This window comes from Vulpes vulpes, chromosome X (assembly GCF_048418805.1).
Source record: "Vulpes vulpes isolate BD-2025 chromosome X, VulVul3, whole genome shotgun sequence".
Lineage (NCBI taxonomy): Eukaryota > Metazoa > Chordata > Mammalia > Carnivora > Canidae > Vulpes > Vulpes vulpes.
The window spans coordinates 12,278,793-12,422,971 of NC_132796.1; the positions used below are offsets into that span (position 1 = coordinate 12,278,793).

Here is a 144,179-nt window from a genome sequence, read left to right on the forward strand (position 1 = left end):
GGATTTCTAATATTTTTACTGTCTACTCTAGTGTGAGGTCTATTAATTGTATAACAAGTTAGAAAAGACTACCTCTTTGTCATGTCTCCTATCACAAATAAAAGTTGAGTGATTCAAGTAGTACATTGTAAAAGGGCAATGGTGATGGTGAAGTTGATTTGAAAAATCTCTAAGGTTCTTCCTCACTTGAAGAAACTATGAATCTCATCTCTATGACATTTGGGTTGTTCTAGACTAGAATGAATATTATTTGGCACTAAAAGTTAAGTGTTATGCCCTTGCATAAGACCCTGTATCTTTAATTGTGGCACTTAGGAAGATGCCCCCTCTCCCAAAATATAGACATTTGGATAAGTAAATTCTCCTCAGTTCTAAAAGAGTGAGATAAATATACCGTGTACCATCTTTTTTTCTGAGATGTCTTCTCTTATTAATTAACCTGTAGTCACTGTCCAAAACTCAACCTCCATTGTTATTGAACAAGGATAATCACTCTTGTTGCCCAGATCAGCAACAAGTATATTTCTGAGATAAAGCTATTTAACAATAGTCTCCATTTTTTGCGATTTTGATTTTTTTTCAGATTGCTTATTTTATGAGCCCTGACACCTACCTATATTTCACTTGTTCCTACTTGAATCATCTCATTCTGATTTGATTTTCATTCTGGAATTCTTAGCCCACAACTCCATCAGGCTCTGCCTGCCACACACACACACCCCAATGCAGTTTTAGTTGACATCTCCCCTTATTACTCAGGCAAGGCTGCTATCTAGACTCTAGAGACAGGACTACAAGCATTTGCATTTGTTTTGGGGACAGGCTCAGAGGAGACAGTTTACCATGATCCTATTTTTATATTAAAATCCACCATTGGGGATCCCTGGGTGGCTTGGTGGTTTAGCGCCTGCCTTGGGCCGAGGGCGCGATCCTGGAGACCTGGGATTGAGTCCCACATCAGGCTCCCTGCAAGGGACCTGCTTCTCCCTCTGACTGTGTCTCTGCCTCTCTCTCTCTCTCTCTCTCTGTCTCTCATGAATAAATAAATAAAATCTTAAAAAAAGTAAAATCCACCATCATAGCCTCTAATTGCTCACAAACAAACTGGGATATTTTTTATGTCCAACCCCATTCTCTGCCATTTCCCCTCATAAACTTAGCTGGACCACCTGTTTGCAGTTCACTCCATGGTTTGTCTCTTTTTACTTGGCCCTTATTCTTTTCTATAACTATACCAAACAAGTCATTATTTCAAAAATAATTGTGTATTTAAAATAATATTAATTTTGTGAGAATATTGCATTATCAATTTCTATCTGACTTTGAAGAAACATGGGGAACATTTTAGTTTTTTTTTAAATCCTTTCTAACTAAGTAACTAATTCACTAAATGTTATTTGATCCTAATGACTAATAAAGATTTTTCATGATGTTGATTAGCTAAAAGGTTATTTAATGATATTTCAAATCAGCCCTAAGTAAATATACCTAGAGGCACCTGGGTGGCTCAGTCAGTTAAGCATCTGACTCTTGGTTTCAGCTCAGGTCATGATCTTGCAGTGGTGAGATTGAGCCCTGCATTGGGCTCCATGCTGAGTGCATATTCTGCTTAGGTTCTCCCTCTTCTCTGCATCTCCCCCTGCTCTCTCTCTCTCTCATAATAAATCAATCAATAAATCTTAAAAAAAAGAGGGGCACCTGGGTTGTGCAGTCAGTTGAACATCCAACTCGTGTTTTTGGCTCAGGTCCTGATCTCAGGGTCACGAGATTGAGCCTTGTGTTGGGCTCTGTGCTCAGTGCAGAGTCTGCTTAAGTCTCTCTTTTCCTCTGCCCCCCCCCACTAGCTCTCTCTAAAATAAATAAAAATAAATCTTAAAAAAATTAAAATAGAGGTGCCTGGGTGGCTCAGTTGGTTAAACATCTGCCTTCAGCTCAGGTCATAATCCCAGGGTCTTAGGATCAAGCCCCACATCAGGCTTCCTGCTCAATGTGGAGTCTGCTTCTCCCTCTCCCTTTGCCCCTCCCCCTGCTTGTGCTCTCTTGCTTGCTCTCTCTCAAATAAATAAATAAAATCTTTAAAAAAATTAAAATAAAATAAATATACCTAAAGCAACTGATCTGAGGGTCCCCATGTGGTTTGTCTATCTGTCCACCTGGAATTTACGAATATCCAGGAGAATGCTTGGCTTCTCCAAAGTACTTCTGGAGGACTGGTAAATGGAACATGGGAACCAGAAGCCAAATGAGAGGTAACAGCTGGTTTCCAATCTTAGGAACAAAAGGAAAACCACAAGTAGCAGAGAGTCAAAGGACTCATTCCCAATTCTTGGCAAGAAAATAGAACAGGTGACACCTAGGGTTGGTGGAATTTTTGATCTGTCTTAGATCAGAGTTCTCTGAGTTTGCCCTATTTAATAAACTGAGGCTTATGGAATTTGGGAGCTGGAGGGAACTTTGAGAGCATGTGTTAGGCAGAGCCATATCTTTGTGCTATCATTCATCACGAGAAGTAGGGAAAGACCTCTCAAAAAACTTAAGGTTACACATTATGTTTAAAGGAGTTCAAAATTTGTTACTTGATTTTATTAGATCTTTTAATCATGCCCCCCAATGCCTTAAACTCAGTGAAAACAAACTCATTACTCACTGGCTCTCTACTCCCTGATCTTTACACACACACACACGCACACACATTTATTGCTTCATGGAGAGTGTGAAATTTAAATTAAACCAGACTCTGAAGGATAGAAAGGATTTTGATAGTTAGAGAGGGGAAGGAAAAAAGGTAGTGTGACAGAGATAGGTACTTGTCAGTCAATATTGAGTCTTTCCTTTCAAATGAATAGAATCTGCCCCTGGCATTTAGCCATTAGCATTTTGACCTCCCAGAATGAAAACTACATTTGTCCCAGCCTTCCTAATTGCTAGTTGTGGTCACACGATTACACTTGGGCCAACGAGGTGGCCAAAAAGACAGAAACTTAGGCAACCCATCCATAAAAGGAGGGAGGCATGCCTTTATCCATGGCCCTATCCACCTTTCTTCATCTTATTGATTAGAATGTGATTATGGTATCAAACCATCTTATATCATGATGATAAGGACAGCATAGAGTGTCAGAGATGATAGCTGGAAGAGGCCTGGTTGTTGGATGCCCTCATGGATTACATCTGCTACACTCTCCTTGGACCTCCTGCCTACCTCTGGACTATTTCATGACGAGAGAAAAAACTATTGCATAAGCCACTACATGCATCCAAACCTATCTACTAAGTAATACAGGCATTTTAGGTATAGGGAATAATATGAACAAAAGCTCAGAACTATGAAAACAGGAGCCAGGTGAAAAGAAGAGTGAAAATTCTGTTCCAGGTTTTTCCTCGATACTTCATGTATTACCCAGGGTGATTTCTTAATCCAAATCTGGGCGGGCCGTTCTCCTATTTAAAACCTTTTGGTCACTTCTCACTCCATAGCATGGATTCTGAAAAAGGGAAGATGGGCTTTCCTCCAAAGAAGAGCACAAAGATACCCAAAGGCCAAATCACCCTGGATAACAGAACAAATCCGCATAAATTGAGAATGACAATTATGATAGTTGGGGAAAATATTAGTTTTAAGAATTGTAAAACTCTTGCTCTAGATATTTGAGTTTGAATACCTCAATACAGTTTGTGCATTCCAACCTTTTCCTTCCAAGAAACACTGTTTTTCATTTGATGGTCTGCTTGGCCATCTTCTGTCCTTTATACCAGAAGGCCTTCACTGCTGACTCTTTCATCAAGTTTATTGCATGTCTACTGTATGGGGACACTGTCCTAGGTCCCAGAAATACTGTGGTGAGCAGATCAGACATTGTCCTGTCATCATAGAACTTTTAGTCAGAGGGTCATGACAAATATTAAACATATAATTGTATAATCACTTCATTGATTCCATTTGGGATAAGTGCTTCAAAGGTGAAGTTGTGAGAGTTTGCCTAACTCTCATTCTTACTTTTTCATTCTTGAATGACCTGTTGTATATTGTTCTCGTATATCTCCTTTGAAGGGCTATTTGGAAACTGTGGTTGTTGTCATGAGGGGCTCCTCTGGTATCTCTCTCTCTACAAACCCCATCTTCTGCACCACACATAGGACTTGGTACCAGTTCACTTCACAGAAGCCCTGAATTGCTTTTGGAAGGCAAGATATAAAGGCTCTACTGCATGGAATGGGACATTAAAAAAAAATGTTGGTTTCATAGGAGGTCTCCAGTGCCAAATGATAGACTTCTGTCCTACTCATCTTTAGAAATAGCCAAACCACTTAGGCCAGACCACTGACAAAAGGAACTTTTTCATGAGTCTGAGTATACATTGATTAATTTCTAACTTGATGTTAATCTCATCAGTAGCTTTAAATATATATATATATATATATAGGGGGCACCTGGGTGGCCCAGTGGTTAAGCCTCTGCCTTCGGCTCAGAGCATGACCCTGGAGACCTGGGATCGAGTTCCACGTCGGGCTCCCTGCATGGAGCCTACTTCGCCTTCTGCCTGTGTCTCTGCCTCTCTCTCTGTGTCTCTCATGAATGAATAAATAAAATCTTTAAAAATATATATATATATATAGTACCTCACCCCTAACACTCTTAAAATCATCAGCAAACTAAAAAAGTCAATCAGAGACAACCAGAAAACACAATATTTTTTAAGTAATAAAAAAACTAAAGCAAATATAAAGATCAACCAGTGAAAATATACCAGACATTACATTTAAGCAGCTCTCACATGCAGTTTTGGATGGACAATTTTTATAAGGCCATCTTTCTAATAGTCATATTTCACGAATCACTAAAAATTAGGTCTTAAAATTGCATTAAATCCCAAGCCGAAAGCCTGTTTTTCCTGAAATGAGAATTCATAGTGCAGTTGCAATCAGGGTGCTAGTGCAGGCACTGGACACAGTAGAATGCAATTTCACCTTCACATATTCCAGAAATCATCCCATACCATTATAAGTAATTCCCAGCTATCCTTGGTTGTTATAATTCTCACGCATTCCTAGAAAATATCCAGAATCTTTTCAAAGCAAAGCAAAACTAGAAAATTATTGAGTTCTGATCCACTAACATGCATACTTAATTCCATTTTCATCTAGGTACCAGCTGTGCAAATTATTTGCATGAAATAAACAACCTATGTCAATGTCCTATATCTGCATCCCTAAGTGACATTCATGTTGATACTTACATTTCAAGAAGCAAGTAGATTTGTTTTCAAGAGATTAGAATTTCCTATCTTTTCCCCTAATGCTGCTATTCCCCTTTTCCTCCCCATACTCTCAGCTTGTGACATCTCATACTTAATTGACAAAACTAAAGTCACTAGACAGAAAGCTGTCGTTTCCATATTTGCCATTCTTTACCCTGTGTTGGAAATTATATGGCTTCTTCTATCAAAGGTGCTCTCTCTCCATCCCCAAGGACTGCTACCTCCTTTATCCTTTCTCTTGTACATCAGTTTTTTCTTCTCCACTAGATTTCTACAAAAAGCATACAAACCCACCCTAGTATCCCCAACTTCCCCAAATTAGAATGTTCTCAACCCTGTAATCTCCCTTTACTCCTCCAACATTTTTGTGTAAGAGCTGTCTCTATGCTGTCTTCACTTTCTCACCTCCCATTCTCTTCCCAGCTTACTCGAAACAGGCTGCCAAACCCACAACCCCTTGAAATTGCTATTGTCAATGTCACCATTGGTCATAATTTATGAAATCCTATAGTTATTGTTTGGTGTTCATTTGACTAGATCTCACAGTAGCGCTTCAGAGAGTTGAATAATGCTCAATTCTAGAAATAATTTGTCTTTCAGCTTCTGTGAACTCCAGTGAGTCTCAAGGTGCAGTCCCTAGACCAGCAGCAATAGCATTATTTGAGAACTTGTTAGAAATGAAAATTCTTAAACCTTAACCCAGATCAACTGAATTAGAAGCTCGGGGTAGGGCTCAGCAATATGTGTTTTAACAAGTCCTCCAGGTGATTCTGATCCAAGGTAAAGTTTGGGAACCACTGCTTTATTGATTTTCTACATACTTCAATTATAGGGTTTTTTTTTTTTTTGGTTCTTTTTATTTTTTTGGATTATATCAATTAGCTTTTGTTGCATAACAATAACACTCCAAAACTTAGTGACTTAAAACCGTCATTATTTATTTAGCTTATGTGTATAGATCTCCCAGTTGCTTTGTATATTTTCTTAGGTCAGGCTCCCCAGAAGTAGGCTATGAGGTAAAGATTTGAGTACAAGTGGTTTATTTGGGAGAATACTAGGAAGTATTGGTAGGGGTATAGGAAAGGAAGGGAGCTAATATGGCGTGTATTGATGAGCAGGTTATTCCCATGGACAACTGGGCTCTATGCCTCAGGGGGCTCCCAAGGCATTATTATGCCATCCAAGGGTGAAGAAGTTGGGATATTTATCCACAAGATCCCATCGGTTAAGGGCTGCTTCTCACAGTTGTAACTCCCATGTTCTCCTGCACCTATCTGGTGTGAGGGACAAGCTTGCCCTTATGGATTGAGAGGGCCCTGAAGCAGAAAGTCCAGGTGCTTGCACAAAGAAACCATCTGCATAGGATGATGACCAATGGATGTGGGTGGGGTACCACGATAGCTGCTTCAGGAATCCCTGTTTGGTCTCAAATCTTGGAAAGCTACCCCTGACACAAAGGCAGAGTTAGAGTCTCTCTTCTCTGCCTCCCTATCCTCTTAAGTACATTTTACTAAGTTTCTATCCCTTTGCCCCCTTGGACTTGATTTAACAGTTCCTTGAGAGTAGGGATGGGATTCAGAACATACTACCACAAAATATGGTTCCTTGGCATATTAAATATTTTAAATTGAAAGAATTTGAGAAATGGTGGGTGCAAGGAGGACCGTCTGATCTCTCCCTTCTACTCTGAGGCAGGCAATAAGACTCAAGTGAGAGGAGCCCTCCCAATACCTGGAGAAAAGGAGCATCCTTATCTCTAAGATGGAAGGACAGTAAGAGAAATCTGAATGAAGAGGCCTTGCTAAGTTCCCCGCCCCCACCCCGTTCACTACCCTTAGCTCATGCCCTTTTGTCCTATCACATTTTCTCACAACTTTCCACTCTTCATCAAACCTAGTACAAAAACACTCAACTTTAACTGTTTCTTCCTGTCTTCATTTCTTATGAAGGTTCTCATGTCATATAAAACTTTTATTATATAAATTTATGTATTTTTCTTTTGTTAATCTGTCTTTCGTCAGTCCAGTTTATAGAGCCTGAGCCACAGAACCTAGGTGGGTGATAGTAAGAAGAATTTTTCCTTTTCTTTTCTTTCTTTTTTTTTCTTTTAGGATTTTATTTATTTTTTTGACAGAGAAAGAAAGAGCGGAGGGAGCGGCAGGCAGAGAGAGAGGGACAAGCAGACTCCCTGCAGAGCAGGAAGCCCAATGCAGGGCTTGATCCCAGGACCCTGGGGTCATGATCTGAGCTGAAGGCAGATGCTTAACCAACTGAGCCACTCAGGCACCCCAGAATTGTTACCTTTCTACAGCAGATTACACATACTCCTTTTTTTCACCTTTTATTCCTATCTCAGTGCCTGGCACAGAGACAATATATGTTGATCGGATGCATGACTGGGTGTCTTATCCTTTTTATCCCTTAAAAGACCTCACACATAGAGGAGAGTAAAAAAAATATATATATGTATTAAATTGAATTAAAGAGGCCTTGTGATTGATGTGAGTATAAATTGGACCATTATTAACTTTAAGCTAATTCTACTATGTCATAAATAATGCCTGAAGTATTAAAAAGTCCCTTTTATAAAAAATAGCCTTATCTAAAAAATTACATTAAATGAGTAGACTCTTACTCAAGTTTCCAGGAAAACAAATATTTTGCCTTCCATATTCTGTTCTTCCTTGTCACAGAAGAGCAGTATTTTATTAGACTCTTCTTTTTCAATGTGTAGACTTGGTTGTGTGATTTAAATTTGTTACGTATTTGCCTTATAAAAATCATGAGAAAGTTTAAATATAAATAAAGCATTGTTTTTTGGAAATTTTATAATTCCAGTTTATTTAAAATCATGTGAAGATCCCTATATTATACCCTTGTCCTTCAAAACATTTGTATGTGTGTGTGGTCTTCTGACAGTAATATTTTTTAGTTCAATTCTCTTATTTTTAATGAAGTACATTTTGATGATTGAAGGGAATTCCATTGGTGCACTTAGCTTTGAAGGAATATGCAATCAGTGTCATGTTGAAGGAGTTATGTTGGGTAGAAAATAAAATTTTCCACGAATAAGCAGACATTCTTCATGGAAAAAGGCAATATGCTATATTCTTCCATTTTAAAACTAGAAAAATGGGCTGCTGTTTGCATTTAGATACTGCTCTTTCCAGTGGAAAGAACATTGGGTTGTATGATAGATCTGTGTTCTGATCATGGCCTCTTTCCTTACAAGCCCTGGGAATGATCTGGACACAAAATTCCCCACAGCCAAGTTTCTTCTCCTGTACTCTGAGGGGTTGGAAAAGAGGTCTTAATTAGCTTTGAAACTCTGTGATTCTATATTTCACACCACCACTGTAGCTCTGACTAAAACATGAAAATACTAAGTTTTATTACACTTTTACTAATATCCTCAGCTTTCCTGTTTAAAAAATTATATTTTGGGGCAGCTCAGGTGGCTGAGTGGTTTAGCGCAGCCTTCGGCCCAGGGCGTGATCCTGGGGACCCGGGATCGAGTCCCACGTCGGGCTCCCTGCATGGAGCCTGCTTCTCCCTCTGCTTGTGTCTCTCCCTCCCTCCCTCCCCCTCTCTCTCTCTGTCTCTCATAAATAAATAAACACATTTAAAAATAAATTAAAAAATAAAAAAATATTTTTGTTTGTAATTGTAAATAAAAGACATCACTAGATAAATGGTTTCATAGTATTGCTGTCAACGGTTGAATATAGCTTGCCCTCAGGAATAATCATCCTTTGATGATACAGAGACTGGAAGATGTATAAGGACTCAGCTGTTATTCTCATCTGCCCATGATCCTTTCATATTCCCTTCTGGTTCAGCATTCTCTTCCCTTTGGGAGATTTCTCCTCCACACCCACCACTTCCCCATTCCATGTATTCTGGTAGGATTTTCAATTACAGTGCCTTGTTTTCCCTTGCCACAGGAATGGGCACTTGACACAGTGGCCACAGTGATTGGTCCAGGGGATAACCATGTGACCCAAGCTAGGACAATTAGAGTTGTTTTGATGTTGTTTTAGAATTCTTTAGATTCATAGTGCGTGTGCATGGGAGATGACTCCTCTTCTTGGATTTTGTGTTGGGATGTATGCCAGGAACTGTTGAAAGGTGTTTAGTTTACCACATATAGCAAGATTGTTTCTAACAGAGAATGAGAATACACAAGTAGAAGCAGAGATCAACAGAGATGAGGGATAGATGGAAAGCTAGAGGGCATTGAGTTCCTCCTTCTAGCCCCTGATTCTGGACTCCTTCCAGATTCTTACTGCCTGTTGGATCATGTTCCTTTTCATTTCATCATCCCTGGTTCTTTGACTTTGTAACTCTCAATCCTTGTTTTACATTCCCTGTGTGTGACTGCCCACCTTCGCTTTTGTATCCCTTCATTCAGTTCTGTGACCTATCTTCAGAACTTTCTTAGCTAGGTGAGCTAATAAATCCCTTTCTTTGTTTATAACAGTTGGATTTGGATTTTAGTTTTTTGCAGTAAAGGGAGTTTTGACTAGTACCCAATATGGATGCATAAATGGCCTTGGAACAACTGAAACTTTTTTATGAGCTACTAATTAGGAGACTAGTTTGTTTAGCCACTGCTACATAGCTTCTCATGTATTCATGAAATTACCTCATCATCATATTTAGGAAATAAAGAGTGGGGAGGGACCTTGTTCCTAGATTGATTCATGAATACAGGTTGTTATAAAAGGGACAACAGGCCCAAAATGGAGTCAACTTACGCTAAGGTCATGTCACCAAGGCAAGACTTAGTATCTAACCTAACTACAGTTTCAAACTTTTTCAGGAATGTAATCTTAAATCAGTAAATCTGGAATTTCCTGGTGATGTAGTTCACCTGATGGATCCCTTTCATCCTCCAAAGAAAGAAGAGGTTATCCAATCTTTCCTTGTCTGTACCCTCTTCTGCCTATAAGTTTTCCATTTTGTTTAGCTCTTCAGTGTTCCTTTCTATTAGATTGGAGGCTGCATGATTCATGAATCACTGAATAAAGCCAATAAGATTTTTAAAGTTTACTCATGTGAATTCTGTTTTGTAACAGTCTCTTGATATTGTTGATACTCTCAATTCCTTAAGTTCCATGGTCTTTTTATGTCATCTTTTGAACCCAACTAGAATGAGCAATTATCCACATAGACTTTCAAAGTTCCCTTAGGTTTTCTATTTATCCATCTAATGGAGCTGTTCTACCCATTCAAATAGAAGGGCCCAACTATGGCATTCTACTCCTCTTTCTGGACTTCCAGACTCTTCTTGTTTGCCTGATGGGAGGAACTTTTCCTCATATTTTCAACATCCCTGCTTCCTGAGTTCTTACTTTTGGTATCCTGGCTTTGACAAATTATTCTGGACATGTTTCTCTAGACTGAAACTGACATTTACCTCACCTACTAGCCTCATAATAGATAAGAAACATCCCCTTTTTCCATTAGCCATTGCACTAGAGGAGGGTCATCTAACAGTAGAAGGGATGGTACCTTATTGGATTGGACTTTACTGGCCTAAATTAACTTTCTCTGGCCTTCCAGAAAATATTAAGTAATCCTTAAGATCACGCCATGAGACCATTTATCTACTCTCTTATGCTGTCTTTTCACCCAAGAACTCAGCCTGGCTTATGATTCCTTCAACATCTTATATTTTTCTGTTCCCATGCTGAGGGTGACCTTATTTCTGGCCCATAAATGCCCTGACTCAGGGCCAAAGTAAAAATGGACAGATAGGTGGTGAGATAAACAATGAGGAAAAAAGTAGAGAGAAAGTAAACCTGTCTGTAAAATGAGTTCAGGTAAGACATGGCATCTTTTACTTGGGGATGGAGGGAAGGCTCTTGATTATGAGATTCTTAATTATGGGATTTTTTTCCAATGTAGAAGCTTTTTAAAGAGAGTTGCAAAACCTAAATAAAAGATCTCAAACATAACACCTGAAACTAATGTAACATTGCGTGTCAACTGTACTTCAGTTAAGGAAAAAAAAAAAAAGATCTCAAACACGTTCAACAGAGTTGAAAGATCCTAAATTGATCTTTCAGTTTTCCGTGAGGTAAAAAGAAAACAAAACCCAAAAAACATTGGTTGTAGAACTTTGTGGAAGGAGGTGGTTTGTAAATGTTCTTTTCTTCTCCCAAATTAATTCAGATGTTAATCCATTGATCCATTGGTTAAAAACAGCCTTTCACTTTCAAAACAGAAGGTGTTAGTAATTTGAGATTGTCATATTAGTTCTTTTGATCTTTCAAATCCCTCCCAAGGCTCTCTCCTAACTCTTCCTAAATTAAGCAGAATAGTGCCAATCTGGTGGCTGTGAGTATGTTTTGGAAACCTGATAGGCTACCCACTTTGCTAAAGCTTCTTGAGTTTAAGGATATTGCTTATTAGTGAAGGGGAGCAAAATATACCACCCCAAAATATGCCTTTTGGCATAAGAATTATTTTAGGCTGATTATATTTAAGAAACACCTGACATAGGACAAGCTCTGAAAGCAGTAGATGTTACTCTTTTGTAAAAGACATTGACATTTGTAAGACAAATCCTTATTTGTAAGGTGTTTCCCTCTCTGTACCAGGAAGAGAAGGTTGACTTTAAATCTCCTGAAACTCTTATCAATGGAGAAAGTAGGGAATTAAATTTGAATAACAAACATACCCTTGTTTACTGTGCTTTACCTGATAACCTCCCTTAACAGGCTGCCTCACCCCCAATGTCTTCTTTGTCTTTAGCTGGCGATGATATTTAAGGTGACAGCTTGGAACATTTTGGGGAGACACTCAGTTTTCCTGGGTGTTCCCCATGTATACGGGAGGTATATATGTTGTTAAACTTTTGTTTTTTTCCTGTTAATTTGTCTTTTTATTACAGAGATGTCTCAGCCAAGAACCCAGAAGGGTGATGGGAAAATTATTTTTCCTTCCCCACATTAGCCAAAAAAGAAAAAATAAAATTCTTAAACGTTGGCTAGATTCCCAGCAAGTGATATATAAGAGATACTCAGGAGAACCAATAAGCCAATTAAGAATATTTCAAAATGAAGCTTAAACAAAAATCTGTGCTAGAAAATAACATGATTATTTGAGTACAGAGAATTCTCAAATAAACTATAGTAATTTAAGGAACTAACTTTATGGGTATTCTGAAATATGTAGAACATATCACTTGCAAAGTTGTATTTTATACTCACAATTCCTCTGTATAATGTTTTGAGAAAGCAGTTATGAAATTTCCAACTGGGATCCCCATGGTTCCAGCAGTTGTTCCGGGAACAACTTTTGATTATCCATCTTAATGATACTGATGGTACTGTTAAGGAGGAAGAATTTCCTCTGCCTTTCAAGATCCTTCTAGCTGGACTAACAATTGAATTGATATGAAACACATTAACAGGAGAAAATAAAATTTCCTTCCATAAGTATGCAGAACCCACACAGAAATGAAATTCTAAAGACACTGAGGCAGCAAGAGGCTTACAAGGGCTAAAAAGAAGGGTGAGAGTTTGAGGATTGCAAGGAGAGAAAATCCGTCGTCCTCAGGAAGGTGAAAGGAGATGTTTGAAAAACAAAGGTTGCCCTGTTTTGCAGATGAGTTCCCTTGTTGAAGAGGAATCTCTCTTTGTGAGTAGCTGTCTTCTTAGTACAAGCTGGCTGCTGAGAGGGAGGTTAAGAGCTTTTTCTGAATCTGTTGGGTTTGGATTGCCTTTTTTTTTTTTTTTTTTTTTTTTTAAGATTTTTACTTATTTATTTATGAGAGACACACACAGAGAGAGAGAGAGAGAGGCAGAGACACAGGCAGAGGGAGAAGCAGGGTCCATGCAGGGAGCTCAATGTGGGACTCGATCCCGAGGCCCCAGGATCACGACCTGAGCCGAAAGCAGATGCTCAACCACTGAGCCACCCAGGTGTCCCTGGATTGCTTTTTTTTTTTTTTTTAAGATTTTATTTATTTATTCATGAGAGATACAGAGAGAGAGGCAGAGACACAGGCAGAGGGAGAAGCAGGCTCCACGCAGGGAGCCCGACGTGGGACTCGATCCCGGGTCTCCAGGATCACGCCCTGGGCCAAAGGAAGGCACCAAACCGCTGAACCCCCCGGGCGCCCCCTTGGATTGCTTTTAACTCAAAATCTTCATGCCAAAGTGGCCCATCTTAGGGTGGCCTGCCTTTGGCTCTGACAGTACAATGAGGGAAAAAAACCTTTTCTTCTGCTTAGCACCTCAGAAAATATTTTCGCTTTTATTGCGTATATATTTTCTTTACATTTTATCTTTTAATTTTTATAATTGCCCTCTCAGAAAAGAATAAGGCTTTTTAAATAAAAAAATAATATACTATTAAAAGGAATGTTATTGAAAATTTAAGAAACTCCTTATAAATCACCATAGTAACAAAACAGTCTGGCTCACCTTTGTGAATTTTTGTTTTTGTTGTGTTCATATTTATATACACATATGTGCACAGTCCTTCGGAATGCACTTGAAATTTGCATATCTACCTTTTTTATTTAACCTTCTATTGTACATTTTAGAAATAACAGTTAATATGCAGATCTATAGTGAACATTTTAAAATCTCTGTTGTTAGACATTTTGGATGTTTGTAATTTTACTGTACTAGATATGTTTAGTAGATGCCCTTAAAGATCTGGAGCCAGCCCAGATGGAGGGAGAGCTAGGATCCAGCATCCTTGATATTTCTGCTGAACTAACACTACTTCTAACCTGCATCTTTCCTCTAAATATTTTAGACAATGTCTTGTGATGATTTGTGATCATCTGCAGTAACTTTGTATGGGCTACTGCTACAGATCATGGCCATGCTAACTGTAAATATTTACTATATTGTAGTGGTTTTCAAACTGGGCTCCAAATCCCCCAGTTTCAACCAGAGCAGTTTGGTTTTGTTGGAGTCTAATATTAAACAAAAGTTTGAATACAACTAGACTAGATCAATGAGGGGTAGTGTAGTAACAAGTACAGACAAGGGGGCATCACTAAGTGTTTGAAGATTCAAAGACCTTGGTGGTAAGTTAGGGTGTGCATCACAAAGGCAACCTTAGATGTCTGTGATCTTCATGGTCTTTCCTAAAGATCCAAGGCCCTGAGGAGACTTTATGTCTCAGAGTCTCAGAGATATAGAGCTTCTCCACATGTCCTGAGTTGGAGAGAGAGCATGGTCACTACTCTCTCATTTTTGCTTCCCTCCAGGCTGTTCTCCAAAGTGCAGACAGACAGATCTTACTGAAGACAGGACACAACAGCTATTTATAAAAGTCACAATATCCATAGGCAGCCTGGGTGGCTCAGCGGTTTAGCGCTGCCTTCAGCCCAGGGCATGATCCTGGAGACCTGGGATTGAGTCCCGCATTGGGCTCCCTGCATGGAGCCTGCTTCTCCCTCTGCCTGTGTCTCTGCCTCTCTCTCTCTCTGTGTCTCTCACAAATAAATAAATAAAATCTTTTTTTTAAAAAAAAAAAGAGTCACAATATCCAAAGAACTAGTTCTAACCCCAAATTTTCCCTTGTAAATCTGTATTTTGGAAAAATCTCTTCTAGAAAAGAAAAGGAGAGGCTCTTGCTGCCCTCACTTTGACTGGACCTGAGCAGAGATTTGGGAGAAAAGTGGACAGTTTTGGGGTGCCTGGGTGGCTAAGTGGTTGAGCATCTGCCTATGGCTCAGGTCATGATCCCAGGGTCCTGGTATCAAGCTCCATATCAGGCTCCTCACAGGGAGCCTGCTTCTCCCTCTGCCTATCTCACTGCCTCTCTCTGTGTCTCTCATGAATAAATAAATAAAATCTTTAAAAGAAAAAGAAAGTGCATAGTTTTATAAATTATTACAAAGTGCATACACTCATGTAACCACATCCAAGTCGAGAAATAGAACATTAAACAATATCATTGAGAAAGTGAAAAGACAACCCACAGAATGGTGAAAAATAGCAAATCACTTATCTGATAAGGAACTTGTATGTAGAATATATAAAGAATATACATATATATTTATATATAAGGAATATATAAAGAACACAACAATAATAAAAAGTACAATTAAAATATGGGCAAAGGATTTGTATAGACATTTCTCCAAAGAAGATAAACAAATGGCCAATAATAACACAAAAGATATTTAACAGCATTAGTCATTAGCTAAGTGCACATCAAAACACAGTCAGATACTACTTCACTCCCACTAGGATGGTTGTAATAATTTAAAAAGTGAACAATAACAAGTGTTGGTAAGAATGTGGGGAAATCAGAGCCCCAACACGTGGCTGCTGGGAATGTAAATTGGTACAGCCATTTTGGAAAAAAAGTTTGAGAGTTCCTCAAAAAATTTAAAGGTAGTTACCATGTGACACAGCAATTCCATTCTTAGGTATATACCCATGAGAAATGAAAACATGTGTCCACATAAGGGGCTTGTACATGAATGTTTAGAGCAGCATCATTTCTAATAATTAAAAACTAAAAACAACCCAGATGTCTAATATCAGATGAATGGATAAATAAAATATGGTATATGAATAGAATAGAATATTATTCAGCAATAAAAAGAAATGAAATGCTGATATGTGCTACAGCATAGATGAACCTTGACAATTGTTATTGTCAATAACATCATTATCCACTTTTTTTTTTTTTTATTGTAGCCATTATGCTCTGTGGAAGAAGGCAGTCACAAAAGATGACATATTATAATGACACTTACATAAAATGTCCAGAATAGGCAAATCAGTAGAGATACAAAGAGATTAGTGGTTGCTTAGGGCTGACTGAAGGAGGGGTGTTTGGGAATGAGGAGTGACAGCTAATGGGTACCAGGTTTCTTTTAGGGGGGAAGAAAATGTTTCAAAGGGAAATGCTGATGATGGCTGCACAACTCTCTGAAAATGCTAAAAAATACTAAATTATACACTTCACATACATGAATTGTATGGTGCTTAAATTATATCTCAGAAAGCTGTTAAATGAGAAAAAAAGGGGAATAGAACATTACCAACATTCAAAAAGCTCTTCTGGGACGCCTGGGTGGCTCAGCGGTTGAGCATCTGCCTTTGGCTCGGGGCGTGATCCTGGAGTCCCACATCAGGCTTCCTGCATGGAGCCTGCTTCTCCCTCTTCCTGTGTCCCTGCCTCTCTCTCTCTCTCTGTGTCTTTTGTGAATAAATAAATAAAATAAAATAAAATAAAGCTCTTCTGTCTTAGATTAGGTTTCCTGGAAACAGAACCTGAGGTGATTCTTGTGCAAGCAATTTCCTGAAGGAGTACTCTTAGAAAAAGATAAGTGGAGAAAGCAGGAAAAAACTAACTGGGGTCTCAGCTGAGGACCAGCCTTAGCCTGATCCAGTGGGGACCTCTGGAACATGAGTAGTGCCAGTGTGGCCCTGCATACCCATATGGTAGTGAAGAGCTTGCCTTTTTAAAAATAGATCCATGTCAGTGACTATCATTGGCTGTGAGCTGCCTCTCCTTTATGTGTGTGTGTGTGTGTGTGTTTATCTGTGTCTGATGTGTCTGTGTCTGTGTGTCTGTGTGACTATGTGTATGTGTAAAATGTCCTGAGTAAGTTAGCTTCGTTTTGACCAAAACCAATTCTAGCCTTCTAGAGGGAGGCTATGACCAATTAGCACCTGACAGTCATAACTGCTGGAAGACTGATGCCTCAGCCAGTACCCAGGATCTGGGCAGGGCGCTAATAGTGCCCACTCCATACCTTCATGCCCCTCATGTTATTACAATCTTGATCCTCCAAAAGTTCTGTCTTTGGCTGGATTATTACTTCAGCACATGATTTATGGGCAATCTGATTTATCTCATTGTTTTATTTCTTAGAAAACTCTGTGTTTCATACTGGGGGTATTATATGCCTGTTCTGTGTCAAACAGTGTATCAGATAAACTCTAGTCTTCATTGAAAATGAATAACACTGGCCTGTTTACCTAGTGTCAACATAAGTGATTTCAGACATGATTTCCTTTAAGAAAACCAAGAAAGCCATCAAAGCAGAGAACGTGAAGATAAGAAAGAAAAAAAGAATATTTGCATAGAAGAATGCTGAAAGGTAGATACTGTCTCCCACTTCTATCATCAGTGTTCCTTGATGACAATACCTCTGTGGCAGTAGGAATATTCACTAGAAAACTGGAAGTTATGAGAAGCCAAGAGGGTTTTTGATGCTGAGCTGGTTAATATTCCTGAGCTCATGAACAGGCCCCAGGAAGGTTGGAAAAACAGTTTTATTTAAACTTAAGGAGAAAACCAAGGTTAGAGTGTATATTCACTTTCTATTGCTGTAGCAAAATACCACAAACATAGGGACTTAAAACAAGTCACATTTATTATCTCAGTTCCTAAGAATCAGTAGTCCAGGTCCTAACTAGTTTTTCTGCTCAGAGTTTTACTAGGCTGCAATTCAGGTGTCAGATGGTGCAGAACTCCTTGGTAAGAAAAACCCCTGGAGTTTGGGGTCCTGTTCCAAGCTCATGTATTGTTGGCAGAATTCAGATCCTTGTGGTTGTAGGACTGAGACCCTCAACTTCTTCCTGACTATCAGCTGGGGACTGGCTTCAGTTCCTACAGGCCTCACGCAGTTCCCTGCCCCATGCCCTCTCCACAGGCAGTTTACAAGGTGACTGCTTCTTCAAGGCCAGCAGGAGAGTCTCTCTCTCCAGTCTGCTGAGATGGGCTCTTAGGTAACAAAAAGTAGTCATAAGAGTGACATCCCAGCACATTCATCATACTCAGTTTATTAGAAGCAAGGGACAGTTCCCACTCATACTCAATGGGGTGGTGGTAAAGGGATTATACAAGGGTGGGACTCATTGGGAGTCACCTTGGGGTGTGGACACAGATGAAAAATACTGTGGATTTCTTCAGTTCATTTAAAACTTTGTCTAAACATTATTATCTTAAAAATAATCATTTTATGTTTTACCTTTAAAATAAGATTTTTTTTTTTTTTTTTTTGTAAAAAGGTAATTGAATATGGCCTCTTATCCCACTCTGAATACCCATGGACTGGAAGGAGGCCCTACATGCTCTGGCTTCCTGGTACTTTCTGTACTTTCTGGAATCAACATGGCATGATTCCAGGTGCATCGTAGGTGCTCAGTAAATACAGGTTGACTAAATGAATAAATACATGAAAAAAAAACATTTTCCATGCATATAGTAGATACCTGGCCTTTTTATTTATATATACCAAAAATATCTTAAGTGTGCTCTCAGCTTACCATCCCTGGTGATAGAGGATCCAAGAGAAAGGCAATAGCCCCTTGAGTGCAAAAGTGGCAGTAGCATCAAGAATCCTATCTTAGTTGTAGTCTGTGGCATGCATAGTGGGATTCAAGGTCAACTACCTACTCTTCTAAAAAAGGTAACATTTGGTTTACAAAAGCATAGGCAACATAAGTGCCCAGAATGTTACCTCTCTGAGTCGCCACTTCTTAGATTAAGAGCTCTGTGTGGTTTATATCAGGTTGATTGCTGTTGGAATGTAACATGCACGTATGAGTACACTCCTGCTGGGGCCACCTGAAAACACAGATGAACCTCTTAGGCCAGTGAGCACATTTCCAAGTTATTACTCAAGGCAAAATATATTTGAATTCAATTAATTTTTAGCTTTTGTGGAAAGGATGGCCAACGTGAATGAAAGAAAAAAAATGTTATCATCAGACTCTGTCAGTGACTGTATCCAAGAGTTTTATTACTCATAGTATCTCACTATGAGTGAAACAAAGTAATGGGGCCTTCAACTATCTATTCTGATGAGTTACTCCTTGGTAAGAAAGATTCGTATGTTCATAATTGTGATGGTTAATTGTATGTGTCACTTTGGGCTACAAGGTGCCCAGATATTTGGGTGTGTCTGTGAAGAGACTTCTTGATGAGATTAACTTTTGAATTGGCAGACTGACTGAAGCAGATTGTGCTTCAGATGTGAGTGGGCCTCATCCAATCAGCTGAAGATCTGAATAGAACAAAGAGGCTGACTCTCACACAAGTAAGAGGAAATGCCAACCAACTGTTTTGAGCTGGGAAGTTCCTTCTGGCCTTTGGACTTGAATGAAAACATCCAGTTTTTTGGGCTCTTGAGTATGTCAGCTTTCAGACTGCAATTTATACCATCAACTGTACTGGTTCTCAGGCTTTCTTTCTTTCTTTCTTCCTTTCTTTCTTTCTTTCTTTCTTTCTTTCTTTCTTTCTTTCTTCTTCTTTTTTTTTTTTTTTTTTTTTATGGGTCACTGAGGCCTTTTTATTCTGCACATAAAACCACTGGGGATCTTGCCTGTGGACACCTTGAGATTATTACATAGACAGACCTGGCTCCAGATGCTTGGTGGAAGTGAGGTGAGAAAGCAATGATTTGGACCAATCACATGTTTACGGAGCTAGGGTTCCCAGCAGGGTTCCAGATGGTCAAGTCTGGCTTCTGTAGCAATTCTAAGGAAGCTTTGAGAACATCACAGGGAAAGGAGAGGGCAGCTAACTAGCACAGGGCCCTGCCACTTTGGGCTGGGGGCCTCGAGCTGCCCCGGGGAGCAGAGGTCTAACAAGCCGACTCAGGACCACAGGGTGCACCACCTGGACCTTACTTGGCAAGGGGGTTTCTGAAGCTTCTGCCAGCAAACTTGGCCTTTCTACCCAGTTCCTCTTCAATTCTGAGGATCTGGTTGTACTTGGCCAAGCACTCGGATCTGCATGGTGCACCCGTCTTGATCTGCCCAGTGCAGAGTCCCACCACCAGGTCAGCAATGAAGGTATCTTCGGTCTCCCCGGAGCGATGCGACACCATGACGCCCCACCCATTGGACTGGGCCAGCTTGCACACCTGAAGAGACTTGGTCACAGAGCCAATCTGGTTCACTTTAAGCAGGAGGCAGTTGCACGATTTCTTGCCCACAGCCTTGGAAATCCGCTTCGGGTTGGTCACGGTGAGATCGTCCCCCACCACTTGGATTCCAGCACTGGCAGTGAACTTCTGCCAAGCTTCCCAGTTCATCCTGGTTGAAGGGGTCTTTGATAGACACCACTGGGTAGTCCCTGGTGAAGGACTTGTAGAGGTCAGCCAGCTGGTCAGGCGTGATGTACCTGCTGGGGTCATCAGGGGACTTGAAGTCCAGGTCATACTTCCCAGACCTGAAGAACTCGGAAGCAGCTACGTCCATGCCGATGACCACCTTATCGGTGTAGCCAGCCTTCCCGATGGCATTCTTCAGCAGTTCCAGAGCTGCTTTGTTCTCCAGGATATTAGGAGCAAATCCACCTTCATCGCCCACATTGGTGGCATCTTTTCCATATTTCTCCTTGATGACATTCTTCAGGTTGTGATAAACCTCTGCTCCGATGCGCATGGCCTCCTTGAAGTTCGCTGCACCAACAGGAAGGATCATGAACTCCTGCATGGCCAGCTTGTTGCCAGCATGGGAACCACCGTTGATGACATTGAAAGCCGGAACTGGCAGGATAACTTCAGAATTGCCAGCCAAATCAGCAACGTGGTGGTACAGGGCCACCCCCTTCTCGACAGCCCTCGCCTTGCAGACAGCCCAGGGACACTCCCAGAATGGCGTTTGCACCAAATTTAGATTTATTCTCTGTCCCGTCCATCTCGATCATCACTTTGTCAATCTTTTCCTGCTCCACAACGTTCACTTTCTTGCTAATCAGGGCAGGTGCAATAGTTTTATTGATGTGCTCAACAGCCTTTGAGACACCTTTCCCCATGTAGCATGTCTTGTCATTGTCCAGGAGCTCGAGGGCCTCGTAGATACCAGTGGAGGCACCACTGGGCACAGCAGCTCTGAAGAGACCTTTGGAGGTGTAGAGGTCGACCTCAACAGTGGGGTTCCCGCGAGAGTCAAAGATCTCCCTGGCGTGGATCTTGAGAATAGACATGGTGACTTTCTGGCCGCCGATAGGGCTGCCCGGGAAAAAAGCAGAGGATGCCGCAGGCACCAGGGACGAGCGTCAAGCTGCGCGGTCCTGATGCTCCGAGGACCCGAAGCTCATCCGGTTCTCAGGCTTTCAAACTTAGACTGGAACCGAGACATTGGTCTCCAGTTTGCCAACTACAGATCTTGGGACTTCTCATACTCCAGAATCACATGAGCCAATTCCCTATAATAAATCTTTCTATATGTGCATGTATCCTATTGAATGTGTTTCTCTGAAAAGTCCCAGCTAATACAATCATATAATGCTTGTGAGATTCATTATTACTTAAAAGATGATAACAAATGTTTTTGGTAATTATTTACTTTTCCCAGATTGACTCCTTGTAAAATCTTGCCCTGCCTCATGAATTTCCTTCCAGTGGCTATTCCAAACTTTACAATTCCTCTCATGCCCTCAGACTAATTTTGCTCAATTTCAGACAATGAGCCAAGGCCCACTTTCAATGAATTCCATATCTTAGACCACTTGGCATCCCTTGTCTCAAGGTCACAGCGCCCTCAGATAGCTCTTTTCATACAGCTTCTTTTCATTCTCTCTCTCTCTCTCTCTCTCTCTCTCTCTCCCTCCCTCCCTCCCTCCCTCCCTCCCTCTCTCCCCAACCCCAGCAACTCTTATTTCAGGCCTGGGAGTGGGAAACTGGGCCCAATTGTTGAGTTCTGAGTTGCTACAACATCCCTTGTGTGATTTTCCTGCTCCTCACTCATATCTTCATAAACGGTCTCTCTTTTTAACTCTTTATTTTGGAAAAATTAGGACTCACAAGAACTTGCAAAAATAATACAGAGAGATTCTGTGTACCTTCACCCAGCTTTCCCCAACGATAATGATGTAGGAAAAGACATTAGGATTCGAAGCCGATGGCCAAGAAAGAATTTTTTTTAATAATAAATTTATTTTTTATTGGTGTTCAATTTGCCATCATACAGAATAACACCCAGTGCTCATCCTGTCAAGTGCCCCCCTCAGTGCCCGTCACCCATTCACCCCCACCCCCCGCCCTCCTCCCCTTCCACCACCCCTAGTTTGTTTCCCAGAGTTAGGAGTCTTCATGTTCTGTCTCCCTTTCTGATATTTCCTACCCCTTCAAGAAAGAATTCTTGAGACAACTTTGGTGCAAAAAAGATGATTTTATTAAAGCACAGGGACAGGACCTGTGGGCAGAAAGAGCTGCACTGGGGTCATGAGGAGTGGCTCATTATATCCTTTCAAGTTGGGAGGAGGTTAGGGACAGCATAAGTCATAAGGAATTTTGGATTCCAGGACCTTGAGGGGGCTAGCTATTGTTGGGAAAGGGTCATTTATTACCGTCTAATAAAATCTTAGTCATGAGATCCTTCAGATGTGTATCAGTGGGCCATATGCTTGGGGGATGGTTGTCAACACATATCTTGAGGGGTTTAGAGATAAAGGAAATTTCTAAAGGAATTTGTATATGTTAAAGTAGGCTTACAGAATCATGAGGATTGGGCTAAGATTGCCTTTTGCCCTTGGCAAAGTATTAACATTGAGGCAGTTAAGTCCCTAGAGGAAGGTCACTCTGCCTGTTTCAAGAACTTGTCAATGGGCTGTAGGTAATAAGGAGATTTAATTTTTTGGGATGCCTGGGTGGCTCAGTGGTTGAGTGCGTCTGCCTTCGGCTCAGGGCGTGATTCTGGGGTCCCAGGATTGAGTCCCACATCGGGCTTCCTTCATGCAGCCTGCTTCTCCCTCTGCCTGTGTCTCTGCCTCTCTCTCTCTCTCTCTTTCTCTCATGAATAAATACATAAAATCTTTAAAAAATAATAATTTTTCTTCTGCCTTTGTTTCCCACATCAATAACATTTTACAAAGGAAAGAGTATCAAAATAAGAAAATTTACATTGATATTATACTATTGACTGGACTATATACCTTACTGGGATTACATCAGTTTTCAAATTCACTGCTTTTTTTATATAGTCCTACAAAATTCTATCACATATGTAGATTCTCATGTAATCACCACTGCAACCAAGATATGAATGGTTCCATCTGTATACAACCTCTTTATTAAACTTTTCTCATTACCCAATTTGAAAATGCCTTCTGTTTTCTGCCAGCATCCCTGCTGAGGGACCCTTAAAAGATTTTCAACATTCTGAAAATGGAAAGGATCTGTCCTTTTGTTTGTGGGTGAAAGCCAAGAAGGCAGCAAGCCTCTGAGAGAAGAGGGTGGCAGCTGCAAAATAAAAATGGCAATTGAGCCACTCTTGGCAAAGAATATCTGAGATAGTTTCCAGAGTGATATGGGAATAATCTGAAGGTTTTATTTTGTGGCAATTTTCTCAAGTCTAACCGTGTATCAGAATCACCCGCAGAACATTAAAAAAAAATTAATCAATCAACCAAACAAAAAACAAAAGAAAAACAGAGATTTAGGCCCCATCCCCAGAGGTCCTGAATCATTTTTTTCTGGGATGAAGTTCAAGGATTGAAACTTTTTACAAGTTCCTCAGCTGATTCTAATGTGCAGCCAAGGTTGAGAGCCACTGTTTTTTGACATCTAGGTTTTTGCATCTTAATTAGAAAATCCATTCCTACTCACGATTATGATTTTTAAAAAGAAAACTTTGAGTTTTTATGTATATTTTTAAAAATTTTTATTAAATTTAATGTATCTTTATGTATCTTTAATGTATCTTGGATTTATATTTGTTGTAGGAAATGAGAAATGAATTCATTTTATTTTTTCCCCAGACAGGTATTTTGTTGTTCTAATACTTATTGAATAATCCATATTCTCTCCACTGATATAAAATATTACTTCTATGGTTTAGTAAATCTGTGAATTGCTTTACTCTATTTCCATATTCTATTTTGTTACATTGATCTTTCTATTAAGTGCCAGAATCAAACTGTTTTCATTATAGTAATTTTGTCATGCTTTAATTTCTGGTAGAAGTAGTAGAGAATTGATATTTTTAAGATATTGATTTTTTTAAAGATTTGAGAGAGAAAGAAAGAGAGTGCATGAGGGGGGAGAGGACAGAGGGAAAGGGAGAAGCAGACTCCCCACTGAGCAGGGAGCCTGAAGCAAGGCTGGATCCCAGGACCCCAGGGATCACGACCCCAGCAGAAGCAGAGACTCAACTGACTGAGCCACGCAGGCACGCCCATATTGACTCTTTCCATTGAAAAAAACATATATTTTAAAGTTGATTCCAATTTTCTCTTTTTTTGTGCTCTTCAGTGTAGTTTTAAAGTTTTCTTCATATAGACTCTGTACTACATATAAGTTAAAACTATATTTAAAGAAATGGATCAGCTCCTCATCCACTAAAACTAATTTTGAGCCAGAGTAAAAAAAAAAAAATTTAGTCTGTATAAATTACCCTTGATCATACATGATGGAAATGAGTGCTGTCTTGTGTAATTTCTTATGGGAATAGAACATTCCTTTATTATCTGGCATGATTAGCAAATGTGTGCCACATTATCATTATCAAGAATTCTGGTATACATAGAATAGTAATTTTCAAAGCCTAGACTCCAATAGAACACTAAACACCTAACACAGTAAAATTAAATTTTTTTTTGAAGACTCAGAAGCTATGTGTCTTTGTAATGAGCATGATACACTGTAGATGTTAATGGAAAGTTTAAATAAGAAAATGCCAGATAAAAATGACTTTTCGGAAAGCAGGGACTCCCTGCTCAAGTCAGACTCAGGATAAAAGCTACTCATTCTTACTAGCTTCTTTCCTGAAAGATAAAAGTTCATTAGGATGGCCAACCATGAGATACATAGAAACTTGGATTTCTAAAATAAATGATGGGACAAATCCATCTCAAGGTCTAAATGCTCCAATATTTTCTAAAATTTTAAATATTCAAAGCCAACTGATTTAAATCCATTTGCTGAGAGTCTTCCTCCATATCCAAAGCTATACAAAAGGAAATTCTAGACTAATTACCTTTCATCAGCTAAGGCTTTTAATTAGTTAAGTGGGCATTATTTGTGCTTTCACAAAGAATTAGCATTTTAAGGTAAATGGTAAAAATTCTGGAATAGGAAGAAGAGAAACACCCATATAAATTTTAGAAATGCTACTTATGGATATGCATATGGCAAGCAGCAGAAATATTATGAATTGTAAAGAAACAGCCATAACTGAGAAATGCTTTTTATATAACATGGTCAGGAAAAATTAAAATATTCACAGCTACTATGTGTGTGCATCTGTGTGTGTATATTTTGTGAATGTGTGTGTATACATGTGCATTTATGCATATGTACATATTTATATACAATGGCTGTAATTAAGTTAGATCATTCTTCTCATAAATAACCCAGAGTGAATCTTGTGTTAATGTTTCTGGGGCTACATCACAAGCGAATATTGGCTTACCTAACTGTAGAAACTTAATTTTAAACAACTTTTGTTATTGGATAGAACACTATTGAAGTCATATTGTTTTGTCTTCCTTTGACTTGTGAGCTACTTACAAAAAGTGGATTGGCTCATTGTATCTAAATATGCTTCCTTTGAAGAAAGAACATTTTATCCCCATTATAAATAAATAAAGAAGTAGCCCTCCTTTAGTTTTTTTAAGATTTTATTTATTGGGGATCCCTGGGTGGCTCAGCGGTTTAGTACCTGCCTTCAGCCCAGGCTGTGATCTTGGAGTCCCGGGATCGAGTCCCACGTCGGGCTTCCTGCATGGAGCCTGCTTCTCCCTCTGCCTCTCTCTCTCTCCCTGTGTCTCTCATGAATGAATAAATAAAATAAAATAAAAAAGATTTTATTTATTCATGAAAGAGAGAGAGAGAGAGGCAGAGACACAGGCAGAGAGAGAAGCAGGCCCCATGCAGGGAGCCCGACGTGGGACTTGATCCTGGGACTCGATCCTGGGACTGATCCCGGGACTCCAGGATCATGCCCTGGGCTGAAGGCAGGCACCAAACTGCTGAGCCACCCAGGGATCCCTAAGAAGTAGCCCTCCTTTAAAGGAAGCAATGCAGGTCTTCTCCTTTTACTTTGAATATCTAATTGTAGAGTGCTGGAATCAGTGTGATTTGGAAACCAAAGGCAGATCACTGAGACCTTGCTGCTACTCTTAGGCAATGCCTATGTCCCCCACTAGCAGCTTCCTCTCTTCTAAAATAGAACCAGTCATTGTTCACACTTACTTTCTGGGCAAACATAATCAACTGATGCTCCTCTGTGTGCCAGACAGTATCAGTAAAATACTGAAGCTTTGTTGGGGAGGAAAAATTTTTCCCTTACCCTCCTAGATTTTTTTGTCTGGTTTATTGATGTAAAACAGATTAACAGGAGAAAAACTAATTGCATATGTATAGGAGCTCCATAAGAATATGAGAGCCAAGTGATGAAGTTTTGGAATATAGGTGAGGTCTGGAGCCCACCACGACCAAGAAAGAATTCTTGAGATGTCTTTTGTGCAAAATGGTGGTGGTTTTATTAAAGCATGGGGACAGGACCCGTGGGCAGGAAGGGCTGCTGCCCCAGGCCTGTGAGGGGTGGCTGATTATATTCCTGGGAGTTGGGAGGGGTTTGAGAATAGCTTACTCTGTAAGGAATTTTGAAAGCAAGGTTTCCAGGACCTTGAGGGGGCTAGCTATTGTTGGGAAAAGGTCACTTATTAATAAAACCTGAGTCATGAGACCCTTCAGATGTGTTTTGGTGGGCCACGTGCTTGGAGGATGATTGCCAACATGTATCTTGAGGGGGTAGACATAAAGGAAATTTCTAAAGGAATTTCTATATGTTAAAGTAGACTTACAGGATCCTGGAGGTCGGGCTAAGATTGCCTCCTGCCCTTAGCAAAGTATGAACATTTGAGTCATACTTTGTATGAGGCAGTTGAGTCTGTAGAGGAATGTCACTCTCCTGTTTCAAGGACTTGTCAATGTGCTTTGTCCTCAGCTAGTCCTCTGTTCCCCCATCACAAGGACAAGTTAGCACCTTGAGTATTAAATGTTTCAGGCAGGAGCTATGTCTTCTTTAGCAAAGTCTTCTAGTACCTAGCATGACATTTGCTACATAGTACACGCTGATTAAATATTAGTTTGATGAATAAATGAATGTTGTTGAGGCTTAGAATGAGGCTCAGTCAGGTGAGCTAAAGAATGGCATAGAGGCCTGGAGCTTCAAAGGGGAGGAGGATAATTCAAAGACCAATAAGAGCAGATGTTCGTTAAATGTTTGCCCTGCCATACAGATCTTTCAGGTAAAAAGTTCTCTCTGGTAATAGCTCTTTCCAGGGCAGACCCCCTATCTAAATTCTTTTAGGTAGCTAAGGAAGAGGTAAAAGTTTCTTGAGTCTTCTGGATTTTGATTGCCTTAAACTCAATATAATCCACATGCCAAAATGGCATATTTTAGGGTTACGTATGTTGGGAAGCAAGAATTCTTGTCCTCTCAAAGGTCCTTCTGGCTGGACTAAGAAACAAATTGACATGAGACAGATTAACAGGAGAAAAATCAAATTTAATAGGTGTATTGTTGAGAAATCTACCTAGACATGGAAATTCCAAAGACAGGCAAAATGAGGTACATATGTCATTCTGAACTAAGGAGAAGGGGATAGGGCCTGGGATTTCAAAGGAAAGGAATGCACCTCATAGGATGATTTAAAAAAAAAAAAAAGGCAGATGTTTGGTAATTAGATGTTTGCCCAATCATACAGATGGGTCACTCAGATAAAATTGATCTCTGTTAATAACCCTTATTCTGGGGAAAAAAAACCCCAATCTAGCTTCTGTGTGGTTACGAGAGTGCAAAAGTTTCTCTTGAGCCTGTAGAGTCTTAAGTGTCTTCCGACTTCAAGATAATCCACATGCCAACGTGGCACATTTTGGGAGAGCAGTCTGTTCTGAACCCCTACACGTATTTTGCAGCCTCTCACATTCAAACCAGCACCCTCTTGTTTTCTATCTTAATAGCAAAGTGAGTTCCTAGGAAAAGTTTAATTTAGTATTTTAAAAGTATGTATTTGCATTTTGACCACAAAATAGCTAAGTTATTTATAGCTATGCAAATAGTATATAATTATGACTTGATTTGAAATTCAAATACTATCATAACAGTAAAAAATATTTATTAAGATTACCTTCGTGGATCAAGTATTTTTATATTTCCAGTAAGAAAACAAAAATAACCTTTAATATTTATAGCTAAGCATCTGTAATCTATTATTTTATTTCTGCCAATTTGGTGAGTTCCATAAACCTAACATAATTTAAAGAGTTTTCCTTCTTTTCTTTGAGGCAGATTAGACTCAAGAGATAAAAGAATACAGGAAATATTTCTGTAGAGTTATATACATAGGTATAGAGGTCATTTAAGTTTTCTTATTATCAAACATTTTGTGGCTTGAAAGTTTTTATTTTATTTTATTTTATTTTACTTATTTATTCATGAGAGACACACAGAGAGAGGCAGAGACAGGCAGAGGGAGAAGCAGGCTCCATGAAGAGAGCCTGATGTGGGACTCGATCCTGAGACTCCAGGAACACGCCTAGGGCTAAAGGCAGGCACTAAACCTCTGAGCCACCCAGGCATCCTTTGAAGGTGTTACAAATGTGAAATGGGAAGTTAGTTTTTCTTCCTGGTGTGTATGAGCAGGACTAGCTACATAGTTTGTGAAAATGCAGGGCCCCTTGTTCAAAAACCAAGGATTGATTTATTTTTTTTAAAGATTTTATTCATCCATTCATGAGAGACACACAGAGAGAGCCAGAGACACAGTCAGAGGGAGAAGCAGGCCCCTTGCAGGGAGCCTGATGTGGGACTCGATCCCGGGACTCCAGGATCACACCCTGGGCCGAAGGCAGGCGCTAAACCGCTGAGCCACCGAGCGTCCCCAAAACCAAGAATTTAAAGACAGAAACAATACAACATTAAACCAGTGAAGGGTGTAGAATTTGCCACCTGCAAATATGCCTCTTTGGCATAAAGATTATCTTCAGCTGATTATTTTCAACAAACAAAAATTCAGGAGAAGCTCTGAAACTGAGTAAAAGTTACCCTTTTGTAAGATATATTTACATTTATAAGGCAAATTTCCATTTGTAAGGGTATCTCTCTGCCTGTACCAGGAAGATGACCTAATCTCTAGAAACTCTTATCAATGGAGAAGGCAAGGATTTAGATCTGCATAATGACCTTACCTTTGATGACCATCCTTTGCCTGGTCACCTCCTGAAACCAGCCTCCCTTTCCCTTTGTCTTTAGCTGGAGATGATGTTTAAAGTGGTGACTTGAGCCATTTTGGGGAGTTACTCAGTTTTTCTGGGTCTAATATATACAGGAAGTATACATGGTATTAAATTTCTATTTGTTTTTCTCTTATTAATCTGTCTTTTAATTTGGGGGATCTGGACAAAGAACCTGGAGGGTAGAGAAAAAATTATTTTTCCTCTCCCATACCAGACATGATGGGGTCCTTCTAAGCATAAGGATCTGTATGATTGCATAGCTCTACAAATTGTAAAAATGGGAATCCTCCAGGAATGATCTGAAGAGGATGACTTTTTTTTTTTTTTGAGGATGACTTTTAAATAAGACTTTGATTAAAGTCATGGCCACAAGACTGTGAACAGAGACCAGCATTGAGTAGAATGATTTGTGAATGTTTAACACACTTCTCAGGCAGATAAAAGCATATCAAACACCTTCAGAGGCAGGTCACAAGGATGGAGTGAAGTAAATGTAATGATAAAAACACTTGGAAATGATAAAAGCAAGCTATATTTTTATGCCATTTAGAGGCTAATTTGTACTCACATATGCTATTTAATCCTCACGATAATAAGATGAAATAGGATAGAAGAAATAAGTTATCCAAGACTAATAACTGATTGCAGAACCAGAACTTATAAAGATCTCCTTCTCCTCCAGAATTAAGGGTCGACAAACCATAGCCATGGGCCAGATCCAGCCTGCTACCTGTTTCTTTTTTTAAAATATTTATTTATTTATTTATTTATTTATTTATTTATTTATTTATTTATTTATTTATTCATGATAGAGAGAGAGGCAGAGACACAGGCAGAGGGAGAAGCAGGCTCCATGCCAGGAGCCCGACGCGGAACTCGATCCCGGGACTCCAGGATCGCGCCCTGGGCCAAAGGCAGGCGCTAAACCACTGAGCCACCCAGGGATCCCCCTCTACCTGTTTTTTTTTTTTATAAATAACGTTTTATTGGAAATAAATGTCTATTTATTTATGTATTATTTGTGGCTGCTTTCATACTACAATGGCAAAGTTGAGTGCTTGTGATAGAGACCATACGCCTGCAAAGCCTGGAATATGTATTTTCTGTTTCTTTACAAAAAAAATTTGGTGACTCCTGCCACAGTTCTACCATAACTAAAGTGTGGGAATCTGGACTGGTCAAATTGCTTTGACTAAGTTGTGCTTTCACCTTCAAGCTAAATGTATTTTTTGTTTATGAGTACTTTATAATTAACAGGTGCCCATTGATGGACATTTAAGGCTTTACTAATTTTCTATTATCAATGATGCTGTAGTGACTATTCTTAAATCACAACTTTTAACACTTGTTAGGTTCTTACTTCCTCCACAGAATTATTCCTGAAGAGTAATGTATGAGTCAAATAGTATGCACTTCATAGGAGTCTTGATTAGTTGAGTAGTCTTATACAAGTTGACTAAATTGTATAATTTGGCAAAGTTCTGCTGGATGGCCATAGAAAATAGGTTCACCAGGTCACGCTATCGACGGTGCATGAGGATCCCTGTGTCTCTGTAGCCTACTTTTCTGGGCATTATCCAGCTTTTTTATTGTTGCCAATGATTGTCAAGCCATAGAGCAATGTTGTATTGATTTGCATTTCTCTGGTTACTAATGGGTTTATACATCTCTTCATATTGTTAATTGGGCCTTGGCTTTTGATTTCTATAAGTTATTGCCTTTTTCTAATTCATTTTTGGGAATTTCTTGAAAATGTTGGATATTCCTTCTTTGTCAGCTTTCAACACTGCACATATCTTCCATTTTGTTATTTGTTCATTGATGTTGTTCATGCTGTTCTTCATTGGATAGATGCCCTTAAATGAAATTAATCAACTTGCTTTGTCTTATGGTTTATGCTTTTGAAGTTTTCTTTAAGAAGCTCTCTACTCTTAATTCATAGAGATTTCCTTACTTTTTCATCTATTAAGTTTATAGTTGAACATTTCATGTTTATTTATCAATCTTTGTGTATGTATTAGTACAGTTTTATTTTTCTTCATCAGTGAGCCATTTTCCCCCTAATATCATCATTAAACAGCTTTCAGTTTCCCATTTACTTGTGGTGCCATCTTTATTGTATATTGTCTTTATATATGTCTCTGTTGAATATTATATTCCATCCTTAGCCTATTTTCCTTCTTTTTAAAAATATTTTATTTATTTGACAGAGAGAGAACATAAGTAGGACAAGTGGGAGAGGGAGAAGCAGGCTCCCCGCTGAGCAGGGAGCCTGATGCAGGGCTCGATCCCAGGACCCTGGGATCACGACCTGAGTCAAAGGCAGATGCTTAACTAACTGAGCCACCCAGGCACCCCCGCCCATTTTCCTTCTCATTCTGAAATTTCTACCTTGGAAATCTTAGCTACTCCTACAGTTTTGACTCCTTTTAATATCCTGATGTGTTATACATCTGTATTTCTAACCTTGATCCTTTCTTCAAATTTCATGCTTGTGTATTTATACCTGCCTGCTGGCTACCTCTCCTACATGTACCACAGGTACCACAAACTCAAAATATTATAAAATAAACTCACAATCATCTGTACTGCAAACCAGCTCCTATATTCTCTGTTTCAGTGGGTGACATTACCATCATTCATCATACATTCTGGTAGATGGCCTTGATTCTTCCCTTACCTAACCCCCAATATTCCATGAATTGCCACATTCTGTCTCTTTTATTCCTTGATCCCTACTCTCCTCTCTGAATCTATGATGACTGTCCTAGTTCAAGACCTAATTGTTCTTGCCTGGATCACAAATGCATCCTAATTAAGCTTTCTGCCTCCAAACCGCCCTTAATTCTGCTTGCCGGGTGAGTTGTTCAAAGAAAAATGTGGCCATGTGACTCCCTTGCTTAAACCCTGAAATGGCTCCACAGAACCAACAAGAAAAGGCCCGATTCACTGGGATGGCTTTCATAGCTGTCCTTGATCTAGCCCCTGCCTACTGCTTTAGCCTCTTCTTTTGCTTCCCCTTGCCTTGCATTTTACAGTCCAACACCGCCAAATTGCTTATAGTTTTCTCCACATGGCATTGCCCTGATTTCCCCTTCTATGTCTTTATTCTAGCTGTTCTCTGGAGTGAAGCCTCCTCCTCCTCCCTTGCCTGTCTACACTTGATCCCTTGGAAACCTTCTCTAACCAACCCAACCGCCTCCTCCAGTCCACTCTGGGATTCCCTTTGGCTTCCTGCTGCTTCATGAACTTATCTCAGCCATTAACTTACTACCTGTATTGACAACTATGGTGTATGTATCTGCATGTAAAACTTAAATGAATCCCCAGGGGCAATATCTTAGTTCTGGCTTTCCTTATTTCTGAACTTTATTACTCATTGGTTTTCTAATTCTCCCTCCTATCTCCAGTTTCAGTTTTACTTTCAATATATACCCCTGTAATGGGTTGAAATGTGTGTCCCCCCAACCCTGTCAATTCATGTTCATCTGGAACCTCAGAATGTGACCTTTCTTGGAAATAGGGTTGAGGATCTTGAGATAACCTCGTACTAGATTTGAAGTGAGCCCTAAGTCTAATGACTGGTGTCCTTATAAGAAGAGAAGAGGGCACAAAAACAGTGGGCAAGATGATAAGAAACAGAGGTAGAGACTGGAGTGATGTGTCCACAAGCCAAGGAATATCTGGAGTCACTGGGAACTGGAAGAGGCAAGGAAGGATTTTTTTCTAAAGCCTTTGGAGTGAGTGTGGCCCTGCTGGTACCTTGGTTTGGACTTGTGGCCTCAAGAACCACGAGAGAATAGATGTGTGTTGTTTTAAGTTGTGAAGTTAGTGCTAATTTTTTTATGGCAGCCCTAGGAAACTAATACAACCCCCAACATGCACAAAATTGATCCATACTGCAACAAGGGTATCTTCTTTCTTTTTTTTTCTTTATTTTCCTCCTTCCTTTTTATAGTTTCCTTTTCTGTATGTGTTTATTTTTATTTTTTATTATGGCAAGTTAAAAACATATACAAAAGAAGACAGCATGTCTAATGAACCCCATGTACCCATGGCCCCAGTTTCAACAGTGGTCAGACTCATTGCCAGTCTCATTTCATCTCTGCTTCCATCAATTGCCCCTATCCGTGGCCTTATGTTGAAGAAGATTATAGACATTGTATCATTTCATCCATAAATATTTGAGAATCTCTCTCTAAAAGACAAAGACTCTTTTCGTTTTAAGTGAGCCACAAGAAAAGGTGGTTTTTCCAAGAGTTTCCCACTATTATTCTTCTTACAAGACTTAACATCTCCTCCAGTATGAAAAGCAACCTAATTAGCTTGACATCATGGAACCTTGGGTTTTGTTTTTGAATCTGAAATGGCCCCCTTTATCTTTCCAACCTTATTGTCCAACATTCTCCCCATTCACACTGTGTCCTAGATATATACCAAACTATTAGGTGAAACTGTAAGAAATGACCATATTTGTAGATCAAAGCCAGTTGAACATTGGCAACTTCCTATCATTCGACCCAATTTAATGGACACTAGACTCTCTGTTCTTTCATCTTGCTTTACTGGGCCCACACTTTGATTTTTGGATTTATTACATAGTAATGTAATTGTTACCTGCCTGTCTCTTCACCTAGCAGGTAAACAAACTCCTTGAAGGCAGGAGTGGGGGTCTTTTTGGTGTGTGTCTCTGATTTTCTGGCACAAGGTCTAGACCCAATAAATATCGTTAAACATATCAATGGCTCTGTCTATGCCAACCTTCCACAGGGTTGTGTTTTTTTTTTTTCCTTAGGCCATCTCTGAAGTTATATAATTCTGACACTTCAACACGTGCCCTCTTCTTTTTGTCAGTGAAACCTAATAAGGGCTCTTGGGGCTGTGCCTTTCTTGCCAGTGCTGCTGTCAACCAGCCCTGCAGCAGAGCTATGATAATATGTTCTCTGCTAGGGGCTAAAATTTAGTGTCTTCATTTACTAGATTAGAGAAGATAAGGAAAAGTGAAGTCAAATTTAGGTAAAAAGGCAATAATTCTCAAAAAAAAGGCAATAATTCTTATAATATTAATGCACTAGTCTACAGGAAAAAAAATCCAATTTATGCTTAATTTCCCCTCACTTTAAAAGTTAATTTAAAGCTGAGCTTTCAATAATATAAAAGGAATCATCTTTTAGTTTATCCATTTGTTTTAGCAAACCACTCTAAAACTTAGAGGTTTAAAACAACCATTTGATTTTGATGATGATTTTATGAGTCAGGAATTGAGAAAGGGTTTAACAGGACAACTCCTTTGTGCTTTTGGGGTCCAGTGAATGAGACAGAAAGGAGTGGAGAGGAGAGAGGGAGTGGAGGATAGAGAGTCTACTTCCAAGAGAGCCGCTTCATTCACATATCTGGTACATTGGGGCTCATTTGCCCCCCCCCTTTTTTTAAATTTTTATTTATTTATGATAGTCACAGAGAGAGAGAGAGAGGCAGAGACACAGGCAGAGGGAGAAGCAGGCTCCATGCACCGGGAGCCCGACGTGGGATTCGATCCTGGGTCTCCAGGATCGCGCCCTGGGCCAAAGGCAGTCGCCAAACCGCTGCGCCACCCAGGGTTCCCTGGCCCCCTTTTTATATAGTGTCTCATCCTTTGGGGTTTCTCTGTGTGGCAGGGGATTATCAGAGCATGATGGGCTCAGGGTGGTCGTACTTCTTACATGGCAGCTAGCTTTCAAGAGAGATAGTGAAGCTGCCAAGTGTCTTAAATGTTTAAGTCTGGAATGGGTACAGCATCATTTCTGTGATACTCTGTTATTCTGTTGGTAAAGCAGTTCCGGCCCAGTGCAGATCCAGAGGGTGGCAAAATAAGCTCTGCTTCTAGATGGAAGTGGTAGAAAGAATGCATGTCCATTGCGAATTTGACGCATCATCTGTCAGTTATTGTTTGGACATATGAGGCCTGAATCACATTTCCAGAGCCATTATGAGTCCATGATGAGACCCTACTGAGCTTATATTTGTTGGCTGTGTAATTATCTTATTTTGTTTAAGATCCTTGCTGAGTTCACACAAATATTGATCATTTTGTAAATAATAACTAATGAAAATTATGTCACCTTTTATTTGATTGAAAAATGTCCATTTTGGGGGCACCTGAGTGGCTCAGTGGTTGAGTGTCTGCCTTTGGCTCAGGTCATGATCCCGGGGTGCTGGGATCGAGTCCCACATCAGGCTCCCTGCATGGAGCCTGTTTCTCCCTCTGCCTGTATCTCTGCCTCTCTCTCTCTGTGTCTCATGAATAAATAAATAAAATATTAAAAAAAAAGAAAAATGTCCAGTTTTTAATTGTGCAAAAACCATTTTTCCTCTCTTAGTACACCACAATAATCACCGGAAGAAGACCAGAAAATAACTATTTAGTAGAAGTGTTGATTTAAGAATTAGTAGTGGGACGCCTGGGTGGCTCAGCAGTTAAGCATCTGCCTTCCGGCTCAGGGAGTGATCCTGGAGATCTGGGATCGAGTCCCACATCGGGCTCCCTGCAGGGAGCCTGCTTCTCCCTCTGCCTGTGTCTCTGCCTCTCTCTCTCTCTCTGTGTCTCTCATGAATAAATAAATAAATAAAATCTTTTTTTAAAAAAATAAGAATTAGTAGTATGAAATCTTACAAGAAGCAAAATTTAGCAGAAACCAAGTTCTTCTTGGGAGATGTGTATATGTCATATGTATCATATATACATGTATATATTTTTCTTTTAACCCAGGGGTACCATGGGATGCTATGGTAAGTCTGTTTCATCTGTGAATTATCTTTCTATATACCTTAGGTCTGTAGGAAAGCCTTAGGAGTATTTGATATCATATACAATGGAAAATAAAAGTGACTATTTAATTTTGGCATTTTTACATCTCTGGGTAAAAGCAAAGATTGCTTGAAGCTAAGGCAAGTCCCCATTTATATCAGAACTTGGGAGATTAAAGGAGACCTACCATGCCTGCCTATTATTCTGATATTTAACATTTGGAATATTATTTAATATTAAAACCCTTTTTCTATTCCTAATTATTTTTTGACAATTGCAATCTCATTGTCAGTTCATTTCCTCCAGATAGTCAATGTGATTATAACATCATGCCTCAGTTTTAGGGATTTCAGACCACAGAGGGTAGAACAGTGTTAGAACTTTTAATACCCAATTACATATATATTGAGTTTGTTTTTTGTTTTTACTTTTGTTTTCTTTTTAGTTTACAAGATCTTGAATAAATCAGTATCTATTAGAGGAAAAGGTAGGATTTTTTCCCTACCTTTTTCTTTTCTACCATATTTTAATTTTTTTAAAAAAGATTTTCTTTATTCATGAGAGAGACAGAGAGAGAGAGAGAGAGAGGCAGATTCATGAGAGAGACAGAGAGAGACAGAGAGAGAGGCAGATTCATGAGAGAGACAGAGAGAGAGAGAGAGAGAGAGAGGCAGAGACACAGGCAGAGGGAGAAGCAGGCTCCATGCAGGGAGCCCGACGTGGGACTTGATCCCGGGTCCCCAGGATCACACCCTGGGCCAAAGGCAGGCACCAAACCGCTGAGCCACCCGGGCTGCCCATATTTTAATTAAAAAAAAAAAAAAGATTTTGTTTATTCGTGAGAAACAGAGAGAGGGAGGGAGGGGGGGAGGGGGGGGCAGAGACAAAGGGAGAAGCAGACTCCCCACTGAGCAGGGAGCTGAACATGGGACTTGATCCCGGGACCTCAGGATCATGACCTGAGCTGAAGGCAGATGTTTAACTGACTGAGCCACCCAGGCACCCCTACCATATTTTAATTTAATTTGATGGAGGCACTACCTTCAAAATAAACACATCCAACCAAGTGTAGGTTGAACCAAAGTTAATTCCATTTGCTAATTTCTTAAAAGCTTTCATGACACACCTCAAAGCAGTTGGAGAAAAATAGGAAGATTCAAAAATCAAGGACTAAGAATCACTGAGTCAAGTCTACTTATTAGAAAAGGCAAAGAAAAGTTCTATGGTAGAAAGTTTTATAGATCACTTATCTTTTCTTGAAGACAGCAAATGGACACAGCCTGCTCCTTTGATGTCAGCTGGCTAACAGGCACATCTGTTTATCAGAATGGTACTATTTGGCAGGACAATATATATGTATTATATATACGTATTGATGGGGAATCAATAACATGGTATTGAAAACCAATTGCATCTTTTGTAGGGGCTATAGTTAGCTGTCTTGGATTTTTTTTTAAAGATTTTATTTATCTTGGAGAGAGAGAGTGAGGAGGGAGAGGGGCAAAGGGGAGAAGGAGAGAATCCCAAGCAGATTCTCTGCTGAGGGGGGGAAACCCCATGTGGGGCTCAATCTGAAAACCCTGAGATCATGACCTGAGGTGAGATCAAGAGTCAGATGCTTAACCGACTGAGCCACCCAGGTGTCCCTGTCTTGGATATTTCTGGCATATGGGGACTTAGCAACGGAAGATACAAATAATTCCTTAACAAAAGACAAGCAGCACCTGGTGTTCATCTGCAGTAACATGAAATTATATGTAATTTCCTATTGGGATTCTTTGCTTATAATCAAACTAAATGCTTTCTTTTACATAAAACATCTTTGTGTTTTATGTGTGTTGAGAAGTGAGGGTCCTTGGCAAGAAGGAAATATCCCATCCATAAAGGGAAAGGGAAAAGAAATCTAGGGAAAAAAATCTAAAGAAGTCTGTGGAAGAAGTAGATACATTCCTAATAGGTAACAAGTCTGAAAGATGAACCTGCCTTGTCAATTGATACATTTTAAAATTAAAGCAACTAAGAAGATTTTGGCTCTAAGATGTAAGAATATCACATTAAAAGATGTAGAAAAATTTTTAACAGCAAAATTTGTGTTTTAGGGAAAAAAGAGTAACTTGATAAATTATTAATAGTTCTATAAATTTCAACTACTGCTAGAGTATTTTGCTCATTTAGTACAACAGTTAAATGGAATCTAGACAAACTTCATGGAACTAAAACTAATTTGGTTTCTATCAACCTGCTTTCTCCAATATTCTACAACAGCTACACCTGTTAGAACCTATTTCATTTTGTGGGTGGGAACACTGGCATTTAGCAATGATCTAAGAAAGGAACTAATGAAGAAAAGCAGAGCAACCATTGAAAAGGAAATAAAAGATAAATAATGGTAGCAGAGCAACAGAGCAGCTATGCAGGGTGTCTGAGGATACATGCTTTTATAACACACAGTTAAGGGACTCACATGAGCACCCAGCTATGCAAGTCATTATGTGTCATGAAGTCTGTTCCTTGATAAAATGATGCCATAGTGAGGCTTATGAAAGAGAGGGTCTTGGAAAAGGGCAGGATCTATCTGGTATAGAAGGCAAAAATCTTCAGGAGGAAAAAAAAAAAAAAAGAATATGGCTAGGGTAGCAAGACTCAGCCTACAAATCTTGTCTCCCTCCAATTACTTACTGAGATATATATATATATATAAAAGCCAGCAATTTTGACTTCCACTACATACTTTTGGTGAGATGTTACCCAAATAGAGATAATTCCTATTCCTGGGAAATATTCTTATGTGGCTGACTGGCCATTTTTAGTCAGCACAATGAATGGATCACCCACTAGGAAAATTGAATTACTTTCAGAAGATACTCAGCACTCTTTATTGAACACTTGTACTCACAAGCTTTTCTGTTATTGAACTTAAAGACACACACTATGATACATGTCGGTGCAGCTGTGCTAGAACCAAAGCAAGTTAATTATGCCTACTCCCAACACATGCCAATTGCTACCCTTAGTGTAGCTTTGCAAAGTTGTTGACTGCCGTTGAAACCCTATCTGTTTGCCTGAAGAGGAGCAGCTAATCCAGCCTCCAGCTTATTTCTCCATTTTTTTTTATCCCTTTTTAAAACATCTCAGTGTGGGTCTAGTCATGAACAAGGACGATGATTGACTCACCTGCAACTTCCCTGATTCAGTTCATTTTATTATACACTTCATCTATGCCGGCCACTTTTCTGCATGCTTTACAAATATCTGCTCATTTAATCCTTATAAGGACCTTCAGGTGGGGTGTCTCTCTTTATTTGCATTTTACAGGGAGGTTAAGTAACTTTCTCAAGGTCACCCCACTAGTAGGTTCTGAAGGCAGGATTTGAGCTCAGGAAGTCTAGTTCTAGGGTCTGAGCCTACACCTGTGTCCATTCTCCTTTTCTTGTCTCTTCATTCCTTTACTGTCTTTCTCACTAACTCACTTGATTGAGCCAGTCTGCCCTTCATAACACTGTCATTAGTTTACTATTTTAGTTAGAGCAGGTTCATCTGCATGTTGGCTCTTGGCTTCTGGCCAGAATGGAAGGGTGGAGGTAAGGTAGTGAGATTGTGGTGGGAGAGACACATGTTAAATGTGAAGTCCTGGAAGAGCCACGGTCATGTGGTCATCACAACAGGTTTTCCTTCTAGATTTCTCTTCCATATGGAGTCAGAGGCCTGCATCCAAATCCTGGTGCCTCCACTTCCAAACTCTGTGACCCTTTCTTTGTTGCTTATCTCTTCATTTCACAGACTCCTTTTCTACAAATGGAAATAAACTGTAGTGCTTACCTCACAGGGCTGTCTTAGGGACTGAAGGGGGCAATACACATAAACTAGAATATGCCTGGCACATAATAATTGCTTAGTAAACCTCAGTTAGGATTGTGAGTATTGTGGTGGCTATATGAGTTTGGGGCGTGATCTGTCATGTAAGACCCAAGCATCAGAATAGGTTATGTTTTATTTTCAGCTGATGCTACTCTCAATTTTTCTAGAAAATCTGGCATCCGATGGTGGCTTATTGATAAGGACAATGGAAGGCATATAGTTTTAGGAGAAGGAATACTCTGCCTCAATATTTTAATTTTTGAAGGTCTCTAACATGTTGACTTGGGGAATAAGGAATAATATTTGTTTGTTTTTTTAAGATTTTATTTATTTATCCATGAGACACACACACACACACACAGAGAGAGAGAGAGAGAGAGAGAGAGAGAGAGAGAGGCAGAGACACAGGAGGAGGGAGAAGCAGGCTCCATGCAGGGAGCCCGATGCGGAACTCGATCCCGGGACTCCAGGATCACGCCCTGGGCCAATGGCAGGTACTAAACCGCTGAGCCACCCAGGGATCCCCAAGGAATAATATTTGAAATTGGCATTGCAAAATGAGTCTCAAAAGTGTCCAACACATAGTAGGTACTTAACAAATGTCACCTTCTACTTACATCATATAACCCCAGCCCCCTGCTTGTCATTCTTAATTCTCACATCCCAAAACCTTGGTTCTAGTCAAACCATAGTAATGGCATCCTTGTTCTCACGTATGCCTTTGCTCACTTTATTATTCCTGCATGGAATGCCCTCAACTCTTCTTTCCATGCTTCTAAGTCCTACACATACTCCAAGAGCCAGGTCAAGTTTGGCCTCCTCCATGAAGTATTTCTGAACCACAGAAACCTGCTTAGGGTATGAAGGTGAATTGGGAGAAGGCACTATGCAAGCAGAAAATGTACAACCTTCTACAGCCCCCAAGGTCAGTTGTCCTTTCAGGAAGAACAGATGACAAGACATCAACAATGAACACAGACGAAGTTAAGGCAAGGTGACTCTAAGGGAGATCGTATCCTCCCTCTGAAGACACATGGCTGTAGTGTTTCCACCGTGTCCTTCAAGCTTTGGATTTGGTGGCAGGAAAGAGAGGGGAGGGAGCTCGGGGTTGACCTGGATTTAGTTAATACCAAATTTGATGACAGAATCACAGGATTGGAGTGAGTTTAGCTAACACCATCTAGAATAAGTTGATTGCCAGGAGTTGGGTTGGAAGTCCAGAGTCATAAATTAAAGTAGGTTCTCCCAAGAATATTTTGCTGGTGAGAATTTTGAAGACTGAAATTCCATGCCTATCGTTAATGAAATACTTTTTAGATATAAAATTTGCTTGGAAAAATTATCAAAAACTTGGACATAAGGCAAAATTTAAGTGACATACAGGAGCTTTTCCTAACAGGCTCATTCCAGGATTATTTAATTCTAAAGCATAAAGCATACCTTTATTTGATATATTATTTGGTCTTGATTAGGACCCAGCCTCTGAGAGGTTATGTGATAACTTGAACCTTTTTTTCCTCTCGTTGAGATGTAAATAATTTCTGTCCAGTAAAACAGATGATTCCAAAGATGACGTTTTGGTGCTCTGGAGGACATTCCTTTTATATCTATTTAGTAATCTTCCTCATTCCTTCTTTCAATGCCTATATATACTCAGTGTCTCAAATTCTCCTTTGAACCAGCTTTACTACCTTACTATTCTCCGATTTCACGAGATAAATAAGTTGGTGATTCGTGCTCACTTTATATTTGCAGGAGAGTCATGTTTTCAACATTTAAAATATTACAGTTTGATAAACCCTGATATGAAAGTCAGAATCTTTATGGAGAAATATTAAGGCCTTTGAGAAAGAATTTTAAAAATAAAACTCAGTGTGAAAGTCTTTCTGACTTAGCAAATTTGGAAGAATCCAAGGTAAACAGCAGGAATACTTAGTTGCTAATGAGAGACAGTGAGTCCAGACAGTGCCGCTTGGGATAATGTGAATGTGGTAAATCAGAAACATGCACAGCAATAAAACAACGCATGACAAAGATCTCAACTCAGTGAATCACCTGGTGGCTCTTTTTTTCACCTTAGTTTGGTTTCATTTAACTTTAAAGTCTGTGTCAGTTTTGAATTTAAAATAAACTATTACTTGATAATTCTTCTAACCTAACAGAAACCCAAGAAAAGGGATTAAAATGAAAATGCTATGGCTCTTTTGTTCTATTTTTAGTAGAACTTGTAACTTCTAACAATCCTCTTGATTCCTTTTATTGTTTGCTGTGCAGCCTTGGGGCATGTGTAAAGGATGAAAAATTCAGATACTACTTTCTTTTGCTCTGAGAGATTTGACAATTTTTGGCTCTCTTTTTCTTTGCAAACCTTTGGAAGAGACATTGGTGTGTTGGAGATATGTTGGGGTCTGGGGCCTGGGGGGAGTATAATGTGGCGATGGAAAGTTCAAGCTCATTGGGTAAACTGTCTGGGTTCTAATCCCAGCGTTGCTATTGCCAATTCCAATTAGATAGGCTCTCTAATCTGCAGGCTCCTCGCCTAAAAAATGGGGATAATAATAGGACTTATCAGACAGTATATCCTGTGAGGCACTTGGCATAGTGACTGGCAAATAGTAAGCATTCAGTAAGTGGCTGCTGTGATTATTTTAAGGGTAGGGGACATGTACCTGTGCAAATCTTTCCCATTTGTACATGCTTCACCTTTGGGGTATCTCTTTAACCACTTCCCCCTTATTCCTCCTTACCCAGTGGCACCATAATCTTAGAACTTAGAACTTAGGATTTTAATATTTATTTGTGTGTATTCAATGAAGTTATTGCCATCCTCTTTGAAAGCAAAACAAAAAAGGAAAATTCGAAAAGTGAAACATTTCATATTTCTTTTTTTTTAATTTTTTTAAGGATTTTATTTATTTATTCGTGAGAGAGAGAGAGAGAGAGAGGCAGAGACATAGGCAGAGACAGAAGCAGGCTCCATGCAGGGAGCCAGATGTGGGACTTGATCCTGGGACTCCAGGATCATGCCCTGAGCTGGAAGGCAGACACTTAACTGCTGAGCCACCCAGGTGTCCCACATTTCATATTTCTGAAGGAGGACTGATCAAATTACATTATTTCTCAGGAGTGTATTTGTATTATTTTTCCTCTTTTTTTCCTTGTGGACAACAGTGCTCCCCCACTCCCACTCCCTTCATGGGATTCTTTGACTTCCTGGACCTTCAAGTCCAGCCATGGGGAGGTCACTGCTCTTTCCCGTAGCAGCAGTCTGGGTGCTGTAATGTTGCATTAGAGAGGAAAGAAACATCCACATCAGTCACGATTTGTGCTGTGTTCCCAACCCTGGTTTCAAGTATGACAGCATAATTATAAGGCTTCCTACACAAGATACGTAGGCAACCAAGATTCTCCCCCTGCTTTCCAGTTCTTGTGCTACAATGCAATTCTTTCTTGGCGAATTCACAGAATGTGTTTATCTGAAACTAATCTTTCAAGGGTCTTGGGGTAATTTCACTCCAAATATCCTAAAATTGTCTAAGATAATCTACTTATAATGACAACTTCAGGGGCCATGGGTGGCACCTAGAAAAGGAATTCTTAAGACCCTGGAGAATGTTGTTGCTTAGTGTAAATACTAATTATGTTAGGATGAACAACTAGATAAGAGCACCTGAGGTTGACAAGAGCTCATGCGATAAATCCCCCCCTAGTGGGAGCAAAAAGTTTAGTTAAACTACAAGCCCAACATGAGCCAGCAATGTGATTCAGCTGAGAATTCTGGAAAATGAAAAAGACTGGGCTATAGTTTTGTGTTTTCTCTAGTTGAAGTTTAGTAGTCATCTACTCGTGCTGTTGTATAGAATTCTCTTGCATCAAAATGGAGGAAATTAAGGTGAAATGATCTTTAAGATCCTTAACAATTGTAAGTTTGGATGCTGCTATGTTTTCTTCTTTTTATCAATATTCTTAAAAAAAAAAAAACTAAAGTGTAACTTACCTCTAATGAAACACACAGATAGTAAGTGTAGTGTTTGATGAATTTTGACAAAGATATACCCCCATGTACCTCCTTCCCCATTCAAGACATAGAACATTTCCATCGCTCCATAAAGTTCTTTGTAACCTTTTACAATCAATGTCCCCTATCCATAGGTGATCACTCTTCTGATGTCTATTGACACAGATCCTAGATCTTCATATAAATGGACCTCTGTAATATGTACCTATTTATATCTGACTTCTTTCACTTGACATAATGTTTTTGAGGTTCATCCATGTTGTTGTGTGTATCAGTGCTTCATCCTGTTTTGTTGCTGAATTATAATCCATTATACACATAGACCACAAATTTTTTTTTCTTTTCTTTTCTTAATAATAAATTTATTTTTTATTGGTGTTCAATTTGCCAACATACAGAATAACACCCAGTGCTCGTCCCATCAAGTGCCCCCCTCAGTGCCCGTCACCCATTCACCCCCACCCCCCGCCCTCCTCCCCTTCCACCTCCCCTAGTTTGTTTCCCAGAGTTAGGAGTCTTCATGTTCTGTCTCCCTTTCTGATATTTCCTACCCATTTCTTCTCCCTTCCCTTCTATTCCCTTTCACTATTATTTATATTCCCCAAATGAATGGGACCATATAATGTTTGTCCTTCTCCGATTGACTTATTTCACTCAGCATAATACCCTCCAGTTCCATCCACGTTGAAGCAAATGGTGGGTATTTGTCATTTCGACCACAAATTTTTTATTCATTCTCTTGTTGGATGTTTGAGTTTTGGCTAGTACAAATAAAGCAGAATAAATATTCTTGTGCAAATTTTCAGTGGACATATGGTTTTGTTCCTCTTAAATAAATACATAGGAGTAGCATTGTTTGGTCATAGGATAGGTGGATTTTAACTGTATAAGGAACTATCAAAAGTTTTCTGAAGTAATTGTACTATATATGAGAGTTTCATTGCTCCACATCCTGGCCACTCTGGTTTTCTGTTCATCACATGCATTCATTTCCCTTGAATGTGTTCCTAAGGAAACCAAAGAGATGAGCACTGTTATTAGCAAAGGTTCACTTGACAAGCTACCCTAAGTTAATAGGATTACCAAAAAACAGAATGCATTGATCACATTAGAGATGACTCTTTTTTTTTTTTTTTTTTTTTTAGAGATGACTTTTGATTAAGGATTAGCCATTGGGCACCTGGGTGGCTCAGTTGGTTAGGCATCCAACTCTTGATTTCAGCTTGGGTCTTGATCTTGGGGTCATGAATTTGGGCCCTACGTTGGGCTCCATGCTGGGCTTGGAGCCTACATTAAAAAATAAAAGGGTTAAAAAAATAAAAATAAAAATAAAAAATAAAAGAATTAGCCATAAATCATCTTAAAGTAACTTTAAGCTACAGTGTGATTTACAAAGAACTATGTAGGGAAAAACACATGATAGTTTATCATTTCCTCATAGCTCTTTAAAATGGCCAGAAAGCTCTGGTTTCTGGTGTTTTTACATGAAAAACTTTGGCAGTTTGTCCTGACAGTGGGCAGGCAGTCAGGAGGAAAGCAGTGATTTGCTCATCCATCATATTTTGAAGTACTTTTGGAAAAAGAATCCTTGGCAACTGGTAGTTTGTGTTAGGGACTCTAGGAATAAAAGACAGGGTTGGATGGACAAAATAAGTGAAGGAGACTAAGAGGTACAACCTTCCAGCTATAAAATAAATAAGACACAGATATACAATGAATAGTATTGTATCAATTTTGTAAAGCAACAGATGGTTAACTAGACTTATTGCAATGACCATTTATTTCCTAATGTATGTAAATATTTAATCACTATGTTGTACACTTAAAACTAATACAATATTGTACATCAATTATTCTTCAATAAAAAATAAGGGTTGGACAAAATATTATGGATCTAGTATGTATGGAAAATCTTCCATAGGGTGTCTCTCTTATACACTGAAGAGGTATTATGCAGAGTAGATTAATAATTTGTCATCATTTATTAAATGCTTACTATACACCGGGCACTGAACTAAGTATGTTAATATATTGGTTCATTTAATCCTTGCAATGACCTTACACAAAATAAGCAACATTAACTTCCCAACATTACAGAAGAGAAAACTGAAGTTTATAGATGTTATTTTTTTTTATAGAGGTTAAATAAGTTTTCCAAAGACACAATTATTCAATAGAGGTAGAATTTGAACCCAACAGTGCCACGTCTCAACTATACTTTGGTGAGAAAGTTGAACTGGATGTTCACATGGAAAAAAGTGTGTTTGTGTATGTATATATGTGTGTGTGTATGTGTATGTGTGTGTTATAGGATGACAGGGTCTTTCAAACATAAAAATAAGTTTCATTAGGATAAAATTCTGTGGGAGAAGTAGAAGGAAATATGAGATCGAAGAGGAAAAGAAATCCTGTAAAATTTCTATATTTAAAAAATGGATGGTGATAGGTATCAAATGGTATTTTGATTCTGTTGGATACTTTTATTTATTTATTTTTAAAGATTTTTTTAACATTATATTCCCATTTAAAATATTTAATCAAATTTCATCAAAGATTACCAGCCATATTACATACCACAATTAGCTTTCTATAAACAACTTTGCTTTCTGTGTACAAATCAGTATCAATGAAATTTAAAAAAAAAATCTCCTAGGCAAAGGACTTTATTAACCTTGTTTCAAAGTTTTTTTTTCTTTAAAGATTTTATTTATTCATGAGAAACAGAGAGAGAGGCAGAGACACAGGCAGAGGGAGGAGCAGGCACCCTGAAGGGAGCCCGATGTGGGACTCAATCCCTGGACCCGGGCATCCCAATCTTGTTTCAAACTTTATTCCCAGGCTTATTCAGCTTAATTAGCTGCAAAGAATGAATTATGTCTAAGCAAAAGTTGAAAAGAGCTGCAGTGTCCAATGAGCTTGGGCTTAAAAATATTAGAGATCTAGGGGTACCTGGGTGGCTCAGTCAATTAAGTGTCTGCCTTTGGCTCAGGTCACAATCCCGGGGTCCTGGGATCAAGCCCTACTTCGGGTTCCCTGCTCAGCGGGGAGCCTGCTTCTCCCTCTCCCTTTGCCCCTCCCCTGCTTGTGCTGTCTCTCTCTCAAATAAATATTTTTTTTAAAGTTTAAACAATGTTAGAAATCTAGATTTTATCACATCCATGAACCAAATTTTAAAAAGCAGTCATAATACAAAATAGCAGCTCCCAGTAACTTCTTCAAGTTTTATCTTCAGAAGGTAACTCAATTCAGTTTGCTTCATTCTTGAAAGCTTCATCAAAATTCTCCCCAAGATCTGGAACTCCATCCTCCTCCTCCCCGGTAGGCAGCGAGTGGTGCTTTCCCATCCACAGGGTGTGTGGGCAGAGCTTCAGCCAGTCTTCTTAAACTAGCCAGACCGTCTGCACCCAGCTGGTGTAGGATCCTGGGGAGCATTTCTGTGGGCTGCTGTCTCAGCACAGCCCGGAATGGTGACAGTGTTCGCTGCCAGCTATGCCTGAACTGTAGGGTTGTTACAGTGGGTCACTGTTCCCCGGTTTGTGAACATGTTCACTTCTCCAATACCAGAGGTGTTGTCTTACCTCCAACTTCTTTCAGGAGAACTGAAGCTTTTTTTATCATCTGTTGTAGCTGTCCTATGAACCACCTTCTTCTTTCGGTGAGCAGTCCCTTCCCCACCAATGTGCACTTGTGCTTGCAGTTTGGGGAGTTTCTCCTGGTTCCTGATAGTTTCTTTCATCTTGGTGGAGCCGAAATGGGACCACGAGGGGGACTAGGGACTAGGGTTGGTGCTTGGGAGGCGGGGAGCCCGGGGGGGTGGGGGTTGTTGGTCATACCAGCTGAGACTAGGTGCACACACACGGGGACACAATATGGTAGCTGGAGGGAGGTATTTTTAAAGATTTTATTTTTAAGTAATCTCTACACCCAACATAGGGCTTGAACTCACAACCCCGAGGTCAAGAGTTGCACGCTCTTCCAACTGAGCCAGCCGGGCACCCCTGTTGGGTACTTTTAAATGTTCATATTTATAATGCATTGGTCAATTCCAACCTTTACAAATATTTAATCCATGATGAAAAATTTGAGATGTCAACTTAAAAATGGGTGAGAAAGTTAGTTGAGTTTTTAAACTTCTTTTAAGTGACCGGCAGTTAAAATTTGAATACTATGACTTGTGAAAGATAGGGTCCTGACCACTTAGTCACTTTTTAATCCTTGCCCTTTCCACAGTGCCCAGAATATATGAAGTCAAAGTCCTAAGTCTGTGTCTGGAGAATGAAGAGGCAATGCCTTGTGAGAGGCTGTGCACAAAAGTCTTAGGGGCACAGATCATCGGTGCCATGCACAGAACTTTCCAACCTTTCAGCCTTGTCTCCTCTGCTCAGGAAATAGCATTCTGCAAGAGTTACCTGATGCCAACAAACTGAAATATTTTTAATGACGATAATTGCGATCATGGTATTTTACAGCTGAGAAACCCCTGTAGAGACATCAGCTCATTATACTCCTGGATGAGGAGTGTGGCATTTCCTTACTTTTCTTTTCTTTTTTTTTAAATTGAGGTATAATTGGCATATAACATTATATTAGTTTCAGACGTATAACATAATGATTCTATATTTGTATATATTGTGAAAGGATCACCATAGGTTTAGTTACTATCCATCACCACACAGTTGCAGTTCCTTTTCTTGTGATGAGAATCTTAAGATCTATTCTTTTAGCAACTTTCAAATACACAATAAAATATTGTTAACTATAGTCAATATGACATCGTGGACTTATTGATATTATAACTGCACATTTGTACCTTTTGACTGCCTGTATCCATTTTGCCCACCCAGTATCCCACCCGACTCTGGCAACCATTGATCTGTTCTCTGTATCTATGAGCTTGAGGTTTTTTTTTTTTTTTTTTTTTTTTTTGATTCCACATGTAAGTGATATCATATGGTATTTTTCTTTTTCTCTCTTGACTTATTTCGCTTAGCATAAAACCCTCTAGGTCCATCCATGTTGTCGCAAATGGCAAGATTTCATTGTTTTTAATGGCTGGATAATATTCCGCTATATATACCACATCTTCTTCATCCATTTACCCATCAATGGACAGTGTTAAAAAGAAAACCACGAGCCTAAGATGGCATCACTTAGGCTGAGTCCCCAAACTAGGGTTTAAAACCTAGTCTAATTGTGGTTTCAACCTCCCCCCCACAAATGTAATCATAACTGGTCAGTTAGGAATTTTCTAAAATTTTTTTTTAAATTTTTTATTTATTTATGATAGTCACAGAGAGAGAGAGAGAGGCAGAGACACAGGCGGAGGGAGAAGCAGGCTCCATGCACCGGGAGCCTGATGTGGGATTCGATCCTGGGTCTCCAGGATCGCGCCCTGGGCCAAAGGCAGGCGCCAAACCGCTGCACCACCCAGGGATCCCAGTTAGGAATTTTCTGATCAGCGCCCAAGTGTCTGCCCCATGGGCCCTCTCTATCCCCCAAAGGAAGATGAGATCATCTGCATGATAAGACCCCCTTCTCTTGCCCCTAAGGGAAAGCCACTTTGCCTAGAACAATCCTTCTCTTTTGCTGACAACTTTCTTAGTAGTGTGCCCTGCCCTCTTTTTAATAAAAACCTTCCATTTTTGTGCAGTTCAGCAGAGCTCTCCTCTACTTTGCTAGATGGGATGCTGTCCTATTTATGAATCATTTAATAAAGCTACTTAGACCTTAAAATTTACTCCACTGCATTTTGTTTTTTGGTCAAACACTTAGGTTGTTTCCACGTCTTAGCAGTGGTAAATAATGCTGCAATGAACTTGGAGGTGCAGATCTCTTTTTGAGTTCATGTTTTTGTTTTCTTCGGATAAATATCTGCGAGTGGAATAGCTGGATCATGGTAGTTCTATTTACGTTTCCTTTCTTTGGTTCCTATTGGGCCAAAAGTCCTATAGACTTTCATCAAGTTGATTTCTCTGTCTCCAACAAGCCTCATACTGCTGGAGTGCTCCAATGTCTTGTGTAGAACAGTTGGTGAAGGAAGTCAGGACAGGGGAGGGAAGGAGAGAAACAGACTTTCCAGTTCAAGTATTCTTTAGTGCCAAGACTGTTATGGGGTATAGCATGGGGTCATCCATTTCTGTCCATACTGGGGACAAGTGGAATTTCTCTGTGGCTCATCCATCCATCCATCCATCCATTTAATAAATATGTATTAATCATCCACTTTGGGCAAGATCTTGGGATAGAGAAGTAAATAATACTCACTAACACTCTGAGAGAAACAGGTCAAAAAACAAATGCAGATCAGAGGGAGGAGCCTGGTTTTGCTGTACAACCTCCCAGCCCTGAGATAAATGCTCTGCCATTTTCATCAGAAGGAGGGAGAATACAGGGTCAGAGCCTTCCCTTTCCTCACCTGCCCAAATGGATCATGAAGGGCCCGAGCATTCTCCGAAGGATATGCTGTCTGAACACATAGGCTAAGGAATGAGATAAAGCTTGGTTGGATTAATGTGAGCGAGACTCCTGGACTTTTTCCATCTGCTTTAAAAGGTCAGCTAGGCTAATGTGGAATACATGTGGGGAAAGATGAGCTTTGGGTTTTGCAAGAGTGAAGGGAAGAGTCAGATAATATCCAAGGTGAATAAAAGGAACTAGGTGTGTCTTATCTTCAAAGAGGCCATATAATTGGGGTCAGCAATCATAAGGGGTGGGTATAGTATGTCTGCCAGCCACACACATCTGTTTGGTGAATGATCTGAAATCTAGTGACATTCAAACTGGGTAGGGCAATTGTACTTCCCAGGGCACGCCTATCATCCTGGTGTAGTTATTAATAGCATTCCGTTTTGCTTTCAAAAGTGTGCTAGGTTAGAAGATAAATTATATGGCCATGGTAGTAACTCAAGAAGAGAAAGTCAAGCCCCATCTGCATTCCCCATGGAAAAGTATGACCAAAATATGACTGTTATTAAAATCTTTCATGTTAACATTTTGCTGGTGTGGGAAGTTGTAAATCTGCTGGAAAGAATACGATTCAACAAACATTGTTTCTGCAGGGCTTGTGTTAAGAGAATAAAAGAGACAGAAAAATGAATAGGACAGAGGCCTCTTTTGGAAGAGTTTATGACCTGATAGAGGTGAAACATAAAAAACAACATGTTTGAGACACTAAAGCCTTACATCCCTGAAACGAGAATGCTAGAGCATGAAAGGACCTGGGGCTAATTTTATCACCTTATTTTACAGATGAGGATGTTGTTTGCCCAGGTTCACATAACCCGTGGGTGCTGACACTAGGGGCTTTGCCTGGGACTATCCCTGTTTAGGTGTATTGTCCTGGCATACCTACTAATAGCATACCCTCTTGATCTCAAGTTCCCCTACTATAGGGAGCAGGGCCTCCCAACTCAGACCAGTAGTTCTACATTGTGGCACTATGGACATCTGGTGCTGGGTAACTCTTCATCTAGGGGCACGGGGAGCTGAGTCCAGTGCATTGAAGGATGTTTAGTAGCGTCCCACTAGAGGCGAATAGCAGCCCTACTCGCAGTTGTGACAGCCAAACTGCTTCCAGACATTGCCAAATGTCCCTTGGGAAGGATAATCACCTTGGTTGAGAATCTCTGCCCTAGACAATGACCCTGAAAATAATTGGCCAGACTGTACCAGGCTGCTACATAACTCCAAAATACAACCAACCAAGAATACTTTCATTTGCTTCCCCCTTTTTTTGAATTCTTAATATGACAATCTCTAGAACATTATTTAAGGCAAAGATTTCAATGGGAAAATATTTATTTCAAAAAGTTGTCAGGAAGAATTATTGTTTTCCATGTGAATTAATATTTTCTGCGAAGAGAATACCCCCTACAGAAAGGGTATCAAATCTGAAATGTTGTCCACAACTTCATGACAGGTTACAAATTGTATGGATTGCTATTTTAACCTGTTGCCCAAGTGGAAAACAAAAAGGAAAGTGGATATTAAAATTATTTCTGTAATACTTGGAACCTACTTTTTTTTAAGTTCTTATTCAAATTCCAGTTAATTAAGGGGGGAGGGGAGGGAAAAATAAATTCCAGTTAGTTAACAGACAGTGTAAGGTTAGTTTCAGGTGTACAATATAGTGATTCAGCACTTCCACACATCAGCCTGTGCTCATCATGGACAAGTGCCCTCCTTCAACCCCATCACGTACTTCAGCCATCCCCCACCCACCTCCCTTCTGGTAACCATTGGGACCTACTTTTAAAGTAATATTTTTGAGTATGTTTTGTTGTTGTTGTTTTTTTTAAACAAAACAGAACAAAACAGGAAGAGACCATGCTGGCCCAAACTGTGAAATTGGTGTTCCTCTCACACACCCCATTTTCAACACTTCCTTCTTTCTTCTTTCCAACTTGGCATTACTATATTAAACTGTGCTGTCATGAAAAAGACTTACCTATTCCCAAACAATAATAATTTGTTGATTCAAGCAATATATACTAAGTGGCTCCATGTCAGCCTGCTCCAGTACTGGTGATGCATTGGTGATCCCTGGTCTTTGCTCTTGAGATGCCCGTGATCTAATGGGAACTCATTCACACCCGGGTAGACACCACTGATAACATTTAGTGCACAGTGGATCTCAAACCTGAGTGTACATCAGCATCCCCTACAGGGGTTGTTTCTGATTCAGCACGTCTGGTGTAGGGCCCAGACAAATTCTTCCGTGATGCTGATACTGCTGGTCTGGAAATGACACTTTGAGAACCATTGGTTTCATCTCAAGGATATTTCTGCATCAGGATTGAGGAACATTCAGACAGAGTGGTAACATGGCTTCATTGACTTCATCTTCCTGCAGCTGCCCTATCTTTGCCCCTTTCCTTCCTCTTCTCATTACGCATTTCACTTCATGAACCCAACATCCTCATGCCCCTCCGATGCTCCTCTATCAGACATTGCTCTTAAGAAAGATTTTTATATCAAACATTAGCATGGCATTAAGGTGATATCTTACCTTTTCCAGTGTAATTTGTATTTGGACATATCCCTGCTTGTGGAATAGGACACAATGTCTCTGTCACTTTTTAGGACTGATTTAGGCAAATCTCCTCTATATAAGCATTCTTATTGCACCAGACCTGTCGGTGTAGGTGTTGCACACATATTGACTCTGCCATATGGTGTAACCTATATACAAACATCAAACAAACAAACAACCATCTGTATAATGAAGGTATAAATGTTAAGGAACCTTTAAGCCCTGATCTCTTATGATGATTTAAATAAATCCATGGTCTAGCTAAACCTTACTGAAGTGTCAAAATTGTCCTTTCTCTTGTTGAGGGGCTAATGTCACCTGGAAGACACCACTACCACTGCTTTCTTCTCAGTTGGCCAAAAAAACAAAACAGGTATCCACACTCCTATTTACTGGAATTAACAAAAATTAATCTAAACATCGAAGTATGTGCAGAATGAGAAATTTTAAATGACACCTTTAACTTGAGGGTTGTTATTAAAGTTAAATCCTCTCACATTCAAAGTGACCACTAGGTATTAAACAACAGGGAGAAATACTTCCTTTTAACAATATTGATGGTTGCTTTCCCTTTACCCCCACATTACTGGGGTTAATCTTTGATGAATAAAGGGAGAGGACCTATGATTACTTCTAGTGTGTGAAGTTGAGAGAAATTTAATATGAACACTCATCCTACCAATGAGTTTGTAACAGGCCATGTGTTTATTCATCTGGGTTAATGTCATGTGCAATTAATGACAGAATAGTCTAATTGATAATTGATCTAGTTAACTTTTTAGCTGAGTGGTTGGACCTGAATTCCAATTAGAGCAGTGAGTGGAAAATAACATATATGTAAGTGTTATAACCAGTGAATTTGAGGAATAAGAAGGAAAGATAAGAGCAAATGCTTTTCTCTCTAGGAAAAAAGAGCGTAGGCAGAAACAGTCTTGCTCTTTCCCAATGCCCTTCCTCCATCCTAGGGAGGAGGTGAGCCTTAATGATGAGGAGACAGGAAGGGAAAGAGAAAAACAATTTCTTTGTGGCCTACAGGTTGTATCTCAGGCAAGATATTTTTATATTACTCTCCATTTCCCTTCATATTTTAAAGAGTCCCACCCACTCATCCTCTTACCATCTGACCATTTTAGAAGCCTGGTACATAATGATGGCAAAGATTTAGCAGCCTGATGAAAGTAATACTGGGTACAGGTTCCAGACCTACTATTGGTAGCCTTTTCATGCTTTGAAACTGAAAAGTTACCAGATATTTAAATGAGGATGAATTGTCCAATCAAAATGAGTTGAAGTATCCCAGAACAAATAATGGTAATGGTATCAGCTGCTAATTATAAGACTTCACAGTGTATTCCCTTTTTGGCAAGTACATTTTACCCCTTTAGTTCATCAGAGTATTACATCAAAACACTGTGATAGATGGTGATGCTGAAAGCATAGTGAGTATACCAATTAGGAATGTGTTTGGCTGTAACAAAACTCAACTTCTAAATGCCAGGCAAAGTGTGAAGTTCTTTTCTTATTTTATTTATTTGTTCAAGAAAGAGAGCCAGAGAGAGAGCACAAAGGGAGGCGAAGGGCAGAGGGAGAAGCAGACTCCCCACTGAGCAGGGAGTCTGATGCGAGGCTCATCCCAGGACCTTGGGATAACGACCTGAGCGGAAGGCAGATGCTTAACTGACTGAGCCACCCTTTTTTCAAACATAATTATCTTGCAACCCTGAAAAATAGTTATTTAAAAAAAAACCAGAGTAGTTAAGTAACTTGTGTAAGGACACAATATTAAAATAATAGCTTTTCCTAGAATTTTTCAAATCAGTAAAAGATATAGCATTGCTTGAGAACATAAAAACTTCTAAATAAATCCAGAAAACTCAGGATCAATTTCTCTGTGGCCTGATGAAAAGCTCAGATGGGCAAGATCCTAAGTGGAACAGAGGCCCAGGGGCTAGGTTATTGTTTAGTCAGGGGGTAACCATGAGATCTACATTTTGTACTTGTTACAAGTGGATACATGAAGCTAAGGATTGCTTAGAGGTAGGTAGGGGTGGTTGGGTATGGGGATCATGTGTGTCTTTTTGTGGTATATACTATAGATTATCTCAACACCCCCTTCCTACGGCTTCCACCCTTGCCTTCTTTGTTTTATTTTATTTTATTTTTTAATTTTTTTTTGCCTTCTTTGTTTTAAAGGCTATAAAGCTTGAAACCTTTTTTTCTAATGAGAGGTAAGTGAGCATCTACTGAGGTGGTCCTGGGAAAGTTTTACTTCCTGAATATAAGGGGAGACTGCCAGCTGCCATGGTCCTCTGTCCTTTCTCTCTGCTTGGAATGTAGACTTGACATGTAGAGTTGCACCAAACAACTTACAACCATGAAGGCAAAAGCCAAAGTAACTTATTTCATCCATGGAGCAGAAAGAACTGGATGTCTGATGATATCATTCACCCAAGATTATCTGCCTTTGAACAGTTTGTCACGAGAAAATAAACTCTTATTTACTTCAGCAACTATAAGTTGAATTTCAGTTATTTACAGTTGAATGGATTCCCAAGTGACACCCCCTCCTTGGTATAACCCTCACCACCCCCCCATAATGTTTTAATATGATAGCCTGATGGACCAAAAGGAAAAAATATTGTACCTGTCAGCAAAGTGATAGAAAGTGAAGCCTTGTAATACATGTAATCAACTGTGTAAATTGTAAAGCATAAGTCATGCTTGCAAATTGTGATGCATAAGTTTGTATTTGTCTACAGTGGTATAAGAAGGATAAATGTATACAAACAGACAAAAAGAAAACCAAAAAACAGCCTGTAGATTAGATGATTGTTCAGCCTATATTCATTCCTTTTGCCCCATTTCCCCAAGAATTTGGAGGAGTATATTTCCCTTCCCCACTAATGTTGGGCTTGGCCATGAGACTAGCTTTGGCCAATGGGGTATGGGCAGAAGTGACAGCCATAATCTAGGTCTTAAGAAATATCCTGTGTTACACTCTTATACTTCTGCCTTAGCCATACAAAGAGCATGCCTTGGGTTAGCTGCTGGTCTAAGGAGGATGAGAGACATGTGAAGGAGAGATGAACTGAACCCATAGCCTGGAGCCATGCCCAGCCAAGATCAGCCAAACTGTAGCTGACCCCCGGATGCCTAAGTAAGAAGTAAATATTTGTTAATGTACATCACTGGGTTTTTGAGGTGGTTTGTTATGCAGCATTCATATGACAATAGCTAACTGATATTAACTGACAACCTTGAAAGCTTAATCTTACAAAATAAACGATGGTTATTTTCATTTTTTCAAAAAACAAAGATTAGGACTGTAGTGACCAATAATGACATTCTAAGTGGAACCCAACTTATTAAGAAATAAGCCAAGATTTACAAAGACATATTATTATCCATTAAATTAAGCATATATTTGCTTACTCCCATTATTTCAGGAATTAGGCATCTTCCTAAACATGTGTATCCTAATCATAGCCAGTTAAAGTAGGCTTTCTATTCCTTCCTAACAAAACATTTAGCTTCATTGTTCTGATCTGCTTCTATCCTTCTTCTGTTAGTTATGCTATGATCAATAGTACTCTACTCTTTAAAATTTTGTTTAGACCAAAGAAAGCCACTCTGATTAAAAAACACAAAGATAAACTAGAGATAGTTTATCTTTGCTTGAAACTGATATGTGTTCTAAATTCTATTAGTTATCTATTGCTAACAAATTACCCCAAAACTTAGAGGCTTAAAATGATAACATGCAGTAACAAACAATAAGCAACTTCAGTACATTCGGAATTCAGCAGTGGCTTGCTGAGTGCTTCTGGCTCAGCACATCATGAGGTTACAGTCAAGATGTTGTCCAGGGATGAAGTCATCTGATGGCTTGACGGGGGTTGGAGGATCCACATCCAAGGTGGCTTTCTCATGGGTCCCCTGCCATGTAAACCTCCCCATAAGGCTGCTGAGTGTCCTCATGGCATGGCATCTAGATTCCCTAGAGCAAGTAATCAATCTAAGAAGGCAAGTTTTCTTATGACCTAGTTAAGAAGATCACACTCTGTCAGTTTCACAATATCCAATTAGTTACACGGGTCAGTTCTATTTGGAGCGGGACAGGAAACCTAAGGGTATGCATACTAGGAAGCAGGATCATTGTATTTTCAACACAATCTCTCTGTTCCAAGTATCTTCTCAAAATGGATTTATAATTTAAACTAGTGGTTCTTAATCCCACTCCCTGGGGACATTTGACAATGTCTAGAGACATTTTTGGTTGTCCCAAATGGGAGAGGGGAGTGCTACTGGTATCTAGTGAGTAGAAGCCAGGGTTGCTGCTACACATTCTATGATGCACAGGACATTCTCTCCACAACAAAGAAGTATTCAGCCCCAAATGTCAACAGTGGGAAGGCAAAGAAACTCTGCATTTAAACTATTACAGTCTACTAAAATTTTAAAGTTTCCCCTTACAGATCCTTCAATATATCATATAAACAGTGCTTTTCATTTTCAGTCAAGTATAGTCAGATTAAGTAAAATTGAGTTATTATAGGGCATGATCAGATTGCAGGTGCACAACCAAAAGGAAGTGAGCAGGAGAAATGGATTTGAAAATTTTTTTTAAATTTTTATTTATTTATGATAGTCACAGAGAGAGAGAGAGAGAGAGAGAGAGAGAGGCAGAGACACAGGCAGAGGGAGAAGCAAGCTCCATGCACTGGGAGCCCGATGTGGGATTCGATCCTGGGTCTCCAGGATCGTGCCCTGGGCCAAAGGCAGGCGCCAAACCACTGCGCCACCCAGGGATCCCAGGAGAAATGAATTTGGCCAAGAAAACACACACATGCCTCCCCAGAAGAGGAGGTGTGTGCCCTTTTGTGTGATACACTTGCTGAATTTGCAAAAGCAGCACCAAATAATTGCTATTTCATTGAGAACACCCTGCTTACAACTAGAAACAGCCCTAGCTGGTTGACACTGTGAATTGTGAAAAAAAAAAATCAATTGGGGATTTTAAAGACAAACAGAAAAAGAATGAGAAAGTGACTTCAATAGAGTTTTATTGACAACTTATAGCTTATAGAGCTTTCTCTGTAACCCCTGACAAGTCTTCTTTGCATCCAAGGTCTATTTGAGTGCTTAAAGGAGGCTAAGATAATAAATCCATAACACAGTAGCTGGTTCTGTCAGAGACTGCTCTTTCTCAGAAGTGCTTAGAAGCCAAGGAGGAGTGATTATCAAGCAGACTGCTAGATCTGGGGACAGCCTCAGGACTCTCTGTGCCTTCTAACAATTAGGGAGATAAAGAAGATCAGCCTGAACTCTAATCTTCCTTGCACGAACCAGAAAGAACTGAATTGGCTTCTGGGCAGTGTTCAGAGCCATTGGGACAAAGAGAAAAGTAAGATTACACTGCATTTCCTGAGTGTCTCTAGGCTAGGGCATGAGTAATGGTTCTCCAAAAAAGGAGAAGTATCAATATTTCTTTGCATTTGAAAGTTCCACGTGTTGGGGCACCTGGATGGCTCAGTAGTTGAGCATCTGCCTTTGGCCCAGGGCCTGATCGTGGAGACCTGGGGTTGAGTCCCATGTCAGGCTCCCTGCGTGGAGCCTGCTTCTCCCTCTGCCTGTGTCTCTGCCTCTCCATGTCTCTCATGAATATATAAATAAAATCTTTAAAAAAATAAAGTTCCACTTGTTAATGAAATACATGCCTATATTCTTAAACTTGTTTTAGAAAATATGACATTAAATATCTATAAAATATAGATTATAGACTATATGTATTGTTTTCTGTTTAATATATATTATATAAATATATAAAATTATTTTTTTCTTTCACATGGGAAACCATGGGAGGAATAAAACCGTTTCTAGAGAATGGGGAACCTATCATGAGGAGAAGCCATTATCTCATTCCCCAATTTATTTTTTTTAAAGATTTTGTTTATTTATTCATGATAGACATAGAGAAAGAGAGAGAGAGGCAGAGACACAGGCAGAGGGAGATGCAGGCTCCATGCAGGGAGCCCAACGCGGAACTCGATCCCGGGTCCCCAGGATCACGCCCTGGGCCAAAGGCAGGCACTAAACCGCTGAGCCACCCAGGGATCCCCTCATTCCCCAATTTAGCATCTGCTTGGACAGCAGGAGGTTGGTGGTGGGGGTGGTGGTGGAGAGAAATAGAGATGTTACTTTATATGGAAGCAGGATCTTTGCAGATATGATTGAGCTAAAGATCTTGACAGTATCACTAGAATGAAACCAAGGTGCCTGGCAGGGTGTAGGCTCCCTCAAGAGGCTCTAGGGATGGTTCATTCCTGCTCTTCCAGCTTCTATGGCTGCTGGCTTCCATGGTTTGTGGCTGTATCACTCCAATCTCTGCCTCTATGGCTACATTGCCTTCTTGTCTTTTGTCTACCAAATTTCCCTCTACCTCCCTCTTATAAGGATACATATGATTGCATTTAATGCCCACCCTGATAATCCTGGATAATCTCTCCATCGCAAGATTCTTAACCACATCTGCAAAAGATCTTATTTCTGTATAAGGTACGTTTATAGGTTTCAGAGATTAGGACCTGATATATTTTGGGGGAACATTTTCAGCCTACCACACCCAATATCTTGTTCCACCCTTAGTTCTTCCACGGTTCAGCTCAGCTCTACACCCTATTTATCTATTTATTGCACACACACACACACACACACACCTCCTTCTCTCTTTTTTTCCTTAATAGAGCTTGATAAACCAAATCTTCAGCAACTTAAAACTTATTATATAAATGATAGAGGGCCCTGGAGGGCTCTGTTTGCATTCTACCTGTAGTAGCAGTGTTGGTGGTTGAGTAGGTTTTTATAGATTCTTCTAATGCAGCAAAGAAAAGGAATAAAAACAAAGAGAAAAGAGCTTTCTATATAGAAAGAGGTTGAATACTGTTATTTTGCCCTGTGAAGAAATCATATGGTATAGTCAAGAATTTGTTATAAAAAATGAGTACAGGGACACGTGGGTGGCTCAGCAGTTGGGCACCTGCCTTCGGCTCAGGTCTGTGATCTGGGATCCGGGATCGAGTCCCACGTCAGGCTCCCTGCACAGAGCCTGCTTCTCCCTCTGCCTGTGTCTCTGCCTCTCTCTCTCTCTCTCTCTCTCTCTCTCTGTTTCTCATGAATAAATAAATAAAATCTTAAAAAAATAAAATATCTCTCTGGAGGGGCATCTGGGTTGCTCAGTCAGTTAAGCATCTGCCTTTGGCTCAGGTCATGGTCCCAGGGTTTTGGGATTGAGCCCCTGCATCAGTTGCCCTGCTCAGTGGGGAGTCTGCTTCTTCCTCTCCCTCTGTCCCTCCACTCTGCTCATGCTCTCTCTCAAATAAATAAATACAATCTTTTTTTAAAAAATTAAAAAAGAAAATATCTCTCTGGAAATGTAAATTATCAAGATGATACAACACTGCACAACAGTTATTTTATATAGATTTTTCTGTTTTCTGTTCACATACATTCATTCATAAATTCTCATAATTATTATCTGCAAAAGCATATGACATTGGATGCATGGTACTCTTTTTATTCGATGTCAACCCAAGTTTCTCCAGCCTATGGGTACTAAAGTGGTCATGAGTTCAGATTTCACTGGTTTTGCAAAATCCTTTCTGGTGGCTCAGAAGCCTTCTCTTCTTCCCCTTGAACCCCTCAAGAACATCCGCTACTTAGTGCTATTCATCATTACAGCCAGCCTCTCTGGGACACCCAGGTGCCCCAGAACTGTGAACCTTTGAGCTGCCCAAGTGACACTGTGTTCCCTGCAGCCTTCTTTCACATCCTTAGCAGAACTATAGTACAATGCATCCTGGACTGGCATATTCAGAATTTCTCATGAAAATGGGTTCCTAAGTTTTTCCTGTTATCCCATTTCCCCAGATAGTTCAGACATGAGGATACAGGGCCAGGCCAGGAACTTATATTCAAAAGACCAATTTTGACTCTTCCCTAGGTACAACTTCCTCTTCCTTCTGCCAAGGGTGTTTATGTGAATCAGTTTATAGATATAAATTCATCAGATGTATCTGAACCATAGTTAAGGCCTAAACTAAGATTGTTTTCATATATTTTGTTTGAAGAATGAACGTACAGATTAGCATAAAAAAATTGTTGCCCATAATGGAATTCAGCAAAGATGTGAGTCAGTCATTTCCATTAGGAAAGGGAAATTAATGATAAATAGCTGATTTTAGTGACTTGCTTTGTAGTTCTCTTATTTTTTTTCCCCTTAGAGATTATTACGTGACATTTTTAAATGGCTTCGAAAATGCAATTTATAGAAAATTTCTCAGTTTCATGGGGCATAGTTAAGTTGAATTGGAACATGGCAAACCCATTTAATTTTGCTGAGAATGCATTTAGAAACTAGTCTTTTTGCTAAATGCATGTGCATATTCCCAAAGGTCATGTTTTCTCTGTTGAGATAAATTCTCAACATGGCCCTAAAGATGTAGATAAAATGGGGATTTAAATCTCAACTTTCTGTTTCAGTTGAGACATCTGTACCTTGTTTCCCTTTGGCTAGAAAAATAAAATGGAAAGCCCACATTAGCAAATGCTTTCCTCCGTAGGTACCACTTTGCCATGAGAGATCTGGCTTAGCCCTTCCCAAACATTTTAAACCAGAAGACATTTCTGAGACTCATCTGTCTCAATGCTGTACTTTTATGCTGAACTCTCTTGAAAATTAACATCTTCTGTATATATTCACCAACCAAAGAGATAAAGGCAAAAAATTTTTTTTTAATTTTCTAAATATAAAATCATCTTCTATCAAGTATGGTTTTACAAACTGTACATGCCTTCCAGGAATTCTGATTCACCCATGTGGAAAAGCACTGCCCTCCCTCAGTCGTTTTTTAAGTCCAGCCCCAGACTACTACTTACAAATCTTGGTGTCTTTGCATGCTTACAAGAAAACACCAAATGTCTCAGACCATTATTGTAGACCTTCCATGTTCCCCACCCACCCACCCAATGTACCTTTTAGGTTTAATCTTCTATCACTATCATCTAGCTAACCCAAAATATTCACCATTCCCAGAGTTATGACTTGCCCTCTCTGCCACCTTCTTTATCCAAAATGCACTCTTTTCTGTTTATGGTATCCTACTTGTTCTTCAGGAATCTTGAAAATCAAAAATAAATTCTATCTCTTCCACTGAAGAAATGTGTCTTTCTCTTCTGTCAGATGTGATTCCTCATGCTTGGAACATCTGTAGACTTATTATACAACTCTTGGGAACATTTATCTCATATTTCCTCTTCCTTTCTTTTCTCCTTATTAAATGGAAAGTTCCCATATGATAAGGACCATTTTTTACATGTGTTTCTTTTTTTTTAATTTTTATTTATTTATGATAGTCACACACAGAGAGAGAGAGAGAGAGAGAGGCAGAGACATAGGCAGAGGGAGAGGCAGGCTCCATGCATCGGGAGCCCGACGTGGGACACGATCCCGGGTCTCCAGGATCGCGCCCTGGGCCAAAGGCAGGCGCCAAACCGCTGCGCCACCCAGGGATCCCCTTTACATGTGTTTCTATGCATTGCAATGCTACTACCTTGAGTGGATCATTGGAATGGATTGGTGAATGACAGGATGGATTCATGGGTAGATGAATGGCTGGATAATAAACTGATGGATAGGTAAAAGCATCAATGCATGGATGGAGGATGAGTGACTAACAGATGGGAATATGAACATGTACATGAATGAGTGAGTGGATGTGTGAATAAATGTTACAGCAGTTTGAAAACCCATTTTTCCTCATATTTTAGTCCCTCATAGGCATAAATTACTGAGAGCTTACATCCAATTAACAATCCTTTTACCATTCCATGCCTTATTAGAACTCTAACATCCCTTCTCATCATATCATGAATTAGAACAAAATCTCCTACTCATCAATAGGATCTACTTCTCCCAATTTTTTAAAAAAGATTTATTTATTTATTTATGCATGAGAGATGCAGAGAGAGAGAGGCAGAGACACAGGCAGAGGAAGAAGCAGGCTCCATGCAGGGAGCCCAATATGGGACTCAATCCCAGGTCTCCAGGATCACGCTCTTGGCCACAGGCAGGCACCAAACCGCTGAGCCACCCAGGCGTCCCAACTTCTCCCAATTTTACACTTCAGTTTCCTTATTAAATAATTTGATTTGTCTGTCCAAAAAAATTAGCATATTGATTACAACATATAATTTTTATTATATATATTTTGTATTCTAGTCACATAAGGCAGCGTGCTTATAGAGGAAAATCAGGTCTTCCCATAAAATGTGGGAATTAGCTAATTTTATACAATTATTTTTGTAATTGTATACACTATAATGGAGTGGATTATGAAGATCAAACACAAAATTTGACAGTGATCTTGGGAAAGGGAACTACTGTTCATTGAACATCATTATGTGCCATTTAATTTTCACAACTACCTTGTGAATTAGAGATTATTATTTCAATTTTCTAAATGATGAAATAGAAATATATAGAAGTTGTGAATCTAGCCCAAGGTTGCACATTTCATATATGGGGAAACAGTATTGAGAGCTGCACAGTTGTTATCCATTTAACACGGCTCAGACCCATGCTTTTGGCTCCTCGCCATGTCGGGGTGCATACATGGACACCCAGCAGTGAGAACTAGGAAGAAAGCTTTAAACAGAGAAAAACTGGCTTAGGTTTGTCCTCCACTCCCCAACCTGCAGACCTTACGAATAACATCAAAGGCTGGAATCCAGGAGCCATAACAATTATAGTTGTCCACTTCACATTTCAGAGAACCAAGGAGTAGGAAGGAAAAGAAACTTAGGAGAGAGGAAAATAAAGGGACTGGAAAACAATAGGGCCCTGGGAAAGCTGCAGAATTAACTTTATCAATGGCAGAAGCAAAGAATCTTTCCCTGTCTCTCTTTCCCCCACTAGGCCTGTTGAGTATATTGATCAGACTTCATTCCATGGCCTCAGCTCAAAAGTTAACGCGGATCTTGAAGGAACTGAACACCTGGAGGTTCTCAGCTAACCATACTCCTTGTAGCGGAACAACACATTTTGTCTGGAAGGAAGATCTGAGAAGTGCTTCTCCTTGGATTCCAGGTTCTTCCAATGAAATGCCTCCTAGGAGAATACTATGGATGGGAGATGGTAGAAGAGAAAGAAGTAAGCTCACAGGAGACCTGACTTCTTTTTTTTTTTTTTTTTTTTTTTGAGACCTGACTTCTGATTGACCACCACTCAACATTAGTTTACAGTAGCCAGCTCTTAACTTCTCTGGGTCTCAGTTTCCTCAGATAGTAAAGGGGGCAGGGGGAGGGTTCTTTTTGAAATCTAAGAAATATTTGATTCCAGATAGCATGAATTCTTATCTAGAAATCTGATGGAACTAACATGGTATTAAGAGAGTGGACGCTTGCAGATTGCCTGAGTTAGAAATCTGGCTTTAGCGCTAATCTTGGGTAAATTATAAAAATTGCTCTGGATTTTGGTTTCCTGCTCTTTAAAATGGGACTAATAATAGTACATACTTACCTAATGTGGTGAAAATCAAAAGTGAAGGAAGCATTTAGAATAGCACCTGGCACATAGTGAATACTTAGTAAATGCTAGTTGTAACTCCCATCCCCTAACTGCACATGTTCCCATAAACAAATACTCTTGAAAAGACCCAAAGTTTAGAGTGGGAATTTAAGGGGCAAATGCGTCCAGGATTTTTTCTTTATGTAAACATAAATTTATATTTATGTAAATGCTCAGCAGCAGCTGCATCTAAAAAAGAACTTTAGCCCTGCTTTTTTAATATCCTCGTTTCTGAAAAAGGGCAGAAAGCATTTTTATTCCAGAGTACAGTTTGTGTTGCTCGGATTGCCTCTGCTCATTCGTCTTCTGATCTGAGTGTTGTCACCTCAATGATTTTTTAATTGAAGGTTTTTAAAAATTGTTAATTGAGTGCTGCTCCTCTGACCATTTGAAGTCACCGAGTCTCAAACAAAATGCTTCAGAAGCCCATAAACATCATCTGTTACAACCTGCTCAGAGTTATTAACTTTCTATTCTTTTATTTTTTGGATGCTTGACAACCAGGCTTTCTTTGCTATAGCCATAATGACGCATCACCTGTGATTCAGCCTCACAGCCTGGGGCAGGGCAGGAGGGGGTCTGGCCAATCTCCTATTAAAAGCAAAGTTCCTCAAGGGGTAGTGGAAAGGGAGGTGGGCGGGGGATGGGGTGACTGGGTGATGGGCACTGAGGAGGGCACTTGATAGGATGAGCACTGGGTGTTATGCTATATGTTGGCAAATTAAATTCCAATAAAAAAATATACAAAAAATATACAAGAAAAAAAAGAAACGTCAAAAATTGGAAAAAAAAAAAAAAAAGCAAGGTTCCTATATTTTCAGGCCTTTGATTAGGGAAAGAGAATGTGCTTCAGAAATTGCTTCCAATGATACAGACCCTGAAGATTGAGACTATTGTCAATCATAGCCATCAAACGTGGAGTTCACAAGTGAATGAAAAGGAATGGATTTTTAGTTGATTGGAGTGAGGTCTTTCTAATCCCGGTAGAACAGCTGAGCTGTTCGTTTTGAAAGGTGGTATCCTCACTGTTGGAAAAGGGATGCAGAGGTGGAATTAGGACAGGGAGGAGGATGTATGAGGGGTAAATAGAAAGCAACACATCAAGTCTTGCTCTGATCCTACAAGTAGCCTCTCTGTCATGTGATCAGAAATGGGGAATGTTCATTGTTGTTAAGAGTCAACCAGGGGGTGCCTGGCTGGCTCAGTCAGTAGTAGAGCACGTGACTCTTGATCTCAGGATTGTAAGTTTGAGCCACACGTTGAGTGTAGAGATCACTTAAAAATAAAATCTTAAAAAAAAAAAAAAAAGTTACCCGGAAGTACAGCAGTACCTTCAGAAAAATGGTGCATAATTTGCTTTATGGAAACATAAAGATGTTTCATCTTATCAAAAGAGGGAGAAGACTTGAGGTCCTGTCACCACTGGGAACCAGTGAGCTTCTCTCCACTCTACATCTTAATTACTTTGCTATTAAAGAAATGTAACTGTAGACATGAGACAGGAACTAAACATCCTGTTTATTTCCCTAGAGGAAAAAAGAAAAAAAAAACCCACCCAAAAACAGAAAAACAAAAAATACAGGATGCCATTGCTGAGGAAGAAATAGAAACAACAGATGTTGGACTCTGTGTTTTTTCCCATTTGTTTTTCAGCTCCCCAATTATTTATCCCTAGTTTCTACTTACTTGTGTTTCAGCACTTTTTTCCTCCTTCCTATCTGTCCATTTCACCTCCCAGGAGAACCCCGAGGTCTCTTCTATGCTTTGTCCCCTGAGAGGCACGGAGTCTGATGCTTAAGTACCCAGTTATCAGAACACACTTCCTAGCCATGTACGTTCAGGCAAATTGCTTCCCCTCCTCATACCTTGTGTCCTCATCTGTAAAAAGGATGTAAATAGTCTTATATCATAGCGTGGGTGTAAGGACTCCATGGGGGCACCCACATAAAGCATCTAAATCACTGTTAGCACCTCTATTTTTTCTTTAAGACTTTGCTTATTTATTTGAGAGAAAGAGAGAGAGAAAGAACAGAGGGAGAGTGAGGAGGAGAAGCAGACTCCCCACTGAGCAGAGAGCCCAATGCAGGGCTCCCATCCTAGGACCCTGAGATCATGACCTGAGCTGAAGGCAGATGCTTAACCGACTGAGCCATCCAGGCGCCCCAGCTGTGAATGATAAACACCCTGTGCACTGTCCTCACTCCTTCCCTTAAACCGGTATCACTCATTCACTAGCAATTTAGAGGAAAAGGAAGGGAAAACTGGCTAAAAGAAACAGAAAGGTGAAAAAAAAAAAAAGAAAGAGAAAGGTGAATGCTGGTATAGTAGCTTCCAAGTAGGGGGGATGGGAAATGGAGTGTTAGCTGTCATTGAAGTATGAGAAAGCACTCTCTAGAATTATTGCATAAGGGTCTAGAATAATCATTTGAGCCCATATAACTCATAGAAAAACAGGGATATATGCAAAGCCATATCTAGTTTCTCTGACCCAATGATAGAGAGTCCCATTTTAGCATGCCTACTTAGAAAAGAATTTGAACTAAAAATTGATCTCACTCTTTTGGCTTCTGTAGGACACAAGCAGAATTTAAAATACATTAATACAGGGCAGCCCGGGTGGCTCAGTGGTTTAGCGTTGCCTTCAGACCAGGGCATGATCCTGGAGACCCGGGATCAAATCCCACGTCAGGCTCCCTGCATGGAGCCTGCTTCTCCCTCTGCCTATGTCTCTGCCTCTTTCTCTCTCTGTGTCTCTCATGAATAAATAAATAAAATCTTTTAAAAAAATAGATTAATATAGCTGTGGGGAAGAATGGGAAAGGATGAGAGAGAGAGAGAGTAGTAAAAAAAGCAAATCAGTCCATTTCCCCACTGCATCGAAGAGGCATTTTCCTAGGCTGACCATCTGCTGGCCAATCTGAAGTCAGTGCTATCCCAAATCATACGTGCTCTGTGGCATCTCAATCTTGGGCCTCCAGATTGATGTAGACCAGAAGAAAGGCATATTCTGAATGGCCAGAATGATCCTGCGACCCTTATGGGAAGCTCCAATGTATGCCACAAGCCAAGGCCTCAAAGATATGTGCGTAGTTACTTGGTTGACATTATTAATCCCGTTAATACTAGATTCTCTTTTAGATATTGTACAAGCTTTTATCAGTGGAGGATTTAAAACCTATATATATATATAGGTTTTAATTATTATTTAATTAAATTTAATTTAAATTTAATTTAATTTAATTATTTAATTTCATTATTGTCCATTGCCTGCTTTTCCAGAGACCCTATGGGCCGTAAAGCCTAAAATATTTACTATTTGGCCCTTTAGGAAAAAGTTTGATAACCCACCCCCACCTCTGCTCTAAAAGATAAGGACTTTAAAAAACATAACTAGAATAGTATTATCACACCTCAAAAATTATCAATAATTTACTATACAGTAACTTGAAATTATTTAGGACTTTATACTTTTTTAAGTGCCTTCATATTTGTTACCTCATTTGAATCTGCAGCAACTCTGAGATGAAGCTGGAAATTTTTAATGTCATTTAAATCCCTTTTATATATGAAGAAAGATGTAAGCATAGAGAATTTAGAAGTGATTTCATCAAAGCCGGGCAGCTAATAAGCAGTTTGGATAAGACTCTGCCTCTGACATATTGTGGTAGGGCCAGGGAAAGTTTGAATTCTGCAGCATGTGAATGATAAACACCCTGTGCACTTCTCGATTCCATTTCATGAGTATGTGACTTGAAGAACCTGGGGTGGAATATATATTTCAGACACAATTGGAGTTAATTTAAGGTGAGCCTCCTTGAAGGAGTAAAAATAACAGAGTTTTTATGCTGAGTGTGAGTTCCCATGGAACCACTCTGGGTTTGAAGTACTACAGTGGCATCTGGAGAAAAACCTATGGGTAATCCTGTTTCTTAGCATCTTCCTTAGAGAAGAGCATGGTGTAGATTTTACAGACCAAAGAAAAAGGGTGAAATGTGAGGTGTGGAAATTCACTTTGGTTACACGAGCACCCAGAGTCCAGTGGTGCATCCCAGCTTTTTCTGTCCCATAAAGCTGGCTGGAAACATAATAAAAAAACAGACTCTCATGAGAAACCCGATGGCATTTTTATTGGTTTGCCTGTGAGGTAATATTCCACCTTTGGGAAGAAAATCCAAGAGAGCTTATAATAGTGGGAAATAGTCACAGAAAGTCCAATTGTACTTCAGAAACCGTAAGAAATTTCGTTTCCATTTTTACATGACCTGAAACTCTCTATATAATCAAAGGTCATCACCCAGGTAGTGTCTAATTATTTAAAATGAAAGCTTGTTTGTTTATAAACTAGCTTTCTTGAAGAAATTGAAAATGTTGTCCTAGTTAGGCAATTAGCTCTCCAAGAGTAGGGACCATTGTGGAGCCTAGAACTGGGTCTGGCAGGGTATGACACTTATTATTATTATTTTTTATTTATTTATTTTATGACACTTATTATAAGTGGTGTTGAGTGGCTACACAGTGTCAACATCATTACTTTAGGATGAGCACAGTCATACTAATGATCATTAAAAGGAACCCATCCCCCCAAATAATAACTCTACAGTGGAGAACCCTGATAGATACCACCTTAACCAAGTGATCAAGGTTATCACCACCACTGATGAATCACATAGCCTCTGGTAGGCCAAGTAATGGCCCCAAATGATATCCAGGTCCTGATCCCTGGATCCTGTGTCTATGTTATATGGCACATCTTATGTGACAAAAGGAACTCTGCAGTTGCAATTGAGATGGGGAAATTATCCTGGATTATCTGCGTGGGGCTAATGTAATCTTAAGAGTCCCCCATAAGAGGGAGGCAGAGAGAGATTTGACTATGGAAGAAGAGAAGGCAATGTGATGACCGAAGCAGAGATTGGAGTATTGTAGTCACCTGCCAAGGAATGCTGGGAGCTTCCAGAAGCTGAAAGAAGCAAAGAACCATTCTCCCTGGAGCCTCCCGAAGGAAGCAGGGCTGCCAACATTGATTTTAGCCCCGTTAAGACTCATTTCAGACCTCTGGCCTTCAGAATTATAAGAGAATACATTTCTGTCATTTTCAGCCACTAAATTCATGGTAATTTATTACAGCAGCAGCTAAGGCATACTCTGAGATAGAAGTGATGAGAAGAGCACCTTGCCTCTGTGGTTTCTCTCCCCTGTCTTATAATGAAAAGACCTCAGACAAACCCAAATGGAAGGATGCTCTACAAAATACCTGACTAGTACTCTTCAAAAGTTTCAAGGTCATGACAAACAGGAAAGTCTGAGAAAGTGTTGCAGATAAGAGGAAACTAAGGAATCATAAGGACTGAATGGAGTGTGGTATCTTGGACTGGATCCTGGAACAGAGAATGACAGTAATAGAAAGACTGGTGCAATCTGAATAAAATCTGTAGTTCAGATAGTCGTATTGTGCCCATGCTAATTTCTTAGCTTTGTGGATGCTGACAATAGAGGAAACTGGGGGAAGGGTATATGGGAACTCTTTGTACTATTGTTGCAAATTTCTGTAAACCTAAAGTTATTTCAAAATAAAATGGGTTTTTTAAAAGATTGTATTTATTTATTCATGAGAGACACAGAGGGAGAGAAAGAGAGAGAGGCAGAGAGAGAGAGAGAGAGAGAGAGAGGCAGAAATACAGGCAGAGGGAGAAGCAGGCTCCACGCAGGGAGCCCGACATGAGACTCGATCCTGGGTCTCCAGAATCACGCCCTGGGCCAAAGGCAGGCACTTAACCACTGAGCCACCCAGGGATCCCCAAAATAAAATGTTTAAAAAGGAATCCCTCCCAGTAACATTTATCTTGTCAGATCTGTTATTGGAGGGGGAAATAATACAGGGATGTGTTTTAGGGCTTCCAGGGCAGTACTGATTGGATTCTCTGGATGAAAGGAAGAAACAGCTGGAAAGAGAGGTGACTGAGGGCAGAGGGAGGCTGCCACTCTCCATCGCACGAGGCACACCGCAGGTCATCCTAGAGCATAGGCAAGGGGAAAATGCCCCTGTGTTTTATGGAGGGAGAATTAATGGCAACTAATGTTCACTGAATTAATTTGATTTGCCCAAGCTCACTGAGCAAAGAGGGGAATGGAATATAAGTTGTCTAATTTCCAGGTATATGGTGTCTGGATAAGAAAGTTCAACCCACTTACAATATTTTAAAAATACATGTTTTATCTAGAAAAAAAGGTTTGGTGTTACTGAACAACAAATGGATCTTAGTCTCCATAACTTTTCTTTTTTCAAAAGGATTTGACCATCCTTTTTCTCCCCCTCATACCCTGCCTGACCACTCAAGGTTCAATTCAGGTTTCTAACACCTGCCTTTTCCGATATTTCTTTGCTGTCTTATTGTATCTTTTTGGTGGTTTTCTTTTCTCACCTTCTCCATCCATTCTACTTACCAGTACCTGATGTTACCTATTGCTGCATAACAAATTACTATAAAACAGTGGATTAAAATGAAAAACATTCATTAACTCACGATCTCCATGGATCAAGAATTTGGGTGTAGCTTGACTGGGTGGCTCTGACTCTTGAGTGTCTCTTGAGGTTGCAGTCAAGATGTTGGTCAGGGCTGCAGTCATCTGAAGGCTCGACTGGGGCTGGAGGATCCACTTCCAAGACTCACATAGCCATAGACAGGAGGCCTCAGTTTCTCACCATCCACAGGGCCACTTGACTGTCCTCATGTATGGTGGCTGACCTCCTTCAGAGCAAGTGATTCAGAAAGAGTGCAAAAAGGAAACTGCAACATCCTTTGTCATCTAATTTTGGGAGCTGTACACTGTCACAGCTGCCTCGTCCTGTTTGTTAGAAGCCAGTCACTAAGTGCAGCTCACTCTCAGGGGGAGGGAAATTAATCTTCACCTCTTAAGGGGAAGAGTACCAAGACCTGGTGGGTATATTTTCAAACCACCATGCCCAGTGTTCTCTTGGCCTTGGCTCTGACTGAGAGTTTGATCTTCTGTGTTAGGCTTTCTCTGAGCAGCCACGTTTCCTTCCACAGCTTTGTGTAGCTCAAAGTGAAACCTGACTTTTTTTCAGAAGACTTCCCTGATCTCTCCCCTAAGTTTCCAAGTCCCATGAAAGTCACAGAATGTTAAGAAAAGAGAAGGGAATTTGAAATGCTCCCAACCTTTCAGGATCTGGATATAGTCATCTGTCTCTTTTGTTCTTGCTGCAGCACTAAAATGTGACATCTCTGATTCTTTTCAAGCAAGGGCTGCTGCAGCCTTCAGCAGCTTCTCCATGGTGCTGCCACCATGTAACATTGAAGTTGTGTTCAGTACCCATTGACTTTGACCACATCGCCTTGTCCTTGAAGCCTGACTGTGCTTGATTCCTCGCAAGTCTTTTTCTATACATTTCTACGATGTGGCATTCAGTGTGCTAGTTCTCAGGTAGTGCTCTTAATTATTTACCTCTTTGACTTCAGATTTTAGCTCTCATTTCTGTTGACCTCCTTATTTTCTCTTTGTCAAATAGTGAGCTTAGTATACCTAAAACCAGATTCAGCATTTTTGTCCACAGTGGCTTCTTCCTTGCCCTTGCTCTTTATTCTCTGAGTCACGAGCCTAAAAAGAAAAATTCACCATCTTGGGCTTCTTAATTGCCTATATTCCCTATGTTTGTAATGAGCTTCTTGCCCCTGTATTGTGGCAAAAAGCGCTTATCTGTCTCTCAGTCTGGGACACTTCCCAGCCATTATCAGGGATGGCAAAAAGCCTCAATTCGTGGTTCTTCATTCAGCTTCAGATTGGTCCAATTACTGGTTCCATTCTGAACTTGAGATTCGTTTCCCATCTGCTCCCACTTCCTGCCCTGGTTTCTTAACCCTTTCTGCCATATCTCCCTAACACCTAGATTGTCACTTTTCAGACTATTATAATGTGCACATGAATCTCTGGGGATTTTGTCAAAATGCAGATTATGATTCAGGAGGTCTGGGGTGGGGCCTGAGATTCTGTATTTCCAAGGAACTCTTGGTTGATACACATGCTGCTAGCTCAAGGACCACACTTGGTAGCAAGGGCTCCTAGCAACAGTCTCCTAAATTTGCTTCCTTGCTCACCTTCTCCCTCCACAAAGGGAAAAACACTAGTGCTGTCACATTGCCAGGCTTTCTGAATCTCACACCGCCAGCATCATTGGTTGCCACCATCATTGGTCCCCAGCATAGGAGATTGCTCAAATCCCCTGGGCACATCATGAATAACACTGTTTCTTGGGTTCCATCCCTGGAGATTCTGACTCAATAGGTCTGGGGTAGGACCTCAGAATCTGTATTTTTAAAAAGCAAAAATAAATACATAAAAATAAATAAATAAATAAATAAATAAATAAATAAATAGCACCCCAGGCAGTTTTGATTATTTTTTTTAAGGTCCAGTGTGTTACAGGCTAAAATCCAAACTGAAACCTTAAATATAGTCTCCCCCAGTAGATCCAGTCTCCTTTATTTCTCATTTATTACTCCCCTCCAAGCCTTTGTTCCAAGCAGACTGTCCCTTAAAAAGACCCAAAGCATTCCCTACTCTTTACTCTGGCTCCACCTACAAACCCTACCCACTCTAATTACTTTATCATATCTGTGTATGTTCATTGTCACTCCACCAAGAATACCAGCTACTGGAAGACAAAGTGCCATGCACACAGGTGGTAGGAAGAGACTTTGTCTCCACTTTCTTTACTTCTGTCAAGTCCAACCATCCTCCCAAGTTCTACCAAGTCATTGCCCCCACCCCCATATTCAAGTCTCATGGGAAACCAACTTTTCTGGAAGAATGGAAAATGTGACTCTCTTGACCAAAATAGAAATGACACCCTGCCCTGACACATAAGAAAGGATGCTGAGTCACACACACTTCAATCCTATCTGGAAACAAGTCTTTGAGGATAGGGGCTTTGTATTATATTTGTTCTATGTCATTTTCATAAGTCAAAAACATCTCCTGTTCACCATTAAATGAAATGCTAAACAAACGTCTGAATATGTTTGATGATCTCCCAGAAGGTGACACATAACGGTAGGGATGGAAAGGGTCATTATAGCTTATTAGCTGAAATGACATCCAAATTTTCTAATTAGCTTTTTAAAACATCCTTCCTCCAAGAAAATATTAGGTGTTGAACCTCAATATATCCGTACTCCTAAAATATGATTAGAACAGTCTACAGTGGCGTGGAACACATAAGGCTAACGCCAGCCATGAAAAATCAGGATCTATCAGCATCAGCTTAATTTACATGGTTAGAAACACTTATGGCTCAGTTGGAATTAAGAAATGAGGCCGACTCAGCACCCAGGGGGGTGTCTAAAGAAAGAAAGGGAAACAACATCCACAAGTCTTCTTTGTTAACCAAAAATGTGTTCCCTGGACCAAACCTAACAAGAGTACACGATCTATTGTGATGTCCCCCAAACCTGCCCCTAGCTCATTCCCCGACCTCTCTCTTCCGATCCAGGACCTTTCTGGACCTAAAGCTGTCCCCTGCTCACTGCTGTGCTCTTTCTTTTATGCCTCTATTCTAGGCACATACTATTTTCTTTGTTCAAAGGTCCTGCCACACACTCACTCAACCTTTAAGATCAAATGCCACCTCTGGAGAAAAGGTAGTTGCTTCATTCTAGGGAGGGAGTGGGGTCTAAACTGGTGCCACTTTTTTTTTTTTAAGAAGCCAGAGTTTATTTCTATTTAAACAATACTCAAGGGATTTTTCAGAAGATCAAAAGGGCCAAAGATGGCGGGTTTAATATGATATTATAGCCAGGCAGTTTAGAAATCTTCAGGACAACCCTGGGTGGTTTGATGCCTCACTAACTCTCCTAGTCCACAAGTGGTGAATTCCTCTGAGTTTTGGCATCATTCATATGAGGCAATCCCTCCAATAATGGTGACCAAAAACAATGCTAGAAGCAATCATCATCGTTGAGAGGAAGAAAGGTAAATGGTCAGAGAGAAGAAAGCCACCATAGCAATTTCAAAAAGCAAAATTATTAATCTGGTATAAAACAAACAGAAGTGTTTGCAGAATTTACATGAAAACCCTTCTTGCATTATTCTTTGAAACCAGGTCCTCTGACTATGAGCTAGAGTAGCTGGGATGGTGACGGATCTTCTAATAACATGTATCTTCGTATTCTTTTTCTCAGGCTCTTGCACAGTGCTGAAAACTGGCCGACGTGATCAATGTATTTCAAGTAAGTGGAGGAGTTGCTGATTTACCTGTATGAGTAGGACCTTTTGCCAGTTGATCCAAGGTCAGTCCCTCTTCTGACTTCATTGGACTTTTCCAAAGTCAAACCGCTAGTAAAACCAAAGTAAAAACACTAATCTCTCTCAACCACAACAGTAATAACAGCTATCGTAAGAGCAGCTAATATTAATTGAGCATTCACTATGTGCCCAGTGCTGTGAAGTCTTAACGTGGACAATTTCAGTTAACTTCACAAATTATGCCCATTTTACAGATTAGGAGCTTGAAGTTTAAGACACCAAGTAATTTGCCTACCCAATTTGCCAAGGCAGTACGTGAAGGAGTCAAGACGGAAGCACAGAAGCCATGTACTGCATTGTTAAGGTATTACTGCTAGCAACTAATCAACACCACTAGGCTCATGGTTATTGACTCCTTACCCAGTGACACTGAACTCCACTGAGCAGCTCTTCCCACTCCAGGTGTGCAGCATCAGACTCTCTCTTACTGGCTGAGGGGAGCACAAGCCCTCTGGATTTGTGGAAGGGCAGGGCATGGCGGCCATCTCAGTGTTGTCACCTGCCAATGGAAATTATCATAACGCACTTGGAGTCTTTTCTGGTGGGTTCTGGCCTGGTGACAAGTGCAAGCTACTTTACTCCTTATGGACCTTGAAAAACCAAAGCTTCAATGGCTGTACCTGTCAGTAACTGACTTCTGGTGATGTCGCTTGAAGAGCAGGCTCCACATAAGTCTTGAAGATAAACCCGTGTCCTATGTTTTTAAGTTGTTGGCTAAGGGTCCAAACTCAAAACTTGTAGTACCTCCTCCAGAAAGCCTTTTCTGGCACCCAGTCAACTCTAAGTTCTTTCTTTCCACTCCCCAATTCCTTGGTATTCTAACTCTAAATCCTTTCAGTTCATTGCCCACTTAGGGCTTAAGAGGAAAGTCGCTCTAAAACATGGTGAGCATTCCATAAAAAACTGCAAATAACTGCATCACAATGCCAGTTGGTGTAATTTTTAGAGCCAATGAGAACAATCCCATTTTTCTGAAAAAGACTACTGATCTTTGAGATTTGAGAATGCAGCTGGCTCTCGATTTTATTTCTCCCTGGCAAAGGGAATAATGATGGCCTGGCAAATCTTTTTTTTTTTTTTTTTTAAGATTTATTCCTGAGAGAGAGAGAGAGAGAGAGAGAGAGAGAGAGAGAAGCAGGCTCTATGCGGGGAGCCCGACATGGGACTCGATCCCGGGACTCCAGGATTGCACCCTGGGCCAAAGGCAGGAGCTAAACCACTGAGCCACCCAGGGATCCCCAGTGGCCCGGCAAATCTATGGGGAAGAGCGCGTGTGCGTGTTCTGCTTCGGCTTTTCCCAGATGTCAGTTACTGAAGGTTTAAGGCACAAATCCCCCGCCTGTTTTTCCTCGGTAGCTGTCTGCATTCAAAGAGGCATTGGGAAGGCAGGTGGGACAGCTCACACATGGACATCCCGCGTGCATCCGTGTGCATTTAATTCAGATCCAGACCTCATTTGATAGCAACTTTAACGCATTGGAAGAGATGAGAAATTGGGCTGTGAGTTTTATCTGGATTCGTGGGCACAGTATCAGCAAGATTAGCGGTGCCTTTGCCGAGGGCTGGTAATGCCTATTAAATACCTGCCACAGGTGCCGCATGGGAAATGAGAGGCCCAGGGCACCTGTGAGTCTGCGGGGTCGATTCTCATCTGGGGAGAGCAGCCTCCTGGGCAGTGATTGAAGTGTCCAGCAGGGGGCTGGCATTCTCTGTAAGTCGCCCTGGTTCCTCTGCAGAGCCTCAGCTCCGCAGAGCTGCCGTTTGCTGGTTAAGTCGGTGACGTGCAGAACATCCTGCCTATAGGATTTGAGGCTTTCTCGGTGCAGTTTTTTTTCTACCCACTTTAAACCTTCAGGTTCTAACTATCAGGAAAGATAGGAAATGCCGTGTGAAAATAGCCGGCTAAAAGTTCTTAGTAAACTGCAGCCAGGGAGACTCAGACTAGAATGGGGGTAGAAAGAGTTGCTACAGGGTGGGTTTAATTCTAAGCCCTTTCCGGCTGACTTTTTTGTTGTTTTGTTGTTAACTTAGTGAATTTAGCTATGTATCGCATCGGTCAGGTGAAGACCAGAGCAGCACCAGCATCAAAATAGCACCAGACCTCTCTGAATGCCATAGTATTATACGTACTCAGAGTATTTTTGTTAAAGAAGATCAAGAGCCCAGCATAGATTTTTATCCTCATTTTCACCCAACTACAAAATCAAAGTTAAGCAACAGCATCTAAGAGCACTTTTTAGGTGGGAAAGAACCTAGAGGATGGCTCTGAATGATTGTTTGCTTTTGAACTTGGAAGTGGACCACTTTTTGCACTGCAACGTCTCCAATCACAGTGCAGATGTCCCCATGAACGACGACTGGTTCCACCCAGGGATCTTCTATGTCATCCCTGCCATCTACGGGGTCATCATTCTGATAGGCCTCATCGGCAACATCACCCTGATCAAGATCTTCTGTACAGTGAAGGCCATGAGAAACGTGCCGAACCTGTTCATCTCCAGTCTGGCCTTGGGAGATCTGCTCCTCCTGGTAACATGCGCCCCCGTGGACGCCAGCAGGTACCTGGCCGACAGATGGCTATTTGGCAGGATTGGCTGCAAACTGATCCCCTTTATACAGCTCACCTCCGTGGGGGTGTCTGTCTTCACCCTCACGGCTCTCTCGGCGGACAGGTAAGTTCTGGAGGAAAGTCCCATTCTCTCTAGGGTGGTAGTAGACCCCTTGGTAAATGAGCCACCAGCTTGGGGCAGATGGAGCTGTTTGCACCAGAAGTTTTACTCAAACACAGATTCCCTTCCAGGCACGTTTTTCTTCTGGGAATTACTTCTTGAGTTTGACGTATTGGTTTAAGTAAGAAAACAGAGTGGGTGATGGGATGAAAGGGGACAAATGAGAAAAAAAAAATCTCTGAGCATAAGATTGACGTGTATTTTCTGGAGACAGATCGATTTAGCATTGCTTTTTCCTAACTTCTCCCTCCCTGCAAAATTAATTGACTGGTGAGAAAAAAAATATCACACCTGGAGTTTACACCCCAGGCAAATGTTTCTTAGAACCAATTCCAAGTCTTCAGACAACAGAAAAGTCCCACTGAATTTCTTCCTCAAAATATTCTTTCAGAAATAAACAAGACGAGAAAATAAGCAGCATCTCCTTGAAGTTTATTTTTCTCAGGCCATTTAACTTTTCTCACAGCTGATTTTGTATTTGGCTCTGTGTAACCAGAGAGCTGGTTTTTCCAAGTGTCTCTTCAGTGAAATCAAGCATTGCTTGGATTTTTTTTTTCTTTCCTCGAGAAAGTTCCATTCAAGTTTGATTTTGAATTTTAATATCTTTATTGATGTACTTCCATATACAGTGCCTTTGGGGGTTTTTGGTGGGGGGAGGGAGTCCGGCGTTTTATTCTGGGAAATTCTCGTATTTGTGAACTGCATTTCCTGTGTGAACATGTTGCTTAAAAATTCATTTATTCTGTCTTAAAAATTCATATTCCTTCTTTGAACATTTACCAAGCATCTATTATGTAAGAAAACACTTGCTTGAAGGAGCCAGTCAGAAAATATCTGCAGGTTGTTCACACACACACAATGCTGCCTATATCATATACTTCTGAGCTCTAGTAACTTGATGTAGCAGTGGATAGATTCCAGAAGCATCGTGGAGGATATGGTCAAATTAAGAAAAACTGGAACAATGAACCAGAGACTATAAGTTTGTTTGTTTTTTAAAGATTTTATTTATTTATTCATGAGAGACAGAGCATTGAAGCAGCTCTTGAAAGTTTATACTCAGAAGAAAATGTCCCACATTTTAATACATATGGTGGTGGATTTTCATTTTATAGAGGAACAAACAGTCCCCAGGTGATCTGGCTTTGTCAAGTAATAGACAAATAAAGATAGTGTTATCAGTATTTGTAGACATGTGTTTATACTTAGCTGCCTGAAGTACACTGTTCATTTTCAAAGATGGAAAAATAATAGCCTGGAGACAAGGTTTGCACATCGTACCGGCCGGCCAGGGTTTCTCTCACCTCCAGCTTGCTCTAACCTGGACATTAGCCCACCAGGTACTAGTGGCCACGGGCGGTTTCCTGTGTTGATCCAGGACAGGCAACTGTGGGGCTGGCACAAAGTCCGTGGCTCATTACTAATGACCAAAGGCATCTCAGGAAGGAGGCTAGTTTTCCTGATGGGAAGATAAGAGTTTGGATTCCGGGTTGGGGGTGCAGTGGTATAGAGGGTGTTGACCTTCTTCTTGGGGTGGGGGGGGGCAGAGAGGAGAGCGAGGGTGTGGAATATAAAGATGCAGCTGCAGGGGACTCCTTCCAGAGTTGCAGAGTAGACCAAATTCCCCATCAGCAGAAAGACTCTTTCAAAAGCCGGGTTACAGCCTTTGGCAGCTCTGGTGTGTTCTCAGCAAGTTTATAGTTACTGTGTGTCCTTCCCTACTATTAGCTCCCATGTAACTAACTTTTCACGCTTTGCTAAGGCTTCAAAGGGCTGATGGATCTCCTGAATCATAGGTAGTGCATCTAACCAATTTTGACAAGAATAAGTATTGAGCTAATTAAATAATAGAAAACTGTACTTATCTCTTTATCTCATTTGTTTTAAAAAGATTTTATGTATTTATTCATAGAGACACAGAGAGAGAGAGAGAGAGAGAGAGAGGCAGAGACACAGGCAGAGGGAGAAGCAGGCCCCACATGAGGAGCCCGACGTGGGACTCAATCCCGGGTCTCCAGGATCACGCCCTGGGCTGAAGGTGGCGCTAAACCGCTGAGCCACCCCCGGCTGCCCTCTCTATCTCATTTGTAAAAAGATTTTTTTTTATTTGAGGGAGAGCAAGAGAGCAGAAGCAGCGGGACCAGCAGAAGGAGAAGGAGAAGCAGACTCCCCACTGAGTGGGGAGTCCCCGACGCGGGGCTCAATCCCAGGACCCTGGGATCATGACCTGGGCCAAAGGCAGCCACTTAACTGACTGAGCCATCCAGGTGCCCCTATTTATCTCATTTTAAAAAGCTATTGTTGTCCTATAATAACCTCATGAGTTATAATAACCCTCATGGTAGGGCAAATACCCACACATTCTATCTATATTTTTTTCTCAATAAGGTATGATCTAGGTACAGGAAAGTGAACAAGTGTAGAGCTCAATATATTTTTACTTATGTCTTCATAACAACATAACCACCACCCAGATGGAGATAGAGAATAGTTCCAGCACCCCAGGAGTTTCTTTTAGGCCTCGTTCCAGTTAATATCCACTCTCACAGAGAGGCAATCACTGTTCTGAGTTCAATTAACGTAGATTATTTTTGCCAGTTCTTTAATCTCATATTAAGGGAATCACATTTCTTATGCTTATCATGTCTGTGAGAGTCATCTATGTTGGTGCACATAGGAAAGGTTTGTTCTTTTTAATTCTTTTTTTTTTTAAGATTTTATTTATTTATTCATGAGAGACACACACAGAGAGGGAGGCAGAGACACAGGCCGAGGGAGAAGCAGGCTCCATGCAGGGAGCCCGACGTGGGACTCGATCCCGGGTCTCCAGGATCACACCCCAGGCTGAAGGTGGCACTAAACCACTAAGCCACCCGGGCTGCCCTGTTCTTTTTAATTCTTGTGCAGTATTTCAGTGTATGAACATACCCCAGTTTATGTATCCATTCTAATACTGATGGACATTGGGTTGTTTCCAGTTTAGGGTTTCTGATAACCTACTCTGGATATTCTTATTCATGCCTTTTAGGGGAGCATACATGTTTATTTCTCTTGCGTTTAAGCCTGGGAATGGAATCCCTAGATCACAGGGGGCATATATTTAGTAAAGATCATCAAAGAGTTTTCTAAAGTGCTAGTCTGTATTTGACAGGTTGGTAAAAGGATGAACCAGAAGACCCTTCAGACTGGATGATCATCACAAACCAATGGGGAGCTCAAAAACTCTACAGCTTCTTAGCCCCTATCCAAAATCTCCTGAATCAGGGTTTCTGAGGTGGAAATGGCATAGTGATAATTATCCATCCCTGCCCTCTGTGGTTCACCAACGATGCCAGGACTCATCCCCATCTCCCTTCTGCAATCCTCCTTTCCCCAGGGCGAACCTGAGTCTTTGTTAATATGAAAGGAGTAATGGTTTTCTGGAAAAGTGTATACTGCTGCACTGTGTCAGAGAGAAACTTCAAGGCAGCCCCAGAAACCAGAATTCTGGGTTGCACACGGCTGACCAATTGCAGACTTGCATTCAAGCCCCTTCACGCTTGGTCCCTGGAGCCCTCTCCTTTCATGCCTTCTTCCCCTTAGGCACGCACTGATGTCCTTGTCCGTGGTGGTCATTCTGACAGGTTCCTGGCTCTGCTTCCTTGCTTATGCTGTCCTGCCCACTCTCCAGAACGCTTTCTCCTTTCCAGCATAGAAGACTCTACTCCCCATGTGATGCATGGGCATTGATGGTCCTCCATTTTAGGCTTTTGCTGCCATTACTGCCCATTTAAGGGAGTTGGATGAAATCACTTAACTCTCTGGCCTTAGTTGAATCATCTATAAAGTAATAGAGTTGAGCTAGATTATTTCTAAGGTCCCTCCAAAAAAAAATTTTTTTTTAGTCTGTCATCTTGCCTATCATTCTGAATATGGTTCAAACTTCCTCCTTAAAGCCCTAAGTTGGACCATTCTAGCCCCAAGTTCCTAATCCTCCCCTAAACATAAAGCTTATTATCTGAGACATGAATTATCTTTGACTTCTCTCATCTTGCTCTTTTGAAGTATTTCACTCATTTGTCTATTTTTGGCCTCTGGTACATTCATTGTATTAACTTTTCAAGTAGATTATTAAGCATGCTGAGAGCAGAGATTTCTTATATATTCTCATATCTCCCACAGTGCTTCATGTGGTTCCTTGGACCAAATGGGTGATCAATAAATATTGATTAATTAAAATTATGGTTAATTAATGCATACTTTTCTTTTTTCAATTTTTTAAAGATTTATTTATTTATTGAGAGAGAGAGAGAGGCTGCATACTTTTCTTCTCATTCTTTTTCTTCTCCTTTTTCAGAATTCATCTGAAAGCATACTCTAAAATGTTTCATACAGTCACCAGCTTCTTATCTCTTCCTTTCTGTTAAGCTCTCACTGTTTGAGTAAATAAAAGAAAAACCTTTCTTTCTGAATCTGTAAATAGATTCAGGGGATGAATAGATGGGTGGATGGATGGATAGATGAAATGATAGGTAGATAGTGGATGGGCAGGTGCACAGTGTTCTACTTTTTATGTACTGGTCGTTCCTACTAGATGCCCATTTTTGTACCAGGTGCCTCCGTATTATGTAAATGGAGTTTAAGACTGGAATTGGGGGGATCCCTGGGTGGCTCAGTGGTTTAGCGCCTGCCTTCAGCTCAGGGCGTGGTCCTGGAGTCCCAGGATCAAGTCCCACATCGGGCTCCCTGCATGGAGCCCGCTTCTCCCTCTGCCTGTGTCTCTGCCTCTCTCTCTGTGTGTCTCTCATGAATAAATAAATAAAATCTAAAAAAAAAAAAAAAAAGACTGGAATTGGGCCCTCCACAGAAGAAGGGTTAAGGAGAGGTTTGTTTTTGTTTTTGTTTTTGTTTTCCCAGTAAATGTGAAGTTTAAAGCTAGGTGTAATGTTGACAGCATATAATGCCCAGGTTATATTGTGCCTGCTTCAGTATCATTATTCAGTGCTATTTCTGCTAGAATGGAGCTGGCATCATGAATCCAAAGGTAGACATATACAGGAGTTCCACTGTAATTGTGATCCTTCATTGACTCCATGGAAAAGACTAATTCGTACGTTTTCCCCTCCCTTGTGATTTGGAATGTGAAAAAAAAAACAGGAAAGAGTTGCATTTATGCAAACTTCTTGAAGTATAGACTGTTTGAATTCATTGCAAGGAATTTATAAGATAATGTAGTTTTGGCCTTTCCTGACATCTCAAGCTGCATGGTCCACCATCTTAGCACTAACCAAATAAAACTAAAAATTCAGCTCCCTAGTCACACCAGCCACATGTCAAAGGCTCAGTAGGCACATGACTCTACTGGACAGTGAATGTACAGAACATTTCCATCATTGCAGAGAGTTCTATTAGACAGAAGAGAGTTTGCTCTCCGTCTTGGGGTCCAAATCTCTTTTCCAAGATCCACGTTAATTGATCTCATTGAGGGTATCAGGAATTCCTCACATAGGCAAATATCAAATGCCTCCTAGTGGCGTGGGCTGTTCCTGTCTGTCAAATATCTTCTCGTAGAAGATACCCGAAAATGAAGAGGGAAGAAACCAGGCAGCCCAGTACAATCACCAGCCACAGGTTTGAGGAATTTGGGCGCCCCGCTGATGGAGGTTTTGAGACCTGAAAAATACATGTGTGGTTCACTTTCCAGGTCTGCATTATGAACTCCTCTCTGATCCTTCCATTCTCTTTTGCCAGGCCCTCTTCCATCTGCCATTCTATCATTCTATCTTCCTATCCCAAGGCTTGCCAGAACAAACACTGTTTAGCTAAACTCTTTTTTATCTTTTAAGAGAGAGAGAGAGAGAGAGAGCACAAGTATGCGATCGGAGTGGGGGACAGGAAGGGGCAGAGGGAGAGGGAGAGAGAATCTTAAGCAGGCTCCACACTCAGTGCAGAGCCCAACAACTCAGGGCTCGATCCCACAACCCTGAGATCATGACCTGAGCAGAAATCAAGGGTCAGATGCTTAACCGAATGAGCCACCCAGGCGCCCCTCTAGCTAAACTCTTCTCATTGCTTCCACATGTGCCTTCTGACTTCTCCCCTCTCTGACTTCATTTCCCTCTCCTTAATAGCTGGGTTCTATTCCCTCCATCTATCCAAATCCTATGAATCCTTCAAGGCACAGTCCAGATCCCTTCTCTTCTATGAAGCATTCCCTGATCTTTTGCTTTTGCTGATTTTTCCCTTTCTCAAGATGTTTTTGCCTGTATTGTCTATGAAATACCAAATCTGTCCCGCATCATATTACTGGGTCCTTTGTACAATATACTTTCTACTTCCTTAATCATATGGGAAGATCCATGGGGTCTGTGCCTTCTACGACACCAGGCTCACCTAGTGAGAGGACAGTAACCACAGCTTGGTTGATGTTTGAGCAGTGACAAGTAGAAGTCATCTTAAAGTTCAAACCCTTCTTTGACAGAGACCAACGATGGAATTTGGCCTTGTCAATTCAGAGTACAGTCAGACCATAATCCTGCTTTCCTCATTCTAAGTCCTAGTTCCTTCAGGGGAACTGGAAACATTTCTTCAGAAACCATCAAGATACAGAGTCTGATTCCATTTCCCTTCCCTGGAAAGTGGAAGCTACTGATCCTAAACCCTGCTGTTCTGAGGTAGGATAACCTGAGTAACTCCAAGGTGGTGCCCTTCTAAGGGGATCACCCCAGTGATTCCCAAGGCTCCTCTAATGTTCTAAGGCCCAGCTTCATTGATTCCAAGGAGACTGGCCCTTCACATGAGAGAAGACAATTTAATTTCTTATAAATCATCTTTTCCAGAATATCCCTCTGTTGGAGGAGTTTACATGAGCCACCAATTCATAACTTCTCTATAGTATGATTTTTCTGAAGCATACTGCCTCTCTAGAAGGAAGCTCGACTCGTGTTTCCCCATGGTGATGGATCTGCCACGGCTGTTGGCAGACTCTGGAGTGCCCAGGGGGCAGTGGAAGTGGGGTTTCCCAGCAAGGCTCTTTCAACCAAAGTGCTGTGGAGAGAAGGTCAGAAAAGCATTTTGACCTTGTCTCTCACATACTATCTTTTAAAGTGTTAGACTTTTGTGTGATTAATTATAATTTCTGACAATATGCATGGAGGCAAAAGAAAAAAAAAAAACACTAACTTGATCATGAAATATACTGCATAGCCTGAAAGGGCTTCTTGGTGAGGTTTTTTGAACTGTGCTTGCCAATAATATCCTTTGAAAATAGACTAAATTAGCAGTTTTGCACTTGTAAATCCTCCTGGTGTGTACAGTTTGCGTGAATTCTCTCAATTAAAACACATGTTTTGCAGAATAAAAGAAAAAAAATTTCTCCATTCCTCTCTTTCTACCTCCCAGTAATGGAACAAGGGATTTTGTTTCTTACAGTCATCTTTGAAATTCTGTTGATTAGTATCTGATATTTGCTGCTACTTGAAATGATCTGATTTGCCGAGGAAACTCTTAAGAAGCTGCAGTTCATTTTACACATTAAATATCACTTTCTATAGGGGCGCCTGGGTGGCTCAGTCAGTTAAGAGTCTGACTCTTGATTTAGGTTCAGGTCATGATCTCAGGGTCGTGAGATTGAGCCCCATGTTGGGCTCTTGGCTGGGTGTGGAGCCTGCTTAAGATTCTCTCTCTCCCTCTGCCCCTGCCCTAAAAATAAATATCACTTTCTATAGGAGGTCTTTATTGGCTATTCAGTCTAAAGGAATGACCCACACTATTCCATCATCCAGTTTCTTTTTTCAGGTTGATTGAGGTATAACTTACATATAGTAAACTTCTGGGTGTACATTTCTCAGAACTGTGTCAAACTTATGCAGTATGTAACCACCACTATAGTCTAGATGTAGAACATTTCTATCACCCCCAGATACTATCATGTCCTTATGTAGTCTGTCCCCTTCCTCCACCCTCAACTCCTAGAAACCACTGATCTTTTCCAAAATATCATATGAATGACACTATGCAGTATATAGTTGTTTAAGTCTGGCTTCTTTCAACTCATGTTGTTGTATCTATCAGGAGCCCATTCCCTTTTTTTTGCTGAGTAGTATTCCACTGCGTGGATAGACCAGTTTGTTTATCCCTTCTTCAGTCAGTGGGCATTAGGGTTGTTTTGGGGTTTGGGTGATTTGAATAAAGTTGTCATAAACATTCACATAGGGTTTTGTATGAAGGTATGTCTTCATTCCTCTTTGGTAAATATCACCCAGTATTATTTTCTTGAGAACTATTTTGTTCATCTATTTGCTTATTTATTATCTGTCTTCAGCCACTAAAAATATAACCCTCCCAAAATGGGAGGCTATCTCATTCATTAGCATATTCTCTGAGACTAAAACCATCCCTAACCTGTAGGAGAGGCTTGATAAGTGTTTGTTGAATACATGACTGGATGGAAACATGAAAGAAGGAGTTAAAAAATGAGTAAATTCTGGTAGATCCTACTAAGAGAGCCTGGAAGGCTGGATTATGGTTTGTGAATCATGTTCATCTCCTTTGATGGTTAACAGAATGATTGCAGTAGTCATCCCAACTGTAGATGACAAGACCTTATCCAGGTTTTCTGGGAACTATTTGGAGAATGCTTTTTAATGAAAAAACAAGTAAAATTATGAATGCAAAGTTAGGTAGAGACATGAATGTTTTGAAAGATTAAGAAATATATTAAATTTAGAAATCACAACTTAAATAAGTTGATAAATTCTACAAACATCACAAAGTCCAGAAAAATAACATAGTAACTATTAATTAACTGCCTGACACATGTCCGTCACACTTGTTTTCTTAAATATTTTGGCTTCATCCTCGTTTGTCTCCTCTTAAAATGACTATGGTTTGGTGATAGTCTTTTCTATAGTGAAATTAGAAAGCCTTGTCAGATTTGTGGCATGGCTGATTAAAATTGGCCTATTATTAAGGAAAGGTTAGAAAAATTTCGGGATCCCTGGGTGGCTCAGCAGTGTAGCGCCTGCCTTCGGCCCAGGGCGTGATCCTGGAGTCCTGGGATCAAGTCCCACATTGGGCTCCCTGCATGGACCCTGCTTCTCCCTCTGCCTGTGTCTCTGCCTTGCTCTCTCTCTCTCTCTCTCTGTGTGTGTGTGTCTCATAAATTAATAAATAAAATATTTTTTAAAAGATTTTTAAAAATTTCTTTCAGCTCCATAATGCATTACTGGTTATATCATATATGTTTAGGATTATTATAAAATGTTTAAGGTTATTTGAGAAAGCCACTATCAATTTTTTTTCTATATGAGCTATACAATTTCACAATTTTTGAAGCTTTATGCCTTGAGTGAACTTAAGTACTCATTAAATTGATGACGTCCACTAACCTGCGCCATGGATGTCTTTGCATTATGAGTTTTAAGCTTTCCTTATCAATGTTGGTGTTTTGTGAGTATGCATAACATGAGTCATTTTATACAAATGTCTTTGCCCTTTATAATCTGGCTACAGGTTTCTGTTCTATAAACACAGACACTCTGATAAACTTGACTTTGCTGATATATTTGGATTTAAATCTATCACATTATTATTTGGTCATTATTGGTTTCACCTGTCTCCTTATCCTTTCTCCCATCCTTCTTGCCTTCCTTTTTTTTTTTTTTTTAAGATTTTATTTATTTATTTATTCATGAGAAACACACAGAGAGAGGCAGAGACATAGGCAGAGGGAGAAGCAGACTCCCCGTGGGGAACCCAATGCGGGATGCAATCCCAGTACCCCAGGATCATGATCTGAGCCGAATGCAGACACTCAACCACTGAGCCACCCAGGTGCCCCTCTTCTTGCCTTCTTTTAATTAGTGAATGTTTTAATTATTCTAAACCTCCCCATGAGTTTAATTATATGAGCTCTTCTGAGTATTCTTTTAAGGGCTACCCTAGAGTTTACAACATGTATCCTTGACTTATTAGAATTTGCTATAAATTAGTACTTTCCCATCTCCCAGACAATCCAAGGATTGCAATGCAAGGACACTTTTATTTTAATTACTTTATTTTAACTCTTTCCTGCCTTTTCAGGGAGGGGGGGGCTACTGTTATTTTACATTTTAATTCTCTGTATTTTAAAACTCACAACTCATTATGTTTCTTGTTTTTACATACTTTACAGTCACTCACATATTTACCTTTAGATTTAAATTTATTCCTGTATTTACCTTTTATGTTGTTCTCTATTTCTTCCTGCAACTCTGACTTCATTTTGCTTCTGTCCAAAGAATGCCCTTCACTATTTCATTTAGTGTAAATCTAGTGGGGATACATTTTCTGGTTTTGAGTGTATGAAAATGCCTTCATTTGATGGAATTTGGGGGAGGCTATTTTCACTGCGTATAGAATTCTAAGCCAGCAGTTCTGATCTTTCACACTTTGAAGTTGCCATTTATTGTACTCTGACTTACACTATGATGACAGATGTCAGTTTTGTTGTTGCCTCTCTAAAATTATTGAGTTGTCTCTGACTGATTTTAAGATTTTTTCTTTATCTTTGGTTTTCAGCAGCATTACTATTATGCACTTGGCTGTGGTTTTCTTTGTATTTTTCCTGCTTGAGATTCATAGCTTTTCTTAAATCTGTGGTTGTAAATTTTAACCGGTCTTGTCAAGTTCTCAACCACTGCAACTTTAAATATTGCTTCTCTCCAAGTCTTTTTTTCCTCTCCTTTCTTATACTGTCCACATATCAACAGAATACTACAGATTAACATAAGCTTTTTGAGTTTTCTTCCTCCTTTGCTTGTTTTTGCTTTTATTGAGGCAGAAAATTTCATCCTTGGGTCACGCCTCTGTTACTAGGAACCATTTTAAACACAATCTCATTTCACCAAGACCCATAAATTCCCTGCTCCTTTTGTTGTGTTTTCCATCCTTTTTTCTCACTGAACTACACTCAGGCCATTTTCAGCTCACTAATCCTCTCTTCAGCTGTGTCTAGTCTTTCCATCTGGTTCCATCTTGTCATACAATTTCTTGAATTAGTCCCAATATATTTTAAAATCCCTCTCTGATAATCTAACATGCGGAACCTCTATAAGCTGGTTTCTATTATAGATTTTCTTCTCTTGTATTTTGGCCATTTTATTTTGCCCCCTGGTGTATGAGGCAATTTTGTTTGACTACCTGATTTTATATGAAGAATTGTAAATAATTTGAGGCTCTGAGTGTTACCATCTTCCAGAAAAGATTAGCTCTTGCTTCTTACAGATAATTAGCAGGGGGTAGTATATCTGACCCAATCAGGGACTGAGCAGATTGGAGACTGGGCTTTGGTCGTTTTGAGAAATAGTTCACTCCTCCTAGTAGGGTGTCTCCCTTTGGGAATCTGAACTGAAAGCCTGGGATGTTTGCCTGGCCTCCTCTCCTTGGTGGGCCTTAAACTCTATTTATTGTCCTCCTTCCTCCTAAAACTTCTAGAAGCTCTGCTCAGCTTTATTTCTCTGTTGCTGCTCGAAACTTGGTAAATGCCTTAAGGGAAAATGGTACTGAATAACACTGTCGTCTCTTTCACTTCCCTTCTCTCCAGGATTTTGGCCCCTCAAATCCTTACTGCCTTGGTATTTCTCTGATGTTTTCAAAGAGATTTTCTAACTTTTCATTTTAGGAGAGTTACTCAGCAACTAGCTGGTTTGCCATTATCAGAAGTGGAAAATCCCATCCCACCTCTCTTAAAGACCCGGGTCTGCTGCCCTAGAAGCTATCCATATCCCAGTTCCTCTAAAGAAGAGTACAGAACTCCCTAGTTAGACCTGGGGGATCAGCATTCATAGCCTCACATTATCTCAGGAGTTTCGATTCAGAGAAGTGAGCTCTGGCTAACTTCAAAGTGAGTAAGTCAGGAGTCTCAGCTGAGGCCTGCAGCAGTGGACACTGCCAAATATTGTAGGTACATCAAAGCCTCTGGGATCTTTCAACTAAGCCAGGACTCTTAGCCCCAATAAGCAAGAGCTAGAGCCAGCATTTAGTTATGCAGTGATTGATAACAGCTAAAATTTTGTGGGAAGGAAAGAGCCAAAATGTTCCTGATGTACATTTCTTTAAACTTCACTTCTTTATTACTTTTTTCTTTTTTTTTTTTTTTTTGTATTGTACTCAGACCAGTTGGCCAGTGGGAATAGCTACAGGTAACATAGGAAAGAAGCAGGAAGAAAATGCGAAGTGCATCACATAAAAATTTATTTCCAGTGTGAGAAGAACTTATTGTAACAATAATAATATGTCCATGTGACTCACTTATTTCTTTACATTGTCTACATATAAATAGAATGACTACAGGTCAACCTCAAGCTTTTCAAGGTTTCTTTTTTCCCTTTGGTGCTGTTTTTTGTTTGTTTTGTTTTGTTATTGGCAGTTTCATACCAGGGTCAGGCCTCTGTTATGAGAGATATGTTAAACATAATTTTAAAAAATACAAAATTATGTAAAAACAATCCACAGTGGTTTCTCCATGAGAGCATACGGGAAATGCTTATTTCTTTTTAAATAAATAGCAATCAAAACAGATTTTTAAGAACTTCAGTATTTTCTTTTCCTCTTCCACTTTTTTTTTTTTTTAAGATTTATTTGTTGGAGAGAGAGAGCACGTGCATGTGCGCATGTGCTTGAGCAGGGAGGGTGCAGAGGGAGAGAGAGAGGAGCAGTCTTCTTGCTGAACACAGAGCCCATGGGACTCGATCCCACGACCCTGAGATCATGACCTGAGCCAAAATTAAGAGTCGGGTGCTCAACTGACTGAACCACCCAGGCATCCCTTCCCTTCCACTTTAAATGATTGGAAACACTACAGAAGAACAGAAAAATCAGAATTTGGCATCTTTTCTTTCCTAGGTTGTCAGCAGAGTTGAAACTGAAGGTTAAAATGATGGTTTGAGGAAAACATGTACTACAGGATGAAGATAAGTATAGTAAATATTTAGTTTCAAGCATTCTTTACTGGTGCTTTAAAAAGACCTGCGACTCTGAAGAGCTACAGTTAAATATAGCTAACTTGGGAATCCAGAGACCCAGGTTCCAGTCTTCTCATCCAACCGACCATGAGACCTCTGTGGGCACTAGTTTCCTCTTCTGTAATGTACAGGAAATGGGACTTGATGACTCTTAAGTTCTCTATTCCGTAATTATATAGAAAGCAGGTTTGTCGTAAACCATGTTCTCATACGTCTGTACCATGGTAAGCACTTCATATACTGACCCAGCACCGTCTGTTCTAAGAATGTCTCACAAAGGGCACCCTAGTGTGTATCTTTCTCTTGTTGTATCAGGGCTTTCCGGGGGCATAGCTTGCTTCTCTGAGCAGATTTTTAAATCCTTAGTGGTCAGGGACTTTTATATCCATAGTGCCAAGCGGAGCTTGAGATGCTGAATTAGTACCTGCCTGTGCTAATACATTGACTAAGCATCCTGAACAATGGGTGTTTAACACTGGAAGACCAACGCCAAAGGTCAGTGGCCTATTGTCTTCATTATCACAAATTAAGAAGCCTGACAGGCAGAGCGCTGTGTGACATGGAAGACAGATTCTTTCCTCCAATAAAGAAGGAACCAGCGATTTGGGTATGGACAGGCAGAGAGCAGCAGAAATGCTGGCCGTGTTCACACATTCAGTGCACACAGGCCAGGGGCCAGGAAACCTTTTTGCTCAAGGGCCATATAATAAATATCTTCAGCATTATGGGCCATAAAGTGTCTCCTTTGCAACTACTCAACTCTGCCGTTATAGCACGAAAGCAGCCACAGATATTATGTAAGAAAGTGGGGGCAGCCCGGGTGGCTCAGCCGTTTAGTGCCAACTTCGGCCTGGGGCCTGATCCTGGAGATGCGGGATCGAGTCCCGCGTCAGGCTCCCTGCATGGGGCCTGCTTCTCCCTCTGCCTGTGTCCCTGCCTCTCTCTGTGTGTGTCTCTCATGAATAAATAAATAAAATCTTAAAAAAAAAAAAAGAAAAGAAAATGGGCATAGCTGTATTGCAGTAAAGCCTTATTTATTGACCCTGAAATTTGAATTTCATGTACTTTTCACGTCACAAAATGTGATTCATCTTTTGATTACTTTTTTCCCGACCATTTAAAATGTAAAAAACTCTTCTTTGCTTATGGGCCACATGAAAACAGGAAAAGGGACAGCTTTGGCCAGTAGATCCTTAGTCTGCCGTCCCTGATGTAGAAGCGTGTGCACGCTTGCTGACGCAGTCACTTAGCAGCGAGTGTTAGTATTTTTTTTTTCTGAGCATAGTTGACCCACAATGTTACATTAGTTTCAGGTGTCCAGCCTCGTGATTGGACACGCTTAGACATTATGGGGCGTTCATCACAAGTGCAGCTACATCTGTCCCGTTGCATCACTATCATAATATCAGAGTAGAACCTAGGGGGATCCACGACCCCTGTCCAGTTAGCCAGGACAGACTTCCTGGGGGATAGAATAAAAACAATGCAACACGAATCAGACAGCTGTGTGGTGCTTTAAAGTATGAGGCCCTGAGACACCTGGGTGGCTCAGCGGTTGAGCATCTGCCTTGGGCTCAGGGCATGATCCTAGAGTCCCAGGATCAAGTCCCACATCGGGCTCCCTGCATGGAGCCTGCTTCTCCTTCTGCCTGTGTCTCTGCCTCTCTCTCTCTCTCTGTGACTATCATAAATAAATAATAAAAAAAATAAAAATAAATGAAGAAAAGGAGAGAGTTTTAGCTCAAGGCTCACCCGGATTCCAGTTTGCATGGGTGGCGGGCTTGGGGGCAGAAGCTTCCCAAGCAGAAGCTTCCCGTTGCTCATGGGGAATGATGTGACCACACACTGAGCTTCTCACTGCCTCCTCCAAACGGTTTCACCAGCACCCACAGTACTGCCTCCTCTAAGTTCTTCTCAGGGAAGCAAGGCCCTTTAAAATTGCAAAAAGGTGGAATTGTGCTCCCGGAGAATCATTTCCTCAGTACCTTCAGGGATTTGTGTGGGCCTGAAATGGTTAGAGAAATGGTGTTTGGGCCAAGGGAGATGTCTTGGGAAAAGGCTGTTAGCACTTTTATACTAAAATTTTTAACTGAAAAAAAGTCATTCAAATGCACTATCTAGACCATTTTCCATGATGATAGCTTTGCTGACTCAAAGCAAATTTTTTCAATGGTTCTTAATTAAGACACCCCCGAGGTTGCCTGGTGACAAACTTCCAAACTTTTTCCTCGCTCTCTCTCCCCCCCTCCTCTTTCCTTCCTGAGTTTATTGTGGTAAAATATACAGAACATAAAATTTCCTGTTTTGATCATTTTTGAAGTGCTTAGTTCTATGGCATTAAGTACATTCACATTGTTGTGCAACCATCACCACCATCCACCTCCAGAAGTTTTTTCATCTTCCCAAACTGAAACTCCCTACCTATTAAACGGTAACTGTCCTTTCTTTCATTGTATTGTTTTCTCTTTCTTTTATTGTTAATGCCTAGAGGTCAATTTAGTGGAGCGCTATTCATAGTGAGGACAAATTCAAAAGCACTGAATTTGATTACATGTCTGAGTTTGAGCCCTGGTTCTTCGCATTGTCAACTGTGTGAGTCTACAGGTCTCAGTTTTCTGATTTATAAAATGGGGATAAGGGTATTTACTTTTTTTTTAAGGTTTTATTTATTCATGAGAAACAGAGAAAGAGAGAGGCAGAAACACAGGCAGGGGGAGAAGCAGGCTCCATGCAGAGAGCCTGACGCAGGACTCCATCCCAGGTATCCAGGATCAGGCCCTGGACCCAAGGCAGGCGCTAAACCGCTGAGCCACATAGGCTGCCCTAGGTGGTATTTACTTTTAATATATCATAGGACTATTACAATTTTTGTAATGATGAAATGAGATAATGTATTAACTTCTTTATGAACTGTTAGAATTCCTAGTCACAAGAGTGAGTGTACCAGGGCTCCTGGGTGGCTCAGTTGGTTAAGTGTCTGCCTTCAGCTCAGGTCATGATCCCAGGGTCCTGGGATTGAGTCCTACCTAAGTCGGGCTCCCTGCTCAGCAGAGAGCCTGCTTCTCCCTCTCCCTCTGCCCCTCCCCTCCCACCTTGTGCTCTCTGTCTTGCCTGCTCTCTCTCTCTTGCAAGTAAATAAATAAAATCTTAAAAAGAGAGAGAGAGAATGAGTGTACCCTGAGCATGATTGTTATTTATGTTCATAAGGGAGCCAAGAGGATGTTGTTGAAATCTCACCCAGGTGTTGTTCAGTGGACAGTCATTTCTTTTCATGAAATGCAATCGCTTTTTATTTAAATCGTGCTTCCTACTTTTCAGAGTACTTTTGAGACTCCTCACTTAGCTCCTCCTTATAGCAAGTAAGAGTGATACCATGAGTTCCCTTTCACAGATGAAGAAAACGGAGATCTGAAGGTCTCACGGTTTAAGATCTGGACTCAGGGCCAATGTTGAAACCCAAGCTCTGCCACACCCTCCTGCCCTGTGCTTCCTGGGATCTCCTCTCGAACACACTACTTGCACCTAAATCCTTGTCTCCGAGTCTGTTGGGTGGTGAATGACAATTTATAAAGACAATTTATTACCCCGAGTCTATTTTATCTTCCGCCCTAAAGCATGGGTGATTTTTCTCTGTCTTTGTGATTTTTCTCCATTCTCTATCATCTGTGTTACTCGGTAGAGTAAATGCAGACCATGTCCAACTACAACTTGAAAGTGGGATTTATAAATGTTCTTCAAACTTTTTGGCTCATAAATTGCTAAAAAAGCCTAACAAGTTATAAATATATGTTCTTCCCTCCATAACATCTTTGAGGAATGGCCTACGAACAACTTGTACCAGGATGTGTGCAAACCTACTGAAATTTAACTGGGTTTCTGCTCTCTTTTGTCATTTTAAACATACCCACTGGGAACTGTAGTATTTCCTCCTGGTTATACCCCTTCTGACAAATTCCCTTATCGGATTAGCTCTGAGCTTTGGAATTAGGTCATCCTGCTGAAACCCATTTGGGGCCCAAAGGTCAGTGTTTGCCCAACTCCTTCTGCCAGGGCACCATAAGATGTCCAACAATTGCTTGCATCTCTTCTTTCCATCTTATGCTCGGCTTCTGCATCCCTCATAGCCCAGAAATAGCACCTGCACTTCTGAACCTTCTCCTGTGCCAGACTCTAGATCTTCCCTGATGCCATTTTCAACTTGGCTCCCATGTCTCATTTGGACAGCCTCTTTCGGCCCTGACGCCTCTGAATTTATGAAAGAGCTCAGACCTTACTCTAGGCCCAGGCCACAGGGAACTTCAGGGTGTGTATACAGCAGTAAAAAAGGCAGAAGATTCAGTATAACAGACTCAAGGAAGAAGTGAATTTTGTGTCTGCCTAGAAACATAGCATTTTCACGATGGATAGAGCAGGTGGGAAACAGACATTCTAATACTTTTTTTTGCTTTTCTCCCTTAATTTCAATGCCAGCCAAAGGGGGGCAGAATTTGCCACCCCAAAATGTGCCACTTTGGCATAAGGATGATTTTAGGCTGGTTATTTCTTAAGAAACAGCAGAGACAGGACAAGTTCTGAAAATCCTAACCAAAGATACCCTTTTGTAAGAGCCATTTACAAGGGAAATTTCCATCTGTAAGGACTGCAAAGTGGGGTTCATGCCCTCCCAAAGAGGTGTAACCTGGTCTAACAGGTAAGGGAGGAAAATATAAAAATTTCTATTTATATTGATTTTTATCTAAAAATAAAGATGAATTAAACGTTAGTAATATGCAGTGTCCAAATTGAGGCTCAGTCTCTCCCTGAGTCCACAGCAGAGGATCCCTCATCATGTTCAAGGAGACTCAACAATGACACCTCATTCTTCCCTCCACTTTCCAGGTTTTGGAGAGGTTCTGCAGAATGCTGTGTTTTGGTATGATCTAGTTTTAACTAAACTAATGTCCCCAAGTGGACAAGTGGCTTGAAAATATTCCTACAAAACAGAGCTAAACAAAACCCCACAGATTGTAAATGATACTAAAATTGCAAGCCCCAGGGAACAATGTGACTATAACAAAGTTCCCTCATTCCTGGTATAGGCACTAATCAGATATGACACATTCAATCATGTTAGAATTATAAGAAAGTTTTTCCGATGACAAACAGGTTTACAGTTAATAAAAGAGAATAAACTATAGAACATATTATTTTATTTTATTCTTTTTATAAGTAGGCTCCACATTCAGCATGGAGCCCAGTGCAGGCTTGAACTCACAACCCTGCGATCAAGACCTGAGCTGGGCCACCCAGGTGCCCCTAACACATTATTTTATGTTATTTTACTGTTAGTTTATCTCTTTCTTTAGTTTATCTTTTTAAAATTCTATATTTTAGCATGTTTTCTCCCTTATTTATGAACTTCTATATAATACCCACCCACATTCAACAATTCATTTCCTAGACTTTGTTCTTGCTCTGTGTGTGTGTGTGTGTGTGTATACATACACATTTGTTTTATTTTGTTGAACTCTGCAAAGTAAGGTGCAAATATCTTAACCTTTCACTCCTATTTCAGTGTGTATTCCCTAAGAACATGGACATTCTTATGCACAACCCCAATATCATTAGCACACTTAATGAAATTCACAATAATTCCTTAATACCATCTGATATGTAGTCATATTTCCCCTATTTTCCAAAATAAATAAATAAATAAATAAATAAATAAATAAATAAATAATTCATTACTTAAAAAAAAAATCCAGGATAAAATTAAGGCATATGCATTACATTTGGTTCTTTTTTTCCCCAGTTTTATTGAGTTATAAGTGATACATAACATTGTATAAGTTTAAGATGCATAACATAATGATTTGTTATATGTACATATTGTGAAAAGGATTACTTGTTACATCTCTTTTATCTCCTTTAAGGTGTAACAGTAGCTCTCCTATATTCTTCTAAAAAAATGATGTTGACTGTTTTGATGAATCTAAGCCAGTTATCTCATAGAATATTCCAGAATTGGATTTGTCTTCTTGTTTCCTCATATATAGATTCAGGTTAAAATTTTTGGGCAAGACGACTGCATAGGCAATGTTGTGTTCTTCCCACTGCATTTTATCAGGAGGCACATAAATGATTTCAGATGGTCCCAGTATTGGTGATGCTAAATTTAATCGGGGCCAAATGATGAGTTTCATGGGCCCTTGGCACTTTTACCTTTATGGGACCCTTTCTCCATTAAAAAAAAATATTAAGAATTATATTTTATAGTTATATCAGCATAAATATAATCCAAGATGGATTATATTCATTTTTTTCTTCTCATTTTAAAAGAAACTGAAACCTTTTTCTAAACCCCTAAAAGTATCATGGGCCATAGACCTTGTGCCTACTCTAACTAGTGGAGAAGTTCACCCTGGGTTTGACCATCTGGTTAAAGGGGTGACTTCTGGATCTCCCCAACATAAAGGTACATTTTTCCTCTTTGCAATTAGATAGTAGTCTATGGGGAGACTCTTTGAAACTATATGAATATCCTGTTCCCCTATAACCTCTCCCTCGGTGGTTTTATCATTCTTGCCAGAATCATTTCTTACATTGAAGACTGCAGTTATTATCTCCTGTGGAGGGTTGAGAATACTGAAGTGCAGAGTCCCTTAGATTTATGTCCAAGACCATAAATCTAATGGGTAGAATCACCATTAGGAACCAGATCTCTGCTCCTAAGTCCACATTAAAGCCCAGAGCAAACCAGAGTATATCAAGAAGGAGTGAAAAAGAGCATTGGAGTTATTCGGCCTGGAGAAAACAGAAAAGAGTAACTGTAATCTGTTACACACTTAAAAATAACGGATTCGTACCAAGGACCACCAAGTTCTCCACTGGCAGAGTAATAGCTCAAAGGGAGGTAAGATCCCATTTCTCGGGATTACAGTCATTTTACAAGTCAGCTAATAATCCCCTCATGTTTCTTCAGAAAAGTTCCTGGTGTTATTTTCAGAGGAAAATCAAGCTGATGTTTAAGAGCCTCGTCAAAACTGATTAGGTGTTAGGATTCTCATTTAAATGCCAACAATGTGCCAATTACCTAGAGACCGTTTCATTCCTTTCACTTTCTCTTCACCTCAGCCCACTCCAGGTAGTGTGCATCAGGAGCTTTTAAAATACTGTGGTTCAACAGTTCCTACAGACTTCAGTAGGTAATTATGGACAAATGAGGGCCGAAATGCCGGATCCTTAAAAACAAACTGCCCATATTTGAATAAAAGACATACTTTTCTGTGGGCAAAGTTTTCCAACCCTGAGAGTGGGAGTCTGCTACTTCTATTTGCCAAAAAACTCTTTGAGACATTAATCTTATTACACAGAATGTTTCTGACCTTTCCAATGTTTGCATAAGAAAAATGAAGCACAGATGTTTTCAGGAGTGGGAGGCAATTGTCTTGAGCCCCATAGTATCAGAGGAGTGAATTTGTCAGTCTATGGAAGGATGATTCTTACTAAATATGTAAAAGAAAATTTACTCTCATTTTTGAGAAGTTGGGAGTAAGAGACACACCTGCACGCCACATATTATTAATTAATTAGCAAGTACGCACTGAGCCTCTACTTTGAAGTGAGTGACATGCAGAACAAGAGACTTGGAGCAGTTTCAGTGATACAGAAAGAAGAGAAGAGGAACAGATGTAAGCTTCTAACCTCAGGACATTTATTAGGAAGTCAGGTAGAAAAGACATACCCATGGGAAGCTAGCAGACAATTCAAGATGGTGCACAGTAGACATTAAATGAAGAGCATCGATAATCCTGTCATAAAATTAGACAGGTTAGGAGAAAGAACAGGAATCACGGAAGCCTAGATTGGGCAGCAAATGCTTCATCAAGATGATACTTATCAACCAGAATTTGGAAGGACGGGATTCAGATGAATGGAGACTCTGGGACTGGGCAGAAAGGAAGGAGGAAGGCAGGAAAGTAATGGAGAATTTAGGAACAGACCACAGACTCTTTGTCCCCTGAGTACAATTAAAGTCGATCGCTCATTCTTTCAGAGGGCAGCAAGTAGGAGATGATGTATGCAGAATGATGCTGGAAATAAATCTGATGATAACTTTAAATGTCCATCTCGTCTAACTATTCTAGATAAGGCTCTTTTGTTGACAAAGAACAGAAGCCACTCAAACTCAAGTGAAAAGGGAAAGGGAGAACTGTGAGATTGTAACAGGAGACCCCTTGTACATTCAAAAGCAGTTGGTGGGCCAGGAACCAAGGACCCTCTGTTTCACTCAAGGCCACATCATCTCATCCTCTTTTTTTTTTTTTTTTTTCTTTTTTTTTTTAGAGAGGGAGAAAGGGGAGAGGGGCAGAGAGAGAGCCTCAGGCAGACTCCATGCTGAGCATGGAGCCCGATGCAGCGTTTGATCTCACGGGGTCGATCTCATGACCCTTAGATCATGACCTGAGCCAAAATCAAGAGTCAGACGCTTAATCAACTGAGCCACTCAGGCGCCCCATCAGCTTACTCTTGTATGTGTGCCTCATTCTTTCTCTTTCTCTCAATCCACCTACTCTGCTTATTCATCTTGTACGTGGTTAAAATACGCCCAATCCCTTCTTTGACATCAAAATCTTATTTCCAGCATCTGTTATCAACTAACTACATCCTCTCATTTTTTTCAGTTTAAATGCGTAAGCTCTTTAGTTGCTGGTCAGGCAGTTCACTGGCTGGTCTCAGATCAGGTTTCCACCCCAGTCCAACTAGCCATCACTCCTAAACAAGAACCCCCAGTGGCGACCCCCTGCATTGGGAGCTCCAGGGAGAGCTGTCTAAACCAGAAGAAGAAATAGACTGACATGTTCCATGCTCTATAGAACCACTAGACTTGCAGGGGGCATTTGGTGTGTTCCAGACACATTTGGGAAACTTCTGGTCTGTTTCTCTCTCTCTCTCCCTTTTTTTTTTTTTTTAAAGATTTTATTTATTCATGAGACACACAGAGACAGAGGCAGAGACACAGGCAGAGGGAGAGGCAGGCTCCCTGCAGGGAGCCTGATATAGGACTCGATCCTAGGACCCTGGGATCACGACTTGAGCCAAAGGCAGATGCTCAACCACTGAGCCACCCAAGTGCTCCTATTTCTCTGCTTCTAAGAAGGATTTACCCAGAGTTGTCTTCTGAAAGAGCTATGATATCCTGAAAGGAGTTGGTCCTCAATTGCATGCTAATTCCCCCCACCTCTGAAATTGAATTTCAGTTTGTCACCTGTAGAATGAGGATAATCGCATCTATCTGTTGTCTGGAACATAAATTAGATAATGTAGGTGTAATTCTCTGCTTGGCACAAAGCAAGAGCTTAGTAAATGGGATTTCTTTAATTACTTTGATTTTATATGAATATTCCATAACAGAAAATTGTTTGCAGCGCATTTTCACTTATTTTTTAATTGCACAAGTGATATATGAATGTATCTGAATATTTAAAAGCAATTCCTGGACATTATATTATTTCACTGTAAATATACTCATGGTAAATATTTTAGGGCATGTTTTTAATAGAGTCTTTTTAAAAAGACAGACTCACAATACCATTATCATACCCAGTATATTAAAAATAATTCCTTAATATCACCAGTTCTAAATCTGTATTTGATTTTCCTCAATAGTCTCAAAAATATCTTTTTATGGTTGTTTGGTTTGAATCAAAATCCAAAAGGAGCCTACACATTACACTTAGTATGTCACACATCTCAGTAGGTCTCCTTTTTTTTTTTATATATATATATCTTTTCTCCTTTTTTTATGCCATATATTTGTTGGGAAAAAATAGAGTCACTCCCGTAGAATTTTCCAATTCAGGATTTGACTGAATCTTCCTGGCATCATTTAGCAGATTCTTTTATCCCCACATTTCCTGAAAACTGGTACATAGATCTAGAAGCTTATTTAGATTAAAATTATTTTTCTGGCAAGACTAAAAAAGTAATGTTTTCATACTATCTTTTATATTTCAAAAGTTGTGAATTTGAAATAGCAGCTCAGCAGTTCCCATGGTATTTTGCACTTAGGAGTACAAGATTCCCAAGAGACATGGAGGTAAGCCATTCACTCTGGTTTCTGCCTCATGCAGAAGTGAGTCACTCATGCAGGAGTGAATCACCTTCACTTGGAGTGTTAATGGTACTTATGACTGTTCTCTGCCAGAAAACGCAGATAAAAGTCATAATTACTACTTTATCTGTAATTGATTTATCAGAGATAGCTTTGGCTATCAGAGATACATCTTTGGCCGTATATGTTCACATACCTTTAATTAAAGATATAAATTCCTCGCCTACATTCAAAACTAGAAATGAAAATGTTTGAGATGACTAGTGCATAGAGAAAGTGCCAGAAGAAAATAACACTGCCTTCGAAATTTTTATGTTTTTCAGTAATTGTTTAAAATGAACTAATATAGTTTATGGATGGAAAAGCAAACTGAGGTACACTGAAGCCGGACTATAGTATTGTGCTGGAGTGCTGGGAATGTCCATTATATAAGAGCCCTCCTTTCTCTACCTGAGCTGGGAACAGCTAGATAAAGAAATCTAGAACAATAAAAAATGATTTCTTCTATGCCTGGTAAAGCTATTTGGAAAATGTGACTTCGGTCCACAGCAATAATGAACTTGCAAACACCTGATCTCCTCTATTACATGTGCTAGTCCCCTGGTCAGGGACAATTAGACAACCGTAGGTTTCTCTGAGCCCAGTGCACACGCTGGGTTCTTTTTCTCAAACTCGCCTCTTAATAACTCACACTCTTTCCCTGGAGGGAGGCAGAAAGTGAGTGAGGAATCGGGGTACAGCAAAGAGTGGTAATTCAGTGGAAGTTAATCAACATGGAAGCAAGTGGGAATAAGTGTTCTCCCATCACTGAAGTCCATCGTATAAAAGAATATCAGTGGTGGAGCCAGTTTTAACACAGCATTTCAGCGATGAACACCCTCACATTTAGTTGGTCCCAATTCACATCAACTTCCACACTATCGCAGCTCACGTTCAACTGAACAAATATTTGTCAAGTGTGTGCAGATCACAGTGCTGGCAGATGCCAAGATGGAAGACACTCTTTGTCTACCAGAGGCCCATCCTCTAGTGGGTTCTCAGACAAGTACACACACAAAACAGGTGTGCACCCCACTGCACTAGGTGTTGTACGGGGAGTTGTGGCAGACATTGGGATGCTCTGCTCAGACCTCCCTTGAAGAAAAGATTCACTATCCAGCTGCAGGGACTGTGGTGAGCTGATAGCCTCCAGCTGTAGGTTCCTTCAGGGTCCACTTCAGCTTTTGAGCTACGGTCATGATCATCTTGGACAGTTCCTGCAGCTGGTGGTAGAAGGGCCTGGCCATTTCCACCCAGGACAGGACTCCTCTGCTGGGCAATCTTTGTTACCAAGCTCCCCATTAGGCTGGTAGAGGGTGACTAGCTGTCCCTGTTTGCTGGGACTGAGCTATTTCCTAGGATGGAGGACCTTCAGTGCTAAAGTTGGGGAATCTCCAGACAAACTAGGATGGTTGGTCACTTTCACTGGTGTAGGACCTTGTCAGGTCTGCATCAGCGTGTGACAGCTCCCCTCCATCCAATCTTGCGTCCTTCCCTTTTGCCTTTCACAGGTATTACTCCCCCAATAGACTTCTTATCCTCCTGGTTTCATCTCAGTGTCTGCTTCCTAGAGCACTCAGCCCAACACAGGGGTGCATAATGCTCAGAATCCAGGAGGGACCCAAATACTGCAAGAGAAGATGAAGCTGAAGGAGAGAAGGAAGGCAGGGGAAAACTAATTTGACAATCACAGGCATGCTCCTGGTATAACTTCTCAGTGGGCTATTTGTTCTGCACCCTTTGGAAAAGAGAAGAGGCCAATGTAAATACTCAATGACTTCAGGTTCCCTAAACTGCATTTGAATACTCAAATTGAAGGCTTTGCCAAAAACAAACAAACAGGGCAGCCCGGGTGGCTCAGCAGTTTAGCGCCGCCTTCAGCCCAGGGCCTGATCCTGGAGACCCGGGATCGAGTCCCACGTCGGGCTCCCTGCATGGAGCCTGCTTCTCCCTCTGCCAGTGTCTCTGCCTCTCTCTCTCTCTCTCTGTCTCTCATGAATGGATAAATAAAATCTTTTTAAAAAGCTAACTTTCTTGCCCCTCTTGTCCCTGTGTCCTTTTTTTAAAAAGATTTTTATTTATTTCTTTTAGAGAGAGATAGAAAGAGTACGAGTCAGGGGAGGGGCAGAGAGAGAGAGAGAGAGAGAGAGAGAGAATCTCAAGCAGACCTTGTGCTGAGCACAGAGCCTGACATGGGGCTTGATACCATGACCCTGAGATCATGACCTGCTGAAACCAAGGATCTGACGCTTAACCCACTGAGCCACCCAGGCACCCCCCACCCACCCACCATGTCCGTCTTTAAACATGCTTGTTACTAGTTTCTATGACTTAAGAAGAAAAATGAAAGGCGCTTCAGCTTTTCTGAGAAGTATCCTTACAATTAAGAGAGATTGTGGGTGAAGAACCAGGAGCACGTGACATCCTTCAGAGCCAGGACTAGGATAGGGAGGGTGAGGTACTCAGGTATGACTTTTTTTTTTTAAGATTTTATTTATTTATTCATGAGAGACATAGAGAGGCAGAGACACAGGCAGAGGGAGAAGCAGGCTCCATGCAGGGAGCCCGACGTGGGACTCGATCCCGGGACTCTGGGATCACGCCCTGAGCCAAAGGCAGACGCTCAACCACTGAGCCACCCGGGCGTCCCTCAGGTATAACATTTAGGGAGGCACTCGCTGTCGTGGTTGTGTGAGTAGAGTCCGCACTTGCATGAACCTGGGAGTGAGCACCTCCTCAAATATTGTACCCAGGTGCCTGGCTTGCCTCACCCTAGTCCCTGCCCTGGCATCCATAATAATATTAGGCAATTTACGCACAACATTCGCTTTTTCCTGCCCCAGGTACAAAGCCATCGTCCGGCCAATGGATATCCAGGCCTCTCATGCTCTGATGAAGATCTGCCTCAAAGCTGCATTGATCTGGGTTATCTCCATGCTTCTGGCCATCCCGGAGGCTGTGTTTTCTGATCTACATCCCTTCCATGAGGAAAGCACCAACCAGACCTTCATCAGCTGTGCCCCATACCCACACTCTAACGAGCTGCACCCCAAAATCCACTCCATGGCTTCCTTCCTGGTCTTCTACATCATCCCACTGTCAATTATCTCCGTCTACTACTACTTCATTGCTAGAAATCTGATCCAGAGTGCTTACAATCTGCCTGTGGAAGGGAATATACATGTCAAGAAGCAGGTGGGTGCCTAGAATTGATTCATTTCCTCTTTAGGGATTTGATCCCTTTTGCACCCTACTGACAGGTATAGTATTTAGGTGATCATGTCACCTGATTCTGCAATTAAAGGAGGTGGGTGATCTGCAGGCAGATGGGAAATGGAAACTTCTAGCCACAGAAGCCCAAGAATTCAGGTATCCTTTATAATCTTGTTCTCTTACTAAAGACCTAAGCTAGGGAGGTGTTGAGAATCTGGAAGATTTGAAGTACGGTTTTGGTTTTTTTGTTTTTTTGTTTTTTTGTTTTTTTTTTTTTTAAGAAATATCTGAACAAGCATTGTTAACAGAATAAAATGTTGAGACTCAATGGGATGTGACTTCTTTTAACTCCAGTCACATTGTTTGAGGAGGAGGAGGACTACCACACAAGGACAAAGCAGAGGGAGCAAGAAAGTGAAGCTGGTTGAGGAAACAGAAAAGTTCGATTAAGATAGGCTTACATTGATTGGAGTTCAAATCCAGACTTCATGACTAACTCGTTTACTCTTTCTGAGCCTCAGTTCTCGTACCCCTGATATAGGGTGATCACCCCCTATATTGTAAGGCTGTTGTAAGGTTAAAAGCCAGAGCACATACGTGACCTAGAGTGCCCATTATGCAGAATGCCCTCCAAATGCGTTAGACTCCCTTCCCCATCCCCTATAACCCTGCAAAATTTCTTTATTTTTTAAAGATTTTATTTTATTTATTTATTCATGAGAGACAGAGAGAGAGGCAGAGACACAGGGAGAGGGAGAAGCAGGCTCCACACAGGGAGCCCGACGTGGAACTCGATCCAGGGTCTCCAGGATCACAGCCCGGGCTGCAGGCGGCGCTAAACCTCTGCACCACCGGGGCTGCCCCCCTGCATAATTTCAAACTTGAAATATGAATAGCAGAAACCAGGGGCTCCAGCTTTCTCGATTTTGTCAGTTCTTGCTTTCTAGCCCAAATGTAGATCCTGTGGTATTTATGACGGAAAAAGCAGAAAGATGCCCCATCCATTTAAATGTACAGCCGATTCAGTGGGTGGCTTCACCCTTTAAAGTTGGTTGGCAAAAAAAAAAAAAAAAAAAGTTGGTTGGTTTTTTTCTTCTTTCCTCAATTATGAGGAGAGAGGGGCAGTTCTCAGTGAAACAGTCTCTGTATTTGAAAGACCGCTCAATAGTGAACATCCATTGTACCTAAAATTCTTTTTTTTAATAAAGATTTTATTTATTATTTTTGCATGAGAGACACAGAGAGAGAGAGAGAGAGAGAGAGGCAGAGACACAGGCCGAGGGAGAAGCAGGCTCCATGCAAGGAGCCCGACGTGGGACTCGATCCCGGGTCTCCAGGATCAGGCCCTGGGCTGAAGGTGATGCCAAACCGCTGAGCCACCCGGGCTGCCCCCTAAAATTCTTTAATAAGAAAGATATCTCCCCTTGCAGTAGTAGCAGAGGGTGATGGAAGTGGAAGGAGATCCTCAGCCCACTGTGTCTAAGAAGCTTCCTGCATAGTTTAGCCCAGAAAGAACTTGAGATTAAAAAAATAGTAATAGGAAGTTATTTTGGTTTGGCCAATGAGAAAGAACAAAGCTGGCTGGGTTTTTTTGAGCATCAGAGGAAATAAGAAATTATTAACTGTGGAGCCAAGAAAGACATGGAGTCATACGGCTGATAGACTGCACCAGTGCTCTCCTGAGGAAAAAGAGGTCACTTACCAAAATTTCATTGTGCAATCCATTCAAGCATGTAATCAACTTTGTTTAAAGATCTGTTCTCAGTGGCACGTTCTAACTATAGTCCACTTCATGGATTTCTACTTCCTGACTTTTCCATTTCTGTGTTTCTGACTTTCCCCCCTTTTTTCCATCTGTTTCGGTTGTTCTCTCATTTTATTTGATTTTCTCTTGTCCTCCTTCTCCCATTGAACTCTTTTTCTGTGGCTTTGTGAGCTCATCTATTCCCCCCAATTCTTTCTCCCTGTTTTCTTTTTCTCTGTCTGAATCGTTGTCTCTCTGCATTCATCCCACACTGTCCCTTGGTCCCTCTGTCTCTGTGTGTGTGACTCTCTCCTTAGATTGAATCCCGGAAACGCCTTGCCAAGACAGTGCTGGTGTTCGTGGGCCTCTTTGCCTTCTGCTGGCTCCCCAACCACATCATCTACCTGTACCGCTCCTACCACTACTCCGAGGTGGACACCTCCATGCTCCACTTCATCACCAGCATCTGTGCCCGCCTCCTGGCCTTCACCAACTCCTGCGTGAACCCATTTGCCCTCTACCTGCTGAGCAAGAGTTTCAGGAAACAATTCAACACCCAGCTCCTCTGTTGTCGGCCTGGCCTGATGACCCGCTCTCACAGCACCGGCAGAAGCACGACCTGCATGACCTCCTTCAAGAGTACCAACCCCTCTGTGGCCACCTTCAGCCTCATCAATGGAAACATCTGTCATGAAGGGTATGTCTAGGGGGACCTTGACCCTGTCGCCCTAGGGGGTCCCTGGTTTTACTTTCTGGCTAGTAAAGAACGCTCACATCTGTTGTATACCCTCCAACGACCCCTTGGAAGGCTATGAGTGTGTAGGCAGGTTGCAGAGAAGCCCAAATGGATTGCTCTTATGTTTGAAAGGCCCAGCAAGGCTTACGTTTTCCATTTCAACTTGTGAATGCTTCTTCTGATGTAGAGCCAATTTCCCCCTTTTTAGAAAAGGGGACAAATAAGAAATTATCATTTTAAGCACCAAGCGCTGATATACAAGGATGGCCAATTAAGTCACAGAAACTATATGAACAACCAGATTTGTAAAGCAGAAAAATTATACATTAGATGTCCACTTTGTGAAAGACTCTACCTTGTTATTTCTTTAAGCAGAAACTAGCACTTTAAAAATATGATCTGAGTCATTTTTTAGGACTACTTATAATCACAAACCAAGAAACTGGTTTTTACACTCAAAACACGAAAGCCAACCCTATGACAAAGTCCCATGTATGAGGGACCCTTCTCAAATCGATAACACTGGAAGTCAGTCTAAAACAAATCCTGAGTCTTGATTGTTTTTAAAAGACGTTACTGAGGACACAGGAGAAACACTCAACACATCATTTTAAGGCAAAAACACAACCAAACACATAGACACATATACCAAGATCCATGCAAGCCTGTGGACTGATTAGCTCACACTCTGACTTCTAACTCGGCGGAGATCCTTTTTGGTGTTACCCCATTTCAGTCATCCATCGTATAGTTAGCTCTACCATAGAAGAGAAATTCTTTTGGGAAGAGCTGATTGTGTTCTCAATTCGTCACTTATAAGTACATAAAGTATAGTATTTATTTTTGGTATACAGGTTTTCAGCCAAGTGTATTTACTTAGATTTGGCTGTTCTTGTCTGCTACGTTAAAGCAGTAATTTCATATGAAAGAAAAAAACAAAAACCAGATCACATCTGAGTGGAAACAGAAACATGTTTACATTTAACATATGTTTACCTAAAGTCTGTGGGAGGAAATGAATAAAATTTCAGTAATATGTATTTCTGTTTGAATATGTAGAAGTAATTTACAGAGGGCTTAGCTTTAGGAACTGACTGTAAAACAGCTACAGATACATTAAGTTTCTAAAGAGGAGGATTTATGAAACAGCCACGTGCAGAAAAATACTGGACTGAAATCTTTTTATTTTTCTCAGTAAAGGAATTTGACTTCTCTTACTTTAGAAACCCTGAATCAAGTTTTTCTTGACTCTAGGATAGGCCAATTCTGAGAGACTGCAAACATGTTTTTTTTTTTTTTTTTTTTTTTGAGACTGCAAACATGTTAAGCCACTTTCGGGTAAATCCAAATTCTGCAAACGTGCCCTAATGTGTATCCCTTACATCCAAAGACGGTTTTAGTTCTGGTTTTCTCTGTCCAAGTGAGAAGGAACTGTCAGCTCTCTTTTTTCCACGTGGCCTTTCATCTCTTGATACAAGGAAGGGCTCTCTGTCCACAGAGCTTTAGAAGTTAGGATGAAGACGGTTGTAAAGATGCGTGTTTACAGTTGTATTAGCCGGAGTGAGACCTCTTCGCCTCTCCCTGCTGCATGCACTTCTGTACCGTGCCCACCTGCTTTCCTGGGAGTCCACGATGACATGGGACAGTCTGAAAAGCAAGACAGGTAGTGAAGCTGAAAGAACCAAGATTTTTAACTGGAAATCCCAACTCTGTCTCTAGCTGTGAGCTTAGCTATCAACTGCCCTTCTCTAGACTCATTTTTTTTTTTTCATCTCTAGAATGAGAGGACAGGACTAGGGTCCCTCTACTGCTAAATTCCTCTGAGCCTTGTCATTGTTTCTAGTTCTGTCTCTAAAGCGTTTATACAGCCCACCTGCTCACAGCTGTCCCACTTCTGCTACCTTTGTAACAACTCCTCTTGGAAATCCTCCAGCGGACAGTCTACAGTCACGGTCACAGTAGTGGAATGGAAGAAGAGGGACGATTCTATCACTTCCAGGGGCTCACTGGAATAATCCACATGAATAATGCCCCATTAGCTTATTATGTTTTGGAATTAAAGCTGAAAGACACATAAGAAAACATATTGCTCAATCTCCTCTTTATACAAAGGGTACTTTTCCTTGCTCACCTCCAACCTCCCTGCACCTGTTACCTTGAACTCCTACTCCACAGTTTTACCCTTGGATTTCTTCAAGACTCTTGAGTGTAAGCGACTTCATATCTAGTTAGGGGCTACAGTGTCTAGCATTCTGGGTACTTAGTGTGACTTGTTCAAGCACCTCTGATCTACCTGCTTTCAAAGACGTTTGGGCAGTGGGACTCATCTTAATGACTCCTTCAGGTAACATCGCGGCATAGACTGTGTCAGTCTCCTCCGTAGCTTCTGGACAAACAGTGAGGGGATCGAAGCCTAGGTCTAGCTGTGTGTCCTGAGGCAAATCTTAGCACCTCTTTGTGACTCCTAAATGAAAGGATTGGAGAAGGCCACTGCCAGCCAGTGACCCAGGACTGGTAAAACTGTTCTGTGAATCAACTGATGGATGGGTTCAAACCTTCTTATCGGGATGGACTTAGCTTGGCCTTTCTCTAGGGAAGTCAACTTCTTATTCCACCTCAGGAACCTAAAATTACGGTGAGAGACATCCCATGCCCCATGTGAGATCACCTCCCTGTTAGGGCAGAGCGTGGCAGGGGCTGGAGCTAAGACATTTCACGCCTGGCTTCCAAAGATAATCACGTTTAGCGCTTATGTCTTTGGCAAGGAAAAAAAAAATCAATTTTTGCTGTGGAAAACCATCTGTGTTTATTCAATTGACAGACACTACCTTTCAATCTATCTTAAATTGAGCCTCCCTGAGGCAGGCAGCTCAACAGTGATAGATTAAGCAATAAACCAGGCAGTCTTCCCACCAACGGCTGCTGCTGGCAGGGAAGGCGCAGCTGCTGTTAGGAGCGATCTTCCACAGCAAGATGATCCTCCCTGCTTGGCGCAGATGAGGCCCCTCCTTGTTGGTGATTTGATGAGTCCCCATAAATGTGGATAGCTAAACCCTGTTCTTCTGGCTGCCTCACTCCGCCACCGAACCTGGCCTTCTGCCTCATTAACAAGCCCCAGATTTCCCTCTTTGCCACACAAACAATTTGGTTTCATCTTGAAGGACGGAGAACCCGTAGGTAAATAAACCATTTAGAGGCTGCTTCAGATGAACCGAACTCAGCCTGTTAGGAAAATGCACACGGGACCTAAATAAAGGAACTTATCCATAGGACACAGGCACACCGAGGTTACTAAGTCTTGGCTTATGCCAAAAGTCGAGGTGGTTATTGGTTTCAGAGTCTGTTCGTGTCCCAGATGTCTTCTACTAAGAGAGATTAGCTTTGTTTGGGGACTACAAGTTGAATGACACCTTCAATCTGTGGACTAAACGGGAGCTAAGTCACTTTCCCAAAAGCCAGATAGAAATGATCGCCCTGGGACCCTGACCATATGAGAGTTGAATGAACAGATAGTACTCACTTCTGTGGTGGTGAGATGGGAAACAGGCAAACGTTCTTGCCATTTCTGCCCTTCACATCCAGGTCCCAGAGGAGCTGTTGTTGGAGAGTGGCTCAGAACTAACCCTGGGTTGCTGGGAGGAATGGAGCACATTTTGCACATTTGTCTAACGTTTGGCTGAATTTTCACAAAATGGATTAACAGCTGAAAACAAAGAAAATATTCACCCTCCTGGGGCCAGGCTGTGTCAGCTATCCAAAGAAACGAAGCTCTCACAAGCTCTAGTTTATTCTGTGTGTGACGGTCATTCCTCTCGGCCCCCACCTTGGCGGCCCCCTACCCCCTCAACACAAATACAGTAAGTTTAATATCAAGCAATCTCTTACCGGGACTTTGGCCTTCAAAGACGCCCTTTTTTTAGGGAGGGCCAAGCCTGAACTCCAGCTGAATATATCCAGCGCAATCACCAAATCGCACACTGAAAACAGACTTTTCTTTTGTGAAATCACGTTAGAAGTGCACTCAGTGGAATTTATCTAATTTTGTAAAAGTTTAAGAGCCCCTGGGTTAAAATATTACATGTCCACGATTAATTCCAAAAATAATTTCCATTACCTAGTCTTCATGGTCTATAAAGCACTTTTATATCATTGTCTCATCTAATCCAAGCCTTCCCTGCTGGCCAAAGAGCTGCTTAACATCCTTTACTATGGACATTTGTAAGTGACGTTTACTAGTGACCATCTACGATTAGATTAAGAGACCCAGGGAACCGTGAGGCTGAAGCACGAAACTACAGATGTTGAACCATATTTGACCTACAAAAGGGTGATTTCATATGGTCCAACGTAATCTGATTTCATTTATATTCATGGCCGTTCCGTGATATTGAAGAACGGTGTGGTCATCACTTTCCCAGTTTATAGGATGGTCTGTGCCTACAAAGTGAGTCTGTTTAACTCGGCCCAAGGCAGGGAACCAAGTCGTTGTTGGCTTCCCCAGAGAGGCCTATTAGCGGGAACAGTAGTCCATGTCACACTGAAGTGGAAGTCTACGAGAAGAAGGGCGGGATCCTTGGGAGCAGAAACACAAGCTACAGAACACACCGTATCTGTGGGAAACCTCAGTGCAGTTCTGTGGCTCTAGAAGTGTTGGAAAGGAAGGGGCCCGACTTCACCAAGCACCAGTGATGTGCCAAATGCAGTGCTGAGCACATTTCTCTTCTTCCTCACGAGCACCTTGAAAAGTCCAGATGGTGAGGCTGAGGCTCAGGGAGGTCACTTCACCCAAGGTCACATGGCACAGCCGAGCGTGGCCCCGGATCTCTTAAGACCCCATCCATTCCACTGCTCAGCATTTCTTCCCAAACCCTGCGCATGTGAGCAATTAGGTTCACGGTAACTGACAGTCCCATGCCCTACTGTGGCTTCTGCCCTAAGGCACGAGCTCCCGAGGAGGTTGAGGGACATACACAAGGGGATGGATGATGTTCCTAAGCACATAAGTGAAGGACTCGCTACAGCAGAGGCCGAAATATAGCACAGAGTAGGTGGGCAAGGAAGTGCCTTAGTTCAGCTGCCCCCAGAGGCACACTTCAGTTGCAACTGGAAGCCCTGGGAAGAATTTCCCACCCAGTTCTGGGACTAACCGAGGAGAAAAGAACCCCTGGCAAACAGCCATATACAGAGGACCCAAGCGAGAACAGTCAATCCGGGCGGCCTTCTTTGAATTAGGATTAGCCTCGCCCCCAGACAGGAAGATATGATAGCAGGTGGTTTTCCAGAAGCCTGGAGACCCAGGTCACATGAATAGCCTTTATCAGAAAAATACGTCCTGGACTAAGTTCTGAGCACAGGTGTGGACTCCGGTATCTGAGTGCCTAGCCCCAGGTGCCCTGCTTCAAGCTCCCATACCATCATCTCTCTGCTCGTTCTGAGCTCACATTCTAGAAGATATTTCCCTTTTTTTCTCCTAATTCAAAATTCATTTCCAGAACCATATAATGACATGGAAGGACTCACATAATGTTATGGTTTTTTAAAAGGATCGTTTTAATGGACAGTAAAACTTCACACATTCAACACCTCATTAATTCCCAGACAAGCTTGAAAATTTTGGTATACCTCGGGACTTCAGTGTTCAAAGTACAGTACATAATTTAGGACCGTTGTGAATCCAATTTTTTTCATCACTTTGCTTCAGTTTTAGCCAGTGCTATTGATATATCAATAATGTATGACATTAAGAAAATGAAACTGATTTAAAAAAATGTTTTCCCCTGTAATCTGGAGTTAACAGACTCAAACACAGCCCTTCTTGCATCCAAGTCAGCAGAATTTGGGGTAATAAAATTGGTTGAAAAGGTCTGAGTTGTAAAAATACTTGGCACAAACTCCTTTATGTCATTTTCTGTTTTGTTTTAAATATTAGACTCATATTTTGTAAATTATAATTGTACTTGTTACTATTAACTGTAAATATTTATTGCATCAGAAATGTGCTCTGTGTTAAAATAAGTCAGAACAAGTTCCAGGTGTGGTACTTAATATAAATAATGTCATGCCTTGGCTTTGCCTAGACTCCTTAGACTAATGAATTATTTATAAGAAATCCACAATATTAATATGAATGATTCAGGTCTTTTTAAATGTGCAAACTTAACTGTGTGACCGTGTGAAATTCTATCTATGAAGTGTGCTCATTGGTTGTATTCTTGTTTTTCAAGACGTTTCTAATGCTTCTGTCACATTGTACATGGTCTGTGTGACATTAAGTCAAATCTGTGTAGCTGAATATTTAAGTCATAGGAGATAAGAAATGTGTTTTATTTCTTAATATAATAAGGCATAATTTATTAAATGGACAGATGCATGTATTCAACGTTCAATAAAAATAAAGCTGTCGCATGGATGTAGTTGGTGGCCATCTGTTCCAGGGCTCTTCTTCTGTTCCAGAACCATCTATATTAGAATCACCCAGGCTGCTTGTTGCAAAATGCCGATTCTCCCAATTCCCAATCCACTGGGAACATCTAGGGGTTTGGCCTAAAAATCGGCACTTTAAAACAAGCTCCCCAGGTGATTGCTCAGAACACAAGGGGTTGGTCTCATACCTTTAAAATATATATTTAGCTTTTGAATAAGTAAGCTTTCCTCATGATTCAAAATTGAAAGCATAAAAAAGGTATTCAGTGAAAAGTCACGAGGCTACCTCACAGTTCCCAGCAGCCATCACCACTCCCTCCCATGAGTGACCACCGTGGCTACGCTCCCATATGCAAAAGCTACCGGACGCTTCTTACGCTCTCGCAAATAAATACAAATATGTGTTTTCCTGCAGCCCACCACCATTTTGCAGAAGTGGTGACATATTATATGCATTGTTCTGCCCCTTGCTTGCTTCACTACATACCGTTCCTTGGAGATCTTTCCGTGTCATCATACAAAATTCTCCCAGTCTTTCTAATATCTGTACAGTATCTCCTACTTTATTTATTCAGTCCCCCGTTGATGAACATTTAGGTTGTTTCTGGTATTTTGCTATAATGAATTGTGTTGCACTGATTAACATCCATAATCTCCTGCATGAGCAAGTGTTGCTACTATAGGAAAACGTCTTAAATGTGGAGTTGGCGGAAATCAAGATCATATACTTTTATCATTTGACGGTCGTTCCAAATTGCTCTCTTTAAGGCTTAAGTACCAAAGTTTGAGAACCTCTGCTTTCTGGAATAATAGCCATCAGAGAGCAGGAAAGCACTCAAGAAATAACACAACTGGGGGCACCTGGGTGGCTCAGCGGTTGAGCGTCTGCCTTCGGCTCAGGACGTGATCCTGGAGTTCTGGAATCGAGTCCCGCATCTGGCTCCCGCATGGAGCCTGCTTCCCTCCCTCTGCCTGTGTCTCTGCCTCTCTCTGTGTCTCTCGTGAATAAATAAATAAAATCTTAAAAAAAAAAAAAAAAAAAGAACACAACTGGCTGCAAATGGGGGCTGTCAAAGGTCCCTGCACTCCAGGTGAGAAGAGGTAACCAGGCATGCCTATCAAATACGGTGAACAAATTCCTTGAGGGGCACACTGATAGCCATGCCAAGGAAGCCCCAGAGTGCAGGGGTGTATATAACCACCACCATGGGGTCATCTTGGGAGAAGGCTTTCTGGATGTATAACCCACCGTTAAACTGTAAATGGTGCCTGAAAGTGTCAGTGTTTTAAACAGCTAAAAGTGGTGATTCATGATTGTGCCTGCAGTAGACCTTGCAGCTCTAGCGTTCCTGGATAAGATGGAAGATAAGCAGACTAAAATCTCTGAGACACGCAGGGTATAAAAATCCAATTGACATTTAAGGTTGGTCCATGGTACTTGCTGAGAGCTCTACCCAAAGCCCAGATGAATTTTCTTATCAGAAACTCTAAACTCTTTGTGAGCACGCTGCCTACCATGTCAGAGAAGCTTCATTGATGCACAGATTGTAATATTGAGAATTTAATATTCTCTTTAAAGTCTTGGATTTCTGAAGTTAGAAAATACCCCCAGAGAATGCCCAGACACAATCTCACATCTCACAAATGAGGAAGTCAAGTAAAGTGTCATGATTGGGGTTTCCATACGGTCATCAGACTTTAAAAAAATGAAAACAATTGGCGTGGAGATGACATGGGCGAGGAGAGGTTCATCAGGCTCTTCTGCTAGAGGGAAAGTAAATCTATTCGGGGCTACCTGTAATACATCAGGCAGAGAACCTTCCTGTTCACTGAGCTCAACACTGATAAACTTTGGCTTCTAATACAAGAGATATCGGGTAACATCTTACCAAGAAAATGACACAAAAGCAGGCCTCTGGTCCTTTGAATGTGGACTGAACTGTGTTCAATGTTATAAATGAATCCTTAAGAACACATCCCGGCCCTGCTTCCTAGAGCTGGGAGCAGGGAAGTCAAGCATTTGGCTCCAGGTCACTTGTTAACTATGACATCTACCCAGTATGTTTCCCAGTGTCCCTTCCCACCTTCCATGACAGCCCAGAGCTTCTCAGAGCCTCTCCGTGGGACTAGACTAGCTCTGACTCACCAGCATGCGGTTTGCTAGAACGGTCTATGTGCATGGGTCCACTCTCGAGGAGGTTTCCAGGATATTGCTACTCAAAGTACCGTCTGTCGACCAGCAATATGGACATCACCTGGTTAAAAGTGCAGGCTCTTGGAACACCTGGGTGTCAGTGGGTTAAGTGTCGGATTCGATTTCAGCTCAGGTCATGATCTCAGGCTTATAAGATCAAGCTCCCTGTTGGGCTCTGGGCTCAGCACAGAGTCTGCTTGAGATTGTCTCTCTCCATCTGCCCCTGCCCCCCGTGAGCACTCTCTCTCTTAAATAAATAAGTAAATAAATATATAAAATCTTTTTTTAAAAAATGTAGGCTGTTGGTCCCTGCCCCAGAACTCTTGCATTAGAATTTTAACAGATCCCCAAGTGAATCCTATGCATATTAAATTTGTGACCACTGGGACGCCTGGGTGGCTCAGCAGTTGGGCGTCTGCTGTTGGCTCAGGGCGTGATCCCAGGATCCGAGATCAAGTCCCTCATCAGGCTCCTTACACAGAGCCTGCTTCTGTCTCTGCCTCTCTCTCTCTCTCTCTCTGTGTCTCTCATGAACAAATAAATAAAATCTTTTTAAAAATAAATAAATAAATTTGTGACCACTGACAGAACATCATTTACTGTGAAGAAATCCAGAGTGGGCTTGATACTTTTGCTATGCCAGCTGGTGGTGTCCACACATTTCCCTTCTGGCTTGAAAGTCTTGGAACCTCTATCCTCAGGTGGCCAACGTTTACCACCTTAGTCATTTAGACCTAAACTCTGTCCATACCGAGTGGCCAAATCCCTGCTCTCCAGGGACTGGGAGTATCTGAGTTCAGGACATCAGCCTTGCAGGCCTCAAGTCATCTTAGAACTCACCACACAGGGGATCCCCAGGTAGCTCAGTGGTTTAGCCCCTGCCTTCAGCCCAGGGTGTGATCCTGGAGACCTGGGATCGAGTCCCACGTCGGGCTCCTTGCATGGAGCCTGCTTCTCCCTCTGCCTGTCTCTCTGCCTCTCTCTCTCTGTCTCTCATGAATAAATAAATAACAAAATCTTAAAAAAAAAACTCACCACGCAATTGATAATCTTTCCTTATGGTATACTAATGAGATCAACTAAAAGTGCTAGTTGCCTGTTGTGCTCAAGTCATGCCTTGCCCAGAAAGACTAATTTTACCTGATGGTAACTGATGGGGCAAGGCTCCCTCAGTCCCTCCCCTCCCCACCCCAGCCCTAGTGTCTATCACAATGCCCGGATCAGTGACAGAAACCCACAAAACTGTGTGTGGGGGGGGTCTGTGTGGTCTGTCAAACAACCTCCATTTGCCACGCGTGGAGTCACTCATCAACACTGAAGATGCATACCTGTGCCCGGACGAACGTTCCAGTTGTACGTGATTCCCTTCCACCATGCCGGAGGCTGGTGAGCATCTTGAGCAGATAAATAAGGTGCAAGCATCTGAACGGAGGTCAGTGTTTGTTTTCTGTTTGTTTTTTAAGATTTTATTTATTTATTCATGAGAGACACAGAGAGAGAGAGAGAGAGAGAGAGAGGCAGAGGGAGAAGCAGGCTCCATGTAGGGAGCCCGACACAGGACTCGATCCCGGGACTCTGGGTTCACACCTTGAGCCGAAGGCAGACGCCCAACCGCTGAGGCCACCCAGGCGTCCCCAGAGGTCAGTGTTTGTAAGACGCAGCTGTCCCATTTGCCAACCCACACTGTAGGAAAGCACCCCGATTAGCATCCCCAACTACTGTTGACATAATTCACCATTATCGAAAAACTATGCCCGCTCCAGACATTAGTGAAGGGAACCAGGGCTCGCTGGCCTCTAACCTCAGGCAGGTGAGCCTTGGGGAGCCCCTTGATGTAATGGCTGTGGGCGGCCAAGCTTGTTTGAAGGGGTCTTAGCCCTTCCAGGCTACTGTAACAAAAATACCACCGACTGGGTAGCTTGGAAACAACCACAGTGTACCGTTTCTCCCAGTTCTGAAGGCTGGGACGTCCAAGACGAAGGTGCCAGCAGCTTTGGTGCTTGGTGAGAACCCACTTCCTGGTTGAGAGTCAGCTCCTGCTGGCGGAGTCTGACACGGTGGGAGGGGTAAGAGATCTGTCCCAGGGTGCTGTTCTAGGAGCCCGGACCCCAGTCCTGAGGACTCCACCCTCATGACCCAATCACCTCTGAAAGGCCGCACCTGCTAATACCATCACCCGGGCACTAAAATCACAGCACATGACCCTGGGGGAGAGACATTCGGTCCACAACACAGGAAATGCGCCGGTTAAGGACACGCAGAGACAAGAGTGAACCTGCTCACGCATCCCCGAGTCCAGCTCCTTGAAGAGAGCCCCCCACTGTCTCCCACCCGGCCCAGCCTTGCATCTCCTAATTCACGTTTCTTCTCCCTCCTGCAAAATAGATCCCAGGCAGTGAGGAGGAAGGCTGTGCACTAACTGCCCGATTGGAACACACTGCCAGAGCCACAGGAATGCTAAGGTAAATGTAGAGTGCGAGGAAAGAAAACAGAAGAGCAGGGGATCCCTGGGGGGCTCAGCGGTTTGGCGCCTGCCTTTGGCCCAGGGTGCGATCCTGGAGACCCGGGATCGAGTCCCACATTGGGCTCCCTGCATGGAGCCTGCTTCTCCCTCTGCCTGTGTCTCTGCCTCTCTCTCTCTCTATGTCTATCATAAATAAAAATAAATCTCTAAAAAATTGGCAAGAATGGATATCCTTGTTTAAAAAAAAAAAGAAAACAGAAGAACTAATATTTGGCGATCACATGACCATCTGCGTATGCAATGTCACATCCTCTCCAAAGAACGGGGGCTCAGAGATCCTGAGGCTCTGTCCCTTCCCTGGAGAAAGCTAATAGAACTGAAGTCACATAAGAGGCTAAGTCTGGCTGGTGACAGCAACGCCACCTGTCCCAGGCCTCTTGTCTCAAGCTACAGCTTCCTCATCTCTCATAACTCTGAGGCAAGGAACTATTTCCTGCAAAATTTATCGTCGTGAAACTGCTCAAGAGCTTGAAGGGATGCGGCATTTCCCAGGAAGCCTTTAATCAAGGAGACAGGAGCCGAAATGAGGATCCCTACAGACAGACTATAGACAGAAGACAGACAACAGACACTGGCCTACGGCTGCTTGAAGACCTGTAGTGTCCCAGGCAGGCCTGTGATGCTGAGTGTCCCAATCACCCTACAGGGTTGTCAGGAACATGAGAGCCTTGGTGTAAGGAGGGCAACCTCAGGTCAGTAGGAGGAGGGATAGGAGCGTCTACTAGGCTTCCAGGGGAGGACCCAGATAGCACAGTGGGGTCCCACCGAGTCCCCCGAGGCCTGGACCTGGCTCACCCTAACTTCTAACTTTATAGCCCCAGCAGATAAGGGTGTTGATCTGAGGGGAACAGCCCCAGGTTTCCTGAGAGCGGAGTCCCCCCAGGATCAGCCGGGCGGCAAGGTGATGAATCACCCACTGTCCGACAGAGGAGATACCACAGAGCCCCCTCCACGCCCGGGGAAGCCCGGCCTGAGGCAGGCTGTCCCACCGAGGGGCCCCTCATTTCTGCCTGCAGGCCTCAGGAGGAGGAAGACCTTGATCTCGTGGGACTGGGCCCCAGTCCTGCAGAGTGAGGAGCCCCCAGAGCAGGAGCCCAGGTGAGGACCTGGAGATAGGCCAGGAGAGTCCCGCATCCCCAGCGGCCTGTTCGCAGTTGCGGGGAGCCGAGCGCTCAGCCGGGGAGCTCGTCCTTTCTGCCTGAGCGGCCAGTCGGGGAGGCCCGGGTGGAAAGGGAGCAGGGCCGGTTATGCAGGGGGACGAGTCTGGGCCCTAAGTGGAGTTCAAGTGAGGACCCTGAGTACTAAAGACAGGATCTGTCCCCAAAAGAGGAGGCTGCCCGGAGCCCCACGCCTGCTGCCAGGCCTGGGCGTCTGTAGCAATGCCACTTGCCTTTCTCGGGACTCAGAGAGGGTACGAGATCCGTGGACTCAAGTGGGTAGGGGAGGAGTCCCAGGCTCGGACTGACAGCACTGGGTTGCCATAGAACCACCCCTGCTGGGGATCCCAGGTGGCTCAGCGGTTTAGCACCTGCCTATGGCCCAGGGTGTGATCCTGGAGACCCGGGATCGAGTCCCGCATCGGGCTCCCTGCATGGAGCCTGCTTCTCCCTCTGCCTGTGTCTCTGCCTCTGTCTCTCTGTCATGAATAAATAAGTAAAATATTAAAAAAAAAAAAAAAAAAAAAAGAACCACCCCTGCTGACAGCCCTCAGAAACCCCTAGCGGCCTTGGCCGGATGTCACTTACTCTGACTTCTGCCTTGAAAGTTCTGGAAGGGCGCAGCCTGGGTGGCCCAGTGGTTTAGTGCTGCCTTCAGCCCGGGGTCTGATCCTGGAGTCCTGGGATCGAGTCCCGCATCGGGCTCCCTGCAGGGAGCCTGCTTCTTCCTCTGCCTGTGGCTCTGCCTCTCTCTGTGTGTCTCTCATGAATAAATAAATAAAATCTTAAAAAAAAAAAAAAAAAAAGAAAGAAAGAAAGTTCTGGAAGGCGAGGAACTTGATCTATCAATCACAACCTTAGGTTAGTGGAAACAGATTTCAGGACTGCTCAGGAATGCAGGTAAGGACGCTGAAGGTGGACTGAAGCAACTACCCAGCACCAAGGAAGCCCCCCGAGGCCTGACCCTTGCATCAGCACTGGGAGCCCCGGCACAGTCACTCAGCTTGTCTGCGAAGCACACCACGGGGGAGGCGCCAGGTCCAGGTGGGGTGGCCACGGCTCTGCTGCAGGAAGAATCATGGGCCCTAACTGGAGTCTGGCGAGATCCTCGGGGCTAACGAATGGATCCCTTTTCTGGGGGCCAACCAGGCCTAGGAGCAGCAGGCAGGGACAGCCAGACGCCTCGGGCCCGGCTTCCTGTCTAGCGACTGAGGAAGATGAAGACTGGGGTGGGCGGCGATGGACCCAGATCAGTAGAGGGAAGAGTCCCGGGCTTTGATGTGTATCAGTGGGGTCCCAAACCATCCTGCCCCCGCTGTCAGCCCTCAGACACCCCAGGCAGCCTCGGATACCCAGAAGCTCACCCTCACTTCCACCTTGGGGAACTCGGAAGGGGAAGACCTTGGTCTAAAAGGCACAAACTTTAGTAAGCGGAGGGTGGAGTTCCAGGACCGGTCAGGTGTCAAGGTGACGGTCCTGAATAGGATGGACTCAGCCACCCCGTGCCCTTGCCCCCCAGCTCTGGGAAGTTCTGACCTGCTTGAAATGCTCCAGGGAGCCGAGGGCCTTGCCTAAGGAAGTGGCCTCACTTCTGTAGTGGGAGGAGACCCAACACCCAGGTAGGAGTCCAGGATGAGGACCCTGAGTGCTAATGAGAGGACTTCTCCCCCAAAAGAGGGGGCAGACCAGAATGCCACCCATGGTCTCAGCTCCAGGAGGCTGGAGGCAGCTGTACCCAGACGTGGTGTCTCCGAACTTCTCCTCTAGTGACACAGGGATGCAGAGGACCTTGGTCTGAGCCTGGTTCACTGGGTTCAGTAGAATGAGGAGTGAGAAGTCTGCCCCTGAGCAAAGGTCAGAACTCTGGGTGAAGATGAGCTACTGACCCGTGGAGAGCTGTGGAATCCCATGCAGTCCCCACCCTGTTCTCAGGTTTTGTAGGTCCCAAGTAGCCTTGGCAGGAAGTGGATCACCCCGAACTTCCAACTCTAAGGTCCCATTTAAGCAAACACCTTGGTGTAAAAGGCATAGGCTCAGGTGCACTGAAAGTGGAGTCCCAGGACTGGTGAGGTGTCAAGGTGAGGCCACCAAGGGAGGAAATGGGGACCAGTCAACCCCCAAAGGAGACAGTTGCACCAAGCCTCTCCCGTGGGAGGCCCAGGACAGAGCTGACACATTCAGGTGCCCCTGACTTCGCCCTGCAGAGTTTCTGTAAACGAAGGCCTTAGTTTAAGGACTGGGCACCCTAGTTCAGCAGAGAGAAGCCCCAGGCCCTGGCAGGAGTGCAAGGGAAAACCCAGCGTGAGCAATGAGGGAAACCGCCGGAGAACAGAGGAGGCCTGGGCACGGTCCTCCCTGTGGGGTCAGCCTGGAAAGCCCTGGGCAGAGCTGTCAGGGTGAAACGACTCGTTTCTTAGGGGGCAGGGGAGCTGGATCAGAGCCAGCAGCCAAGTGAGGGTCTCGGTCCCAGCCAGGCCTGGCAGGCCGCAGCCCAAGGCACACGGTGACCCTGCGCAGGTCCTCGGGGTCGGGGGAGTCCTGCAGCAGTGACCTGTCCCTGCGGGGGGGACCGGCCCCCTCTTACACGGGGCCTACGCTCCTGAGCTCAAGGCATGAGCTGCCCCACCACGTTGGCGCTTGGATCTGGTCTTCGGCCTGGACCTGAAGGAAGCTGACCCCAGCACTCACCCGCACGCCCCTGCTCACAAGGTGGGCCCCCACCCAAGGGTGTCAGAGTGAGGCGTGGGCTCTCCCAGGAACGCGCTCCCGATGCCCCTCTCGGCTGGGATCGTCGTCAATGGCCACCGTGCCCCTGAGGAGACGTGGGAATCCCTGAATGTGCTGGGGGTCTAGGCCCGGCGGAGGCACCTAATGTCTGGGGAGCCCAGGAAGTTCGCCACCAAAGGTTTGGTGCAGGGAGAGGACCTGGGGTACCGCCAGGGGCCCGCCAGCGCTCCTGCGGGGGCCCAGGGCCTACGCTGAGCCCAGCACCGTGAAAGGCCTGGAGCCCCGGGCCCAAGCCACTGATACCGGCCCCGGCGCCTTCCAGGCCCAGCACGGAGAGGCTTTGAGAGATGAGGAGAAGCGAGCCCAGGCCAGGGCTGCAGCCCAGGCTGCCACCGGTGCTCCCCCCCCCCCCCCAGGAGCTGGTGACATCCAAGAGCGGGTCCGGCCTTGCAGGCCCAAAGGGCCACCCACCTGCCAACGGGCGGGCGGTCAGGCGGAGCCGGAGGCAGCACGGTCGGCTCTTCTCTGTGTTCTTGCTATTTCTAAGCAACGTGCAGGTTTACCTCCCTTCTCCCTCCAACGTGTTTTTTTCGAGAAGGTTTATTTAAATTCAGAATCCAAGTTTACGAATAACACAGCTCGCGTATTTACGGCTGGTTATCAAGTTTGAGAGTCCTAGTTTTGTATTTCGTAAAACAAATCGAAAATCCCTGCGTCTTTTATTGTGATCCAGGATGAGAAAAACATAGCGCAGGAATAGGATTTTCATTAAAATGTAACAGAATCCCACACTGAGATAACAAGCTGGGGGGCAGGGGGGGGGGGAGAAAAAAGTAAAAAGTGGTTAATTCTTGGTTTTCCTTACTCCTTTTGCTCTTTCTTTTGGTAGAATTAAAAGGTATATGCCAAAAATAAATAAATAAATAAATAAATAATAATGATATAAATAAATAAATAAATAATAAATAAATAAATAAAAAAGATATATGCCTGGGGGGCACCTGAGTGGCTCGGTGGTTGAGCATCTGCCTTCAGCTCAGGGCGTGATCCTAGGGTCCTGGGATCGAGTCCCGCATCAGGCTCCCTGCATGGAGCCTGCTTCTCCTTCTGCCTGTGTCTCTGCCTCTCTCTCTCTCTCTCTGTGTCTCTCATGAATAAATAAATAAAATATTTTTTTAAAAAAAGATATATGCCTGGATTTGCTTATTAGCCTTTCAAGAATGTGGGAGAAATTAAATTGTCACAAATTAGAGCTCTCGTTGGCTCCTTTGTTCATGAACATGAATGGAGCATCTGCTGCTCGAGGCTTCCTGCTAGTCCTAGGACGTGCACACAAAGACCCGGGCCCTGCCAATAACACTGGGGAGTCCAAGACAAGCTACCACATGAGGAACGTGCCGAGATGCGCTCCTAATCCGGAAGGGACAGTCAACAGAAGAGAGGGGGAGGGAGGAGATGCCACACGGAAGCAGTCCAGGGTAGATACCCAGACAAGGCAGGTTGGGCAGCTGCCAGTCTCCTGGGGGAGGGAACTTGTAAGTTTGGCTGCACCAAGGGTTAGCTGAAGCCACTGAAATGGTGAGCAGGGCCCAGAGCCCCAGATGGAGACTCTCACAGTGGAAAGGCTACGTCTGCAATGTCTGAGAGACTCGTGACAGTCCCTTAGGGAGGTGGAAAAGTAGAAAGGAGTCCTCAGCCACCTGGAGCAGGGGTAGAAGGGCTCCTGGGCTCTCTGTTCTCGGGCAGGTGGACACAGGGCACTAGCTGGGTGTTTTGTGCACTGCAGTGTCCTCAGAGTTCCTGAGAAGAAGGGGGATGCTGGTCAGTCCCCCCACTTTGCCCTGGCCTGGGGCAGGTGGGGGATTGACCACTCCATCAAAAGGAAACCTAAATTGGGCATTCTTCTGTGGAATATGGCAAACTCTAAATGATGTCTAGCTTTTGGGTGGTGGTGAAATGAGTAAAGACAGAGATGGGGGGTGGCACCTGGGTGGCTCAGTCGGTTAAGCAACTGCCTTCAGCTCAGGTCATGATCCCAGAGTCCTGGGACCGAGCCCCACATCACGCTCCACACTCAGCAAGAAGCCTGCTTCTCCCCCTCCGTCTCCCTGCTGCTCCCCCTGCTTGTGCTCTCTTTCTCTCTCGCTCTGTCAAATAAATAAATAATCTAAATAAAGGAGATGGGTTGCATGCAAGGGCAGTTGAGAGGGAGGCAAGTCATGGCCCTTTACACACCTGTAGTAGCGTCACGGTGTATCCACCTGGGAAGCCTACCACATGCCACATTCAAGTGACTAACCATCTTATGGGGAAATATTTGGTTTTATTTAGTAAGGAGCACTTTGGCTGATTTGGGGTTTTTTTTCCCCTCCCTAGAACATTGCATATTTTCTGACCTCCTCCTCAATTAAAAAAAAAAAAAAAAAAGTCCCAGTGTGGTATGTGGCATCGTCTGGGTCAAAATAATCATGGCAATTGCTATTCAAAAATATCTCAATACTTGTCAGGCTCTGTGCTGGATTTGCAACACATATTCCAATATCCATCGGTCTTGGAAGACAGGGCTTATCCAACCTGCTCCACCGATAAAGAATGTGGGGCTCGGAGAGTTTACTTACGTGACTGAGGTCACCCTGCTGGTAGGCCGCAGAGTGGCCAGGGCCAGACCCGCGGTGTGAATCTATCTAGATCCCCCTCCACCCTGCACCTCTCAGCCAGAGGCAGATACTGTGTGTCATAATTCGCATTTTGTTTCACAACTCCGAGATCTATCTCAGGTGATAAAAAGAGGGCTGTGTACACAGACTACTGGTTTAGAATACGTAGCTGGAGTAATAAAATATCAAAGAAGTGGTGTGAATAGAGGAAAAGACAGTATTTGGCGACCGTAGGATCATCTACCTACGCAGTGTCACAGCACCTCAAAAGCCAGGGGCTCACAAACCCACGCAGCTCCATCCCTGCCTTATAGAAAGTCAATGCAGCAGAACCCAAGTTACATAAGAGGCTAAGTCCAGTTGGTGAAGAGAAGATTCCTTCTGGCTTCTTCTCTGACAGCCCAACACCTGTCATGGGCCCGCTGCCTTGAGCGGCGGCTTCCCAGTCTCCCATCACTCCTGCCGCACCGATTCTATCTGCAGGGTTTGCAGTAGGAAAGTTGCTTGAGTTTGCAGGGACGCAGCCTTTCATGTAGGAACAGGAGCCAAGATGTGGAACCCTACGTAGGAGGACGGAGAGATCGACACCCCGGAATATAGGTGGTCTCTCCGAGACTACGAACCTGCTCCTGCCCTCACACCTACAGCTCCCCGGGCAGGGCTGCCCATGCACTCGTCCTTCGGGGCTCTCAGGGCCATGAGCGCCTTGGCCTAGGGAGGGCGGCCTCAGGTCAGTGGAGGGGCAAGTGCGGGCCGCTGATGGACACGGAGGGGAGGGCCTAGAATGAAGAACGAGGAAAGGACTCAACCAGAACAGTGGGATCCCTGGGGGCCTGCCCTGGCTGTCAGCTCTCGAGGGTCTGGAACAGTTGCAGCTGGATTTGGCTCGCCCCGTCTTCCGACTCCGTGGCTCCAGGAAGGCGAGAATCCTGATCTGAGGGGAGCGGCATCCCAGGAAGGGGCCTGACACCACAGTGCTCGGTGTCACGGTGAGGACAGCGAAGGAGCGAGGGAAACACCCACCTGAGAACATAGGAGGCCCCCCCAATCCCCCCCGCTTACCCTGGGAGGCCCAGAGAAGAGCTGTGAGACGAGGGAGCCTCAGTCCGGCCTGCAGGGCAGCAGGAAGAGAAGGGCTTCGGTGCAGCGGCCCCTTCTGCACAGGAACTGACCGCAAACAAGGTGACGACTCAGTGATAGGAGGGGACTCCCCCTGGCAGGGAGGGTCCCACGGAGCCCTGCAGGTTCCTATCCCCGCATAGTCCAGGAGCCTGTCATTTTGGCCCGGAGCGTCACAGGGATGGGAGGACCTTGGTGTAATGGGTGGCCCTACTGTCACAGAGGGAGGAGTTTTGGCCCTCAGTGGGGTCCAGGTGAGGACCTGCATGCTAATGAGAGGGACTCTCCCCAAACCAGGGGACTTCTCCGAGCCCCACCCCTGCTCTTGGCCTTGGGAGGCCTGAGGCGGGGTAAACAGATGTGTTCCAGCCCATGTTCTAGGCATTCAGGAAAGTGAGGACTCAAGTGTGAGGCTGACAGACCCAGATCAGGAGGTGGAGGAGTCCCAAGCCGTGATGCATGTCAGTCAGGCCCCAAACAGTCCTGGGCCTGCTGTCAGCCCTCAGAGGTGCCACACAGCCCTGGCCAGCTGCAGCTCACCCTGATTTTCTCTTCGGGGAATCCAGAAGGTGAGGGCATTGGTCTGAGGGGCAGCGACGCAGAAAAGTGGAGGATGAAGTTCCAGGACTAGTCAAGTGTCCAGGACGTGGACCCTGAATGTGGACCGAGAGCTCACTCTGCCCAGCGCTGTTGGCAGCCCTGGGAGCCCCGTGCAGGGGTAGCCACATGTGGTGCACCCCCAGCTCTCCCTCAAAGGAGGCAGGGAGGTGAGGGCTTTGTTCAGAGGCCGGTGGGCTCATGTCCGTCGAGGGACTCCCAATGAGCCCAGGCCAGAGAAGGCCCTCACCGAGCTGTCAGCCCTCGGTGCCCCCTGGCAGGGACGGTGGGCTGAGGTGTCCCTTCGCCTCCTCTTAGGGATTCCAAGAAGGTGAGGGCCGGGTTTTAGGTGTCAACTTCAGCACAGCAGAAGGGAGGGGCCCAGGCCCCGCCAACAGAGGATATGATGTTGCTGACTGTAAAGTGAGGGGCCTCCACCCGGCACAGAGGATCCCCACTACCAGCCCTTGCCGTCACCCCAGGCAGCCCCAGGCAAGGCCGGCTGCAGCCTAAGACATATCCTAACTTCCTCAGGGCTCCTCAGGGGACAGGCTGACCAGGAGAGGAGCCCCGTGGGGTCCAAGAGCAGTGCCCTGGCAAAAGGGCTCGCAGCCCCTCATCCTTCTCCTGGGAGCCACACCACGTGCCCTGCTGCCACCCCCTTTCTGCTGTCCTTAGTCATCACGCCTCAAGGTCAGAAGAACAAGCTCCCTGCCCATGAGAAAAGCCACCAGGCCTGAGGTGAGTGAGAGTCTTGGGGGTGCACATGCCACTGTGGCAGTGGAAGAAACATCTCCCGTCTCCTTCTCTCCTTTTTTTGGGCCATATTCCCCAGAGCAAGGGCCATGTCAGGCCACACAGCACTCTCCAGGAGCCTGGGGAGCCCTAAACACCTCGGCTGCTTTCCGTGGGTGTTGTACGCATGGAGTCTTGTGAAGGTGCTAAGAGCAAAGCACGGGTTCCCGCCAGGCTAATGTGAATATTTTTAGATCATTGTTCACTAGAATGGAGTCCCCTCAAGTCAGCTCTATGGCGCCAAGGAAAGCAGACACACTATGAAACGGCTTCTCTTTTCCAAATCAACCCAACATGCACCCAAAAAAGTGGCGAAGATAAGTGGGCTTGGTCAACATACCCAAAATACTCAAGAATGGGCAAAATGAAAACTGTGAAGAGAAACAAGACAGGGAGGAACACAGGGGAGGAAGAGTTGGCCTCACACTAAGCTCTGAGAAGAACTCACGGAGGGTGAAGCCATGAGCAAGCGCTGAGGGATGGGCAGATGCGTGATGAGGTGGGCAGGAGTGACAAGGGCCCCTAGGGCAGAAGAGGGCCCTCTCCACACTTCCCCACTGAACACGTTCATTCAATTCTGTGCATTTATTGGGGAGCCAGGGTGGCTCCCTGCACAGACAACAGATAAGTGAACAAAACAGTGCCCCCCTCTTTTGTGGGCCAATGGGCTAGGGATCAAAGATCTTGATCAATCAGTTAAGCATCTGCCCTCACCTGGGTTGTGATCTCAGGGTCCTGCTGAGTAGGCAGCCCGCTTCTCCCTGCCCGCACCCCCCCCCCCCGTGCTTGTGCACCCTCTCTCTCTCAAATAAATAAATACAGTCTTAAAAAAAAAAAAAATCTTAGCATCTTTTGACATTTCTCCAAGGAACCAGAACCCTCAATCACAACACTAGCACGAAAAAACAAGAGCTTCGCAAAATCAGGAGTGTCTTTCTTTTCTGGGTTAAAGTTTCTTTTGTTTCTTTGACCATGAGTCAGAAATTTCAGGACATCAATGCACTGAGATTATCCAGTGGGATTTTGAGATCACTCCTAACAAACAACCCTGAAAGCTAAAGTTCATACAGAAAAGCTTATAAAATACATGTATAGAGTTTAAAGAATAATTACATGGGGGGATCCCTGGGTGGCTCAGTGGTTTGGCGCCTGCTTTTGGCCTGGGGCGCGATCCTGGAGTCCCGGGATCAAGTCCCACGTTGGGCTCCCGGCATGGAGCCTGCTCCTCCCTCTGCCTGTGTCTCTGCCTCTCTCTCTCTCTCTGTGTCTCTCATAAATAAATAAATAAATAAATCTTTTTTTTTTTAAGAAAGAATAATTACATGAACACTTATGTGCCCACATGTAGATTAAGAAACAGAACATTGTCAGTACCTCAGGAACCCCCCAGTGGTCCTTCCCTAGCGATCCACCCATTCCTACCTGCTATGGGCTGAATGACTGTGCCCCTACCCCCCGCCCTTCCATATGTTGAAGCCCCAGTGGCATGGTGTTAATAGTGGGGGCCTTTGGAGAGATAATTGGGTCATGAGGGTGGAACCCCCATGATGGAATTAGTGGCCTTATAAGAGCAGAGGTAGCCCCCCACCCACCCCTCGGGAGGACATAAGAAGAAGACAGCCTTCAGCAAGCCAGGAAGAGGGCCCTCAAGAAGACCCGAACCTGCTGGCACCCTGATCTTGGACGTCTCAGCCTCCAGAACTGTGAGAAACAGATGTTTGCTGTGTAAGTCACCCAGCCTACGGTCATTTTTTTCTAGCAGCCTGAGCTAAGACACTACCCCAGAGGTAACCACTATTCTGAGTTTTGTGTTATTTGTTCTCTTTTCTTTTCCCCTGACTTTGAATATATCTTTAAGCAATCTAATCCTTTGTCCAGCTTGACCTGCCTTTGAACTTTATATAAATGGAACTACACTGTAAGCAATCATCTGTGACCTGCTCTCTTTGTTTTCTATTATATCTGTGATATTCACCCACGTTGAAGCGTGTGGTTCTCTAGTTTGCTCATTCCCATTACCGTGTCACATTTGTTTTGTGCTAGTCTCAGCCTATCAGTAGCACTGTTGTGGTTGAACTGGCACTTGTGGCTTTTATTATGATTTTTAAGGTGCTCTTCAGCAATAACCAATAACCATCAGGCAACTTTGAAAAATGAAAGCTTAAAAAAATAAAATGAAATAAAACAAATAAAAATAAATTAAAAAAAAAAAGAAAAATGAAAGCTTACTGTTTATGGGACCTGGAAGTTACACAGCACACCTGGGGCTCTACAAAGACATTGCAGGTAAAGAAAGAGAGAGAGAGAGATTGAGAGAGAGAGAGGGAGACCGCTAACCTGGGATTCGGCTTTTACTGGGGTCAAGGATGGGGGCCTAGGGTTTCTGCAAGTTCATTCTTTATTGGTAAATTTAAAACATGAGAGCAAGAATTCAAAGCATAGGGAGAGAGGGATGTCTGGGTGGCTCAGGGGCTGGGCGTCTGTCTTCGGCTCAGAGTGTGATCCAAGGTTCAGGGATCGAGTCCCATGTCAGGCTTCCTGTGGGGAGCCTGCTTCTCCCTCTGCCTGTGTCTCTGTGTCTCTCATGAATAAATAAATAAAATCTTTTTTAAAGATTTAAAATATTTTTAAAAATATTTTTTAAAGATTTAAAATCTTTTTTAAAATCTTAAAAAAGATTTAAAATCTTTTTTAAAGATTTTATTTATTTATTCATGAGAGACATAGAGAGAGGCAGAAACATAGAGGGAGAAGCAGGCTCCACGCAGGGAGCCCGATGTGGGACTCGATCCCTGAACTGCAGGATCAAGGCCTGAGCTGAAAGCAGAGCTTAACCGCTGAGCCATCCAGGCGTCCCAATAAAATCTTAAAAAAAAAAAAGAAAAAAAGCATAGGGAGAGAAAGAAAAAATAGTGGCCCAAATGGTCAGTTACGGCAATCAATCAGGATCTCTCAAACAAAAAAGCCTGGGGTATAGGGCATGGCATGGCTCTTTATCTGATCTACTGCAGCTGGCAACGCATTTATAGCACACAGCCCTCTCTGACACAGATCCTCCGCAATCAAAACTTAAATCAGGGATCCCTGGGTGGCACAGCGGTTTAGCGCCTGCCTTTGGCCCAGGGCGCGATCCTGGGGACCTGGGATCGAATCCCATGTCGGGCTCCCTGCGTGGAGCCTGCTTCTCCCTCTCCCTCTGCCTGTGTCTCTGCCTCTCTCTCTCTCTCTGTGACTATCATAAATAAATAAAAATTAAAAAAAAAAACTTAAATCATGTTTTTGCATTACAAGAAGAAAAGCCAACTGTCAGGGCTTATGATACACATTCCAACGGGTAAATATGCCTCAATGTATTTCTCCACTTTGGTTAATATTTGAGTTGTTTAATGCTACTATGAAAACCTCTGTAGCTATGTCCTGGTTCACTTGTGCAAAAGGTTTTCTACGTTTCATATCTAGTACTGGAACTACTGGGTCATAGGACATGCACATGTTCAAGTTTACTAGGTAGGTCGTACCTAACTCTTTCCGAAGTGGCGATACTAATTTTCACCACAATGGAAGAGAATGTTGATCTATATCTTTTACCAGCATTTGGTACTTTTCCACTTTTAATTTTTTGTCCAGTTGATGTGTAGTGATGTCTCCTTGGGGTTTTATTTTATTTAATTTCTTTATTTATTCACGAGACACAGAGAGAGAGAGAGGCAGAGACACAGACAGAGGGAGAAGCAGGCTCCATGCAGGGAACCTGACATGGGACTCGATCCTGGGTCTCCAGGATCACACCCTGGGCCAAAGGCGGCGCTGAACCGCTGAGCCACCCGGGCCGCCCTCCTTAGGGTTTTAGTTTGCATTTCCCTGTTTACTATTGAGGTTGATGGCCTCACCGTATGTTTATTGCTCATTTGGATATCCTCTTCTGAGATGTCTATTTAAATTCTCTACTTATTTTTTTTCTCTACTTATTTTTCTGCTAGGTTGTTTCCTTACTGATTTTTACGAGTTCTTTATATAATCCTCGCATAGTTAACATGTTTTGTAAATATCTTATACTACCTGTTTTTTCATAATTTTTATGGTGAATTTTTTTTTAAGATTTTATTTATTTATTCATGAGAGACACACACAGAGAGAGAGGCAGAGAGACAGGCAGAGGGAGAAGCAGGCGCCATGCAGGGAGCCCGACGTGGGACTCGATCCCAGGACTTCAGGATTACGCTGTGGGCCGAAGGCAGGCGCCCAACCACCGAGCTACCCAGGGATTGATTCCCTTTTATGGTGAATTTTAAGGAAGTCTTTAATTTCAAGGATTTCTTTCAAATTTATCAATGTTTTTCTTAAAATTTTGTGGTTTTTTATATCTCATGTAAGAAATCTTGCCCCATGTTAAGATGATAAAATATTTGGGGTACCTGGGTGGCTCAATCAGCTAAGCTAAACCAGCTCTTGATTTTAGTTCGGGTCACGATCTCAGGGTTGTGAGAGGGAGCCCCACGTTGGGCTCCACACCCAGTGGAGAGTCTCGCTCTCCCTCTCCATCTGCCCCCCTCCTCAAAAAAAAAAAAAAAAAAGAGTAAAATATTCTCTCATATTTTCTCCTAAAACTTTTGTTATTTTGCCTTTCATATTATTCCTCTAATTCAACTGGCATGAATCTTTGGGTAAGTTTTGAGAAATGTATGACATTTCTTTTTTATCCATATTCAATGCCAATTACTGAAAAATTCATCCTCTCCCCAATAATGTACCATTGCCTCCAATCTTGTGCTTAAAAGTCCACATGTGAGCATATTTCAGGGTTCTGTGTTGTTCCATAGGTTTCTTAGTCTATTCCTGAGATGACACTACATTGTCTTAATTACTATAGCTTTTATAGTAAGCCCTGCCACCTGGGAGGGTAAATCCCTCCATCTTTGCTCTTCTTCATTTTTTCTTCTTGACCCCAAACTCTTCCACATAAATTTTTTTTCAAAGATTATTTATGTATGTATGTATGTATGTATTTATTTATTTATTTATTTATTTATATATGAGAGACACAGAGAGAAGGCAGAGACATAGGCAGAGGGAGAAGCAGGCTCCCTGCAGGGGGCCTGATGTGAGACTCTATCTCAGAACTCCAAGATAATGCCCTGAGCCGAAGGCAGACATCTGCTCAACTGCTAAGCCACCCAGGTAGTCCTCTTCCACATAAATTTTAGAATCAGCTTGCCAATTTTCATATTTATTGGAGTTTTGATTGCTATGAATTAAACTACAAATCAGTTTGAGAAGACTCTATACCTTGACAATACTGAGTCTTCCAATCGTTGAATGATTACATGATCAAGTAATCTTATTAAACTCTTATTTTCATTTATAGGTGCATGTTTTAGGCTTTTCTAGAAACATAATCACATCTCTGTGAAGAGTAATATTTTGTTGCTTCTTTCCAATTCTTCCTTATGTTTCGTTTCTTGCCCTATTTGAGTCCCTCATATTATATCTGACCTCTGATAGAAGGCATTCAGGATGTCACCATTGACTATGATGTTTGCCCTAATTTGTTGTTTTAGGTTGAAAAATATAAAAATTGGTGACATTTGATGATTTTTGACTTACAAAAATAGCAATTTCATTTGTTTTAACCTAATAGGTGCTCTTAGCAGGTTAAGGTAGTTCCCTCCTATTCTGGTATATATTTTAAAGGTTTGAGGTAATCTTTTATATTATGAAGGATGCTGGTTTTTTTCAAATGCTTTTTCTGCATCTGCTAAGTTAATATGATATTTTAATGTTTTCTTGTTAATGATTCATTTCTAAATACTAAGTCTTGTGTTTCTGGATTAAATTCAACATTTCTTGTTTAGCATATGGTAGTTCTGTTCTGGTATGAACATGTCCTGTGAACATGAATTATAAATTCATGTCGAATGAATTATGTACAAATATTACCTGTGACCATTTGTTCTATCTTTGGCATCTATAATTCTTTTTTTTTTTTAATTTTTATTTATTTATTTATGATAGTCACAGAGGGAGAGAGAGAGGCAGAGACACAGGCAGAGGGAGAAGCAGGCTCCATGCACTGGGAGCCCGATGTGGGACTCGATCCCGGGTCTCCAGGATCGCGCCCTGGGCCAAAGGCAGGCGCCAAACCCCTGCGCCACCCAGGGATCCCGGCATCTATAATTCTGATTATTTTTTAGGGTTTTTATTTTTATTTTTTAAAGATTTTATTTATTCATAGAGATGCAGAGAGAGAGAGAGAGAGAGAGAGAGAGAGGCAGAGACACAGGCAGAGGGAGAAGCAGGCTCCACGCAGAGAGCCTGAGTGGGACTCAATCCAAGGTCTCCAGGATCATGCCCTGGGCTGCAGGCAGCGCTAAACCGCTGCGCCACCGGGGCTGCCCTATAATTCTGATTAGATGTACATTAGTCTTCTCATGCAATTCTCATGCAATTCTTTTAACCTATCTTTAACTTTTTCTTTGTGTTTGTCTCTTTGATGCATTCTGGTTAATTTCTTCAGCTAAATCTTCCAGTTTATTAGTTTTTTCCACAACTGGGTCTACTTTCTGTTAAATTCCTCTTCTTGAGTCAGTTGTCTATTTTTTAAGTTCTATAGGCTCTATTTCAAATCTATGTGGCTACTTTTCACAATTTCTTGTCCCTTGAATGTATTTTTTCAATTATCTATTTTTTTAAAGATTTTTATTTATTTATTCATAGAGACACAGAGAGAGAGGCGGAGACACAGGTAGAGGGAGAAGCAGGCTCCATGCAGGGAGCCCGATGTGGGACTCGATCCCAGGTCTCTGGGATCAGGCCCTGGGCTGAAGGCGGCGCTAAACCGCTGAGCCAGCCAGGCTACCCTCAATTATCTATTTTTTTCTTTAAGTATAGTAATCATTAGCTATTTTATATGCTGTGACTAATATGTGAAAACTTTGTAAATCCATTTCTCCTTGCTCTTGTTTTTTCTGCTAATTCTCACTCATGGTGCCACATTTCTCTTTCCTTTTTTTTTTTTTTTTTAATTTATTTATTTATTCATGAGAGAGAGAGAGGCAGAGACACAGGCAGGGAGAGAAGCAGGCTCCCTGCAGGGAGCCGGATATGGGACTCAATCCTTGGACCTAGAATCACACCCTGAGCCAAAGGCAGGTGCCTAACCGCTGAGCCACCCAGGCGTCCCTCTTTTTCCATTTTTGAATTTCTTTTGCCTTTTGCCTTTTCCCAAAAATTTTTGTTTTTTTTTTTTAAATTAAAATTTTATTTATTACTTGAGAGAGAGAACCCATGAGCAGGAGGGGCAGAGGGAGAGGCAGAGAGAGCCTCAAGCAGACTCCATGCTGAGTGCAGAGGCTGGTGCAGGGCTCAAACCCATGAGCCTGATATCAGGACCTGAGCTGAAATCAAGAGTCGGACACTTAACTCACTGTGCCACCCAGGTGCCCTTCTTGCTTGTATTTCTTAGAAAATTTATTAACTGGAATCCTTGAGGATTTGAAATGAAAGTCCTAGTATATAGAGAATTGGCTTTTGCTTTTGCCTGCCAGCTGTGGGCACTTAGCAAACCTGTCTAAAACCACTAGATTATTGGTTTCAGGTTTTGTAGAACACTCAAGAAATATGAATTTGGGCTGCCAAGACTCTAAAGAAGCAGTTTATGATTATATCTTCCTGAGGGTATCTCTTCCCTCTCTTCTCAGTACAAAGGTTCAGAGAACAATTTTCATTACAGTCCTCTGACATTATAGCCCTTTGGGCCCCGAGTGTTTTGACTGGAGCCTTTTGTTAGACTCTTCCTCTTAGGAACGCCCTTGATTTGTTCCCCTGAATCCATGCCTCACAAGAGTGTGCGCTGAAGTTCAAGTTCACATCAATTTGGCCAGTACTTTCAGTATCAAAGACTGCTTCAGTGCACCATTTCCCTCTCTGGGTTTCCATCTTGATTCAATCTATTACCTACATGTTCCTTTCTTCCCAACTATCAGTTCTTCTAATAAGTTTTAAAATCTAGTATTTTAAATTGTTTTCAGCAGGAGGGTCAATCTGGAAACTTTGCCTGTCCTACTACTGGAAACGAAAGTCCAAAGGCAATATTTTTTACATAATTTCTTTGTAACAGGTTACTATTCTATTGTAACACCTATCATGTAGTCAATGAATATAATTAGCAACCCTCAGGCTCAAACTTATTTATTTCCCTGGGCAAGCTGATGCAGAGAAACAGAATCAGATGCATTCTAGTACTTAAGAAAAGATGGCATCCCGCTCCATCCTGGCTCATCTCACACAGCAGTAATGAAGGTCACAACATTAACTTGGCTTATTCTTCCTCTTTATTCTCTTCCCCAAACAATATTAAGCAGTGTTCAGATTGTGGCCACCATGACTTACACCCTCCATTTGTGAGATTTCTTTGCCCTCCAACCCATGGTCCAAGTGTGTCTGAAACAAAATGCTCAGTGGTTTTTAACCTGGGGTGATTTTGTCTGGAGATCGTTTTGGTTGTCACAACTGAGTGTGGGGGTGCTACTGGGAACTAGTGGATAAAGGTTTAAAATGCCACTACACAGTCCCCCCACAAGAAAGAATTATCTGCCCCAAATGTCTATAGTGGTGTGGCTCAGATATGCTGGCAATTGATGAACCTAGAGGGTCTTGCCCATGAGGGGATCAACTCCTCAAAAATTGCCAATGGCAGAAAATATAAACTACAATCATCAGCCAAATGGAATTCTATTGCCTCACAAAAGGAATGTTTAATTGTTAGGTCCTTCTCTAATGTAAAAACGATATCATTATAGCAAACTGGCACCATCTTTTCTGTGCTGAGTAAAAAACTTTCACAGAAATATTTAAGCAGGATGTGCCTGGGTGCCTCAGACAGTTGAGCTTCTTACTCTTGATTTTGGCTCAGGTTATGATCTTAGAGTCATGAGACCAAGCCCTGTGTTGGGCTCCATGCTGGGTGTAGAGCCTGCTTGAGCTTCTCTCTCTCCCTCTCCCTCTGCCCCTTCCACAACCCGTGTCATGTTCTCTCTAAAAAAAATAAGAAATAAGAAGGAAGAAAAGAGAAATATTTAAGCAGTCCATGTTTCATTCATTGCAGTACATATAAACTATCTTTGAGGACATGCACACAGTGTGACTTAGTTAAGTACAAGAGAAAAAAGTCCCAATTTCTAGTCTTATTTGTTTCTAACAAGAGTGGACTCACTAACTGTATATTGAGGGATAAGACAAATCCGGGCAGTTGAGGACAATTTGACCAATGGTCTCCCAGGACAGCCATGTAATAATTTAATCATGAAATATGATTATTAGAGCTGAGGGATCAGCATACATTACCAACAATTTCAGTGGCTTCCATTCAGGAGACCACTTTCCCTCAGACAAAAAAGTAAGTTACTAGCACTTGAGAAACAAGGACATTTTCCTCAATATAATTCAATTACATTTTAATATTGATGTTGAACTTATGACACAAAATATATAAAATTCAATGATTCTGTACGAAATAATATTGTACCAGAAGACTTCCTAAAGTGACTAATGAGAAGAGGTGAAATAATTTCTACGAGAAAATCTGAATCAAGCAGGGTTCAACAGAGAAGTAGAAACACAATGCGTGTAGGGCAAGGGATTTATTATAGGGTTTACTGTAGGGATGATAGAATAGTTTGCATAAGACTGTTTTCTCTGGAGACATCCAGGTGGCTCAGCGGTTGGGCGCCTGCCTTTGGCCCATGTCGTAATCCTAGATCCCGGGATCGAGTCCCACCTTGGGCTCCCTGCATGAAACCTGCTTCTCCCTCTGCCTGTCTCTCTGCCTCTCTCTGTGTGTCTCTCATGAATAAATCAATAAAATCTTTAAAAAAAAAAAAAAAAAGACTGTTTTCTCTGCACTTAGTGTTGAGCCCGCCAAAAGTCACTATAGATCAGCTAGACCCGCAACTGGAGGTGACCTGTACGCAGATAACAGCAAAGACCAACTGGAACCTGCATCTATCTCTTACTCTCTCCAGCCTCAGTGCCATGGGTAACCTTGAAGAGAGGCTGGCTTTGCCATAGCACAGCACATGCACTTGTCCCACAGAACTCTAAGGAGGGAACCTGTAAGAAGCTGGATGAGCTGTGTGTCCAGGTACCGCCCCTGCTGACAAGGTCAGCCAGCCGATCAGTGACAACTCGCCTGGCCCTCTGTAGCAGATCGTAAATATAGCTGCTAAACGTAGCTGCTGCTTAACTTCTAAGCTTCCAAATCTCATGCAAGTTTTCCTTCTGGTTAACCCAGCTGGAAGCTTCCAGGGAAAGGAAGCATGGGAAACACAATAGAAAAGGTATCACAGATACCCTGCTTTCCAAAGGAAGAGCAAATACTCAGGGATAATTTCCCACCATGAAATTACTGGATGATAATATAAGAGACTGGAAGTAGCCTTGGGAATGTGGATGTCAGAGAATAGAATTCCACTGGATGATAAATTAAAACGATACAGGGAGTCTTTCTCTGGGAACTCTCTATCCAAGACGATGTGAACAGACCATGGGCGTCGTGGGTGAGCTGACAGCTAAAACTATCATCAGAACGGGACAACAGTGAGGACTGGAAGTTAAATCCTTAGAGACCATGATTCTATCTGATAAATGTGGGACTATAAAAAGCATGTTTGGAAGACTAAGTAAACTGGAGATTGGAAGGTTAACAAATAAGAAAAAAAGGACTTAACACTTTTCTGTAGAATCAGAGAAGGCATTTGATATATTCAATATGTGCTCATGATTTTAAATGAACTATTAATAAAACAGAAATTGATTAATTTACTCCCTTATGATAGAACATAACCAAAGTCAGTATTATGATTATAGGAAAATGCTAGAAGCATTTCCATTAAAACCAGGACAAGACAAGGATAGTTTTTATTAACATTATTTAATTTTTTTAAATGTAGCCAAAATAATTAAGCTAGAGGAATGAAAGGGCATAAAAATTGGAAAGGAAGAGATAAAGCTATCATTATTCATGGATAAAATTATAATTTTTGGTAGAAAACCCAAGAAAATGAACTAAAAAATTTACAAGTGATACAGAATTCCACTATATTTCTGGTTATAAAATCAATATACAGAAAACAATTGCTTTCATACAAACAAAGAATAGCCAATTACAATCCTACTTGAGCAGTCGTGATGCTAACTATATGCTGCAAAGGTGAAAATATTTATTATCCGGCCTTTCATAGAATAAGTTTGTTGACTCCTATTCTAGATGATGGGAGAACATTAGAAAACAAAACACTTGAAACAAAATAAAATAAAACAAAAAAATCCTTGCCCTCATGGAACATACATACCAGTGGAATCTAGAGGATGAGTGCTACTTATTAGACAAAGGAAAAAAAATAAGTTAAAAACCTAAATATCTTTACAAAGTCTATGAAATCTAAAACAAAATTTAATAAAAGTATTCTAAGTATTTAGTATGATACAGAGAAGAGGTATCTGATCAATTTTTGAATTGCTCTCAGTCCTTAAGAAAATACACCTCTTCGTGATTAATCGCTGAGTGAGATAATTATTTCCTATCAAAGGCCTTTTTCCAGGGGCAGCCTGGGTGGCTCAGCGGTTTAGCGCCGCCTTCAGCCCAGGACCTGATCCTGGAGACCCGGGATCGTGTCCCACGTTGGGCTCCCTGCGTGGAGTCTGCCTGTCTCTCTCTCTCTCTCATGAATAAATAAATAAAATCTTTTTTTTAAAAAAAGGCCTCTTTCCATTAATACTATTTATCTTATGTTGATCTCTTATGTTAATTTCAGTAATATATCCTGAATTTCAAGTTTGTCATCCATTAACTTTAGAAATGTTCTTCTACCTCGTACTTCTGAGTTCCTTTCCTCAATGAAACAAAATTAGGGCACTTATTAAATAAGTCATGGGAATATAGTCAATAATGAAAAAAAAAATCAAGGCACCTAATATACACATGATGTTTATAGTAGTAAAACTTTTAATAAGATTTAAATATTTCCTCCTCTGATCTCAACAGATTAGATTTAATCTATGAACAAGGTTTCCAATCTTGGCACTATTGACATTCTGGACCGGATGCTTTTCTTTGTTGTAGGGCCTGTCTTGTGCATTTTAGAATGTTTAGCAGCATTCCTGGCCTCTACCAACTAGATACATGTAATGCTCTCTAGCAAAGATAACCAAAAATGTCTCGAGACATTGTCAAATGTCCTATAGATGGCAAAATCTCAATTAAATTTGGTCTCTTATGTCTTCCTATTACTTTTTTATCTGTATGGTTTTCTCAAAAACTCAACCACAACCTTTGACATTAGATACTTCCAGGAAAATTATTTTACATCTTCAACTACTAAGTATAGTTTGAGAGCTTGCCCAAGAAAAATTTCTCACTAGTGTCTTAAAACCACAACATTTCCCAGAAGCAACCAAACACGAGGTTACAGCTTCATGAGGCACTGAAGTGACAAGTACAAGCTAAGTAAGTTATTTTGTTAATACTGATGTTGTCAATCTAAAGAAAATCCTTGTTCTTTGAAAGCATCATCCTAAAGCTATTTTTTGTTCAATTAAACCGCACTGGAAAATCACTTCCAGAGCAGTAGTATAAGGACCTCTGAAAATTTACTCTTAAAAACATCAACAATGCCATAAACCAGCTAGACCTAACATACATCCATAAAACACTACCAACAAGAGCAGAATACATGTTCATGTCAAGTGCACATGGAACATTCTTTAGGACAGACCATTCATTGGGCCATAAAAACATATCTTGATAAATTTTTGAAAACTGAAGTTATACACAGTACATTCTCCAATTATAATGGAAGGAAACCAGAAATCAAAAACAGAAGGAAATTTAGGAAATTCACAAATATGTGGAAATTAAAGAACACATTTCTAAATAGCCAATAGGTCAAAGAAAGAATCATAATGGAAATTAGAAAGTAAATGAAAATACAACATATCAAAACTTGTGAGATGTAGCTAGAGCAGTATTCAGGTGGGGAAGAAGAAAGATCTCAAATTAATAACCTAATCTTCTACCTTAAGAAACTAGCAAAAGAAGAACAAACTAAACACAAAGCAAGAAGAAAGAAGGAAATAAGGAAGATGAGAGCAGGAATAAATGAAACATGGTACAGAAAAACAATAAAGAAAACTGATGGAACCAAATGTGGATTCTTTAAAATATCAACAAAATTGACAAACCTTTAGCTATACTGATGGTAGGGGCCAAGGGCAGGTTGTCCCAAAATGCTCCACTTTGGTATATTGATTTTTTTTAAAATAAAAGTTACTTAAGAGATAGCCTAAGAAAGACACTCAGACCTTCTTCCGTCTCTTTGAAAGCAAAAAATACATCTTTCCTGCACCAGGAGGTCAAGAGACCTTCTTATCACCAGAGATAGGAAATTCAGGACCAAGAAGCCTGTATAAACAACTCTTGTTACTTTTTACTAATTTACTCTGATAGCCAAATTCTATTTAGAATTCCTTATTGATTGAAGCTCCCAAAGTTAAGTTTTCTTTGTCCTGTCAATTCCTCAGAGATTTATTGTCTCCTTATCTAAAAAGTACAAAAACATCCCACCCTGGTCATTTCTTTAGGTCTTAATGTCATTATTGGACCTCTTTTTTTATTTTTATTTTTAAGATTTTATTTATTTGACAGAGAGAGCGTGCGTGCACAAGGAGGGGGAGCAGCAGGGAGAGGGAGAGGAAGAAGCAGGCTTCCTGCTGAGCAGGATGCCTTTTCTTTATTTTCCTTGCCTAACTGCCTTGGCAAGGACCTCTAGTACAAGGCTGACTACAAGTGGGAAGAGCAGACGTCTTTGTATTTTTCGATCTTAAGGAGAAATTGTTCAGTCTTTCATCATGAATAAATAAATAAAATCTTTAAAAAAAACTCAAAAAAATTGTATTTCTATACTCTAGCAATGAACAAGCCAAAAATGAAATTAAATAATTTCACATATATAAATCAAAACTTGAAAAATACTTAGTAATAAATTTAACAAAAGAAATACAAGACTAGTACACTGAAAACCACATAACATCATTGAATTTATTGACTGATTTATTTTTTTAAAGATTTATTTATTCATGAGAGACACAGAGAGAGGCAGAGACATAGGCAGAGGGAGAAGCGGGCTCCCTGTTGGGAGCCCGATGCTGGGACTCGATCCCAGATCCCGGGGTTCATGCCCTGAACCGAAGGCAGACACTCAACTGCTGAGCCACCCAGGTGTCCCCATTGAAAGAATTTAAAAGAGACCTACATAAATGGAAAGACAAGCCTTGTTCATGAATTGGAAGACAATATTGTTAAGAAGACAACACCCCCCATATTTGATCTATAGATTCAAAACATTCCCTATCACAACCCAGCTGCTTCTTTTGAAGAAACTGACTAGGTGATTCTAAAATTCATATGGAAATACAAGATGGAGAATAGCCAGAAACAATCTTGAGAAAGAAGAACAATTTGGAGGTGTAGATGGGCCCCAAGATAGGCCACTTAGTGTGAATCTAATCTGGAGATAAAAGTGAACCAAACCGGGCAGCCCTGGTGGCCAGCGGTTTAGCGCCGCCTTCAGCCCAGGGCCTGATCCTGGAGACCCGGGATCGAGTTCCACGTCGGGCTCGATGTGCATGGAGTCTGCTTCTCCCTCTGCCTGTGTCTCTCATGAATAAATAAATAAAATCTTAAAAAAAAAAAAAGCGAACAAAATCCAGCAGCTCTTTACCTCCCCTTCAACTGCCCACTTGTACCAGAAAGAGAGCTATTAACAGAGATTCTTCTTTACCAAAAAGACTTATCCCCACATAACAGGGCAACTTTTGTTTTTGAAACATCTCCTTTCATCCTTTTTTTTTTTTTTTAAATATTTTTATTTATTTATGATAGTCACACAGAGAGAGAGAGAGGCAGAGACACAGGCAGAGGGAGAAGCAGGCCCCATGCACCGGGAGCCCGACGTGGGATTCGATCCCGGGTCTCCAGGATCGCGCCCTGGGCCAAAGGCAGGCGCCAAACCGCTGCGCCACCCAGGGTTCCCTCCTTTCATCCTTTTTAAAAAATATTTTACGACCTGACCCGAGCCAAAGGCAGATGCTCAACCACTCAGCCACCCAGGTGCCCCTCCTTTCACCTTCTTGATAATGGTCTTCTTCTCCTTTGTATCCTGAGACCCCTCTCCTTAGCTCCCATAGGCCTCACGTTGCCTCATTCTCTTCGGAAGTGCATGTCTGTGGGTTCCCCGTACATTATTAAACTTGATTTTTTCCTGTTCATCTGTCTCATGTCAATTTGATTCTTAGTCCAGCTAGAAGGATGTTGGAAGGGCAGAGTAATTCTTCCTCCCCAACAGTTGCTTTAGTCAGCAGAATACTTTAACTCACTGGACACTACTCAGACTGACAACGTCGCCGCTAAGAGATCTTTGGGAATACTGACATACAGCAGGCAGAAGGTGATATTTCTTACCATGTCAGTCTCCTGGAATCAATATCTGCAGAGTCTGATGGAGTGAGAATGATGAGATTCCTTTTTCTCTCTTTCTAAATTTAGATAGCAGAAAAAAAATATATTTGTTGAACTAGTTCCTTGGGCTTAGCAACTATTTGGTTACATTCTGTAGATTGCTCTTGGTTACTGATCCATTTCATCCCAGAGATGGTCTTTGTTTTCCTTTGTCTGTCTTCTTTTTTTTTTTTTTCCTTTGTCTGTCTTCTGTGTCCTGTTTCATAAAAAGGAATTTCCATACGACAGAACACAGGCATAGGTCCCATAGCCTACTGTTTGAACTGGCCTCCCACACTGGTGAGTTCATAGTTCTCAGCAGATTGGCCTCCGTCTAGACAAACTTTGCTGTGAGTTAAAAGCTGTTGCTAAGGGACATTTTTGAAGCCCAAGCCACAAAATTAGTGGGCCCTGGATGAGCGCTTAGAAGTCGTTAGAGCAGCTGCCACCTCAGGAAGACTCTCATATTAGGATAAGCTGGTCATGGAACAAGTTAGATTGACACAAACTCACCCACCAACCTCAAGAAAACTTCTGCGCGGGCAGCCTGGGTGGCTCAGTGGTTTAGCGCCTCCCTTCAGCCCAGGGCATGATCCTGGAGTCCTAGGATCGAGTCCCACGTTGGGGTCCCTGCATGGAGCCTGCTTCTCCTTTTGCCTCTTTCTCCCTCTCTGTGTGTGTCTCTCATGAATAAATAAAATCTTTTTAAAAAACGAAAAAAAGAAAACTTCTGCACACTGAAGTACACTATAGGACAGCACACAATCCCCTACCCTGTGGCAAATCCCTCCTAGGTATTAATGTGGCTCCGAGAGACCCAAGACTTAGCCAAAAGAAAAAGAAGATGAAGTTTTCCTTTCATCTTGTACTGTGTCCTAAGAACTTGGTTTCGTGACCAGTGAGAACATTCTCTTGAGTCTCTACCACCCAGAGGATGCACCTCTCAGGATGCACCTTGGTAGCCAAACAGACTAGGAATCCAGCTCCCTTTCTCTCTGTCGAGCCATACCAGCTCTCAGGAGTGTTTGTTAGGAGAGGTTCCAGCCCACAGGAAGCTTTGTCAAATCAGCCTTCATCACTTGGTAGTGCTGAAAAATCTCACTCCAGTAGCACCTGCCCAGTTTCACAGACGAGCAAGTCTGTGACCAGAGATGTGTCATGTTTTTTTTTATATATTTTATTTATTCATCAGAGACACAGAGAGAGAGAGGCAGAGACACAGGCAGAGGGAGAAGCAGGCTCTACGCAGGGAGCCTGATGCGGGACTCGATCCAGGGACTCCAGGATCAGGCCCTGCGCCAAAGGCAGGCGCTAAACCGCTGAGCCACTCAGGCGTCCCGAGATGTGTCATGTTTTTGTGGGAGACCACAGATACCATTTTCACTACCATTCTCAACACCTATGCAGCAAGGGCCTTTGCTTTTTTAGACTAATTTTGGGAGTTACAGGAACACTGAGAACGTTGACTCCATCTTTGGCTCTTCATCTTGTTCATAGTCACACAGTGACCTGCCTCAGAGGGAAGAAGTTCCAGGCCTTGTGGAGATTAATGTATGTCCTGAACGGAGTGCAGGAAGGTTTGTTCTGATTTTCCCTAAAGTGGTGCACAGAAGGCCCCACTTTAGCTAACTAATAGAGAGCCTCTGATGACAGATGGTGCCACTTTAGATGACTACCTGTGACGGCACCAGCATGCCCTCTGCTCTATAAAAGCTGGGTATTAAAACCCTGATTGGACAGATGAGTGGAAGATGGGGGTGGAGAATGGCCACGTACTGCTAGATCGGCTGCCTGCTTGACACACCACTGGCCCT

At 41.9% G+C, this 144,179-nt stretch overlaps 1 protein-coding gene and 2 pseudogenes across 3 annotated transcripts; 1 reads left to right on the plus strand and 2 right to left on the minus strand.

The window, feature by feature from the left end:
- Positions 1 to 19,863: 19,863 nt before the first annotated feature.
- On the minus strand, positions 19,864 to 21,270 carry LOC112919085 (alpha-enolase pseudogene; annotated as a pseudogene).
- A 26,086-nt stretch (positions 21,271 to 47,356) lies between these two features.
- LOC140596167 (transcription factor BTF3-like) lies at positions 47,357 to 47,847 on the minus strand (annotated as a pseudogene).
- Positions 47,848 to 56,159: 8,312 nt separating this feature from the next.
- On the plus strand, positions 56,160 to 113,027 carry GRPR (gastrin releasing peptide receptor). 3 transcript variants are annotated; one of them, XM_072743695.1, is made up of 7 exons: positions 56,180 to 56,299; positions 64,115 to 64,348; positions 74,962 to 75,009; positions 75,280 to 77,757; positions 103,773 to 104,124; positions 106,204 to 106,583; positions 110,205 to 113,027. In XM_072743695.1, the coding sequence occupies exons 4-7, from the start codon at positions 77,345 to 77,347 to the stop codon at positions 110,242 to 110,244; spliced, it is 1,185 nt and encodes a 394-aa protein (XP_072599796.1). In that variant the 5' UTR covers positions 56,180 to 56,299; positions 64,115 to 64,348; positions 74,962 to 75,009; positions 75,280 to 77,344; the 3' UTR covers positions 110,245 to 113,027. The 3 variants fall into 3 exon arrangements, with proteins under 3 accessions (XP_072599797.1, XP_072599798.1, XP_072599796.1); XM_072743696.1 differs by having other exon boundaries at positions 56,160 to 56,299; positions 74,962 to 77,757; XM_072743697.1 differs by lacking the exon at positions 110,205 to 113,027 and having other exon boundaries at positions 56,160 to 56,299; positions 74,962 to 77,757; positions 106,204 to 107,564.
- Positions 113,028 to 144,179: the final 31,152 nt, after the last annotated feature.

Coding starts and splice junctions, on each gene's coding strand:
- GRPR (XM_072743696.1), top strand. CDS start 77,345: ATGGCTCTGAATGATTGTTTGCTTTTGAACTTGGAAGTGGACCACTTT. Junction 77,758..103,772: donor ACGGCTCTCTCGGCGGACAG/GTAAGTTCTGGA, acceptor TTCCTGCCCCAG/GTACAAAGCCATCGTCCGGC. Junction 106,584..110,204: donor GGAAACATCTGTCATGAAGG/GTATGTCTAGGG, acceptor CTTCACATCCAG/GTCCCAGAGGAGCTGTTGTT.